This window comes from Pelobates fuscus, chromosome 3 (assembly GCF_036172605.1).
Source record: "Pelobates fuscus isolate aPelFus1 chromosome 3, aPelFus1.pri, whole genome shotgun sequence".
NCBI lineage: Eukaryota > Metazoa > Chordata > Amphibia > Anura > Pelobatidae > Pelobates > Pelobates fuscus.
Window position 1 is genome coordinate 23,363,716 of NC_086319.1, and position 144,179 is coordinate 23,507,894.

The following is a 144,179-nucleotide window of genomic DNA, read 5'->3' on the forward strand; positions in this document are numbered from 1 at the left end:
GGTATGTTCTCAGCCAACGCTAAACCTTGCCCTTTCTCAGAAAAGGGACAGCATCTATGAACCTGAAATCACTATTTGACTATGCAGTGCTTTTGGTGCGTAGAATGTCCCTTTAAATAAATAGGAAAAAATAAAACAAATGTATTATTCACTCATATAAGCGAAATATACTTGAAGACCTTGGCCCTTTGATGATCCAACAAATAATATAAAGCTTGGTAAGTGTAATGGACATTCATAAAACTACAGATTATATCAAATAAGACTGTGCACACATTTGAGTTCGCTTGGAGATGCTGGAACAAACTATCAAGGTGAAACATTAGTGGGGGCAGAGTAAGGCAGCATTAACTATTATACTCTGTAACCATGGAGACAGAACGGAATACATCCATAGCGCACACTGAGCCACTACTTTGCAGAGATAATTTTCTATAATCCGAGAGAGCTTAGGTTAACCCAGTTGCAAATGTAATACGATTCTGTAAAATCACAATTTGTTTTTGTAATTATTAAAAAAAAAAAAATAATAATAATAATTACAAAAAAAAACACATTAAATCAATTCTAATTCCATTGTGAAGGAATCCAAATGAATGTTCATTTGTCTCTATTGACAACAGAATAATGTTCTAAACAAAATGCTGTAATTTAACACCTTAAGGACGGAGGCAATTGTACAAGTTCTGACCAAAACAAACGGTCTCAAATTTGAAGCTATATGTTCAACTATAATTTACCTTTTTATTAAGTGCACCCACACTTATTACATATCATTTTGTTCAGGGGAAATAGAGCGTTCCGTTCAAATCAAATATTTATAAATGGAGCACAATTTAATATGATTAGAATCTTATAAAGTGTGAGAAACATAGAGATGTATTATTTTCCAACTTTTGCATGGTATTTTAACTGTGAATGTCATAATACTGTTGGCTCTACTGCAATAAAACACACGTTTTGTATGCTGTGATATCCCACAAGTACAATGATGCCCCTCATGTTCCGGTTTCATGGTGTTTTGGAAAGTTACAGGGTTAAATATAGGGCTTTCCCATTTCGGCTTTTACACATAGACATTTTCCAGATTGGTTTGCTGGGTCTGTGTTGCCTTTGAGACCGTATGGCATCCCAGGAATGAAAATGACCCCATCTTGACATACCATTTGTAAAAGAAGACAATCCAGGGTATTCAAAATAGGGTATGTCCAGTCTTTTTTAGTAGTCACTGAGTCACATTAAGCTGTAGTGATTCTGGTGACTATAGGGACCCTTTAATAACTAAACCAATTTACTTATTTTTATGTTGCCCCAAGAGCTTGTTACCTTCCCAAACGATATATCTAAGGGTTATTCACTAAAGGGAGACTTGTCAGGAATTCAAAATTACCTTCTAATTTCAGATCAAAACAGGCGAATTTCTAATTTGGCCTAAAAATGACTTTGAATTCACTTTGAATTCTCTGTAACTTGTCATCTTAGTCGGTGCTATCCAAAATGACACAATTGGAAAAAAAACCCTGTAACTTTATGTTCTTATTGAAAATAAGATTTCTTGTGTTATAGCTTTTTTTCGTATTATTTTTAATGCCTACATATGCCTTTATACCGCTTCTCGTGCATCTTCTGTGGATCCTGCTTGTCATAACCACCCCCTATCCTCGAAGACTATAATCAATTTGAATGACTGAAACTGTCCCATGGAACATTTTGTGCATTACATATAATAATAATAACTTGCATTTATATAACGCCTTTCTCCCAGTGGGACTCAAAGCCCTTTTCAGCGCACGCTCTCAGAATTAACCAAATCGGTAGTTGAATAGTAATATTATTACCCAATTGATGGTAGTCATTTTATTGACCTAGGAAGGATGAAGGACTGAGTTTACCCTGTGACCTTAGATTTTTGAACAGGCTTTGTAGTCCAAGAATTTACCAACTTAGCTACCTCACCGGATTATACATATACAGCCAGCTGTTGTATCTACACTTTGAGGCTCTTTTTGCATAAATATACAATATATTTATTTTACATATGTACATTAAATACACCTGTTTAGGACCTGGTATGACAATTTCTACCTAAATGATTTACTGTGCGAATTCCGATGATGCTTTCATCCATGATCACTCCATAGCATCACAGTTCTCACAGATTTTTTGGCCACACATTCGAGCCAAACACTTCCACCTTACTCAACCTTACACCTCCACACTACTGCGTGAGGAACTTGGGAGCTTCTAGTAAATTAAGAAAAGTTATTTTTTGTTAGTCGTCTGTCCATGTTTGCTGTAGTCTAATCTTCTTGTTCTAAGCATCAGAAGTACGACCTGCCGTTGACCATGATGGATTCTGTCATGCCCCTTTCACACCGTTCTTGTAAAGAGTTTTTTAAAGGACAGTTGTAACATCAAAATAATTTTTTTTATATAATAACGTTTTCACCAAATATTAAAAGGAAATAGATTTTTCGTTCAATTAAGTAAATGTGAAAAAGATTTGAGAGAAACGCATCCCTACCGGTAGTCTATGACAAGATATCCAGCCGTATACATGCACCTTGGGTCGGACAGTGTTTGAAAACTGGCAGTCTCTATATGGCAACATTTTGAGTTTCAACTTTAACATTTTGCCAACAAAGACACTACATTTGTGTACGCGCCAGAGTCTCACATTGACGCAGTTCTTGGTGGATAAACTGCCAGGAGCCAAAGATGGCTATTAGGATAAAGATGGCAGCCGTCATGAGTGAGAGCCTCAAGTAGGAATTTAACCCTTCCAGCTCCTCCCCCTGACTGTTGCCTTCCAAGTGGTCATCTCCCCTCCTGAAAGTGACAGTCGCTTTAAGCATTTGCTGCCCGTGAACTTGGATGTGTGTCTGTTAGGTAACAGAGACTGCTTGTTAATGGCAACAGCGAATAGCGAACAGCTCATCATACAAAAAGCATCTGTATATAAAACAGGTATTGTCTTATATACCAAGTATAAGTTTGGTTAACACAATAATGATCACGCCAACGGAATTCATAATGGAGCAACATTAAAGGAACACTATAGTGTTAGGTCTACAAAGCTCAAAAAATATATATATTTTTGTTCCTGGCTGGTTAATGATGCCCCTATGATGCTGCCAGAGGTGGAGATACAATCTGGAATCCAAAGGGTTAAAGTATGTGTGTGCAGCGCTTCAAAGTGAAATGCTGCACATAAAGAGTCAAGGCACCTGGGCCACTTCAAATCACTAAAATTGCCTTGTTGCTTGAGGTAACCCTTGAATACTGAACAGAATTGCTGTGGAAATGTTTGGTAATAACTTTTTGCTATTTAGATTTAAAGGGAATCAACACAGTAAAGGAGGAGACTATATTTAAAGGGACACTATAGTCACCTGAACAACTTTAGCTTAATGAAGCAGTTTTGGTGTATAGAACATGCCCCTGTAGCCTCAATGCTCAATCCTCTGCCATTTAGTAGTTAAATCCCTTTGTTTATGAACCCTAGTCACACCTCCCTGCATGTGACTTGCACAGCCTTCCATAAACACTTCCTGTAAAGAGAGCCCTATTTAGGCTATCTTTATTGCAAGTTCTGTTTAATTAAGATTTTCTTATCCCCTGCTATGTTAATAGCTTGCTAGACCCTGCAAGAGCCTCCTGTATGTGATTAAAGTTCAATTTAGAGATTAAGATACACTTATTTAAGGTAAATTACATCTGTTTGAAAGTGAAACCAATTTTTTTTTCATGCAGGCTCTGCCAATCATAGCCAGGGGAGGTGTGGCTAGGGCTGCATAAACAGAAACAGAGTCATTTAACTCCTAAATGACAGTGAATTGAGCAGTGAAATTGCAGGGGAATGATCTATACACTAAAACTGCTTTATTTAGCTAAAGTAATTTAGGTGACTATAGTGTTCCTTTAAAAGAAGAAAAACTACCACAACAAGAGGACATAGTCTTAAATTAGGGACAAAGGTTTAAAAATAATATCAGGAAGTATTACTTTACTGAGAGGGTAGTGGATGCATGTAATAGCCTTCCAGCTGAAGTGGTAGAGGTTAACACAGTGAAGGAGTTTAAACATGCATGGGATAGGCATAAGGCTATCCTAACTATAAGATAAGGCCAGGGACTAAAGTCATGTTTTTAAATTAATTTAAAGCTAATTTATTTGGCCACACACATGCGATTACAATTCTGAAATCCTTTGGACGCATTCTTGTGGTAATACCAAAAGAATGTGTTGGAGGCGCTGTTTTTTTATTTTATTTTTATGTATTTACAAAATTTTAAAAATACTGATTACTTACAAAAAATGACACAGCTCATTGTTTAGTAAACTAGGGCTCTACAGGGCTCTAAAAAAACTCTTCAGCTTCCCATAATTTGTAATCAATTAGATATCCTTGGTAAACATAATGGAAAGGATCCGGGCCACTGTTTTCTATATATATATATATATATATATATATATATATATATATATATATGTTGCTGTATCTTTTTGTGCAATAGTCTAGTGATTCTCCATATATAGTTACAGAGCGTGTCGAGGCATTGACTAACAAATGAGAGCAGAAAAAACCTCCCACAGGAGATCCCACTGCTCTCCACCCGTAGCAACCACAGCTCATGCACTGTGGTTGCTGTGGAAACTTCCCAGCCGACGCTTCAAGTGCCAGCTAGAGCGTGAAGGAATGTAGGGACGTGACATCACTCCGTCCGAGTGCTGACGTCCCTGAGAAGATTTGCCCTGCTTAGGGACGAGTCCCAAAAAAGGCAAATCAAAGAATACTGGAGGAGGAGGAGCGTAGGCGAGGACGGACCAGAGGCAGGAGTTACACGAAGAGTAACACCCATGAAGTACTGCTGTAACAGGATATATTTTACATTAAATACACTATATATCTTTGTGATACATGGTGTGTATATAGGAGCGAGTTCAGGTAAGTTAATTATTTTCATTACAGGCATCACTTTAAAACCACAAGGACAGCTCAGCTTGTACAGAACTTTATTTGTATGGAAAGTATTTAGTTAATCTTATATGTTTTATTTGATGTGCACACTATCCCAAATCCATATGCACCCTTAAATACCTGCAGGTTTTTTTAATATCACTCCATTTAAGTCACGACAAGGAAAAACTTCTTAGGTGAGTCCTACACTAACAATCCACCTTACCGATTCAGCTACAAGACAGAGAGGGGTATTTTCTAAACTACACACTGATTAACCCTGAATAGGGAACACATGGGTTGAGCGACAGCACTGTAACACGGCTGTGTGATACAAAAGCAAACACAGCCAGCGGGGGAGACCTAATGCACAAGCGCCGCAATGGCCGCTCGCGCATTAGACCTCCCCATAGGAAAGCCTTTTTCAATGCTTTCCTGTGGGGAAAATCTGACGCTGGAGGTCCTCATGCATAGCGTGAGGACGTCCAGCGTCTGGTAACGGACTCAGGAATCCCTCTAGTGGCTGTCTGTTTTACATTGCAGCACTATTGGCAAAAGAGTCACAGCACTCAGACTACTTCAATTAGCTAAAGTGGTCTGGGTGCCAACAGTGTCCCGTTAAGCTGGTATTGAGAAAGTGAGCTACAGCTGACTTCATAGAAGGTGAACAGTTTAGCTCACACCTCCATGCATATTACACCGGAGGACTACATTAACCTTCAGTAAGGTCTGCAGAATGCCACTGTCTCAATAATCTAATGGGAGTCTACACAAATACCTCGGAACTCCAGGGAGATTCACACCTATCTAAAGACACTCAACCAGAGGAGAAAAAGAAAACTGTTCTAAGGTAGATTGTTTTGATTGACATATTCCTGCCTTTTAGCAAGTAGATCCACATCAGGGGAATTTGTCTGCCTGACAATCTTGATGATATATGTACGGAAGCCCAGAGAGGCCATGTATTTTACTTCTGACTATTGACAACTGCAATACTGGGAACAAAGCAATCAGATGTGGCCATGTTTGTTGCCCAACAAATGCAGCCATGCCCACCCACAATTGTTCTGCGTGAGAGTCTACTCAGCTACCAACAACATCTTCAATCCCCAGAGCTCAAAGCTCTCACCAGATTTAATTGAGAAAACAATAGTTTTAGAATTTAAACTGCCCAAGCTTGACTACCTGTGACAGAATTTTAATGCAGATTGATTGTAGGAGTCCATAGCAAGTTTTTTTTAAATCTAACTTCACTTTTCCATGGATTCACGACCAAGGGCTACAGCTACACTGTGCGAATATCCCCTCTAGTAAAGGAGACTCTCGCGTCCACTCTCTTCCCCACCATACATCCTTTTCACCCGGATGACGAATAAAAAGCTTGTCTCCTGCTCTTATTCTAAAAACTCCCCACTTAGAATATCTCTGTCTCTACAAGATGAAGAATGCTACGGCATGAGTGTGTAATACACATTATGTGCGTGCGTGTGTATTAATAAATACATTTAAAAACAAAATTGTATATAATTTTTTGTTTCAGATTGTTATGCAAATATTCAAATAATTTCATATGAATAAATTGCATAACTTTTCTTCAACACCAATATACACCAGATTGTCTTGTATACAGCCATACCCCCAAATTGTGTTTACACAATTTGCAGAATGGCAAATTAAATGTGTTTATTGCAAACAAATTCCCTTTGCAACGTATGCCATTAATAGAGTTTAGAAGTTTACAGAGAGAATTCAAAGTCATTTTTAGGCCAAATTAGAAATTCGCCTGTTTTGATCTGAAATTAGAAGGGGATTTTGAATTCTCCCTTTAGTGAAAAACCCTTAGATATATAGTTTGGGAAGGTAACAAGCTCTTGGGGGAACATAAATATATATATATATATATATATATATATATATATATATATATATATATATAAATATACATATTTATTTATTTACAAAACAGAATTCATTTTCATGGATAATAAAGGTTGAATGAAATTAATTAAAGAACATTTACTGAATTTCAGACGAACCGAATAGTTATGTGAACAAATGACCTGACCCAAAAGACTTGTTTTCTGTTATAAAAAAAAAAACAAAAAAAACACAAATCAACTTTTTTTGTAAAGGAAATATATATGGCTTAATTTAGGTTCTGCTCATTTCATTTTTTTCGTTTTCTATGATCTTTCAATTTTCACAGATTTGCTGACACTCTCTCCCCCTTTGGACTGGAAACATAGCCCCACTTTAAAATTACCCCATTTATATACAGTGGGACCTCGGTTTACAAACGCCTCGGTGTTTACAAATGAAAATCCATTGAAAATAATGCCTCGGTTTACAAATGTGTCTTGCAATACAAAGCAAGTTTCCCCAGGATGCATTGCACCTGGGAGGTTTATAGCACCGCCCCCTGCATGCTGGAGCCTGTGGGTAGCATGTGGCGTCGAGTGCGGAGGTGTTGGAGCGGCTTTTGCATCGAGTTTTGGAGCCATTCTGGAAATAGTTTGCTGTTGTTTTGGGACTTTTTGGTGCATTTCTCAAGCTGTGGAAAGGTAGGGAGCTGAGCTTCATCGTTTGCATGCCTTTTATTGTGGGTTGGTTCCCATGCCAGCTCATTTTGAATTTTTTCTGACCTCCAGAACGGATTCATTGGTTTTCAATACATTCCTTTGGGACACCACGTTTAGGTTTACACATTTTTCGCAATAAGAAACGTCCCGGAGAACGCATTAAATTTGTAAACCGAGGTCCCACTGTAGTTATATAGTTACATAGCTGTAAAGAGACTTGCGTCCATCAAGTTCAGCCTTCCTCACATATGTTTTTGCTGTTGATCCAAACAGCCACCTGGAAAGCCACCTAGGCTATTTCACATGGAGTATTTTAATACTTTATCACTAATTTCTGCCAACATTGTCAGTAATGTTTCAATGCATTTTTGCTTTGATTTCATATAGCCGATATATGTTGAAGCTTGAGGAAAAAAAAATAAAATAAAGTTCAGCTACATCCCTTGAGGCAATCTATATGTATGTGTTATCCCTCTCTTTTAGAAGAAATTGCAATTGTTACACACACACGTAGCCTACCAGTAGCTCAATAGCTCTAAGTCTATTGTGTTTTCATGGACAAAACCTACAATATCAAGAATGCATGTGGTTGCTTCAAACCTACCATACCTACTAGCAAGGTTTGCAGTTGCTAAGCAGCTTTTTGTATAAAAGGATACATTTTCACAACAGAAAAATATTTAGACCTCAGACGTGAAAACATAAAAAAAAATAAAAAAAATCTCAAAACTACTGGTTGAATAATACATGTGTTTATTATTGCAACGCAAGTACATGCAAGTTTATTTCACTTTTTTTATTTATATTTTTTCTTTTTTAATTTTACACTCATTTCCTTAAGGCAAGCCATCAAACTCTGTCACATTATTCCTGAGTTTTGTAGCACCAATGGTCCAGGACAAAGCAATTCCTTCTTAACCTCAAAATAAACACTGCTTTTGGGATATCACGAGAACCCAAAAGTACATCTTGGATTAGCCCAGGGGAAGATCCTCAGCTGTAGGAGAACACTCTCACGATGCTTTGCCAGCTCTCTGTATGGGAGGATCTACCTTTTGGCCACCTCACATTCGTAACAATATAGAACCTGAAGTAGACAGTTAACCATTGGTAGCAACATAAAATCTGCATGTAAAGCACAGGACTCTTCATCTAACTTGAAGCTGTACAATAGGGCGATCACATTCTCGTAATGAATATAATAAAATGAAATATAACAATTTATTAAAATGTTTTGAACTCCAGGCACGCAAAAGTTCAGGGATAAAGATATACAAGGATAAATTTAATAAATAATTAATGTAATAAATTCCTCCTCCCCGTGAAAAGATTCACAGAAAGAAAGAAAAAAAAATCTAAACAATCTTGAAGTGATCAGGGCTTTTGTTTTACAATTTAAAACCAACATTTCAAACGGGCAAAAAAAATAAAAAATAAAAAAAATAAGCAAAGTATAAATCACCAATCAAAGATTGTTAGGCCAGGTGGAAAAATTCTCCAACACAGCAATAGCCATCACCAGGTTATTGCAGCCTAAATGTTACTATTTGTTTGTCAGATCTCTACTGTTTGATGTTTAGCAAATAAATTGTTGGATTGTAAAGGGTTAAAGGGATATTATAGGCATCAAAACGACTTCAGCTTAATGAAGCAGTTTGGGTGTATAGATTCTGCCCCTGCAGTCTCACACCTTAACTCTTGCCATTTAGGGGTTAAATCCCTTTGTTTATACAGCCCTAGCCACACCTCCCTGCATGTGACTTACACAGCCTTCCTAAACACTTCCTGTAAATAGAGATCTAATAACGTTTACACTTCCTTTCTTTCACAGTCTTTAATTTAGAAAGTATCTAGTGCTCTGTTAATAGCTTGATAGAGCTTATGGAGCCTCTTGGGTGTGGTTAAAGTTAATTTTACAGAGCATGAAACAAATTTATAAAGCAAGAATACAGTATAGTCACAGCCAGGGGACTGCATGGACAGAAATAAAGTGATTGAAACTCTTAAATGGCAAGATTTGAGCAGAGAGACTTCAGGGGCGTGATCTATTCATCAAAACAACTTAATTAAGCTACATTTATATCCCTTTAAGTACAAAGCCATTTTTAAGGCTTCAGACTGCGTTGGTGGTTATGAATGCTTAAGAAAAATAAGCAAAATTTAGCACAGATTCTTGAAACATTTTGTGTAAGATTGATGAATAGAATACTAACTTTACAAAAAGGACATAATAATTCAAGTGAAATGGCGTTAATCATCAATACATTTTAAAAGAATACCAATATTAGATTCTGAAAATCAAAGAACTGATGAAGCAGCAGTTTCACCTTGCTAGGTTGATTCTATACTAACCTTCCGTCTGCATGTTACATTATCTAGGAGCACTCAGTCCTGACCCTTATGTTACATTGTCAGTAGGACACAAGGCTGGAAATGTAAAGGGGGAATGGCCTGCTTTGATTCCTTAATGGAAGGAATGGAGTGACCAGCAATAGGACACTTATATTTTTAATACTCCCCTCCCCCCAAAAAATGAAAATAAAAATGGAATGAAAGCCAAAATGGTGTCAGTGTCCAGCGCAGTTCTTCGTGATGTTTGTTTCACATTAAATCATTCTGTACTTCATCCTATGGTGACATAATCACACTTGTACATGTCAAGATGGACAGGAAGAAATATTGGCTTTGAAGGAGACAATGTATTCCCTCTTCTAGAGTTTAAAGGTCCAAACAAAGACTGTTTGGCTATTCGTGAAATATAGGCAGCAACTCTAGACAGCATTTTCCTTCTAACACTAGCCCTGGGCATCCCAAAACCATCTCACACTAGCCCTGGGCATCCCAAAACCATCTCACACTAGCCCTGGGCATCCCAAAACCATCTCACACTAGCCCTGGGCATCCCAAAACCATCTCACACTAGCCCTGGGCATCCCAAAACCATCTCACAATAGCCCTGGGCATCCCAAAACCATCTCACAATAGCCCTGGGCATCCCAACACCATCTCACACTAGCCCTGGGCATCCCAACACCATCTCACACTAGCCCTGGGCATCCCAACACCATCTCACACTAGCCCTGAGCATCCCAAAACCATCTCACACTAGCCCTGAGCATCCCAAAACCATCTCACACTAGCCCTGGGCATCCCAAAACCATCTCACACTAGCCCTGGGCATCCCAATACCATCTCACACTAGCCTGGGCATCCCAACACCATCTCACACTAGCCCATGGCATCCCAACACCATCTCAAACTAGCCCTGGACATCCCAACACCATATCACACTAGCCCATGGCATTCCAGCATCATCTCAAACTAGCCCTGGGCATCCCAACACCATCTCACACTAGCCCATGGCATCCCAACACCATCTCACACTAGCCCATGGCATCACAACACCATCTCACACTAGCCCATGGCATCCCAACACCATCTCACACTAGCCCATGGCATCCCAACACCATCTCACACTAGCCCATGGCATCCCAACACCATCTCACACTAGCCCATGGCATCCCAACATCATCTCACACTAGCCCATGGCATCCCAACATCATCTCACACTAGCCCATGGCATCCCAACACCATCTCAAACTAGCCCTGGGCATCCCAACACCATCACAAACTAGCCCATGGCATCCCAACACCATCTCACACTAGCCCATGGCATCCCAACACCATCTCACACTAGCCCTGGGCATCCCAACATCATCTCACACTAGCCCTGAGCATCCCAACACCATCTCACACTAGCCCTGGGCATCCCAACATCATCTCACACTAGCCCTGGGCATTCCAAAACCATCTCACACTAGCCCTGGGCATCCCAAAACCATCTCACACTAGCCCTGGGCATTCCAACACCATCTCACACTAGCCCTGGGCATCCCAACATCATCTCACACTAGCCCTGGGCATCCCAACACCATCTCACACTAGCCCTGGGCATTCCAACACCATCTCACACTAGCCCTTGGTATCCCAACACCATCTCACACTAGCCCTGGGCATCCCAACATCATCTCACACTAGCCCTGGGCATCCCAACACCATCTCACACTAGCCCTGGGCATTCCAACACCATCTCACACTAGCCCTTGGTATCCCAACACCATCTCACACTAGCCCTTGGTATCCTTTTACAACACTCAATGCTAGAAGACCTTTATACGGCCCTTGTCTTAACACACCTATCAATGTTAGTCTATCTCAGCACTAAGCTCCACCATACATTAAAGACATATACTGCAGGTCTGACCAAATGTCCGCTTTCTACCACTGTACATTGACAGGATCTTTATATCCCCACATTTGACATTAGTGCCACTATTACTAAGAATTAAAGCCAATCTGGCGGGGAAGGAAAATTCTTTATCAAATACTTCCAAGTATTTCCCCAGTTAACATTTTCTGTTTGGACTTGCATGTCTTAATAGTTGTTACGCAGGTTCTCATGTTGTCGTGGATAAAGATAGTTATTCATTAGTGTTAAACTATTTATTTTATCCTAGGAAAGCACCAGCCTGCTAAAAAAAAACAAAAAAAACAAACAAAAAAAACAAAACACGCAGATATTTACCAATGTATTACTTAAAGGGACATCTCAATGGAGCGGCCTGGGTTTCATGTCCCCCCTGTTTTAGCCCTGCAAGTGAAATATGGCCGTTCTGCATACAGACAAAACAGAGTATAGTCCTCTACGAGAAAGCAATGATCTCTATGTTCTCACCCGGGGACAGGAGAGTGTAGACCAGGGCTGCGAGGGAGAAAGGCAAGTAAAATCATTAATTTTTACTACCTGCAGGTGGGGACCAGGTACCAAAACTGCCAGCGGAGAACAATAGCATTTGGAATACACATTTGTATTCCTAACAGTACTGTGTTCCTTTAAGGTTATTAAACTTTAGATACAAACAAAAACTTGGAGAGAGAGAGAGAGAGACTCGCTTTATTGAAAACGTGCATGAATAAAGGTGCTCGTACATCATCACTTCTTCATTTTGTTTCAGCCTTTGATTAATACATGAAGACATCTTCAATAGGGTTCCCACCTTCTCAGTGAGAATATGTACGGAGATTGATCGGAATTGCCAAACTGTCACTTACACTAATTTAGTAATATCTTTGATTATAGAGACATGGTGCACCTTGTCTGACACATGAGTTATGGGCAAATAAACATTTTATGGTGGCAGCTGTCATTTCCGGTCATAGCCCCAGAGTGCCACTCCCATCAATCATGTCCGAGTACAGCACTTCAATTCAGCTCTGGGTCATGTATGTGTGTATATGTTTATTATACTTTAAAACGGTTCCAAGCCAGGGTCATATAGATAAGTCAAATCAATGCCTGGGCTTGACTGCCACCCTCCACCATGAGTAGCATCACAGCTTCAATCCATGTAAAACTAAAGTTAAACGTTTCTTTGATCTATATAGTCACCAGAACAACTACATCTTAATGTATAGTATACAGCTTAATGTAGTTATTGTGGTGAGTATAATAGCTCCCTTCATGCATTGTCATGAAAACACTACCTTTTCAGAGAAAAGGCAGTGTTTACATTGCCCCTACGGACACCTCCAAGTGGCCACTACTTAGATGGCTACTGGAGGTGCTTCCTGGCTCAGTGCTGCACAGTAAGCAGCCCTGCCATTCAGCTGAATTTTCCTGATGGAGATGCATTGATTCAATGCATCTCTATGAGGAGCTCTTGATTGGCCAAAACGGCATTTGGCCCCACCCTCGTGCCAATTTTAACCAATCCAATGCTTTTCCTATGGGAAAGATCAGGGACTAAGGAAATCACAGTGATTATTCGGGACCCAAATCACAATTGGTAACACTACTCGCAATAATGAACCAACCTACACAAAAAGATTTCAAGGAAAGCAATAGGAAGAGCATCGGCTTCCTGCTTCTCACCACCCAATACCAAAATACGTGCTTGGAGATTTTGGGGTATCCCTAGAAAGCTGGCTGCCATCTCTACTGTGAAATAACCCAGAATCCAGAAAAGTTGCTGCTTGCGACGGTCAGAGCCATTTGCTATACCATAAATTGGTCTGGAACGACCAGTCAATTGTATATACTTCAGATCTACAGTTGATATTAAAGTAACACTCCAAGCAGTGGTTATGGTGCTTGGAGAGTATCTTTTATGTCTGGCTTGTTGAAATGTAGCATGTACAAGCCTTCATACACTTTGCAGGCAGAATGATTTCAACAATAGCGATATTTCAGGACGTAAAAATATACACACACACCTTTGCCAAAAAGGTTGTAAAAGGCTATGTTGTTGCTTTAAAAACATTTCCACCAATATGTAATCAAAGAAAATATCAATAGAGAGGCTTGTATTCACTCTTACTTAGGTTCATAATATGTACATCAGGTTTTGCCACGAAATAGAGAAAAACAAGCACCTGCTATCAATTAAACTGCCGGTCACTAGGACTATAAAACTAAATACAGTGCAAAACATGCATTCACAAAATAAAAGCAGCGTTTTATTATACGAGTTGCAACGCATGGTCATCATGCAAATGTTAATGCAATACCAGTTTATAAGTCTGTACTCACAGTAATCAGAATCTATACAGAACCCCTGGTTATATGAATATTGCCACTGTATATAGATATAGATCAAAGAAAATCCACAATTTACGTTCACCATTCCTCACTTGTAAAGGGGACCTGTGATTCCATCAATCCCCAAAACATTAAATATTGGTTTCTGTGCAAAAGAGATATATATATATATGTTGTGTTTGTCTGATATTCATGAGAGCAGAATCATTTTACGTATTATTTTGAACAAAAGAGCAGAAGGCTAACACTAAAGACTATTTGTCACCGCTTTCGTTGATCTTATGTACCAAGGGTGCCAATATTAGTGGAGGGGACGGTAAACTAATCGTGTAATAAAAGAAATAGCTGAGACGCTCATAAATATTTTCTACTCCATTTAAATGCTGGAATATTCATAGTATGTAGATATTAGAGGAACACGATTATCAGCAGCAGATCATTTTATATTGTTTACAATGTAGTGTATTTAGTTTTTCCATTTCTTTAATTGAACTGTAGCAATAGCCCACTTAAGGTGGCGAGGGATTGTTCGCTCAGTAGTTAAAAAAAAGTTCTATCATTCAGTTTTGGGGTTCCGTCAGACATTGCAATGGAAATCGCTAAAGAACACATAAGGGGGCTTAGTTTCACACTTTGCCTTTTAAATAAATCCCCTCTCTTGCAATATGGCTACACAGAATCTTTCGAAGCTTTAGAGGCAGTTTAATGTCTAAGCATTCCCTGAATTAATGAAATTATTTTATTAAAACATATTAAACTCCCTCCCCAATACAGCTGAATACACACATACATGCCCCATATACATTATACAATTCAAAGACCTAGCATTTCAAAGCAGTTTTTTTTAGAATGGCTTTATATCCTTTGTTATACAGGATTTTGTTAAACCTTGTAATTACACTTTGGATTTTCTGACAGATACACAGCGTAACTACTGGGTTTGCAGAAAAAGACCTTAAAGAGGATGCATCTAACAGTTGGCTGGGATTTTATACCAGCTACAAAGGCAATGCCTTGGAATACACTGTTGAAGTAGTAAGGAGAATTGATAAGGTTATAGCAAAATGTAAATAGAAATAGAGTTTGGGAGGAAGGTAATGAGTTGGAGAACTTGAATTTGGTATTTTAGTTTAACGTTTCCTTTTCCTAGTTTATTCTCCCCAAACAATGTTTAAGTGAATAAACTTTTGAGAGGTTTGCACTTGTGCATTGCACAGACTGGACTCTACATAATAAAGAACCATTCTGGGGCAAAGTTTTAAAAAGTAGAGAACACCATGGAAACCAATGGAATATTCCCGAACGATCACCGTGAAAACCAATGGAATATTCCTGAATAATCACCATGGAAACCAATGGAATATTCCCGAACGATCACCGTGAAAACCAATGGAATATTCCGGAATAATCACCATGGAAACCAATGGAATATTCCCGAACGATCACCGTGAAAACCAATGGAATATTCCGGTTGACTGATACACTGTTAGAACATTAGCTTCAAATTATTCTTTAAGAACAAGCCCATACGTGCTCAATGGGGATATGTAGTAAACCAACCCTGGGGAAACATTCTCGAATCTGAATTAATGGTAGAGTCATTTTACTGGATTCCACTATAACTACCCTCAATTTACAATCAGAACATCTGATAAACAACCCCCATACATCTAGATTTGCTCCTCACCTTGCAGATCAGGTTTGCTTTGATGCACAATGCATTTCCTACATTATATTAAAGCAGCAATCGCCTGATGCTCTGTCTCAGTAAAATGATGAAAAGCAATAAAAGATGGTAAAAAAAATTTGACGGTTAGAAATTCAGATACAAATGCACATTAAGATCACCTTATCAAACTCTCTCCACAAGTGCATTATAAATCCCACAACTGTAAAATAAATGTCCTACAGCTAAGACTGCAAATTCAGAAAACCCACACATGTACAAACAGATATCAATAAGCCAAATATAACCACTTTTTAATATTTAACGTAACGCAACAGTGCACGCAGTAATCTGGATGTAGACATAGGTTTTGTTGTATGAAGATGGTTAGATTTTCCTGAATATGGAGCAGGGCTGTCCAGACCAGTCTATGATTGGCATAATCTTACTAAACCAACATATAACAAACTTTGCACCAGTTATTACCCTGGAAAACCTTCTCAGATCAATTTAATCCCTTCAGGATCAACATGGATACAAGGATTACCACGATAACAAGGAAGTTTGCCAACGATGATCACAAAGGGGTTTGGGCTTCTGGTGATATAGTGGCATGATTGTTCGGCTTGTACTCTCGAGTCAGAGTATAATATGAGTAGGATACATGGTAAGTTTTCACCTTGCGCACACACTCTGCCGCAGCACTAAGGTCACATAAAAGCGAGACGAAACGCAAAAAAAAAAAAAAAAGGCACTAAGATCCCCATTCAATGAAAACGAAAGACACAAATGATTCTTAAGACGTGGATGGTATAGATTTTATCCGGTTTAAAGTCCAGTTCCCATTGTTCATTTTCTGTGTGTTGGACAGTACTGGGAGGCGTTATACGGAGGTTTCTTTAGATTCAGTAACTGGCGATTTAAAGCTGCATAACTCCTTATAGGTGAGACCTGATCAAAGGAAACATAAAAACAGAAGGGAATTGTTAACAAAAAAAATTAGCTACTGGGAAAAAATTGTGAACCCCATTAAAAAGGGAGAAGTAGACAGAGTAATTTGGGGAGACCAGTTTACTTTAAATCTTAAGATTGGTGAAACATCACAAACTCAATTTGTCTGACTTAAAAGAACAAGAAAACACAATACTGTGATTATAATAAAGGCTCTTACAAAGCAACATGCAAGAGTTGGGAAATAGACACAACAATGTCCATCTTTGTAGACTTACGCTTCCATTCCTCGAGGGGAAGATCCAAATTGTCAAAGGAATCATCATACGGATCTGTTTCGGTCTCATCATCCTCATCGTGGAACTGTTCAAAGTAAGGATGACAAAGTGCTTCTGTAGCAGTGATCCTCTTTTCTGCATCCAGTACCAGCATCTTCTCCAGAATGTTTACCGCTAAAAGTGCGAGAAGGAGAAAATAAAAATTGGGGAACAACAAATTTAATGGTTATAAAGTCACCCAGGCCACTTCATCTCCATGAAGTGGTCTGTGTGCAGTGGTCCTGTCCATGTAACCCTGCAATGTAAAGGGAAGTCCTCCTCTACTGGCTGTTATACCGCTCCTGCGGCACTGGCCTGAGTTAAACCTGGTAACCTGACATGGAAGCTCCCATGGTAAAGCATGGATTCAATGCTTTCCTATGGGGTAACTTGGGTGCACACATGGCACCCGCCTTGCATGCCCACTGGATACCCAGTGCTCTTTTATGAGAAGCATTGGGTTGGACCTCTCTAGAGGCAATGCTTCCGTGATGATGATGCGGGACGCAGAGATGTAAGCAGCACCGAGGAAACCTCAGAGTTGGAAAAGGGGAAATAAAAATTAATTTTATTATTTTATACGGTAAGTGTGTGTGTGTGTGTGTGGGGGCTGATTTTACATAGGGACAGGGCTGCTAAAGCGTTATGAATACAGTTTTTCCCTCCCCCACCCACAACTCTTTAGTGTTCCTTTAATTTTTTTATAAAATTACCAATTTAATCACTCACAGCAATATGGATAAGCAGATACCATTCTACGATCATTGGACACATTTCCCACCAGCTGATGGTAAAACCCTGCTTTGTTCATTCTACACTAATCTTACCACCTTACTGGTGGAGGGTGACAGGAACTCTACGGTGTTACTCACCACAGTAATCAGAGAGTTACAATTTAGCCCGATGTGACTAAAGCATTCAAATATCTTTTTTTTCCCCCACATTCTGCAAGTTATTTTCTGCTTCTTAATTGGTACAAAAATGTTATTTGAATGTAAACACAAAAAGTAAAAATACAAAACAGATTTAGGAATACACAAAAAATAATACAATATTTAGCGCAACAAACAAATGATGTTGATAAATAATAATGCATTAAAAGTGGGTTATTGCACAATTTACAAAGGATTATTTATTGGTTTTATATTATTTCTTGTATTCAGAAGAATAACGGTAAAAATCTGTAAATACGAACAGGCAGATCAGACCAGACCTCCTGCAAAGACCAAAGCTGAACACACAAACAGGCTTATATTCTCAACTGAGAACTTAAAATGTAAGTGAATTTCAACTTCAAAGCAATAGTCCAACTGAAATCTAATGGATTTGCAGAATTTTTCGAATATGGTTATTTTAGCCTTAATTTGAAAATTCACTTTAAGAATTATTCACTAAAGTGAGAATTTCTGGGATTTTAAAGTATTTCCTTAAAGTATTCGCCTTAAATTATTTATCCATTAACTTTAACTTCAAGTTCTCCTACATGACCTTTTAGAACCAATCTCTCATCTTCCTTAGAGTGTAAGCGCATGTGCATTTTCTAAGCAGTGTGTAAAAGTGAGACAGAAGCCAGGTTACCTGCAGTATCTCTCTCAACGCCTTGTTATATTCAAATATGAAAGCCAGAAAGTCTAAGAATAGGGTAAATCTGTATAAATCTTAATAAAACTCTTCAAGGACAGATAGTGAGAAATATTACCCAGAGGGTTTGCATATCTCAGCAATGCTCCGAAGTCTTTCTTCTGTACCTTCGGGAGACTCTTTATGTAGCTTTTTGCCTAGAAAAATAAATTACATATGAAAAAGGTTTCATTACTCGTCTTCACGTACAGAACATAATGTGAATCATACGAAAAAAAAAAAAGAAAACATAACAAAAAAACCCTCTCACAGAGAGGATACCCCAATCTTAATTAAAACCGTAATTGGCCAAAATTAGATAACATTCGGCTTTAAAACTATGCTCTCATGATGCTTTGCTGGCCCTAAACAGAAGTGAACAATAGTTAGTGATCAACATTTTAGCCACTTCTGAACTCTTTAGAATGATTAGCTATATAGCATTACTACCTCCTACCTAGACTATATTACTATTATTGCCCAAAAGGTAGATACCCAGAATGACAAAGCATCATGGTAGTTGTAGTTCTAAAACATTTGAAGGATCTATCTTAAGTAAGCTCAAGATGTGTATACAATTTAGGTAATGAAAAAGATCTATAAAGGATCACTCTTGTCCAATGAGCATGTATAGTTTTCACAATGATATACAATTGTATACATGTACACAGTGGAGTGTTGTCTCTCTGATGACCTTGTTACGCACAGAGGACAAGTAAAAAATTGTGTTCTTTAACCGTTTCATGGAATGCATCACTAGCCCATGCCGGTTTGCCCTCTAAGGCTTCAGAAATTTGAAAGGAAAGGTGCAACAGTCTAAAACATCTGTCCACGAACTCAATAGTGCTGTGCTGGCAAATCTAGACATGCATGTATATATATTCTTGCCGTTCGCATTATGTTTTGTTGATTAATTAGCTGTCAAAAAAACACCTACTTCAGGGCTTTGCAGCTTCTGAACGAAATCTTGAGTAGGTGTTCCTGTGATTTTCATAATTTCTGTAAGCTGGTCCAGATCTAAAGGTTGGGTTAAATTCATAACATATTGCAATCATTTCTTAGTGTCTAGAGTTAAAAATCCTGGGACTCATTCGTGTTTAATTAATACATCCTGAACAATGAAAAAACAAAAAACAAAGAAGGACTGAGCACACAGCACAGAAACACTTACTCTGTATGAACATCTATAACACACACAAACGATAATGCTCAATGGTCATCCCCAAAGAAACTGCCCAGGGGATAATCCAGTGCCAAAACACAGCAGAAACCTTCAAGGATGCCCTTCTGGGTCACCTTCCTCAACTTAAGATGATTTGGGCTTTCCCGAGACCTAAATTTATAGCTGCTTGGTCCGAATTCTTTCCGGCTGTGTATTTGCAGATGATCAATGGTTAATGCTTTTACATCATTGAACAGTCACTTTGCAGTGCACTAAACTGGTAAACAATCTCAGTAAGACTTAAATATCAATGGCAGCTTTCTCCAGCCCAGAACATTGATTCTCTAAGTAACATTAAATAAGATTGAGTACTGTGCATCTACTTTCGGCTTCAGCTGGTCTATAACAACCATTTGGAATATAAAACGTTCATGAAACGTAAAATCAAGGCGGACGTTCGATCCATCACTGGCCACTGACTTCCACAACTCGAAATCTTGTACTAAAAATACGCTAAGTGCGAGGGCGGAGCCTGACGACCAACCTGTATAGACGCCATTTTCCACAGCTCCCGGACCGCCGCCCGCAATCTTGTTAATATCACCCGAAAGAGGGACCATCTGACCAAACAAGGCACATAGCCAGACTCACAGCGACGGGGCGAACAGGCAGATGCCCTTTTTTCAAAGCCGCCAAGCAACCTAGGCAGCGGCGCAAAACCGCGGCCTACCACGCGGCGCCAATCCTCAACCTAGAGGCGCTTTTCGGCAGACATGGGGAAGGCCGCGACTACCAGGCAGTCTCCCCGCTGGACACACCACACATGGGCCGCCGCACACCCAAACCTGCAGCCGGAGCCAGCTCCCAAGGTAGGGACATAGGGGAAATGCTGCTCAGACCGGGGCCGGCCGCGCCAATACATGCGGACCCCCCACCAAACATGGCCCCCACCCCGGAGACAGAGGGAAGAGGGACCCCAACTATACAGAACCCCCAGGAGGGACAAGCCATACCCCCAACCTCACCAGAGGACTCAGCCCCCACCACCAAAGGGGACCTGAAAGCACTCCTGGCAGACATCCAGAAGCTTTTAGCCGCTGATGTAGCCCTGATCAAAAGGGACATGCAACAGGTTACAGATAGAGTCACTAACACAGAACTGGACATAGCAAGAGTCCACAACAACATAACCACCTCGCAAGACTCGGTCCAACAGCTGCAAACGGAACAACATGTACTAGCAGCACAAATAATGTCCCTAGAAGACAAACAACGCTGCACACACATTAAGATCCGCGGCATACCCAACACCATCACCACTGAAGAACTGCCGCACTACACGCGGCGCCTCCTGTCGACAATTCTGACACACCCAGTGGCGAAGAAAATTACACTGGATGGAATATACAGAGTAACCAACTCAGTCCGCATTTCACCTAACACCTCTAGGGACGTTATCTTAAGATGTGTTACCATACACGACAAGATTCACATAATGACTGCCCTGAAAGGCAAAACGCCACTAGAATTCGAAGGCGCAAAACTATTGTTTTTCCAAGACTTAACCAGGGCCACATTACTCAGACGCAAATCTTTTGGCACAGTGACAACTGCCCTGCGCAAAGCCAACATACCATACAGATGGGGTAACACCGGCTCCTTACTTGTCCATCACGCGGGGACCACCCACAACCTCACCTCCCCGATGGGAGCCCCGGCCTTCTTGACTGCACTGGGACAACATCACACTGCAGAAGACACACAAACCACTACCTGGGACACAATAGCCAACACCTCAACCGGCCAAATGGCGAAGAACCAGCAACCTCAGAATACCTGAACCTGCTCTGGACTTTGATACAACAAATGAGAGACTACAGCCGAGAGTTACTCTGCTATTTCGCTATTGTATTACTTTGTTATTCTGTTTACGTTATTTTGCTTACATATCGCTACCACATCAAACTCACACATGCAAGGTATCCCACAAAAGAACGCAACCACAACCCCCGACCACAAGGGGTCCACACATTTACTCCCGCTTACCCAACAAACAAAAGGCCCGCAACAAACAAAAGGCACTACGAAGACAAAAGGCGTCCCAAAGGCCCCCCAACCATCCCACTCAGACCAGGGGTAACATTATGCATGACAGATCGCACCTGGAATACAATCCAGACAAACACATATGCGCACCGCACCTAGGAGATACACGCACCCTGGCACCACCTAAGCACCAAAGGCACAAACATAAGAACGCACATGCATAGACCCCTAGGCAGGGAAGTGTGGAGAGCACTCCAGAGGACTTGTTTGAAGTAATTTATTACGTGTAAAAAAATCGACGTTTCGACCCTAAGGTATATAAAAAAAATCAAGATTTGTAGAAAAATATTCAAATATATAAATATGAATCACCACTTCGACAGAAAAGGCATGTAAACATCACAAAAGGATACGATCATTTCCTTTAAAAAGCGGTCGTCCAGTGTACATCTCAGCCATGATACAGCCAACAGACCAGATATCAACTAAAGTAGAAAGAGTGAAAGAAAAAAAAAAAAAAACAATTAAAAGAAAATCCCATATTTGCAAGAGAATGTATCTGGTTTTATAATATATTTTCATATTTCTAAACAAATATCAATTCAGATTTAAAGAATTTAAACTAAGTTATAGTAAGTCTTGGCACTTTTTAGTCAGGAATAGCCAGGACACATATAAACTTGCACGGCAAAGGAAGAATTGTTGCTCCAACGCGGTTGTGGTACAGTGATGTGTGTGTATTGTGCATCTGTAATGAGTTCTAGCAGGCTCCTTGCACCATAACCATTGCAATGAGTACAGTTACTTCCATACATGGAATGTTCGCTTACATTTTTATAAAATGTTTGTTGTCTTGGAATGAAGATATCCCATGCCTGGTGCAGCTGATAAAATACATCGCTGGTTGCTGTAACAGAACTGTGCATGACGCTTATTGTTAAGAATTACAAGTAGGCAGCTACCAATTGTTTACCAATTTGATAAGGATCCAGGGTATTTGATCACTTTATGAGGAAGAAAGGCTCTTTTAATAATTAACCATAATACAATGTGTGTTATATTTTATTGTTTCATAAGAATTTTGCAAATTAATTTTCTTTTAACCCCTTAATTCCAAACTTTTTTTTTCAGTGCCGAGACTCACTTGGCAGAGCAGCCGGCTCCACCTCCCGCAAAGTTATCCAGCAGGCGTCTCTTCGTCTTCCTGCCCAATCTAGTGCTCCTCATATTGGATCATTGGGGATAATCGAGTGTCTCACTCCTCCAACTGAACACTCTCTATGAGACACATTCAGAGAAGGAGTAAGAACGGAGCCTGACACGGTTCTCCTAGCGGTTGCAGCTCTGTGTCATGGAAGATTGCCTTGCAATAGAAACATAGTTTCTTCTAAACGGCAATGTTTTACATAGCAGGGCTTCAATGACAGGACAACTGCTCCCAGATCACTTCACTGAGAAGAACAGATCGGAGTGCTTAGTGTCAAATTTAGTCATCACTTCCCTCTGAATTAAGGAGATCTCTGTTGAGAGGGGACTTTGAGGGTCACATAACGATAAACACACCACTTGTGGCTCTTAATGGGTTAACACAATCATCGTATTTCCTACCACTCTAAAAGAAGGTTCTGAGAAAGTGCACATCTTATTTATTTGTGTACATGAGATGTACGGTACTTCCTGCTGTGTTCACACAGTTTTACTTACAATATCTTCCTTTGCATGCCTTTATAGCAGTGGAATCAGAAGAGCAAGCGGAAGAGCGCTTTTCAAACATACCATTATTGTACAACAAAGACTGTGTATACAGCAGCACTCAGCGCACAGAATAAATAGTACTGAAAAGCTACAGTAACAATTGTTATTGTGTTAATCACTGTTATAACAGAGCAGCCAAATTGAGATGCAGATTTACCAAGAAATCCATACTGTACACGGATTATTGCACTTACAATTATTAGCGTCTTGGGTGCACAGATGGGATTGCACAATGGTTTCCTCCAGAAATACTTCTGAAGTTTGTTTTATGCAGCTTTTATTTTCATATTCCCTGCAGTTCGATAATTACCAGGAATTGCTTAAACTTACAACACAATATTCCTACTTAATAAAAAAGCAATAAGCAAGCCATTTCAGTCATTCCAGCACATCTACAAAGAATTCTTTGTGCTGCATTTGACAAGTCGCGCGTTTTGAACAAAAAACACGACATTTAGCAGGTAAATGTTTTATCACAATATCAGAATTATTAAATATAATGCAATGTGGCAGATAAAAGCTCGTTATGGCAGAGAGGATATAATCAGTCAATAATGTGATCCTAAGAAATGTAAAATTATACATCATTTTCCTTGCATGCCAACGACAAAAGACATTTAAATGGACACCCCTGGCACCCACACACGTTTGGTTCAGTTACAGATAATTACGATGGGCTGGATTATTGCATTATTTTTTATACATCTAATATATGTTTTACTCCACAAGCCGACTCCTTTTATCTCTCACACCAATAGATTTTATTTACTAATGTAATATATCTGCATGGGTTATAACATATAGCAGTAATTTTCTGAGAGGCTGCGCAGCATGGATTTTAAGTAATTGTGGTTTGGCAGTTTACTTTCTACTAAATAAAGCTGAACTAAACCACCTACAAATCTCTGTGGTGCCCATAAAAACCCGAAATGTAGGTTTGTTCAGGAGTCACACAAAAAATAGGGACACATTCACTGTAGAAGATGCAAGGTTTGGTGGATTTGCAGCAAAGCAACGTCAATACTTTCTATTTTGTTCATTTTAATTTTTGCTTAGTGGGTTTTTTGTGTGCATATTTTAATACCTCACCTATAAATAAATGGAAGGGGCCGTCTTTCACCTTTACTAAACTCTGCCAAGACTAGGAAGTAGCCTCGCTTTCCCACAGATGGATATGCAAGCTTGGCATATCCCATACAGTCCTACCCAGCCAGGGCTTACATGAAGCTATTTTAGAAGCCTGTTATCGAAAGGGATATATACAGCATGCAGTAGTCCAATTGGCACACTGTAGAAGTTGTAAGGTGGGCAGGATGTAAGCTTTTTTTCTTTGACATCTGAGGGGCTTGTAGCTACAGTGATCTTTGCAGCATGTTGCAGTTATAAGTACCAGCATTCCATAACACATGCAAGAAGCATTTGTCGTTATGGCGATTGGAGTGTCACTTTAACTCTCGGAACCGAACAAATTCATATACGGCATGGTGTGCAAATAACGGACCATTAAATATAATCAGTGTTAATTAACAAGCAATGAACTGTAACTATTAAAGGCAGTTATCTGTCACTAAGCATATCCTAACGTGTCTTTTACCCCACCTCCTATGGACTGTAAGCTTGTTTGAGCAGGGTCCTCTTCAACCTATTGTTCCTGTAAGTTTTCTTGTAATTGTCCTATTTAGAGTTACATCCCCCCTTTATAATATCGTAAAGCGCTACAGAATCTGTTGGCGCTATATAAATGGCAATAATAACAACAACAACAAGATCTGTATAACCTTACCCGTCTGTGTATAGTGCATCCAATTCAATATGACCTCTGGGGCCCTGTACCATCTGGTTACTACGTAGCCGGTCATTTCACTGTCTGCGTGCCTTGCCAGGCCGAAATCCAGAATCTGTGAACACGGTGTTCCAGGACAATTAATATTACAATGCAAATGAAAATAATTCATACAGGAAATGCATGCAATAGTCTGCTTTCTTTAAGTTTCAATAATCAAACTTTAAATGCAACACACATTTACCTCCACTGCACAGCCATGTTCTGGGCAATTTCGTTGACAAGTGATGCCTCTAACACCCTGCGTTTTCTTCAGCCGTGCCGTACAGCGCCATGCGTACGGCACTACCTAAATTTGGATGCTTTGCCCAGTGTTGACCGGCAAAGTTATGTAAAATAAATTAAACTTTTAGTAAGCTATTTGGCTTCCTCAGGGAAGGGACAATTCCTCTTAATAAAACCCCCCAAAACAAAAAAAGAACTAAAACATGCCTGCTGAAATACACCCAAGCCTTACATCTGTTTTTATTCTACAAAGAGGTAGCATCAAAAGATAAGAAATAAGGACGTGTGCTAAATGGAAATGAAAATCTTCGACCAAAAAAAACAAAAAAAAAAACCCTCCAAGGATGAGGATTTGGGGAATTTTTCCCACTGAACCACTTTGGACCTGAACCACCATAACAAAGCAAATGCCATCAGCTCGGACTTTACTAACTGCCAGAAAAGACTCTGTAGCTGCTAAACAGAAGTCGACGTTTGCAAGCTAGCTTCTGATGGTTTTCCCAAGTTTAACTCCCCCAACTGCAACTGTGAAAGGGTTAATTAGTCTAGGGCCTCTTGCTTAGAGAGACACCTTACACCTGGTTTCACTAGACATAGCATGTGCGCAAAAAAGGGACCTGTTTTCACAACGCATTGCGGTTTTATAGTGTCCAATGGAAGGACTTTGCTCTATTCAGAGCCTTTTTATAATTGGTATCACAACAAAGATATGTCCGTTATTAAATTGCATTTTGACATAACTTTGCACTGATGCAAAAAAATTAGATATATAAAAAAAATTCATAAAAAAAATAATAATATCAAACACGAACAATAAACAAATGGGCTGTAGTGAATTGACCTGCGTGCTTTTCTTCTATATTTCAATATGTTTTATTTTTCATGTTATCTGAAGTCAGAACAGAAGAGTGAGAAGAGAGAAATTATGCATAAGATACGAGTTACAAGCTAGCACTTTGCTGCAAATGGAACGGTCTGTGCATATTTCACATTTTGATTCCAACCACAGAAGGTCCATCGGGAGCAAGGCAGAAATGTTGAAAGGGCAAATAATTCTATCCAGTCACAACAAGAATAGTACAAATAATGAAGATACGAGAATATTCCCCCAGTATAAAGAAAGCTTCCCATGTGTACATCAAGGATTACCAAAAAGAAAGAAATATCACGTCCGCTGTAGTTTTTACAACAGTTGGGAGTTTACCCATTGCCCACCCATGTTTTAAATACTTATTTGAGAGCAGAGTCTGCATAGAATAGCCTTGTGACAGTGGTAGATTTCACAATATAATGGCTGCATGTCATTCTTGGCAGGAGAACATATTTTGTAACATTTGGTAAAGCTGCAAATATCTTGCAGCGGTTTCAGTATGACAAGTTGTCTGCAATATGCCTTAGCACGGCACGGAGCATCGGTCAATTATTTTCAGTAGATGTCACTCACAGTCTGTCGTTTCAAACCTATTCCGGTCTAAATCTTGCATATAAAATGCGAGAAGCTCGATAGAAGCGTTAATTAGATTGTATAATTTATTTTCTACTAAAATGTAACATCTTGGAAGATAAAAATAATATGAGTTAGCAATTTATAATGACTAGAATTGCTCAAACTCTTTCGGCCTTTTAGTAACAACACAAAAAAACGAAACAAAAACTGCTATAATAATATTCCGTAGCATGTACATCAGGTATTTTTAATGCAACAACAATACTTAAACATTCTCTCCATTCTTGAAATGAAGGTTCTGCTCAACAGGTATTCAATACCCAACACAATACTCAATCACAGGGATAATTAATGGGCGACAGATGGAACATAGTATTCTATAAATGAATACCATGTCATTTATTTGTGGCTATACTCCCTTAAAAGGACACTACTGACCCCTAAATAATTTTTGCTTGCTGAAAAACTGTCTGTCCTTTTTTCATTTTGGAAAGAGAATTTTCTAAAAGAAATTTACACTTTTATAAACTAACCTGGATACACCTACTGACTGTCAATCAGACAACCGGTCATGTTACTTCCTGGTTTGGTTAGCTTATTTGCACTGAACTCAAGAGGCAGCAATTGCCCAGAGCACCTGCCTTGCAAAGACTTGGACAGGGGTTTATGCAATGCATTCAGACCCCTATAGACCAGATGTGAATTCCGATTTGGAGGGAGCGGTCTACTGATAAAGCAGCAGACAAGGTGACTTTTGATATACTTTATTTACCTTTATATTCCATTATCCTTAAGGAATGGGATGGGGATCACTTAACTACATAACACAACAAAACCTGTGGTCACTTTGGTTCCATAATGCCTCTTTAATCATGGTAAGCAAACGGCTTATTAAATGCTTAATGTCTAAATGCTAGACATATCAACCTGTACCACAACAGTCTTTTAACTTCTATAAAACCTAGAAAATCTTGTCGATCGTAATTACAACAGAACTTCAAATTGGACAAGAGTACACCACTTATTTCACATTACAAATATTTTCTCTGATTGCCAAAAAAGTTTAGACACCCACACACACAAACACTCTTTCTGGTTTAGTGAATGGAAATGACAATTGTCAATGGCTTTTTTCTTTTCTGAGAAATTCTATAGTAGTTATTTTGATGTAGAAAAAGAAAAAAGTGAGCTTGTCCACCTTTATCTTAATTCAGTGGACAGCAGTTGGGACGCAGCAAAGTTTGTTCATTCCAAACAAACGGCACAGAGTTTAGGTAGCATAAACCAATATGTATTCCCTGTGTTTGTGGATTTACAGACTTTTGAAACAATTCCATTTTTTAGAACAATTAAAAATGCATGATCTTGCTTGGTGAGACACAAACAGCATGCTAAACTCCATTCCCAGTCTGTGCTCTAGCAAAGTGGTACAGTATTTACTGCGCTCCTACTTCTTCCCAATTATTAATTACTCCGGCAGCAGATGGCTAATTTTAGCCTGTGTATGTAGGTGAGCGATCTGTATACATGCCTTTCGAATGTGGCTGCGTAGAATGGGAGCAGGCGTGTTGCTAGGCGACAGTGACAGCAAGGACATCGCATTCTGAACCAACCGTAGAACATTTTATTTTGGAGTTTGAGGCTCAGACAAGCAGATAAGAAGTAATATATAAAACAAGAATACCTTGGAATGGTTTAAAATAAATACAAACATCGCTCTGATCGTGGAATGACAAATTCTAAGATTTTATTTTGAGAAAAGCTTGTTGTGATTTGCCTTTTTGAATACTTTGGGAGAACTGTAATATAAGGAGCTGTCCCCATAGAGCGCAATAAAGTGTCTGCAATATCTATTGGTTTCCTTATGTGACACTTTTATAAATAAAACCCTTAACTGCCAATATTTCATTCATCTTTTCCATAAATCCAAGTAAACCGACGTCTGCCTAATTTATCTACTCTGCCAATTCAAGCTTGTGTATATACGTAATCAAACCGCTTACAAACAAAGCCAATAAGTCATTAAAAAAATAAAAAATAAAATAGGAGGTTGGATGTACTTTCGACTGGCTCACTGTCAAAAACAATATTAATACATTCACAGGGTTATTCATTCACATTTCAACTTCAGCAAACTGTAGGCAACCTGTGACTTTAAAGGGACATGCATCACTTTTTTTAAACCAAACACTTTTAAACAAATATAACTATACCTCGAATAGTATGAAATAAATGTTCATAAAGTATACTAAAGTTTGTCAAACTGCACTGTTTGTCACGCCTCTCAGCGAAGGAAGTTTCTTCAGCCTACTCAGCCTTTTACCCCCACCTCTGTTTCAGACCAGTCCACTAATGACAAACACGGCATCATTGTGCAGAGAATACCGACACCGGAGCCTGCTCTGCATGATCACACTGATCAGACTCCCTCTCTTCTCCCCCTGTCAGGATGTTGCAAGGTGGAGAGATCTTCAAACTGGTAATTTGTTAATCTATCAGACATGCCCAATGAACTTTTCCAAAATCCCTTGGGATAGGACGCTGATTGGCGGGATCAGTGCCTCCCCCTGGAGTGGGTGTGGAAAGCATAAGAAAACAGAAACCGGTCATATTTACCTGCTTTTTTTCATCTTGCACAGTGAGGCAACGGTCTCATTCAAAGATAAAGCTTTGGAATGACACAGCTGTCACAAATTAATGCACGTCCCTTTAAGTGTTGCAGAACGTTTCCAAATGAAAACTTTTTGCCTGCACTTTGGATTTTATTGCACAACAATTTGGAGATAAGCGAGTGGCACGTTTCATTATTAGAACTCATGCAACTTTTTTTTTTTTTTTTTTCCATTTTTTTTTTTAGCTCTGCTTTATGGCAAGAAAACTCAAATCATGCCATGTACAGCTGGCAGCTGTATATCTGGACAGAAGGGAGAAACAGGGCAAGTTTGGAGGGACGGCCAGAAAGCTTGTGCGGGATGTTTGAACTGAAACTTAATGCTTACTAACTTGTGTGGGTTCATAATAACCCTTTAATTAACAGAGCACAAAAAAACATGCAACTTACCTTTAATTCACAATCTTCATTTACTGCAAGATTTCCAGGCTTCAAGTCCTGAGGACAGATAATATTCCCATATTAAATGGTATCATTAACAGAAAATCATAACGACAACCTTAAGAAATGAGAATTATATTGTGTCTTCTAATGGCTGAAAAAAAAAAACAAGGTAAATCTCTAAACCCAATTTCTATTGCCATCAATGAAAGAGGAAAAGAAACACACAAACACATTGTATATGTCAGATATTGATTGAGACTAGAAATCTAACAAAGGGATGTATTCATTTACAGCATTCTTTTAAAAAAAACAAAACCCGAACTGCTAACATTTCACCCAGCCCAAGAGTGACACTACGGACTTAAAAAGGTACGGCAAGGTGATGTGGCTTATGCGTGTGACTTTACTGGTCATTTTAGGCAACTACATGACATTCTTACTGAACTGTATAAGTAAATTATTAAAAAAAAAAATCGTGTTATACAATTAAATTAAACAATCTATTTACATATTTACTACACCACAAGACAGTTTATTGCGGCGGAGACCTGTGATGCAGGCATACACAAACTATAGTGAAATAAGGTAACGCTCAAAAGATGGACAGGGATTTTGGTACCTAAGGAGAGATACGGAAGCCAAAGGGTTAGAAAAGCAAAATAATCATTGGATCAATGAACTAAAAAGAATATACATTTCAGATAGTAAAATGATAAATCACATGTTATAATGTAACGTTATATTGTAATAACCTTAGCGCTGTTATGAAAAGTAATACATAAAACCCTGCCTGTATGTAAGCAGACACAGGTGTTGCTCAAAATTGTGAGTGATGGGCAAAGCTTTGTATGGAATCTCTCCACGTTCTTTTACAGGAGCCTGTCTTATAGCTGCTAAAGGAGGACACTAGGATATTCACTAAGCTCTGTATTTGGCTATTATCCATGAATGTATAAACTACTACTTGGTGCACTTTGTATTTGAAAACCAGGCCATATGCAAAGTGGAGAATTTGGCTATTGATTACAAAGGAATTTCCCCAAATGTGTCAATTTAGTGGCAGATATTTGATTTTTCAGGTTGCAATACTAAAGGCTTGCCTTCCCAAATATCAAATCCGATTTGTTTAAAACTACCTATAAGCAGGTTACTTGGCCATGTGATAGATAGAGAGCGATATAATAGATCAATGATAAACGGATATTGTCTGCCGTTACATTTTTTTTTTCACTTGACAATTTTTAATTTTTTTTCCATTTGACCAATTTTTCAGACGAATTAAGAAGGCTTGCAAGACAGGGGAAGGTATACAATCGGTCATACTTTACCCCTTGTAGTTTCTGCAAAGAAGCAGCAAATAAATTTAAATAAAAAGGAATACACCGTTCTAAAAATGTTTAGGTAATGCGCCATCATCAATCAGTAGAAAACATTACCAATTTATTTCACTTTTATGTGCTAGTTATGCATCTATTTTAGCAGGATTGTCAAAACAAATGTAGTGATTTTGCTAAACATTCTACGTCAGCTTCATAGGGACAGTGCATTGGAGCTCTCTGGCACTGCAACTTTAAAAAGGACACTGCATTAGGGAACTACAATTCCCATGATGCAGAAAGGCATCACATGAAAACATGCCAAAGCCAAGCCGAGCAAAATGGAATTGGCCTGGTTGTCTGGGTGAATGAGCTGCGGGAGCAACTAGATGGGTTATTTTGTTTTAAATTAACACTATATGAAAACAAACATTTATTTCTGAAACTATAGTCTATTTAACTATTTAGGTACCGGCCCTGATCCAATTGTATAGGAAAGGCGTTTTTAATTCACTCGATGTGGCTATCCCTGCCTCCAATCAAACACTATCCTGCTATTACGCATGCGCAGCAATAGGTCACCCTGCACCAATCAGCATCAATACATGGAGATGCACGGAATCAATGCAGCTCTTCAGGGAAGGTTTAGCGTCTCCACACGCTGCATGGAGGCGCTGAACAGGGCTGCCATCAGAAATTTTGGGGCTCCTGACACAGCTCAAGGTCTGGGCCCCCCGGTGCCTGCACCCGAGTCCGCCCAAAGTGCTGCCCCCCCCCCCCCCGAGTCCGCCCACAGGGATGCAGTGATGCCTCCCCCCCAGAGTCCGCCCACAGGGATGCAGTGCTGCCTCCCCCTCCCCCAGAGTCCACCCACAGGGATGCAGTCTGTACTGATTCTAGTGTGTGTATAGTGGATGTAGAATGTGTGTAGTGGATGCAGAGTTCGTGTGTTAAGTGGATGCGGTGTGTGTTTAACAGATGCAGTGTGTATAGTGGATGCAGATTGTACATTTGTGTAATGTATGAGGTGTTTATTAGATGCAGAGTGTGTGTTTGTGTAGTGGATGTAATGTGTGTTTATAGTGAATGCAGAGTGTGTATGTGTGTTTGTGTAGTGGATGTAGTGTTTGTGTGTATTACATTTGATGTGTATAGTGAATGCAGAGTGTGTGTTTGTGTAGTGGATGTAGTGTGTGTAGTGAATGCAGAGTGTGTGTAGTGGATGTAGTGTTTAGTGAATACAGTGTGTGGATGCAGAGTGTGTCTTTGTGTAGTCGATGAAGTGTGTGTATAGTGACTACATAGTGTGTGATTGTGTAAGTATTTAATGTGTGTATAGTGACTACATAGTGTGTGATTGTGTAAGTATTTAATGTGTGTATAGTGACTGCAGACTGTGTTTGTGTAGTGGATGTAGTGTGTGTAGTGACTGTTGGTACTGCAGAGTGTGTGTTAGGAAGTAGTGTGTGTAGTGACTGCAGTGTGTGTTTGTGTAGTGGAAGTAGTGTGTGTTTGTGTAGTGGATGTAGTGTGTGTTTGTGTAGTGGATGTAGTGTGTCAGTGTATAGTGTGTGTAAATGGCCGTGAATAGTGTGTGTAAATGGCCGTGAATAGTGTGTGTAAATGGCCGTGAATAGTGTGTGTAAATGTTAGTGTATAGTGTGTGTATATGTTAGTGTATAGTGTGTGTATATGTTACTGTATAGTGTGTGTATATGTTAGTGTGTGTATATGTTAGTGTATAGTGTGTGTAAATGTATGGGGCTGCAAAATGTGGGGGAAAAGCCTACAGTATTTTTTTCCCCCATCCATTAATAGTATTGTTTTATTCCCCCCCTCCCTGTATCTCACCTGTGGCCATGGAGGGGGGAGATCAGATTGGCTAGAGCCCAGGAGCCCGAGGTCCTGAGGCATGGTGAAGCCCCCGCTACCTGTATTCTGCAGGGGGCCCAGCACACTTGAAATATACTGCCCAGCTACTCTGCTCTGTAGAAGTCTCGCAAGCCGTGCGGGCTCCCTGCAGAATACAGATAGCGGGGGGCCCGCAGTGCACAGATATAAAGTGTTAATCGCTATATATGTGTGCACATATCTAATGTGTGGCCCAGGACGCCCTGAATGTCAGTGCTGAACACTGGGTCTGAGTGACTGCCACTAAAGGGGTTACTGAGCAGCAATGTAAACACTGCCTTTTCCCTTACAGTGCTCAGCTTGCAGAGACACCACTACACTGTGAGTATAGTGTATAAGTTCTGGTGACTAGTGTCCATTTAAGGTTCTTCTTTTTTTTTTCCGAATTATAACTTTCTAACCTGCACGTAGCATCATATATCTTACCAGCAAACACATAATGAAGGAATAGTAAAAGGCAATCGTAGTGCCCCCGGCCCCAGTGGTGCAGAAAGGGTTACAAACTCATGTCACTAATCTGATTCCAGCACCAATGTCCTGGGGTGCTGGTTCAGGCTCCGCCTCCACTCCTCAACGGACGTTGGCGGGGACACCTAATGCACATGTGTGGCAAGTGCCGCGCTTGCATTAGAATTTCCCCCGTAGGAAAGCATTGTCTAATGTTTTCCTACGGGGTTTTGGGGGACGCTGGATGTCCTCATGTATAGCGTGGGGACGTCCACCATCAGTTAGACGACCTGACTCAGAAGTCCCTCTACTGGCTATCTAGAGGTGGAGTTAACCCTCCAATATATTTACAGTTTATCCAAATTACTTTAATTACCTCTGCAGGATTAAGGGACCTGAGACACTGCGCCCAGATCCCGTCAATGACTTGAAGTGGTCTGGGTGCCCTTTAACAAACATGAACCTATTCATTATAATGTCAAGAACTTGACAAACAGGTTTACACAGCATAAGAGGGAAAATTCAAACACCTTTTGCACATATTGTAAAGCAAAAACACGCAGAGCTTTTGAAATTGTTCTTTAGAAAAAATGTGTGTTAGTTTAAAATTTGCTAATTGGTTTTCAGTTCACTACAAACACTACAATTCAATGAAACAGCTGAGAGGACAGAGGGAAAAAAGTTATACAGACACAGACAAATAAAATAAATTCAGAACTTCTCAAACCATTCTGTAGGTTAAACGTTAGTGGGAAATGGTGCTGCACGCAGTGATTACGTCAGTCTTTAACAGCCATAACCAATCTCGCTTAATAATACAGAATACACTCAATACAAACCGTTCAGAAAAACGCATAAGACATTAGAAGATGCATTTTCACAGCATTTAATATATACATACAAATCCATACCTGCCGACATTCAAACGGTTAAAAGGACGGGGTACTATCATTTAGCGGGATCGAGGAACGAGTTGAGACCAGGGGTGAGATTCTTCTGGGAAAATTTAGGAGAAGTACATAACTAACGGACAACCATTTATGGAACTGAATGAAGTGTCTAATTTACACGGACTGATTTGTGAACAAATTGTTTGGCGTTTTAATGCAGTTCACCTGTGCTATACACTCAGACACACTGATAATACGGGACTTCTAAAGAAGACTTACAGAGGGCTTGGGGCCAAAAATAGGGATTGCACGTCTTCAAGAGAGACTCTTGGGAGGTATGCAGCTATTCTCGGCTTGTGAATTTTCACAGCATTTTGCGCGTTTGCCAGCATTCTCCAAGCATTAATGTGAGTTTTTAAAACCAGTGCACATAGCCTTTCATGTCAAAGCCCATGCAGGAAGCATTGACGGCCTTAAAAGCATCTGTGTCTTTCAATGGATCACATCCATGCACACCCAATTCTTACCTACCAGCTGTAACAATGCTTCCCTGTATAGTTTCAGTTTACCTTGTGTTACAAAAACAGTGCATTGTCACATCACATAGCAGGGTAAAAACGTATTGAATAATACAAACAAAATACGGAGGGGAAGCGACTTTTGGGGGTAATTCGTATTTACTGGTTAGTGTTTAAAGGAGCAGAGAGACTGACAGATGTAGCCAATAAATATTTATAATACACTGTGTTCTATGAACAATTCGAACATGTGTCTGGCTGTGGGAGGAAAGGCAGTGAAGACTACCAGCCTGGATTCATTTAGCTAGCGGCTACAAGGTTTATCAATTTAACCCTCTATTAAAAACATGGTGTTCCAGAAAAGAAGTTAGAAGAATTTCTTCATATCACTCATGAAAATGGTATTTATTAAATAATAGCAAGTAAAGGGAATGCTACACAAATTGATGCTAACTTTTCTTCAAAGAAAACTGTGTATTGAATTCAACAGCATCGGTTTTATTTTTCCTTCCTGTTCTGATCACAGGGTCTTAAATACGTTGATGGAACATCAGCGTTGAATGGTACTAATCTAGTACAGAAACAAATTGGAATTTACAAATATGTCTGTCTGAACACAATGGGCCCTAAACCTAGCACTGTCCACAGAGAATATGAGAGGACATTGGGACTGTTGCAACCTCGAGTCCCAACATCAGTGGGCTGTTAAACAATCTGCTACAGCTACAGCCTACTCGTCCTGTCAACCACACCGTCAGAACTGCCAAGAAGTGGGACTTTTACAAAATAATAAGTGCGGCAGCAGTGCTTCTGATGTCACTGTAATTGTGTCTATTCAGATATACTTTTGCAATATGTAATCTAGATGAAAATTAAACCGCAACAGCGCTGGAAAATTCCCAGACTTTTAGTACCAAAAAGGGAATAGAATGCTTTACTCACCCGGTGGATGATTCCAGCGGAATGGATATACTGGAAGATAAAAGGGGAAAATACAAATATTAAGATTTTAACAACAACAAACCTATGCAAGTATACTTCACATTTAGGAAGAAAAAAAAAAGCAGAAAGACTGTAAAATAAAGAAAATAGGATACACATGCTTTATATATATTTTGCATATTATTCCTGCATATAAATTTGCAGTGAAAAAAACCTGCTATGCAACAATGTATTCAAGGGCAATAATAGAAACCATTATATTGTAAGCTCTGTTCCTGTACGTCCAATCTACTTGTTTGTTAGAACATCTATTGTACAGTGCTATAGGATTAGTTGGTGCTTTAAAAATTAATAAGAAATAATTAAAGGCTTACGCGAAGCACCGTACAACTCCCTGAAGTGGTTATAGTGCTAGGAGTACGCTGGCCTGTTACATGTTAATGGGGCATGCCGCTTTGCTCTCTAACAGGGGTCCTGCTGGGTGCCGGGTCTCCTCTTTGAATGGCTGTGGTGTGCATCCAGTTTCTGCAGAGCTAGATTCCTATCCTGCCGCCATTCATTTGTGGAGAGTGCCAGGTGCCCGCTCTCAGCCAGCCAGTGAAATATCATCCATAGTTCAGGGCTGGCGGATGAAGTCCCAATGATTCAGAGGGGTTAATCTCTGTATGTTTCACAGCATTTAATATATACATACAAATCCATACCTGCCGACATTCAAATGGGAAAAAAGAGGGGTACTTTCATTTTGAGGGGTCATAGCAATATTCAGCACAAATTAACTCCAAACAATATAACCACTTTAAATCACTGATGTGGTCATGGTGCTTAGAGTAGCCCTTAAACCTTTATTCGACCTAAAGAGAGGTGATGGTAGTACGAGTATGAAACCAGGCTGTATGCAACTGGTCATTTTAAATCCTACCCTTCCCCTTTACCCAAATATATTCCAACACGAATGAGGCCAGGTGCTCATCATATCTCTTGATTACATACTTTAGGAAACATTTGTTTAGAGGTTGGGGGATATTACAATCATAACTATTGCTGGCCATTTTTCTTTTTACACCTAATCCACAAAAAAATATCTAAAACAATTTATTTCGGGGGGTTTTTACGAATGTAAACATTTTAACGTGAAAGTGAATAGCTAACATGTCTTTCATTTCAGCTATTTTGACCGTAAAAATTTAAAATTTGCTTTGAATCCTCACTTTTGTAAATCCCCCCGACTCTAATCACACTAGGATGTAGCTGATAACGATCAATCATTGCCATCAGTCAATCAGCCCAGGTTTATGGGGTGCATAGTTCTGCAACTCACACAGTCCTATTCATCAGAAAAGGTGAACAGCACTACGGCCCAAGAGGACAGCAGACACAAAGCTTCCTGTATGGTTATATTTATGTAGTTACGTTTCTGGGTTTATGAACTATGTAGTTTAACACTAACCAGCAGTTCAATTTAAAGGATCACTATAAACTCAATGAAGTGGTCTGGGTGCCAGGTCCCCCAACTTTTAACCCTTCAGATGTAAACATAGCAGTTTCAGAGAATCTGATATGTGTACATTGCAGGGTTAATTCGGCTTCTAGTGGTTGCCTTCCTGACAGCCGCTAGAAGCGCTTCTGCAACGCTGAATGCGAAAATCGCATTTAGCGTGCAGAATGTCCATAAGAAAGCATTGAGAAATGCTTTCCTATGGGCGTTTTTAAAGCGCGTGCGGCTCTGGCGCATTCCGCTCCACTTGGGGGCTGACGTCGGAGTGGGAGGAGGGGTCACCAGCGCCGAGGGAGCCCGGCGCTGGATTAAAGTAAGTAGCTGAAGGAGTTTTAACCCCTTCGGCCCAGCGGGAGGGGGGCCACGAGGAGGGGGGAGGGACCTAAGGGTTATATAGTGTCAGGAAAACAAGTTTATTTTCCTGACACTATAGTGATCCTTTGATAATAATTAAATGGTTCCCATGGCAACACACACCCTACAAGTACTTAGAATTTATTACGATAAGTAGTGACATTGTTGCACAGGATACAATGTTACACAGAATATACTTTATCTTGGCAGATGTAAAAATCGTAACACATAACTTCGATTCGACTTTACCAAGCGACACAATTGAGAAATGCTAAAGGGGTATCAGATTATCAAATAATATGAAAAAAAAAAAAATGGTTGAATTTAAGAACCAGGAAGACTTTTACGTAATTTAATGCCTCTAAGGAATGGCTTAATTTCACTAGGAAGGTTTTATTTTAGGTTTCCAAACCTTACATGACCCCAGTAGCAAGGTGTTTTTCAATCTGTGTAGAGATTATGTGCATTGTAGCGCTCACGTAAAAGAATGAAGTAATGTGTGGCTCCCGTGCCAAGTAGCAGAGTACACAACTGAGCTTCACAGAATCCTCCAATTACAGGAGCCGAAAGCTTGGGAGGTAACGGCAAGCTAAGAGAGAAATCTGTTAGGACACAGTCTATCTGGCCAGCAGCTACAGGAACTGTAAAGATGGCTCCTGCCATTATGTGACTTACAGCCAACTGGCTACTGGATTTGGCAGGTCCCCACGCAGTCAAAGCCGTATAGTAAACAAAAAATTCAAGAGAAAACCACACGCATGTGTACATATCAAGTAAACAGAAAACTGAGCAAGAAATTATGCCACTTGCAGATCTAAGTGCTTAGTACTGTGACCTATATATCAATTACTTTAGAAAAGGAGAGGTTACAGCCACTCACAGCCGCCTTCCACACAGACAAGAGCAGTACATAGTGATTCGAGCTCCAATTTAACATATCCAAGGCCAATACAGGTTGCCGGGGCTATGCTGTACATCAATGGTGGGTACTGGTACCAAAGCAAAGCATAAATCAGACACAAAACATGTAACATGTGATCACATAAAGTAATGTATTTTTCCATTTGCTTAGTATTAATTTTATTTCTTCTACAATGTACCAATAAAATCAATATATTATATTTTCCCCCAGGGGCTCAGTAAGTTTTTTGTGAATTTTAAGTAGAACACGAGAAGCTGCATGATTGTGATATTACATATTATACAATTAGTATTTAGACTGGGAGTGATATGGCAGGAGTGCATGAGTGGTTAACGCCACTGACGATTCCTTGTCCTTACAAAGTTATGGCTGTTACATACAGTTTTCTTCCTGCTGTTGGCCGACATTTCGTTAAACAAAGCAATGTAGATTCCCACCCACCCTATATTTTTATTAAAGTATTTTCGCAGGTGAGCTTGCTACGTTGCAAGTCTGTATAGGAGTTTATCTGGATGTATTACTTTAACAATTAGTGGTTGTGTGTCGATGTTAAAGTTTTCTACATTCGTAATTCTACACTGCTAATGCACGTGGTACATTATACAGCCTCTCATGTACCAGAATATCTTTCGCTTTATATACACCATACCAGAATATACCATTTGCAAATACCAATGCCACCGTCAAGCAGACGGGGGTATTCAGTAAATCAGAATTATAAAAATGTTAATAGTGTGTGACAGTGTGTGTGGGGTGGGGGTGAGGATGAAAAGCAGTAGTTTTCAAAGTATTTAGAAAATTGGGCAGACTAGATGGGCCGAATGTTTCTGATCTGCCGTCACATTCTATTTTTCTATGAATTCAACAGCTTGTATTCTAAACAAGGTCAACGGTGAAACTTTCAGGCGATGACAAAAGAATCGAATATAAAATATCAAAGAAAAAGGGCCGGAAACATCTCATTATTAAAAATGAGTGTATGTTGTCACATTCTCTTTAGATACTCATCAAATAATACAATCCAGAACAAAAGCATCACATTAAAGTCTTTAGAACAACCCATTATGCAGCCATGATTACTGAATGCTCCTCAGCCTTGAGACCGACTTGCTGACGAATGTCAGGCATCATGTAACGACAAGATTAGGAACACAATGTCAGATCGCAACAAGACTGAAGAATGTCAGGCTTGTCTCAACAATGCAAGGGAATGTGAGGCTCAGACAGGCAAGAAGATTCATCGAAAGACTGAGGTTAAAGAATTAAAATGTACAAATAATAGACGCCAATTTAACCAATACGTAGCAGCAGAGGCCAAATGACAGATCCCCAGCTGTTGTAGAACTACTGCCCTCAGATGCAAGGCTAGTGAAGATTAATAGGAGTTGCAGTATTACAGCAGCTGAGGGTCTAACAATCACGACAGTCAGAATTCTATTACTGAAAAACAAAAATCACTACATTAGGTGAAGTTACAAGAATGTAGAAACAAATATGACAATGACATATTACTAATGGGGATAAGTTATTATTAGAAATATGTTCTGGATGAATTATGCAGGAAAATAGATGTTTTTTTTGCAGCAATTGTTTAAGAACAAACATGATTTGGTTGCCCTTGGGAAAAAAGAAAAAAAAATATATACAGGAATATAATCCCTCAACGAGGCCCTCTCATACCATCTGTCTGCTACAATGTGTGACAAATTTCTCCTCCCCCACAGTACACGGCTGCGAAGTTGGCCAGCGATTTAGAAACAGGGAATAATGAATGATACCTGCTTTCAGTGACAGGTAAATATAAACATGCGTTTACTTCGATAATCAGCTTCACTATGATGCGAGTCACCAGTAGCAACACATGGATTTGGAAATATTCAAAAACACCCGATTGTATAGGTTATATGTGGCTGACTGGTGGCATGTGTGGGATCACATAAATATCAAGGGCAAGCGCCGTGGAATGTTTCTTCTAAAGAATTGGTTTTAAAAACTCCTAAATTCAACATTCCATTGGTTTCCATGGTGATTGGCATTTATCGGAAAATAACTTTGCCTTACGATTTGTAGTTTATACATTTAACCCAATATATGCCCCACTCGTCTGCCTGTTCTTGTGCACAGTGGTCCTTCTCTTTCTGTTACAGTGTAATTAATATACGTAGTGCTTGAAGGTTTTCCTAAAAAATATGCCTGCTAGATGTCACATCCTTTCCCACAACATGTACTTTTCCATGTACATGACCATCATTCCTCCTGATTATTCTAATATGGTTCACACCTTCCATCTTTAAAAGGTTCATTATAGCTATCCGACTTCTTTATGGATAAACAGCTAAATGGTGACTATTTGCAGATGGGATCTGGCTGGCCTCAATCTAAGACAGCTCAGAACACATAAGCAATAGATTGGCACCTTCACAGAGATGGAAAATAAATCAAAACAAACATTGTTTTACATTTTCTGTTTGCATGTTCTCCGGGGGACTGGTTACTTTTGGTGTAGAAAACTAAATACAAATAGCCCAGAGGCAAATACTAATCACCGTCTACTAATTCAATAACAAAATGGGTTAAATTAATTCATGTAGTACGGTCAGCTGCTCTTGTTTAAAGCCCCCATTTTGCTTGACTCTAGGAGTAGTTTGACCAGCAAAAAAAAAAAAAAAAAGTTGATGAAATAATACCAGACTCAATAATTTATATGCCAATCGCTCATGAGGGGGCAAATACTCTCTGCCCTTCCTTCCCCAATAACCTCACACCTCTGGCGACTACTGTATGGGAAGCCAAGATGTCAGATCCGAGGGCTTGCATTACGAAGCTGAGCTACTTACAAATCATTCAGATTATAATGAATAGCTTCTTATATTATAATGCAAAAAACATGGTTGTAGTGTCCCTTTAAACCCCACTGTTGATTTCCGGACTGATGAGTGTGTATGCAGTTAAGAGACATTCGCACCCAGCTGCAAAATCAGGGAAGCCATCCCAGTTTGGCTGTGTGCCACCAAAAAAAAAAACAGAATTTAATAGCGCGCGGACCAAGTCATAAAAAAAGACTGAAATTGCAAACTGATTCTCTCCCTCTACCCCCCCCCCCCCCCCCCTCCCTCCCTCCCTATTCATGATCTATTTTTCTTTTTGGTAAAATTCCACTGTGTTCAAAACCATGCATTTATGCTATTTTCACATAGAATTGAAGCTGGAGAAAAGCCTGCAGTAATTCATTGAAACCTTTGCTGAATTGAATATAATGCTCTGAGACTGACACACACACACACCACACACACACCACACACACACACGTCTCTCCAAGGCCATGAGTATTTCTCTGTATCATTCTGTACGGCAGATGAAGACCGCGCAGATAATAGCTTGTATTTTTAATCCGTTTCTATTGTTACCTCATCACGCAGAAGCAGGCACGATAATGTGCCTGCCAACGCACATAAGTATTATGCTGATATGTACCAACTAGAGAAGTCAAATGTTCCAGCTGTTTTTAGAGCAGAACAGAGGCCCGCTTCACCATGTATGACACGGTACACATGGTGTTCCCTGGACTGGGTATGCTGGAATCCAACGAAAGGGATGCATTCGATGAGTGATTAAATACTTTTGGCACCAGTGTAACTGTGCCTGATCAGCACCTCAGTGTGTCCGCACCTGATCAGTACGGTCACACTATCACAGTGCCCAATCGGCACCTCAGTGTATCCGCACCTGATCAGTACGGTCACACTATCACAGTGCCTAATCGGCACCTCAGTGTGTCCGCACCTGATCAGTACGGTCACACTATCACAGTGCCCAATCGGCACCTCAGTGTATCCGCACCTGATCAGTGCGGTCACACTATCACAGTGCCTAATCGGCACCTCAGTGTGTCCGCATCTGATCAGTACGGTCACACTATCACAGTGCCCAATCGCCTGATTGGCGTGATCACACTCCATGCAGTTTGTGGATCGGCGGCTGGGTCCAGCATTGGGAGGGATGCTGGCCGCTGCAGGATGGCGCTAATTAATAACACCGCCCACAATGACATCACTAGTGACGTGAACGTGCGTGGGGCGTCACTGTTTCGCCGTGCACGCACGTTCTGGGATCATGGGACCCAAATCAGCCAATAGCAGGATTTACTGGGTTATTTAAACCCAATAGATAGGTGAACAGCACTAGATAAATGAAAATAAACAGAACTATAATTCCTGGGGACCAGAAAAAATAGATGGGTGGATTGGCGCTATTGGTCAGAAAAGCAACTACTCCCAAGTGCCTAAGAATCACCAAAAAGCACCAAAAATGAAACAGAATTTGAGGGAGGTGCAAGAGATGAACAAGTGTTATACTTATATTGGGTGGATCTCAGGATCAACCTAAAAATACCAAGGTATACATAGCATAATACTGTAACACTTTTAAATAAAAATAAATTCAAGCTCTCTCCACTGATATCTGGTAGCAGGATACTTCTCCCACACCACGAGTACCACTGCAGAATTCAATTGAATAGAAAAGTTTTTACTTTCATAAAAAAGGCAATAAAACAGAGCACAACGCGTTTCAACTGTAACAGGTCTTCCTCAGGTGCATAATTTGACAAATACATTTCATTCTAATTTATACATACAGATTAATCGGATTGTTTAAGTAATCTGTATGTATGGAAGACCTGTTACGGTTGAAACGCGTTGTGCTCTGTTTTATTGCCTTTTTTATGAAAGTAAAAACTTTTCTATTCAATTGAATTCTGCTGTGGTACTCGTGGTGTGGGAGAAGTATCCTGCTACCGGATATCAGTGGAGAGAGCTTGAATAAGCTTATTATTCAAAAGCCTTCATAGTTAGAGCCTACTTTCGAACGCTCTACAGATCGTGAGTGACCCATTACCTCCGATTTATTTTTATTTAAAAGTGTTACAGTATTATGCTATGTATACCTTGGTATTTTTAGGTTGATCCTGAGATCCACCCAATATAAGTATAACACTTGTTCATCTCTTGCACCTCCCTCAAATTCAGCACTAGATAAATACATACATACAAAAGATGCCAGTAGTTTCCACAGTAGCGCGTCTTGAAAATGAAAATACAATAATGGTGCAGTATGCAATGGTAATAGTGATAAATAGAGTATTTGGGGCCAAAGGAAGACTCACACTTTTTATAGGCTCTATTTAAGGAGCCTGGACGGAATAATCCCCATATATGGATTTCTTTGTGATGGTTCAACACTGGGTGGTTCTCAAAAGGGTGAGGTTCATAGGATTATAAAAAAAAAACTTAAAAAAACACAACTTTATCAGCAAGTTCTTAATACAATTAGCAGAGTTTTCCAGGTGTACTGTCACTTAAAAAAAGTCCACTGTCTATTTCTCAAAAATGACATACCCATTTGCTTTTTTGGTCCTTATATTTATGTTCTTATCTTTTCTACCTACAGAAACACTGAACAGTTGGTTCACTGAATCAGGTGCTGATGAGAGTTTTTTTGTGTTTCCTCTCCCAACTAAAGCCATGAAATAGCCATTAAGCAATCTCTTATAACGCTTTCGTCAAGCATTGTTGATAGAATATTCTGTCAATATTGGGCAGCATCATACTGTAAACTTAACCTAGTATTATTTAACAGAATAAAGGAACACAGTGGGCTTAGAACCCAGAAGGACTGTTTTGTATGTTCTCTGAGACACATGCCAACTTAAAGGGGAGCGGTCATTCCCCCAATATAAATGTAAAATAAAATTGAGCAAGTCATAAAAATGTTAACACACGGTGTGGGTGGGAGGGAGAAGGAGAGGTAGAGGTAGAGGGAGAGGGGATGTCATAGTTAAAATGAAAATAACGCAGTTTGATACAAACAAAGCTCTCCAGGTATAGAAAACGTCTATTAGTAAAAGGGAACAAAACCGGATGGACTATCAGTGTGAAAGGCTTATATTCTAGTGAGAAATTTTTCCGATATACTGGATCAATCTCCACTGGTCTTTGTCAAATTCAGTATACAGAGTTCACACAGAAAGGGGCAAAGGGAAATACAAATCATAATTATATAAATCATTAACATTTATTGGAGCAGTGTAAGAGCACAGTGTCAATGCTCCCAATAGATGGGAGTGCTATTAATCTTTAATAATACACAATATTACATGGATGAATTCGCAACATTTTGAATTTGTCAATGTGGATTATGGACTGGATTTCCAGGCTACAAAACTAGAGAATCACACAGTATATTAGACGGATCGTTTGTACAGACTCAGACTATGTATTGTGTTTTCCTGGGTTAGGCAAGCACTGTACATTTCTTATTTCTTACTGCATTAAACCTCATGCCTCTTGTCTGCTTGTCCCCCAAGCAGAGAGATTTAGGGAATCCACATAATTGTATTTGTTTTGTTTTGTTTTTTTAAAGACTGTTAATTAATGCCTTTATATTACAGGGGACAATGTGTATGCAATACCCCCCTTGCCCTCCCAACAGGCTTTCTACACTAGTGCAAGGTAACTGGAGCTGCTAAACCTGGTAAGAAAATTAAAAATATAAAAAATAAATAAGATCTGACAGTTCCCCAATAACCACAACAGATCTCTTATTCGGCTTTATAGTCGGTGTCGACAACTAACTAGTATTCCTCTTTCTGATCTGCATTGCAGCTAGCGGTGTCTTTTCAGAAGGCAGAATTAAATTATAGAATCAGAAATGTATTAAAAAATAGTAATAGTGAAGTATAAATATGGAACATATCTTGATAAAATACAAGCATTTTGGAAAAGAAGCACAGGACATGACAAATATTAAACAGCTACTTACCTTCAACCCTTTCAAGATTTGGTACACCAGAAACTGGATTCGGTCTTCAGACAACTTTTCATGTTTCATAATTTTTCCCAAGTCCGTCCCCATGAATGGCATGACCAGATAACTGCAGAGGAGTGCAAAAAACAAAAATTCCTTTGAATGCTATACAAAATAATAAAGAGCATATATTAACGCGATCTCCCTGAACCCAGGGAGAAATTGTTCCCCACCCACCGACCCTTACTTTAACAGTTTCCATACTGCGTACATTATAGATCTTACTGTCCCCCCGACGGACTCATCCCGCCATTTAAATGTTTCCTTCATCTGTAGTAATAGATTGCAATAAGCAGTCTGCTGACCGATAATGGTGTATAGGAATAAGCCCATCACAGTATGACTTCTAGAATGTATCTGAGCCTTGTTAATTATACTGCCATCACCCTCCACATCTGGGAGGGAGGCGGAATTTTCAGTGTTCTAATGTTTACTGTTTAGTTTACAGATAATATATAGACCAGACAATGCCCTCTGCATGTATAATGGGTAAAGCAAAACTAAAGAAGCCCCCTCATAACTAGAGAGATTATAATTAGCAAAACACTATCCATACTTCAGCTCTCCCCATCTTTACTTTTTGGGGGAAAAATAAGAAAGGCTGTGGGAAGTGTCTCTAAGAAGGGTATATCTAAAGGGAAACTACAAACGGGATATTATTTTTCCTTTCTTTAGTTTTTTTAGGCATTAAATTAATTACCATACAATCAAATATGATGACATTTGAAGTCAATAGGTCGTAGGACCAGGAAGTGATGGGCCACACCAGCAAGTGACTGACACAACTATGATAATCCAGTTTATTGCGTTAAACCTTGCACAGCAAGGAGTATTCGTTTAGTTGACAACGGAAAGCGGACCACTGAAGTACAACTTCCACAAAACCAAAAATGTGCTCCAAGAACAAGTGCTTTAATAGTTAGAAGAAAGCCTACCCGGTGATATATTTGAATGAGAGATAGGGCGTAAGGCTGCAGTTATTCCTGTACATCGCTGCGGATGAGAGAAAGACCAGGGCATCCTTTTCACCACGCCATTTGCACATCTCATAACATGCGTTTTAAAGGTTTGTAAGTGAGAAAACATCTACACACACAATGCCTTCATGTGTCCACTCACCCTCATGAGCACATAAAACTATTTTCAACGCTATTACAAGAAAGAGCATCACACCAGACTTTAATTACCAAAAACATAATGTACCAACAAGGAAGGAGATGACACAATTTTCAGACAGACAAGCTGACTCACCTGTATTTATAAACATTTTATAGTGAATACAGAATGTCAAGGATTTGAGATCAGCCCAACCTAAGGTTCAGTATGTGCGTGTGTTTTAGCCTCCTACAGGTGTAGGTGTATGCTGCTGATTGGCAGATAGGATCCTCCTGTAACAGTAACCATCAGGGGATGTGATAGAGCCCTCGTTGTCTGTGTAAAAGTACTGTATGTTTATTATTAATGCAGAGCTAGTAATTTAGACCCAGCATTCAGAATTTTGTTGATTTCTTAGGACTTGAAATAAACAAAGTACGGAAGTACGGTAAATCTCAATTCTATTTCCTTTATTAAAGGGTAAAGAAAAAGGCACCATATCCCAGGCCTGGTATGAAAGAAACTACCAGTACAAAATCAAAGACATAAGCAACATCATGCAATTTGTGGCTAAATAGGCAACATCACGGGGATCATTTTCAAACTGAAGTCATCAAATTTGAGCAGTTTATATTTTATTTAAAGTACGGCTGATCTAGCTTATTAGGTATAAAAATAAAAAAAATAAATATGAAATCAGCGTTGAATTTAATTTAATATTCATCCGTCTGCACATTATGCTAACAGCTAACAAATGTATATATAAAAAAAGTAAATTCACTTTTTTTCCAGTCTTAGCTGCTGGCTTGTTCGGAATAATCAGATGCTTTAAAAGTCTTTTTTTTTGTTTGTATTTTTATTTTATTTTTTTAATATGCCATACCGGCTAACAAAGAAAACTTTAATCCGCAGGTAAACGTACGTTAACTGCAATTGTAGGTTAGATTACAGGGAGGTTATTTAAATTATTCGTATTTAGTATTTTGAATTGCTTTAAATAAAAAAAATATATACCGGTATCTCCGAAGCCCATCCTCTGTGCTCCTCCCTTACAAGCTGCAGTGTTTCTCTGTACGTTCTAAAAATACTTTTGTAAAAAAATATTGTGGTTTAGGTTATCTAATGGCTCAGGGCATTCACTTGACCTACAAACACCAGAAACTATTGTTGCCCTCAGAGTGCACTAATGACAATGACATACGTTGAACAATGTCATGGAAAGTGAAGTGAGCTTGAAGACTGGTTCTTGGTTTGGCAACAGCTCACTGCAGAAAATGCACAGCACACGCTGGAACTTCATTTATCATTTGTATCATATTTTGTAACATTTCAGCTTGTACGGCTCCTATACGTGCGGTACGTAAAATGTATCAACTGGGAGACTGTCAATATTCACAATTACTGTACATTCCATTTATCGCCACTTCCAAATGGATCCCATCTCCCAGGAAACACATTCTGTTAACGTTGCAATAGTACAAAGCAAAAAAAACAAACAAAAAACAGTGTGCGGAAATTCTACAATTGTGTTAAATTGACATAGGCCCCAGGTGTCATTCGGTATATTGTTCCTTTGCTATTTTTTTGTGCTCTGACAAGTCGACGCATGTTGATTTTTAAAGTATGTTACGCAATACTTCAGAAAGGCGAGGCTGCTTCTATGAAACAGCTTTCAGAGTCGTTGCACAGCACAACCAGAGCAAACCTGTTAACAAAAAAGCAGGGAAATTCTCCCTGGGCCAAAGTGTAAATATTTGGGATAGTTAACACATTCACTGCCAGACTGCATGCAGTTGGAGCAAACTGTGACTCATTAGCATACTACAATGCAGATACTGGCACTCGTGAAATTCGCTGTCACCTATTGCGTAATAAGCGTTTATAAAACACTCAGGGGACTTCCCCACAGGACATGAATTCAGAAACAAAACTGGCGATGAAACAAGAGAAACCAACCACTCAGTCAGTCATTCTTCTTTTAAAGTTTCATTCTCACAGTAAATAAAATTACATAATTTGTCCAAAAGAAGGAACTGCTCATAAATAAATAAAAAAAAACATAAAACTTACAAGTCGTTGAATTTCTCTAGCGTGCAGTCTGGTGTAAACACATCTAACAATCCGATTACCTGCAACAAACAAGCAAAAAAAATAGTTTTGTATACGGATATGAAAATCCTAAAATATGAGTGTAAATAAGCACTACAGCACAGTGTACTGGTTATGGTGTCATGAGAGCGTTTTTTTTTAAATCTGACTTCCCACTTGGAGCCGGTTTCTCCTGTCCCAGTATGAGAGTTAAATGCGCCCATTATCTTTCTTGAGCAGTAGGAAAAAAACAGAACTATAATTCCTGGAGAACCAGGAAGAATAGATGGGTGGATTGGCGCTATTGGTGAGGGATGCAACTACTCCCAGGTGCTACAGAATCACCAAAAAAGCACAATGAACATGCATAAGAAACAGCAAAATAGGTCTAGGGAGGTGCAACAGAGAATGAATAATAAACAAGTGTATACTTATATTAGGTGAATCCTGGTTTCAACCTAAAATTAAAGAAAAGATGCATAGCATAATACTGTAACACTTGAAAACAGAGTAAAATGGGAGGTAGTGGGTCACTCACGATCTGCAGAGCCTTAGGAAGCAGGCTCTAGCTGTAAAGGCATGTGAATAATAAGCTTATTCAAGCTGTCTCCACCGGTTTCTGGTAATAAGGCACTTTTTCCACACCATAAAGAACCACAGCGGAATAAATTAAAGTAGAAAAGTTTTACTTGTTAAAAAAATGATAACAATAAAGGCACAACGCGTTTCGACCGTAACAGGTCTTCCTCAGGTGCATAATCCATAAACTACATTTCATTCTGATTTATACATATAAATTAATTGGACAATTACAAACACATGTTAATTAGAGGACCATATATGGTCCTTCCGACTTGCCTCCGCCATATTGGGAAGGTCAAATTGTGCAATTCTCAAACAATCTCCTAAAATACACGTTTGTCTAACATTATAAACCTAGTTAAGCATCATATAGCACAAAGACATTCATGTCAATATTATAAGTTTACTCAAAAGACCCCCAATTCTCCGAGTTTTTCGGCATATTTTCTCCGTCCGGGATTCCAAGATGGCGGTCGGGTATCTTCCATTATGGAAAATGAAGAACCTCCCGATCACATGATACGCCGGGACGAATCACGTCGACGTCATGACGTCAGAAAAACCGGAAGATACCCGACCGCCATCTAGGTCTATAATGTTAGACAAACGTGTATTTTAGGAGATTGTTTGAGAATTGCACAATTTGACCTTCCCAATATGGCGGCGGCAAGTCGGAAGGACCATATATGGTCCTCTAATTAACATGTGTTTGTAATTGTCCAATTAATTTATATGTATAAATCAGAATGAAATGTAGTTTATGGATTATGCACCTGAGGAAGACCTGTTACGGTCGAAACGCTTGTGCCTTTGTTCTTATCATTTTTTTAACAAGTAAAACTTTTCTACTTTATTTTATTCCGCTGTGGTTTTTTATGGTGTGGAAAAAGTGCCTTATTACCAGAAACCGGTGGAGACAGCTTGAATAAGCTTATTATTCACATGCCTTTACAGCTAGAGCCTGCTTCCTAAGGCTCTGCAGATCGTGAGTGACCCACTACCTCCGATTTTACTCTGTTTTCAAGTGTTACAGTATTATGCTATGCATCTTTTCTTTAATTTTAGGTTGAAACCAGGATTCACCTAATATAAGTATACACTTGTTTATTATTCATTCTCTGTTGCACCTCCCTAGACCTATTTTGCTGTATCTTTCTTGAGCAGTTTGCTCCCATCCAATGATCCAAGCTCGGCACTACAGAGCTTCCAGCTGTAGAAATTCAAGAAACAGCGTCTGGCGGGACGCTGGTCAAGCCATTGGAACTGGTTGGAATACTTAGTGGTTATGGTGCTTGAAGTGTTCCTGTTACAGCAGACGTTTTGATAATGGGGAACTTGCTATAGTGGTTATGTTTTCTATAGTGCCCAGTCACCATTCCTTAGATTTATATGAAACCATTTAATAAGAGACTAATTTATATTAAGGGTCTTCCTGGAAGACTACTCTCATTGATAAGGTAGATTTTATTCAATGCCAATTTTCTCCAGTCTGGACAACATTGATTGTCTGTGAGTGCAGGTAAGCCAGCGAGCTGCAGTGGTTACATTACTTAGAATTTAGGACCTATTCAAAAGAGTGGCATAACGTCTGACCACAAACAAAATTCAGATGAACCAAAAGCAGGAAAATATTTTAAAACATTTTGGACAAACCACATATTCTTTCCATGCATCTGTCTGGTGCTTGTCCTTTTTCTCAGGATACATTACAGAAGTCAGAAGCTCTGAGGTTGTTTGCTTGTTTTTTTGTATTTTCTTAGGTTTTTCAGAAGCACAGAAAACGTAATATGAAAGCTCATAGTAGCATTCCGATACAAACATTCCACTGTTAATATATTAAGACTTGTACAAAGCGGACATTTTAGTTTCGCCCAAAACTAATTTCTTACACTGAAAGGTTTGTTTTGGATGAAAGTCGCCACTATTTATATTTCTTTATTTCCATTTGGACAAATGGAATGCCGCGATTGCTGGCAAGTCTTTCATGGGTTTAGATAATCAGATAAATCCCAAAGTTAGTATTGCCATATTTAAGGATACCAAGTTAAGGAGCTGTTTAGTAGAGAGCTAATTTGGTATCCTTATGTGGGATTACCATATGTATAAGTACCAAATTAGAGAGTTATCTACTAAATACAACTCCCTAATTTCATAGTAGTATCCCTAAAAATTGGTAAACCCACATAAAGATTCGAATCGCACAACTGATTCATTCTTCCATTGTGCCATTCGGGGGTTCGTTATTCGTGCACAAGACTATTTTCGTCTGAACTACGATTATTTTGAAAACAAGTGCCGAAGTACATCATGTATTTTAGTAATACTATGTTTAAAAGAAAGGTTTTAAATAAAACAAAAATGTGCCAATAACTCACATATTGTCTTGCTGTCCATCAGTTAAAATATTAGGCTATTTCAGATTTTAAGCTTCGTAAAAAAAGTTTCAAATTTGGCCAAAATTTACAATGCAGGTATATTTTTGGAGATCAGCCTCAAAGTTTATTTGCATACATTTGGTGTGAATTTAGCAAAAAAAAAAAAAAAAAAAAACAACAAACATAACTCACACACACTTTTTTATTTGCACCCGTATTTAGGCAGTTTTCTTACTTAATGTAATTAAATGTTTGGAATTGAATTCCTAAGCTATCTGGACCCAATTTAGGAGAATTTAAAGGACCACTATAGTGCCAGGAAAACAAACTCGTTTTCCTGGCACTATAGGATCTTTTGGTACCCCACACCCTCAGGGTCCCACTCCCGCTCGGCTGAAGGGGTTAAAACCCCTTCAACCACTTACCTTTCTCCAGCGCTGGGCTCCCTCGGCGCTGGGGAACTCGCCAAATACGCATGTGCGGCAAGAGTCACACGCGCATTCAAACCGCCCATAGGAAAGCATTTCTCAATGACATTGAGAAATGCTGCCGGGGATTCGGTGATCAGGGGTGGCTAGCGTGAGTTCTACTTACCCGAACCCCGACCTCAAACACAGTCAAAATTAGTATTTTATAAAGATTCTACTCATTTGTTTAGGAGGTGGGGATGTGATAGTGCTGCTTTAACATGCATTCTGAGTGCCTTTGTTTCAAAGCTAAATTGTGGTTAATACACAGCTGGGTCTGCTCGTGTTGGAAAATGGTAAATTTAGGCAATGCACTCCAACGTTATAATTTACATCTTACCACAGGTGGACAAATCAAACTGATCATTGCAAAAATTGCTTGGTGTTGATTTAAAATCGGTGTGTAAAACCAGAAACATAGGCATGAAAGTTGAGTAATACTACATTAGAGAAAGTGCTGTGCCATCATTAACAAATACACACAACCTTCCTCCTCCACCTCTTCTGTAAGAACAACTTAACCACATACCAGACAAGAACCTGTAAATTGAGAAACTCACGTTTTCATGTTGCATGTGTTTGAGCAGCCGCAGCTCTCTGTAAGCGCGTTTCGCAAAGAGTTCAGACTGGAAAGGACGGTACAGTTTCTTAATGGCTACTTTAGTTCCGCTCCTGCTGTCCATGGAAGAGCTAAAGTACAAACGATAAAAAAAACAAAAACAAGTGGGGTTACATAACCTATGAAACATCTTAATCATGAACTGCTTAGTAATAAATAGAGTAACAAGCCCATAACAGAAAACAAACAGCCACATTAACGTCACTTATTATAGTTTCAATCATATATTACAGGTAAGGTGTAACACAACATTTTTAAGACATGTACAGCGATGTTGAGTCATAACACTTAAAATGCATTTTAATAAAAATAATAATAATAATAAATTAGGATGCAAAGCATCACAATGTCACTTCAGAACAAACAATTAGGGACATAACATAGAAACATAGACTGTGACAGCAGATAAGAACCATAAAAATGAGATGTGCTTTATGAAAGTCATTATTTTTTTCTTGTTTATAGCCAAACAATTTATATATCAGCATAATGATCTGCATCTCAAATACCTCAAAGAAGAAAAACTTCATCCAGCCGAATATATCAAAACCAGAAATTCACAAGACATGAAAAAAAGAAAAAAAAAAAAAAAAAGAGTGGCGTTTCCTGTAGCATTCAGCACCGCATCATTTTCATGTCACTTCACATAAACTATCATTTGCAACAGCTCATGGGGACATACTCCAGAAATATTCCATAGATCCGATTTTAACTCTTGTACATACCCAACTCCTGGGACCTGAAGAAGTCCTGAATCCAGAAGATGGAGATGCAAAGTAGGAAGTGCTCTGGGATAGACATTTCTGCCGTACTCCCTTTCCCAGCACTCACATGGAATTAAATGTTATCTTTGGGGTCTTCGTAAAAGATTCCAAGACCCCACAAGTCACAGTATTCATTCACGGTGTGTGCCCCCTTCTGCCAGGACAGTGTGATGTCTAGGCCCCATTAGAAGGAAATGTATCAACCAGTATTTGAGGCCACCTGGCCGGTGCCGGTATTACCGGCAATACAAATGCTAGTATTTTTCTGAGTTTAGACTGCAATACCAGCGCGGTCATTAGGGATCGCTGTGTGTGGAGAGAGACCGGAATAGGAAGTTACTTTATCTCCCTGCCTCTTTCTAGTCACCGAATCCGCGGGCGAGCAGCTACAGATCACAGAGCGCTGGGAGCCCCTGAGAGAGAGAGAGAGAGAGACACGCTGGGAGCCCCTGAGAGAGAGAGAGAGAGAGAGAGAGAGAGAGAGACGCTGGGAGCCCGAGAGAGAGAGAGAGAGAGAGAGAGAGACGCGCTGGGAGCCCCTGAGAGAGAGAGAGAGAGAGACACACACACTGGGAGCCCCTGAGAGAGAGAGAGATGCTGGGAGCCCCTGAGAGAGAGACGCGCTGGGGTGCTGGGAGCCCCTGAGAGAGAGAGAGAGACGCTGGGGTGCTGGGAGCCCCTGAGAGAGAGAGAGAGAGAGACACGCTGGGGTGCAGGGAGCCCCTGAGAGAGAGAGACGCTGGGGTGCTGGGAGACCCTGAGAGAGAGAGACGCTGGGGTGCTGGGAGACCCTGAGAGAGAGACGCGCTGGGGTGCTGGGAGCCCCTGAGAGAGAGAGAGACGCTGGGGTGCTGGGAGCCCCTGAGAGAGAGAGAGACGCTGGGGTGCTGGGAGCCCCTGAGAGAGAGAGAGACGCTGGGGTGCTGGGAGCCCCTGAGAGAGAGAGAGACGCTGGGGTGCTGGGAGCCCCTGAGAGAGAGAGAGACGCTGGGGTGCTGGGAGCCCCTGAGAGAGAGAGAGAGAGAGAGAGACGCTGGGGTGCTGCGAGCCCCTGAGAGAGAGAGAGAGAGAGAGAGAGACGCTGGGGTGCTGCGAGCCCCTGAGAGAGAGACGCTGGGGTGCTGGGAGACCCTGAGAGAGAGAGAGACGCTGGGGTGCTGGGAGCCCCTGAGAGAGAGAGAGACGCTGGGGTGCTGGGAGCCCCTGAGAGAGAGAGACGCTGGGGTGCTGGGAGCCCCTGAGAGAGAGAGAGAGAGAGAGAGACGCTGGGGTGCAGGGAGCCCCTGAGAGAGAGACGCTGGGGTGCTGGGAGACCCTGAGAGAGAGAGAGACGCTGGGGTGCTGGGAGCCCCTGAGAGAGAGAGACGCTGGGGTGCTGGGAGCCCCTGAGAGAGAGAGAGAGACGCTGGGGTGCTGGGAGCCCCTGAGAGAGAGAGAGAGAGACGCTGGGGTGCTGGGAGCCCCTGAGAGAGAGAGAGACGCTGGGGTGCTGGGAGCCCCTGAGAGAGAGAGAGACGCTGGGGTGCTGGGAGCCCCTGAGAGAGAGAGACGCTGGGGTGCTGGGAGCCCCTGAGAGAGAGAGACCCTGGGGTGCTGGGAGCCCCTGAGAGAGAGAGACCCTGGGGTGCTGGGAGCCCCTGAGAGAGAGAGACCCTGGGGTGCTGGGAGCCCCTGAGAGAGAGAGACCCTGGGGTGCTGGGAGCCCCTGAGAGAGAGAGACCCTGGGGTGCTGGGAGCCCCTGAGAGAGAGAGAGACGCTGGGGTGCTGGGAGCCCCTGAGAGAGAGAGACGCTGGGGTGCTGGGAGCCCCTGAGAGAGAGAGAGACGCTGGGGTGCTGGGAGCCCCTGAGAGAGAGAGACCCTGGGGTGCTGGGAGCCCCTGAGAGAGAGAGACGCTGGGGTGCTGGGAGCCCCTGAGAGAGAGAGAGAGACGCTGGGGTGCTGGGAGCCCCTGAGAGAGAGAGACGCTGGGGTGCTGGGAGCCCCTGAGAGAGAGAGACGCTGGGGTGCTGGGAGCCCCTGAGAGAGAGAGACGCTGGGGTGCTGGGAGCCCCTGAGAGAGAGAGACGCTGGGGTGCTGGGAGCCCCTGAGAGAGAGAGACGCTGGGGTGCTGGGAGCCCCTGAGAGAGAGAGACCCTGGGGTGCTGGGAGCCCCTGAGAGAGAGAGACCCTGGGGTGCTGGGAGCCCCTGAGAGAGAGAGAGAGACCCTGGGGTGCTGGGAGCCCCTGAGAGAGAGAGACGCTGGGGTGCTGGGAGCCCCTGAGAGAGAGAGACGCTGGGGTGCTGGGAGCCCCTGAGAGAGAGAGAGATAGAGACACGCTGGGGTGCAGGGAGCCCCTGAGAGAGAGAGACGCTGGGGTGCTGGGAGACCCTGAGAGAGAGAGACGCTGGGGTGCTGGGAGACCCTGAGAGAGAGAGAGACGCTGGGGTGCTGGGAGCCCCTGAGAGAGAGACGCGCTGGGGTGCTGGGAGCCCCTGAGAGAGAGAGAGACGCTGGGGTGCTGGGAGCCCCTGAGAGAGAGAGAGACGCTGGGGTGCTGCGAGCCCCTGAGAGAGAGAGAGACGCTGGGGTGCTGCGAGCCCCTGAGAGAGAGAGAGAGAGAGACGCTGGGGTGCTGCGAGCCCCTGAGAGAGAGAGAGAGAGAGACGCTGGGGTGCTGCGAGCCCCTGAGAGAGAGAGAGAGAGAGACGCTGGGGTGCTGCGAGCCCCTGAGAGAGAGAGAGAGACGCTGGGGTGCAGGGAGCCCCTGAGAGAGAGACGCTGGGGTGCTGGGAGACCCTGAGAGAGAGACGCTGGGGTGCTGGGAGACCCTGAGAGAGAGAGACGCTGGGGTGCTGGGAGCCCCTGAGAGAGAGAGACGCTGGGGTGCTGGGAGCCCCTGAGAGAGAGAGAGACGCTGGGGTGCTGGGAGCCCCTGAGAGAGAGAGAGACGCTGGGGTGCTGGGAGCCCCTGAGAGAGAGAGACGCTGGGGTGCTGGGAGCCCCTGAGAGAGAGAGACCCTGGGGTGCTGGGAGCCCCTGAGAGAGAGAGACCCTGGGGTGCTGGGAGCCCCTGAGAGAGAGAGACCCTGGGGTGCTGGGAGCCCCTGAGAGAGAGAGACGCTGGGGTGCTGGGAGCCCCTGAGAGAGAGAGAGACGCTGGGGTGCTGGGAGCCCCTGAGAGAGAGAGACCCTGGGGTGCTGGGAGCCCCTGAGAGAGAGAGACCCTGGGGTGCTGGGAGCCCCTGAGAGAGAGAGAGAGACCCTGGGGTGCTGGGAGCCCCTGAGAGAGAGAGACGCTGGGGTGCTGGGAGCCCCTGAGAGAGAGAGACGCTGGGGTGCTGGGAGCCCCTGAGAGAGAGAGACGCTGGGGTGCTGGGAGCCCCTGAGAGAGAGAGAGAAACGCTGGGGTGCTAGGAGCCCCTGAGAGAGAGACGCTGGGGTGCTGGGTGCCCCTGAGAGTGAGACGCTGGGATGTTGAATTAACCCTGTTTATTTGGAAATGTATATATTGTCTATGAAACAGACAGGGATGTGACGCAAATAGCCTGTTGCTGCTAAGTCTATTGAGTGAGCACTCAAAAGGGAAGCTCAATCTCGTCAAACTGTAGAGCAATCTTTCTATACAGCAGAATCAAACTAAGTCGTTCTGTGAGGTTTTTCCTCGTTCCAAAATGTATTTTTTTCTATTACGTCACTCCTTGTCACTTACATCCAGTAATGTCATGCATACGTAATTAGTGTGAATTAGCACGGACGGTATTTTGTTTACAAGAAAGGTGGCACCCCTATATAAAACATGGATCACTATCATTATTAAAGGATCACTATAGTATCAGGAAAACAAACTCGTTTTCTTGACACTATATAAACCTTTAGGTCCAGGCCACCCACAGGGTGCCCCTCCCGCTGGGCTGAAGGGGTTAAGACCCCTTCAGCCACTTACCTTAATCCAGCGTCGGGCTCCCTCTGAGCTGGGAAACTCTCCTCCCTCTGCAGACTTCAGCGCCGAATGCGCATGTGCGGCAAGAGCAGCGCGCACATTTAAACCGCCCATAGGAAAGCATTTCTCAATGCTTTTTTATAGACATCCAGTGTCTTCTCGCTGTGATTTTAATAAAGAGAGAAGCGCCTCTCCTCCCCCCACCGACATCATCTCCCAAGTGGAGATGAATGCGCAATGCGCAACGCGCACGCATTCAAACAGTCCATAGGAAAGCATTTCTCAATGCTTTCCTATGGACGTTCTGTACGCTGAATGCGATTTTTGCATTCAGCGTCGCAGAAGCGCCTCTAGCGGCTGTCAGGAAGACAGCCACTAGAGGCTGGATTAACCCTGCAATGTAAGCATAGCAGTTTCTCTGACACTACTATGTTTACATGTGAAGGGTTAAAACCTGGGGGACCTGGCAGCCAGACCACTTCATTGAGCTGAAGTGGTCTGGATGTCTATAGTGTCCCTTTAAATAATGGACAAGGACAAGTTTCCATCTCCGGTACAACAACTGGATGGCTGGAATATAATGGGATCCATGCTGTTGGCAGTAGTTCTAGGGAGGAGAGTCGTGGAATGGTGGAAATATAAAGGGATGGAGGAAGAAGTGTGTTCGCGGAGAAGAAGGGGTGTCATTTTCTGCCTGGGGATCAGCCTGTCTAGGAAAAGGCCCAAAAAAAAAAAAAAAAAAACCAACAACTTGCAAAGCATAAACTAAAAAAAAAAATATAAAGAAAAATGAAAGTGAATTTTCAGGAATGTGACTATGTGGATGTTTGTCCTCATTAACTTACTCCCAGATGGCTGACAGACTGTTCCTCTCTCATTCCCTACACGTCCACCCCCGTACTTCCAGCTTACAGCCATCTCACAGATTTTGGCTTTGTTCGCTGGTACCCAGTGTCTGCATGTTGCCTGTTTGATCTCAATTTGTGAATAAGGGCAATTTTTAGATGTTTTAAATGTGTCAGTTACACTAGGTTTGTAAAAGAGATTGAACTAAAAAAAAAAAAAAAAACACAACAATATCCTCCGATTGCACCCAATAGATGATCCAGTGTGTAAAAAACATTGAGGTCATGTTATGTTTACATATTGCTATTATTTAAAGTAATGTTTTATTCTTTGTTTTGATGTACAGATTATATATAGCAAAAATGCAGTAGATATGGAGAAAGTTGGAAAGGGGGGTTTGTTTGAGGGTTGAGAAAAGGTGTGTGTGTGTATATATGTATGTGTGTGTATGTATATATATATATATATATACACACATACACACACACACACACACACCTTATCTCAACCCTCAAACAAACCCCCCTTTCCAACTTTCTCCATATCTACTGCATTTTTGCTTTTGCTCCAAGAATACTGCAGTACATGATGTTGTGAATAGGTTTCTGTGTAGTGTAATTCACTTGTCATATACTTTACTCTCGACCCACCACTTGCCCGCTTGATCCTGTCCAGTCTCACCTCATCAGATCTCTCTCCTCTTGTCTTGTGCCTTCCTTAACACACATCTTCAACTGCTCGCTCTCTTCTGGTGTTGTCCCTGCTGACCTTACACATGCTACTGCTCTGCCTGTGACCTTCTCCTGGTCACTGCCCGCACCCGTACAGCCAACTCACGCTTGCAGGACTTCTCGCAGGCGGCTCCCTTCCTATGGAATAGTCTGCCTACTGCCATTAGACTCTCCCCTAGTCTTCAATCGTTTAAGAAGTGCCTTAAAACCCATCTCTCTAGGAAGGCTTATGGCCTCCCAGAGTAACCTCTACCTCACATACCTCACAAGGCTTATGGCCTCCCAGAGTAACCTCTACCTCACATACCTGTCTCTTGCTCTCTCCTAAAGGGCAGCACTTTACTCTCTCCTCCAGCTCTGCTTCACTCCCACCTTATTTGATTGCTTTTCCCTGTTCTAGTGTGTTTTACACCCCACCTTCTATAGACTGTAAGCTTGTTTGAGCAGGGTCCTCTTCAACCTATCGTTCCTGTAAGTTTTTGTAATTGTCTCATTTATAGTTAAATCTTCCCTTTGATAATATTGTAAAGCGCTACGGAATAGCTGGCACTATATAAATGCCAATAAATGATAATATCGATCGTTTAGAAAGCCAATACCTGAAATACACTAGTCAGAAACCCATGCTGTGAATATAAAGCACTGCTTATGAGATATCTTTCTAAAGCAATGCAGAGCTTAAAGGGACACTCCGTTCACCATAACAACGTCATCTAAATTAAGTTGTTATGGTGTGAGGAGGCCCCCAGGCACACTCCTTAATTCAGGTTTTAAACTGCTCTCAAATGGTTTAACCCTTAGGTTGGCTCCAGCAGCAATGACAGCTCACCGTGGCTTACGGCTTCAGAATTTTTAAATTCAGGAAAAGCAGAGTGCTGCCTGGCAGGGGGTGGGGTGCTGATTGGTTAAAGTTAGCAGATGCTCTCAGCCAATCAGTGACTACCCATTCACAAATGGGCTTGCAAAGAAAGTTTTGTGAATGAGGGGTCATTAATTGGCTGAGAGTCTCAGAAGCTGAAAGCCGCAGTGAGGCGATCTGTGATCACCACTGGAGGAAACTTCGAGATTAAACAGTTTGAGAAAGGTTTAATCCCCTGAAGGTAAGAATATGTCATCTAGATGAAGTTGTTATGGTGCCTCAAGAAGACTAAACTGTCTGCACTCACTTCCTGTTTTTTCACTGAACCAAAATACTGCACACCATCCTAATAAAAACATTTAAAAACCAACCCCCCCACCAGAAAAAAAACAAAAAAAAATGGTTATTAGTACTACCACTGCGATGGCCAATTAAATATAAGCTCACCTACCAACATCAAGGCAAACCTCTTTGGGGAGTCGTACACTGCTACGTACTGCATTCCGCTAAAATGCTGAATCTCTGGTGAGACGGAAGAGACTATCTTCATGAACTCCTACAATCTGGAAGAGGGAGGCTGCACTGTAACATGTATGTAACCGTATAATACAAAAGCAGTAACGATCCCTGTGCCAAAACTCTCACTACTCTTGGGCAGCAACAACGGCTAAAGAGATTTGGTTGGTGGGTTTACACTTTAATGGTCAATGGAGCACTAACGTTGAAATGTCAACTTTGACGTGGGACAGGGTGTAACTAACTATTCTCAGTTGGTTTTGTTAGTACATTTGAGTTGTTACTATTGCCATTGCTACTTATAGAGTAGTGGAAGGTAATTTATTGTTATTAGTTATTTTCATTGTATCTTTTTTTTTTCCTAACATATTTTGAACGATCAATGTAACGCTTAAAAATAAATAAAAATAATGATTATAGCAAATAACTATTCCAGAGGAAAATCCACTAATAATTGGGGAAGCTCTGACCTATCTTCTCTTTCTTAACAAATATTTGACTTTTTTTTTTAAGAATTCAGTTTACCTCAAACACCTGAATTTGCCATTTCCCACAATCTTCCATTTGAAGTGCCACCCTTTAAATACAAGACGGAATTGTCAGGTGATCCGAGCTGACGAACCATATATTGCGTGCAGTTAGACAGCGCCCACAACGTAACGATGCATTAAAATCCTGGGAGAAGATCTGACCTGTACCAATTCCCATAATACGGATTTCCTCTCCTCTGTCGGGAATATTCATTGCGTAATTTTAGTGAGATAATTTTTTGGTAGTTTTATTTTCACTTGTAACTCAAAAGTTACACGGTATATAGTATAAAAGTATATACGGTATATGAAAACACATTTAGACTGCACTGGAATGTCATTGCAATTCCAAAACAATCACAAGATATACATGAGGCAAAGAGGGGACTATGTTGTCTTATGAACAAGATGACTTTTAGCAAAATGTGGCAAAGGGCAGAGCTTCCACCTTTTCTTCTGTAATATCGTCTCCTTCCCCAACAGCAAAAGTATTGGGAAGGTCTTGGGAGAAACTGAAAAATAGGCAAAGCATCATGTTTATTAGGATGCCCTCTTCTATTATGTACTGAGGACTATACCTTTGTTATCATAATAAAATGTGAAATGTCTGGAATTCAATGCTTATTTCCCATTTAAAGCCAAACGGAAAACATAAGAGACCTGGAGAATTGATTATGAATTTCCAACTATTCCCTTTAGTCGATAACCCTGACAATATTATTTTCACAACTCCAAGCAGCCTCGCTTTTGTAAGCGCCATGTTGCCTTTTAATCTTGCGTATGAATGGCGGGGAGGGGAGGTTTGAATTCTCCAGGCTGTCCAGGGGTTATCCAAGGTGAGAATAATTGAAACGTTAACAAATTAGTTAATAGATTTTCTGTTTAGATCAATATCCCCTGTGCTAATTCATAAGAATTTATTTTAAAGCATTGCAAAAACTTTCAAAATAATTAATTAGTCTTGGGGCTCCGAGGCACAGGTGTTAATAAAATAAAAAAATAAGAATGAATAATTTAAGAAAAAAATAAAACAAAACAAAAAAAGCATTAACATGGTATGAGGGCGTTATTGTCATTTAAAACACAAAAACGGTTCCTGGAAAATATAATCTGCCTTCTGCTCTTAGTCAGGAAGTAACCTGTCCCCTCGCCCCGCAGGCAAAAATATAAACAAAAACTGCTTTCCCACTGTATTGGAAAAAAGCATGAACTGCAAACGCTGAGCTTTTACTGTCTCTTTCTGAAATGAAACGGTTGACTTATACAGACAGATAAAACACATGCAGGGAATATAAATAAACCACGTTCGGCTCCTTCTCAAGTTTCTGAAGCGTCCCCTTTACAAAAACAAACTTTCAATAATGCGTATTAAAGCGTACTTTCAACAAATCGGTTAAATAATGAGACTAGTTAAAGTTAAAACGTCCCTTCAGGCTGAAAGAGACTGCCATGTTAAACGCATTACATAGATCTAAAAACTAAAAAAAACGAAATACGCAGAATATACAGCATAGGCTTGATTAAATTAGAGCCTAAGCGGATAGTAGCTATTGTAGAACAGATAACAATACAGCGTGTGTAAGAAAAAAAAAAAATGCATTCGACAGTTCTGGAGACGGTAAAAAAACCATGTAACCTTTGATGTAACCCCATGTAACCCTCCGTGGTTTATAACAATGGCAAATGTGAAGAAATAGTCCCTCCCTACTCCCTAAATTTCCATTACTCGCAGGTCAAGAGGGCAACCACTCCCTTTCTTAATGGCAATATAAAAAGGAGTTAAAGGGACCCTATAGTCACCAAAATAACTAATTTAATGAAGCAGTTGTAATGTATAGATCATTCCCCTAAAGTCCCACTGCTCAATTTTCTGCCATTTAGGAGTTAAATCACTTTGTTTCTGTCTATGCAGGCCTAGCCACACCTCCCCTGGCTGTGACTGACACAGCCTGCATGAAAAAAAAAATGGTTTAATTTTCAATCAGATGTTAAAGGACCACTATAGTGCCCTTCTCCTGGCACTATAGTGCCCTGAGGGTGCCCCCACCCTCAGGGTCCCACTCCCATGGCGCTGAAGGGGGAGGAAGGGGTTAATCCCTTACCTCTTTTCCAGCGCCGGGCTACCTCCTCCCTCTTCTTCAGTCATCGGCTGAATGTGCATGCGCGGCAAGAGCTGCGCGCGCGCATTCAGCCAGTCTCATAGGAAAGCATTCTCTATGGACGCTGGCGTCTTCTCACTGTGAAAATCACAGTGAGAAGCGCGGAAGCGCCTCTAGCGGCTGTCAATGAGACAGCCACTAGAGGCTGGATTAACCCTAGTGTAAACATAGCAGTTCCTCTTAAACTGCTATGTTTACAGCAAAAATGGTTAAACCTAGCTGGACCTGGCACCCAGACCACTTCATTAAGCTGAAGTGGTCTGGGTGCCTATAGTGGTCCTTTAACTTAGTTTAAAGGTTTTTATCTTTTGCTCTGTAGATTGAACTTGTAGCACACACAGGAGGCTCCTGCAGGCTCCAGCAAGCTATTAGTAGTGAAAGAGATAAAAACAAATCTAAATCAAACAAAATTTGTAATAAAAGGAAGAATAAACATTAGATGACTTTTACAGGAAGTATTTAGGAAGGCAGTGTAAGTCACATGCAGGGAGGTGTGACTAGCGCTGTATAAACCAAGTGATTTAAAGCGGCACTCTCATGCCGAATCCCTTTTTTTTTTTAACCCCCCTCCCGCCTCCATTACATCCAATTGACCCCCTAGTCACCCTCAAATACCCCTAAGCCCCCCAGATTACCTCTTCCTTATTACTAATCTTTATTTTCTGCCCCGATCTAGATTCAGGGCGCCGCCATCTTTGTGTGGGTAGGTGAAGTCCCTGTGGGACACGTCATCTGCCCACACTAGATAGCGCTGAGATTCCCGCACATGCCCAGTGAAACACCTGGACATGCGAACGGGAATTTCATCTATTCATTCATGCGACAGACGAATGAATGAATAGAAAAAAAAAAATCAGACGAACAAACTAACACTGAATATCAGTGTTCGTTTGCTCGTTCGGTTTATTACAAGGAGGGAGCTACCGGCTTGCAGCTCCCTCCTTGTAATATGTGCAGATAGAAGCGGCAGGGAGCAGTGCTCCACACCACTTCATAAGCCCCCCATGTCCCCCTCTCACTCTATGGGGGTCAATATGACCCCCATAATACCACAAGGGAGATTAAAATCTCCCGAATGCCCCTACTCGCTATACCGCAAGTAGGGGAATGTCTACTAAACCTGTGGCTGCTCACTGTAGAAAAATTACATAAATTACAATAAGGGGGGGCGGACCTATTGTCCTCCCCCCAGTCCCCCACCCTGAGCGGCGGGTGGGGGCCATGAAGATAATGAGGGGGGGGGGACCTACTGTCCTCCCCCCCCAGGCCCCCACCCCTGGGCGGCAGGTGGGGACCATGAAGATAATAAGGGGGGGGGAGAACCAACTGTGTCCTTCCCCCCCCCCCCCCCCCCGGCCTCCACCTCTGTGTGGCGGGTGGGGGCCATAATGATAATGAGGGGGGGGAACTTACTGTCCTCCCCCCCTGGCCCCGACCCCTGAGCGGTGGGTGGGGCCCTAAATAAAGAGAGGGGGGGACCTACTGTCCTCCCCCGGCCCCCACCCCTGAGCGGTGGGTGGGGGACCTACCGTCCTCCCCCCCAGCCCCCACCCCTGAGCGGTGGGTGGGGGCCCTAAATAAAGAGAGGGGGGGGCCTAAATGAAAATCCCCCCCCCCCCAATCAAGGTGACTAGGGGTCCCAAGCCACTAGCCACCCCCCCCCCCCAAAATCAAACTATCCCCTACCCCCTCACCCTAAAAATAGTGAGGGGGGAATAAAATAACTAACCTGTAAAAAAAAAAAAAAAAATTAAACTTACCATTTGACGTCTTCTTTTTTCTAAAATCTTCATTTTTCAGCCCCCAAAAAAGCCAAATAAAAAGCCATCATACCCGAACTTAAAATAAAATAAAAAACCCGAGCGCAAAAAAAAATAATCCATCTTCACCCATGGAGGGCTCCGCGCAGACTGAGCTACGCAGGGCGGGGGAAGAATTATAATGCCTCCCCCGCCCTGCAATTAGGCTAAGAACACTCTGATTGGTGGGTTTAAGCCAATCAGAGTGCTCCGTTTTATTTTACACAGCGTGGGAAAGTTCTTTGGAACTTTCCCACGCTGTGTAAAATGACACAGAGCACTGTGATTGGATGGCTTGAAATCCATCCAATCACAGTGCTCTGTGTCATTTTACACAGAGTGGGAAAATTCCAAAGAACTTTCCCACGCTGTGTAAAATGACAGAGCACTCTGATTGGCTTAAACCCACCAATCAGAGTGTTCTTAGCCTAATTGCAGGGCGGGGGAGGCATTATAATTCTTCCCCCGCCCTGCGTAGCTCAGTCTGCGCGGAGCCCTCCATGGGTGAAGATGGATTATTTTTTTGCGCTCTGGTTTTTTCTTTTTCGTCCGTTTTTTTTATTTTATTTTAATTTCGACGGTTATGATGGCTTTTTATTTGGCCTTTTTTGGGGCTGAAAAATGAAGATTTTAGAAAAAAGAAGACGTCAAATAGTAAGTTTAATATTTTTTTTTTACAGGTTAGTTATTTTATTCCCCCTCACTATTTATAGGGTGAGGGGGGTAGGTAGTGGATAGTTTGATTTGGGTGGGGGGGGAGGGGTGACTAGGGGCTTGGGACCCCTAGTCACCTTGATTGGTGGGGGGGGGGGGATTTTCATTTAGGGCCCCACAGTAGGACCTCCCCCTTTTTTAGGGTCCACCCCCGCCGCTCAGGGGTGGGGGCCGGGGGGGGGGGGGGGGGCAGTTGGTCCCCCCCTTATTGTTTTTATAGGGCCCCCACCCACCGCTCAGGGGTGGGGGGGGGGGAGGACGGTAGGTCCCCCCCCTTTTTTAAGGGCCCCCACCCACCGCTCAGGGTTGGGGGCCGGGTGGGAGGATGGTAGGTCCCCCCCCCCACCATTCTTATCCAGGGCCCCCACCCACCGCTTAGGGGTGGGGGCCGGGGGGAGGACAGTAGGTCCCCCCTCCCTCTTTATTTAGGGCCCCCACCCACCACTCAGGGGAGGACAGTAGGTGTCCCCCCCCTTATTGTTATTTAGGGGGCCCTCACCAGCCGCGCAAGGGGGGGGGGGGGGGGGGGGAAGGTTATTAGTTTTGTTGTTTTTTTTTTTGTTTTTTTTACAGTGAGCAGCCAAATGAATATTTCAAGTGACATTGTCTTTTACCAGCCAATAAGATTATTTACTACAACTACAACAACAACAACAAAAAAAAGTAAAAAAAAAAAAAAAAATAGAAAATCCATTTTTAGAACTCCTAAAAGGGCACGCCAGTTAAAGTTTTACAAGAATGCAAAATGAAGATGACCTTGGGATATTAACCCAGTTTTGATATGTTAGGGTGTAACTGTACCATAGCACACACACACATATATATATATATATATATATATATATATATATATATATATAAATAAATAAATAAATAAATAAATAAATAAAATGTAGTGGTTATGCTGTTAGAAACGGTCTCTGAAGGCCTTTAAATTCTTGTCAGTGATTTCCAGTTTCATCTCTAATGTCCAAGTTCCATTACCATTCACATCATACGGGGGAAACATTCTTCGTAAAAATGAATCTCTCTGCACTTTTTCCCGCAGGTCAGACTGTGCTCAGAGGGGACTTGGACACGGATTGTTTGGATGCAGGCTGGACAGATCCGCTCCCACGGACAGGTAAACTAAGGTTACGAGATATCTGGCCGGTGTTTTGTATCAGTGTACCCAAAATGAACTTCTTTCCCAGAATCTAACACACTGCTTCCTCATATTCTGACATTTTAAATTTCTGGCCAAGCCCCTAGATCAGTAACTTTAAATCTTCGCCAAGCAGAAACAGAGATTGCAGGTTCTCACATTAGGATAATGACAGGGAGGCGTTCCGTGGAAGTTCGAAATCACACGAGCTACCATATGGATCAGTCCCTACTGTTTTGGCAAGTCTCCAAGGCAGTCTTGATGGTAAAAAACTGACAATGCTATTTATCTTCTCTTCGACAAGGGCTCAGGTTTGTCTTTTCTGAAATTAAACCAACGAAAATTTAAAGGGACACTGTAGCCAGTCTAGTGGCGCTGTCCCTCCATTCACTGTTAAACCATTTTTGAGAGGCTTAACATTGAATTTAGGTCCTTGGCCACCCACCTACACTGGAGATAAGGCAGAGACCATATACTTCCTTCTAGTTATACCATATCATATCAGCAATGGAAGCTGTGATAGGCTGAAAGTGGACAATCCCAGCCGCCCATTGCTGCTCAGGCTAATACACTCTCCCCCCCCCCCCCCCTTGATGGAAGGATGGGACTAGGGGACTCCATACACTATAACAACTTCAATGAGATGAAGCAGTTATGGTGCCTGCAGAATTCCTTAAATATTCCCAACATTTACAAAAAAAGCAGTGTAATGGTATGAACTTGACTGGATGGGAGGGTCGGGCAGACATATTGCTATCTTCATATACGTACTCCAATACCCTACAAAAAGTTTCACTCGCACCATCCAAGTTGCTGTCTGCGACCGCTTTCCAGGAGAGGCCTTTAAAATGAGTGCATCCAGTCTTTCACCCAAAACACAACATGCCAGCAACGAGGCTCAATTCCCAAGTGCGGGAATGAATCCAGCTCATTCACTGTGCGCCTGTCAAGTCACAAGGGATTTCTGGAAACTAGTGGACAGGTACATGAAAGATACATTACGAATTATCCGTAGGATCTCTGCAGAAGCCCCTATCCTCAAAAAAAAAAAAAAATCTAGTGTAGAGGTAGGTACAAGCACCATCGCTGGATTAATAGCCAACCCCCATCACTTTTTTTTCAAACAATTTTACATCCTGCATGAATTGATTGTATACCTCCTTAACAAAAGCAGACAGCATCAAAAAGTGTTTTCATTTTTTTTTTTACTCAATTAGCTGAACAACTGGAAAGGAAAAAAATACCTGAAACAAAGGCTTGCCTATACAAATTATGTTTTCTTTTTGTCGAGCATATCCGAGGTACAGAACCTGTTTTAATACTGTAACCCCTCTTTCTGTCTCATACTTGCAGTGTCCGCTAACCTTTTTCCCATCTGCACTCACCTTTGCGATATTACCACCCCCGCGCTTTTAATTTTATTGTCACTGTATATTGTTATTGTTAGTTTATGTTTTCTGTTGTATAAGAGTTTCAGGGTGGGCGGGGGAGACAAACTAATAAAATGACACTACAATCAGTATTGCTATAATCTTTATTACACGGCTTGCTGTTGGTGTTACTGTATGCTTTGGGGGTTTATTTGAAAGGGGGGGCAGCACATTGGAAAAATGTTGAATCTGAAAGAAATTTATCAACACATAAATTGTGTGATTTAGAATAAAACCTAGATACAATTTCAATATGGAAACTACAGTTAAACCCATATTGCTTAATCTGTACTGCTGGTCGTACAGCCAGCCTTGGTTGGAGTGCAAATCCTATCACACTCAGCCAACTCCTCGATCTCCTCTTACAAGCATTTGTTTGGTTTTGTGTACTGGCTTGAGAGATAGATACAATTAAAGTAAACGTGCGTGAAATCTGATTATGTAAATACCAGTCACTGCAGTTATCTATCTTGGGTGCTTTGTGTATTTGCAAGTATTTACATAATTCTTATGAACCACAACAAAGTATGCTATTTAATTTGTGTGTTGTATAGTAAGAGAAAAGGAACATTACATTTGAGAAATATTGTATGGGTATATCCAGTACAAATTGTAAATACAGACGGTTATATACGTACATATATAGTAGTACAGTGGACCTCAGAGATAAACAGAAAAAAAATATATATAGTGCAATACGGTAAATGTGACGTATAAGTGGTGGATAATAAAATGTCGCTACCACTCACATTCTTATGAGCCAACTCCGAGCTTTGCTGTCTTTCACATGGACGGAACAATCCCCGTCTAAGGATATATGATGGTATAGTAGACCCAGATTCATCAGGTAGAGTACAATGTGCAAGTGTAGCGGTACTTACCCTCTCCAGGGGCCGGCCGGGGTCCTCTGTTCGAGCCACGCGCGGTCCTGCTGCTGCACGAGCCGCGCGCGGCTCATCCGACGGCTGGAACAGGAAGGCGGGCAGTGACCGCGAGAAGCGGTCACGTGTCCCGCCTGACTCTAAAAGGCGCGCCACAGGCGCGCTCTTAAAGGGATAGTGGGAGCCTAAATTGGAAAAGGCCTCCCATTGGTCCCTGTCATGCCACACTCACCAGACACTTACCTTTTGGGGGCGTGGATGTGACAAGGACCAATCAAAATAGATGTTTAGGTATTTATACTCACCTTTTCCCTTAGTTCCTTGCCCTATCGTGGTTTCTGTTTCAGTTCCCTTTAGCGCTTGTGGTGTTGAGTTGTGTTCCTTCGTATTGACCTTGGCTTTGTTTCTGACTACGTTATCTCTTTATCCTTATCTGTTCTGTTTGCCGGCTTGCTGTTTACTGTGTACCAGACCCCAGCTAGTCCTAGTTTACGCTTTGTGCCCTAGACCTCGGATCGCTCCTGACTCTGTACTCCTCTCATATACGTAGAGTCCGGCCATTCTAAGGTCCGGTAGACGTATCTCCCCTCTGTGTTGTCTTTTGTTGAGTTGAATCCTGCGTGTTGGGGTATATTTTCGTTACAGCAAGGCATATGTGGAGGCAAATGTAGAAACAAACTCAAAAAGTGAAGCAAGTACAAGTAGAGAAATAAAAGAAATAGGTACGGTAATGTACTCACATTTGTTAAAGCAGAACCTGCTTTAGTATAACTAGCATGGGTGGTATAATCCATGCACTGCCTCCTGGTACCAACACATCCTAGGTGGGGATTATACCACCCATGCTGGTTAAACTAGAGCAAGTTCTGCTCTAACAAGTGTGAGTACATTACCGTACACATTTATTTTATTTCTCTACTTGTACTTACTACACCATTGGAGTTTGTTTCTACATTTGCCTCTACATATGCCTTGCACATTGTACTCTACCTGAAGAATCTGGGGCTACCATACAATCATATATCTTTAGATGGGGATTGTTCCGTCCATGCGAAAAAACAGCAGAGCTCTGAGATTGCTCATAAGAATGTGAGTGGTAGACGTCACATTTACCGTACTGCACTATATGTTTTTTTTCTCTGTTTGTCGTTGAGGTCCACTGTACTACATATATGTACATATAACCATCTGTATTTACAATTTGGGGCGCGGTTTACTCTGTTTCTGTCTTGTATTGCATGTACCACCAAGGTCCGTGAATCCTTGTAGTGCCTAATATCTCCTGTTTAATATTGTAATGATCGCCTACTAAACTCCTGTCCTGTATATCCAGTAATATGCAATTATGAGTTCCAGTGGATTTTTTTTTTTAAATGTTATTGACTTTTATAATGCCTAATACATTTGTATCACATGTACAGACAGTAATGGACCGGATTCGAGATCATGCCTGTTTAATTACTGGAAAGATCGTTAAACTGAAACTGCAGAGGTCAGATTTACAGAACAAAGAAGTGTATTTTGAAGATCAGGGATGATTAAACTACTTTCTTTGGCTTGCCGTAAATGATAATGAAAGAAAAAAGTGGTGACTACAAGATAAGACATGAACTGTTTGATATTAAAGACCTCAGACCACTAAAAGTTGGACCTACCACCTGCAGAATATACGCACTGTAACCCCTCTGCCCACACACAAAAAAAAAAAAAAGATAGGATCTTAATGAAATATTAAATTTGACTGTGTTGGGATTTCACCAAGATTAAAACTCAGCCAAGAGATATACACAGCCTATTACTAAAGTAAGGACTACTTTGTCTCTGTATATTTCATCCACCTGACTTTCTCATACTCTAGGCAGAGCTACAGTATCAATCCAGACCGCGGTCTCCAGTGATGTCTGCAGGGAATTTGCCCTTTCTAGGGAGGATCCCGCGGTCTCGTGGGATTCTCCGCATAACTCAATGCATGTGCGAGAGTGCAGCAGTGATGTCGGCTCCTGTCGCTGAAGTGGATCTGCTGGAGGTAGATGGCGGCGCCCACGCGGGGCAAGTTCAGTTAAGTAGATCTCCCCTTTACCTGCCCCCATGGCAACTGGACCCCCAGCTGTGTTGTCACTGTTGAGCGTCTTTGCAAATTCAACAGACTGTGACTGCCAATTTAAGTGCAAGAAAACATTCTCACACCAATACTAAGGTTTGCACTTGGCGCATTGAGGAGCATTTAAAGGACCACTCTAGGCACCCAGACCACTTCAGCTTAATGAAGTGGTCTGGGTGCCAGGTCCAGCTAGGGTTAACTAATTTTTTTATAAACATAGCAGTTTCAGAGAAACTGCTATGTTTATCAATTAGTTAAGCCTTCCCCTTTTTCCTCTAGTGGCTGTCTCACTGACAGCCGCTAGAGGCGCTTGCGTGATTCTCACTGTGAAAAATCACTACTACATTATGAGGGTGCTTAGAGGGTCCCTTTAAAATCAGAAAAATAAAATTAAGATACCACAGGGCCCTAAGCTTCACATTGGAATGGTAAATGGGATCAAGGAAATTCAAGGTTCCAGGGTTCCTGTTTAACACCTAGGCAGCTATATATGGTCCCCTTATGTTTATTCACACCCTATTTTTAAATGTACCACAGTTCAGGGGTTCAGAAGCCATTAAGGGTGACTTTGGGAGAATAATGCACAAATATGAACCCTAACGTGATAAAGTATGTGTCGGATTCTGCCAAGATGGAATCTGATATAAATTAATATGATTTAATTCACTCAGGATAGGTGTAGGAGGTCCATCTGGGGTCCAGGTGGTTTGGATGCTATTACTTTATTTATGAAATAGTTCTTGTTTTTTGTGTCATATGGTGAGATACAATGAACGGGCTTCCAAAAAAAAAAAAAACCACCAAAACAAGAGGTTCAATGGTCACGAGAAAAAAAGAATGCATATAGACCAATGATTAAAAGCATAATCACAACACGCAATGCACTGCTCCAAAATCACAAAGATAATATCGTCAGCCCCCTTGCGGAACAGTAATTCATGGTTATGCTTCCATGCATCGCAAACTCTCCAAAACATTATCTCGGTTAATATCTGATCCACCAATTGATTTTAAATGTGTAGCAGATCCAGCATTGCCAGCCAGATCAACCATATTTCCTGGGCAAAAAAAGATTTATTAATTAAAGTAGAAATACCAAACTCGGCACGGTTTTGTTTGTTAGTTAACGGAATTTCCCACAACAGCACAGGAATTGTACATCCAGTGCAGCCCTTTTTATGCACAGCCCAACAGAATGAAATGGTGTGTGAATAGGAAAATATGACGACAATGATGATGATCTGGCAATTCAAAATGTATTCGCTGTGATCACGGGTACCACGAAATGATGGGATAATCACAAATGAGTTTCCCATCATTTCAAATGCTGTGGGATGCACGGATTCACTAATTAAGTGTTGCAGATTTGATTTGAATACACTGCAGGTTCTTGCACCCACCATCTGATAGGACACAGACGTGATAGGCGTACAGGAAAATGTGACTTATTTGGCAAACCTAGCTACAGGTAAGCAAACAATTTTTGCATTATGAAACAAAATTCTCCATAAAACAAACCCCTTACTGAACAAGTTAAATTAAAGTAAATCGGCTACACACACTATCAGCATCGCTCGTTGCAAGGAATCAGGTCACAGCACACAGAGCGTGCTATGCAGACTAAATGTAAAATGCAATTCTGTGCCCATGATACACGTTGCAGCATCCCTTCGTAAATGTCAACGACTTAATGGACATCTGATACAATGAGCTAAAATCTTATAACAGGATGTGAATTAATCTGTGGCCGAAAGGAATGTGCCAACTCCTGCTCATTGCCACTGTATATAAAAATATCTGAATACGATGTATACTGTACTAGAAAATGTACAATAGTGTACTTAACATTTCAGAATCACAACCCCTTCAATGCCACGCATTAATTCAAGGTTCTCCCATCTTGCACGCAAACAGCACTGACCCTCATTATCCTAAAAGCCCTAAAAAAAAAAAAAAAAAAAAAGTATTTTTTTTTTTCAAATGTACCACTGACACTGGACTAAGCAGCACTTATCATTAACCAAATCAAGCCATCGGTTTTCTGTGTGATTTTATTAAATTAGCCAGATGTGCTTTAGGGAACTAATGCGCATATAATAAACAAGCAAAAAAACAAAAACAAACCTTTAATGTTGCAATATTTTTCAAGGTCAAAACAAACAAAAATACAAAAACCATTTAAATTATAGATATAGCGCTCAATCTCGCGTTCGGGTTGACCAAGCACCATGAAAAAATGCAGCTCACAAATAACCCACTGGGATGCAAGTACTATCCACCACTGGCTTTGCATGATGTGAGTTGCTATGATGTAGCCTTTATTTATAGTACACTGTGCTGGATGAGACATTGCGTGATATATTACAAATTAAGATCGGGGGTATAGCTTCTCTGTAGGTTACAGGAACTGCACCTACTGTAAGAAATAGAAAGTGGTGACCAAAACGAGGTTAATTGTGTCCTTTAAACTGCGGAAGTTGTAGGAGGAATTCAGCCTAAAAATCCCACGCATCTTACTACACGTTAAATGTTGAAATGATTTATTGTTCGATCAGCAGCACATGCTTTTTGTGTCAATACGTTTATTTTAATATATACATAAGAGAGACTAATCACCTGGCATTCTTCAAAACATCAACTTCAGTTTCTCCCCTGCTAGCTTTTGTCTAACTCCCCACTGTATCCTTTAGATTGTTAGCTCCTGGGCCACGTTGTAGCTTAATTTTACAAAATTGTAGAGATAATAGATTGCTGCCTAGTGTGATGAGCTCTCCTACTCTTTGTCTGATCATACAGTAAGTACACTGTCAGTAACCCTCACCTGCCATTAATTCACCCATTGTACTGCGCTGTGGAATAGGTTAGCACTTTACCAACTAATAAAATGTGCATTTGGGTTTATTGAGGCACACTGCATTTCCTTGCTGGCATTACAAATATGTGTTTATAGGTTTAACAATGAATTGAAGCAGAATAAAAAGTATTTTACCAAATGATTCATGCATGATAATAAAGGCTTAACCCTGTGGATATCAAGCAGGTAACACCACACCTATTGCTGCAGACAGGCTCTGACATGTAACAAAGCACACAGCTAAGAGGGGGTGGGGGGGAGGAATTTAAAGGGTTATTTATCATACTAAGTATATCCTGTGCAGCCTGCAGTGCAAAATGGATCAATAGCAGTGATGGCTACTCTCAGCACTCCAGATGTTTACAAACTACAGCTCCCATGATGCCAAGGCAGCAGTTCCTGTAAACCTAGGGGTGGTAAGGTTTGGCAGCACTTACTGTAAAGCATGTGTACACAGCCCTGCCCCATGTATATGCAGATAACACAGTCCAGCATTGGGTCAGCACAAAAACAGAAAGTAAAACTCACCAAACAGTGCCATAGGCTCCAGACCCCACAGCCACCAGCTCTCTGTACCTCTCCTTCACCTCCCACATGGTCTTGTTGACCTCCTGCTTGTAGTAGCCTTTCTTGGGTTGTAGTGAAGACATGGCTGCAGCTCCCAGAGGCAGAGGTAGTGAGTGTGGCTCAGACAAAGGCTGCCTGTCCCCAGGTCACCTGCCAGGTCAGAGGCAGCAGCCAGAGAGGGTATGCAGGGAGAGCCTCTCACCCACCATCCACTTACAGGACTGCCAGCCCCACTACCCTCAGCCAATTCAATGCCAGCTGCTCTCCATAGACTCACACACAGCCCTGGCTCATTGTGCTCCTGCTGCAGTCTCCTAACACTTCCTTCAGATCCTCCTCTCTGCCCTGACTCTCCTCCTCTCCACTTCCCTTGAGACACTTTGTACTGAGCTTTGTGGATTGGGATCACGTGACCTCCCCAACCGTGGTCCAGCTCCCCCTAGTGGTAGCTTTCCCTATCCCTCCCCACTGCGCATGCTCAGTCACTGCCTTAACTCTCTGTGTGCTGGACTGCAGCCTGTCCTGGGGAGTGATTGACACCTGGGGCTCAGAGAGCAGTAGACCCTTTCCAAAAGCAAACGGCAGTCCTGACATTTTATTTAAAGGGAAAACAATTTAGCAATTCCTCCAACTCAGCTCTAGTCTCAGCAGCTTGCTATTTAAGTCTGTGTTTTGTGATTTGCAATGGAAGCCTCTGATTTTCCTTTTTTTTTTTTTATCAGTCTGCATGTAGTTGTAGACAGAGAATATGTTTTTTTTTTTGTTTTTTTTAAAGGAACACTATAGTCACCTAAATTACTTTAGCTAAATAAAGCAGTTTTAGTGTATAGATCATTCCCCTGCAATTTCACTGCTCAACTCACTGTCATTTAGGAGTTAAATCACTTTGTTTCTGTTTATGCAGCCCTAGCCACACCTCCCCTGGCTATGATTGACAGAACCTGCATGAAAAAAAAAAACTGGTTTCACTTTCAAACAGATGTAATTTACCTTAAATAATTGTATCTCAATCTCTAAATTGAACTTTAATCACATACAGGAGGCTCTTGCAGGGTCTAGCAAGCTATTAACATAGCAGGGGATAAGCAAATCTTAATTAAACAGAACTTGACAGGAAGTGTTTATGGAAGGCTGTGCAAGTCACATGCAGGGAGGTGTGACTAGGGTTCATAAACAAAGGGATTTAACTCCTAAATGCCAGAGGATTGAGCAGTGAGGCTGCAGGGGCATGTTCTACACACCAAAACTGCTTCATTAAGCTAAAGCTGTTCAGGTGACTATAGTGTCCCCTTAATTTGTAGCATGTTAAATATTATTACATGAATCCTTTATAATGTGCATGAACAGTGAGGCCCTGAATCGCCTGCGTCTGCTGGTTCCCTTCAAAAGATTCAACTGGGAAATAAAGTCAGGCTGAAAAGATCACCCACAATTAGCTTGATGCTACATATATTATTATTATCGCCATTTATTAACAGATTCCGTAGCGCTTTACAATATTATGAGAAGGGAGATTTAACTATAAATAGGACAATTACAAGAAAACTAACAGGAACTATAGGTTGAAGAGGATCCTGCTCAAACCTCTTTAACCTATTGTTCCTGTAAGTTTTCTTGTAATTGTCCTATTTATAGTTAAATCCCCCCCCCTCTAATAATATCCCCCCCCCCCCAAGACCATAATTTAATTAAATAGCTATAAAATAGGAGGCGACACCAGGATGTGCTGCTTACCCGATGTCGTATGAAGTGGGGGTTTTTTGTTACTTGGGGGTACAAAATTAACTTTGGGTTTAGGAGACCTGTCTGCAAGGTACAGTGGACTGTAACTCCTATAATTTAAGCCATGTGTAGTCCCTTATGTCTAACCCTCTACTCCGACCCAAACTCTAACACTAACCTCTAACACAAACAACGTTATATAAAGTAGAATTCAAAGTGAATTTCACATTTTAGCTCGAAATATCTGAACGGGGAAAATCCTGAATTCACTTTAAATTCTCACTTTAGTAAATAACCCGGTTAGTCTCTCAAATACTCACCTAACCCTAACACCGAACATTTACCTTCACTTTTGAAGAAATAATACTATGAGAATCCAAGAAGGGTTCCCACAAAATCTGCCCCCCTAACCTTACAGTTATCCTTTTTGACGCAGCATTCTTTGAAACAATGAACAGTTTAACGTGGAATTTTAGTGACGTTGCAAAACAGTCCATTTATCAAGGAGTTTTTAAACTTGACATTATTTCATAATTAGACAGCTATTCCTGGTTCTTCTTGAATCTCTTTTGTCTGCTGTAATCACCGGCTGCATTCTTCCCAAGTGTCCGAATTTAGGAGGGACAGTCCCTATTTTGGGCCATAATCTCCTTTTTATATCGCAATATACCTCTTTTCTAGGGGGATCCATATTGTTGGTGTGTCTGAGTGTATAACAGAGCTCCACAGCAATAATACTCCCAGTAATGTGTCTGAGTGTATAACAGAGCTACACAGTAATAATACTCCCAGTAATGTGTCTGAGTGTATAACAGAGCTCCACAGTAATAATACTCCCAGTAATGTGTCTGAGTGTATAACAGAGCTCCACAGCAAGAATACTCCCAGTAATATGTCTGAGTGTATAACAGAGCTCCACAGTAATAATACTCCCAGTAATGTGTCTGCGTGTATAACAGAGCTCCACAGTAATAATACTCCTAGTAATGTGTCTAAGTGTATAACAGAGCTCCACAGCAATAATACTCCCAGTAATGTGTCTGAGTGTATAACAGAGCTCCACAGCAATAATACTCCTAGTAATGTGTCTGAGTGTGTAACAGAGCTCCACAGCAATAATGCTCCCAATAATGTGTCTGAGTGTATAACAGAGCTCCACAGTAATAATACTCCCGGTAATGTGTCTGAGTGTGTAACAGAGCTCCACAGCAATAATACTCCCAGTAATGTGTCTGAGTGTATAACAGAGCTCCACAGCAATAATACTCCCAGTAATGTGTCTGGGTGTATAACAGAACTCCACAGTAATAATGCTCCCAGTAATTTGTCTGAGTGTATAACAGAGCTCCACAGCAATAATACTCCCAGTAATGTGTCTGAGTGTATAACAGAGCTCCACAGCAATAATACTCCCAGTAATGTGTCTGAGTGTATAACAGAGCTCCACAGCAAGAATACTCCCAGTAATATGTCTGAGTGTATAACAGAGCTCCACAGTAATAATACTCCCAGTAATGTGTCTGCGTGTATAACAGAACTCCACAGTAATAATACTCCCAGTAATGTGTCTGAGTGTATAACAGAGCTCCACAGCAATAATACTCCCAGTAATGTGTCTGAGTGTATAACAGAGCTCCACAGCAATAATACTCCTAGTAATGTGTCTGAGTGTGTAACAGAGCACCACAGTAATAATACTCCTAGTAATGTGTCTGAGTGTGTAACAGAGCTCCACAGCAATAATGCTCCCAATAATGTGTCTGAGTGTATAACAGAGCTCCACAGTAATAATACTCCCGGTAATGTGTCTGAGTGTGTAACAGAGCTCCACAGCAATAATACTCCCAATAATGTGTCTGAGTGTATAACAGAACTCCACAGTAATAATGCTCCCAGTAATTTGTCTGAGTGTATAACAGAGCTCCACAGCAATAATACTCCCAGTAATGTGTCTGAGTGTATAACAGAGCTCCCCAGCAATAATACTCCCAGTAATGTGTCTGAGGGTACAACAGAGCTCCACATCAATAATACTCCCAGTAACGTGTCTGAGTGTATAACAGAACTCCACATCAATAATACTCCCAGTAATGTGTCTGAGTGTATAACAGAGCTACACAGCAATAATACTCCCAGCAATGTGTCTGAGTGTATAACAGAGCTCCACAGAAATAATACTCCGAGTAACGTGTCTGAGTGTATAAAAGAGCTTCACAGCAATAATAATCTTAGTAATGTGTCTCAGTGTATAACAGAGCTCCCCCGCAATAATACTCCCAGTATTGTGTCTGGGTGTATAACAGAGCCCCACAGCAATAATACTCCCAGTAATGTGTCTGAGTGTATAACAGAGCACCACAGTAGTAATACTCCTAGTAATGTGTCTGAGTGTGTAACAGAGCTCCACAGCAATAATGCTCCCAATAATGTGTCTGAGTGTATAACAGAGCTCCACAGTAATAATACTCCCAGTAATGTGTCTGAGTGTGTAACAGAGCTCCACAGCAATAATACTCCCAGTAATGTGTCTGAGTGTATAACAGAACTCCACAGTAATAATGCTCCCAGTAATCTGTCTGAGTGTATAACAGAGCTCCACAGCAATAATACTCCCAGTAATGTGTCTGAGTGTATAACAGAGCTCCCCAGCAATAATACTCCCAGTAATGTGTCTGAGGGTACAACAGAGCTCCACATCAATAATACTCCCAGTAACGTGTCTGAGTGTATAACAGAACTCCACATCAATAATACTACCAGTAATGTGTCTGAGTGTATAACAGAGCTACACAGCAATAATACTCCCAGTAATGTGTCTGAGTGTATAACAGAGCTCCACAGAAATAATACTTCCAGTAACGTGTCTGAGTGTATAAAAGAGCTTCACAGCAATAATAATCTTAGTAATGTGTCTGAGTGTATAACAGAGCTCCCCAGCAATAATACTCCCAGTAATGTACCTGAATGTATAACAGAGCTCCCCAGCAATAATACTCCCAGTAATGTGTCTGAGTGTATAACAGAGCTCCACAGAAATAATACTCCCAGTAATGTGTCTGAGTGTATAACAGAGCTCCACAGTAATAATACTCCCAGTAATGTGTCTGAGTGTATAACAGAGCTCCCCAGCAATAATACTACCAGTAATGTGTCTGGGTGTATAACAGAGCTCCACAGCAATAATACTCCCTGTAATGTGTCTGAGTGTGTAACAGAGCTCCACAGTAATAATACTCCCAGTAATGTGTCTGAGTGTATAACAGAGCTCCCCAGCAATAATACTACCAGTAATGTGTCTGGGTGTATAACAGAGCTCCACAGCAATAATACTCCCTGTAATGTGTCTGAGTGTGTAACAGAGCTCCACAGTAATAATACTCCCAGTAATGTGTCTGAGTGTATACCAGAGCTCCACAGCAATAATACTACTAGTAATGTGTCTGGGTGTATAACAGAGCTCCACAGCAATAATACTCCCTGTAATGTGTCTGAGTGTGTAACAGAGCACCACAGTAATAATACTCCCAGTAATGTGTCTGAGTGTATACTAGAGCTCCACAGCAATAATACTACTAGTAATGTGTCTGGGTGTATAACAGAGCCCCACAGCAATAATACTCCCAGTAATGGGTCTGAGTGTATAACAGAGCTCCACAGTAATAATACTCTCACTAATGTGTCTGAGTGTATAACAGAGCTCCACAGTAATAATACTCCCAGTAATGTGTCTGAGTGTATAACAGAGCTCCACAGCAATAATACTCCCAGCAATGTGTCTCAGTGTATAACAGAGCTCCCCAGCAATAATACTCCCAGTAATGTACCTGAATGTATAACAGAGCTCCACAGCAATAATACTCCCAGTAATGTGTCTGAGTGTATAACAGAGCTCCACAGAAATAATACTTCCAGTAACGTGTCTGAGTGTATAAAAGAGCTTCACAGCAATAATAATCTTAGTAATGTGTCTGAGTGTATAACAGAGCTCCCCAGCAATAATACTCCCAGTAATGTACCTGAATGTATAACAGAGCTCCCCAGCAATAATACTCCCAGTAATGTGTCTGAGTGTATAACAGAGCTCCACAGAAATAATACTCCCAGTAATGTGTCTGAGTGTATAACAGAGCTCCACAGTAATAATACTCCCAGTAATGTGTCTGAGTGTATAACAGAGCTCCCCAGCAATAATACTACCAGTAATGTGTCTGGGTGTATAACAGAGCTCCACAGCAATAATACTCCCTGTAATGTGTCTGAGTGTGTAACAGAGCTCCACAGTAATAATACTCCCAGTAATGTGTCTGAGTGTATAACAGAGCTCCACAGTAATAATACTCCCAGTAATGTGTCTGAGTGTATAACAGAGCTCATCAGCAATAATACTACCAGTAATGTGTCTGGGTGTATAACAGAGCTCCACAGCAATAATACTCCCTGTAATGTGTCTGAGTGTGTAACAGAGCTCCACAGTAATAATACTCCCAGTAATGTGTCTGAGTGTATACCAGAGCTCCACAGCAATAATACTACTAGTAATGTGTCTGGGTGTATAACAGAGCTCCACAGCAATAATACTCCCTGTAATGTGTCTGAGTGTGTAACAGAGCACCACAGTAATAATACTCCCAGTAATGTGTCTGAGTGTATACTAGAGCTCCACAGCAATAATACTACTAGTAATGTGTCTGGGTGTATAACAGAGCCCCACAGCAATAATACTCCCAGTAATGGGTCTGAGTGTATAACAGAGCTTCACAGTAATAATACTCTCACTAATGTGTCTGAGTGTATAACAGAGCTCCACAGTAATAATACTCCCAGTAATGTGTCTGAGTGTATAACAGAGCTCCACAGTAATAATACTCCCAGTAATGTGTCTGATTGTATAACAGAGCTCCACAGTAATAATACTCCCAGTAATGTGTCTGAGTGTATAACAGAGCTCCACAGTAATAATACTCCCAGTAATGTGTCTGAGTGTATAACAGAGCTCCACAGTAATAATACTCCCAGTAATGTGTCTGAGTGTATAACAGAGCTCCCCAGCAATAATACTACCAGTAATGTGTCTGGGTGTATAACAGAGCTCCACAGCAATAATACTCCCTGTAATGTGTCTGAGTGTGTAACAGAGCTCCACAGTAATAATACTCCCAGTAATGTGTCTGAGTGTATACCAGAGCTCCACAGCAATAATACTACTAGTAATGTGTCTGGGTGTATAACAGAGCTCCACAGCAATAATACTCCCTGTAATGTGTCTGAGTGTGTAACAGAGCACCACAGTAATAATACTCCCAGTAATGTGTCTGAGTGTATACTAGAGCTCCACAGCAATAATACTACTAGTAATGTGTCTGGGTGTATAACAGAGCCCCACAGCAATAATACTCCCAGTAATGGGTCTGAGTGTATAACAGAGCTCCACAGTAATAATACTCTCACTAATGTGTCTGAGTGTATAACAGAGCTCCACAGTAATAATACTCCCAGTAATGTGTCTGAGTGTATAACAGAGCTCCACAGTAATAATACTCCCAGTAATGTGTCTGAGTGTATAACAGAGCTCCACAGTAATAATACTCCCAGTAATGTGTCTGAGTGTATAACAGAGCTCCACAGTAATAATACTCCCAGTAATGTGTCTGAGTGTATAACAGAGCTCCACAGTAATAATACTCCCAGTAATGTGTCTGAGTGTATAACAGAGCTCCACAGTAATAATACTCCCAGTAATGTGTCTGAGAGTATAACAGAGCTGCGCAGTATAATACTCCCAGTAATGTCTCTTTAAACTACAATAAATGTGTTTGGAATTCAGACTGATACATTGTTCTTGCTTTACACTGTGTATATTGTGTGGAAGACTATATGATAAAACACATTTGCCATAATGTGTATTTTTTCCTTTTGTAACTGCACAGACTGTTGCTGTATTCTTGTTTTTGTTTGTTTGTTTGTTTGTTTTTCTTTCTTACTGTGAGTTTGGAGACTCTTTCTTTGTTGTCGGCCTGACTGTTTTATGCTGCGGAAGCTGTACTTTATTTCTATATGCGTCTATTTTATGTTTCTCGCTATTATAGTTACCTACTCAGAGTGGAAGTGTTGGTGGTTTCAGCTATACCTGACACAGTATGGCCAGCTCAGATTACAATGACACACACCCGGGATTCTAGCATGAGTGTGGTTAATGTGTTCTCTGTTTGTCTTCTGTTGAGGTTAATGAACTCATACATTTTTTTAAATATGCACACCTAGAACTGAGACAAACATTCTGGTCATTCTGATATGTATTATGCATAAAGTATACACAAGTAAAGGAAACATTTCATCTTTTTTCCAATTGTCTTGATCTGGCTTTTATGATTTATTGGTTAATTTCCCGATTCGGAAGAAAAAAATGACAAGTGTTTAGTTCTTAAAGCAGGCAAGTCAAGGAATTTTATTTCTTGATATATGTGGGTTTCATTGAACGCTAATATCTTCAGAGGGGTGAAGGGTTTTTTCCCCCTTACAAATACATCTGAATTATTTATGGTATTGTGTTCAGGACCCATACGGCTAGAGATGTTGTTAGTGAGCCAAGCATTGCTGGGCCATTGACATCCTGGGCAGGTTGTCCCATTATGGGAAATGTCCTCATAAAGGCCCACCAATCCTTCCCAACAGCTTACCTCCCAGTGTTGGGATTTATACAACTAAATATGGAGCGACCCGGAGCAAGTAACCAAAAGTATTTAAAAGAAAGGGGAAAAGAGCGTAAAGGACAGGAATGGAAATAGCAGGGGTATTGGGGACAGGGTGAACTACTAGATATATGTAGTAAAAACTTCTATCTTCTATGTGTGGGGATGTAAATTAATGAGAGGTTAGGAAATCTTCTGTGTTCGTTGTGAGCAGCCAGTGTGTCCATATTGTTGTGTAATCTGTCAATTTGTCTAGATCCCCATAGTACAGCTCCTCCATCCAGGTAAACCAAATCCTCATTGGTGGACTGCCAGGCTTCTTCCAGAACTGTGGGGTAATGTGTTTGGCCACATTTAATATCCTGATTGTAATGGACTTCTTGGAACTAGACCTAGGTGCAGTGGTGCAATGTAGCAACATTGTGACTGCCCTGAACTACGGCGGAGTATCTGAGAACTTTTGAACACAGTATCTAAGAACCTTTTGAGCACAGTATCTAAGAACTTTTTGAGCACAATATCTAAGAACTTTTTGAGCACAGTATCTAAGAACTTTTTGAGCACAGTTTATAAGAACTTTTTGAGCACAGTTTATAAGAACTTTTTGAGCACAGTTTATAAGAACGTTTTGAGCACAATATCTAAGAACTTTTTGAGCACAGTATCGAAGAACGTTTTAAGCACAGTATCGAAGAACTTTTTGAGCACAGTATCGAAGAATGTTTTAAGCACAGTATCGAAGAACTTTTTGAGCACAGTATCTAAGAACCTTTTGAGCACAGTATCTAAGAACGTTTTTAGCACAGTATCTAAGAACTTTTTTAGCACAATATCTAAGAACTATTTGAGCTCAGTATCTAAGAACTTTTTTAGCACAGTATCTAAGAACTTTTTGAGCACAGTATCTAAGAACTTTTTGAGCACAGTATCTAAGAACTTTTTGAGCACAATATCTAAGAACTTTTTGAGCTCAGTATCTAAGAACTTTTTGAGCACAGTATCTAAGAACTTTTTGAGCACAGTATCTAAGAACTTTTTGAGCTCAGTATCTAAGAACTTTTTGAGCACAGTATCTAAGAACTTTTTGAGCACAGTATCTAATAACCTTTTGAGCACAGTATCTAAGAACGTTTTGGGCACAGTATCTAATAACTTTTTGAGCACAGTATCTAAGAACTTTTTGAGCACAGTATCTAAGAACTTTTTGAGCACAGTATCTAAGAACTTTTTGAGCACAGTATCTAAGAACTTTTTGAGCACAGTATCTAAGAACTTTTTGAGCACAGTATCTAAGAACGTTTTAAGCACAGTATCTAAGAACTTTTTGAGCACAATATCTAAGAACTTTTTGAGCACAGTATCTAAGAACGTTTTGAGCACAATATCTAAGAACTTTTTGAGCACAATATCTAAGAACTTTTTGAGCACAGTATCTAAGAACTTTTTGAGCACAGTATCTAAGAACTTTTTGAGCACAGTATCTAAGAACTTTTTGAGCACAGTATCTAAGAACTTTTTGAGCACAGTATCTAATAACCTTTTGAGCACAGTATCTAAGAACGTTTTGGGCACAGTATCTAAAAACTTTTTGAGCACAGTATCTAAGAACTTTTTGAGCACAATATCTAAGAACTTTTTGAGCACAGTATCTAAGAACTTTTTGAGCACAATATCTAAGAACGTTTTGAGCACAGTATCTAAGAACCTTTTGAGCACAGCAGGCACTTTTTCGAAAGAATTCCCACCACCTCTTGATCAATGTAAACTTCCTCTCCCGTTGCTGATCTTTGTTTTGATCTTTACTCATTTAAGAATTGATGACCATATACAATTCTTGGTAACATTTACATTGTATTTAGTTTAAAAACTGTTGTTTTCTTTGTTATGTAGGAATATTTAAATTCTTTTCATTATACAATTTTGCTTTTGCTTTTTCATTTGCTGTATTGCAATCAAGTGTTTCATCTGGTGAAACGTGCGATTTTACCATCTCTTCAACCTCCGCAGTAAATCTACATAGAGTAGTAGTCTGTTGTGTGCTGAAATAGTAAATGTGGATGGTGACAATAACAAGGCTAAAATGTGACTCACTGCGTGACTGAGTCAGAACACATTCAGAACAGTTAACATCAAAATCATTCTTTATTGTGATGGTTTAATGACAATGCCGAGATTCTTATAAAATTAAACCTTAACCACCCAAATTACTGGATTTTAAATACTGCTAAATTATGTAATCTGTTCTACCAGTGTTTTAGACTCTTGAAAATGTACCGTTATATCTTTATGAACAGTCGTATTGGAGCTGGGTATATGCAAAGATTACATCTTCACATTATGGTGCAGTAAAACTGCCTTTATCATTTACATTACCTTATTACCAATATATAAATTATATTTAAATTCTGAGATCATTTCACAACATACATTTTGTTAGGTCTCAATGTACGCAAGTCCTTCGTTGCATATACGCTCATTCAATGGCTGAACACAAGATCAAGCAGTAAGTGAACAATACTGAGCTGACTATTTTACCCTAAACTTTGGTATTCGGTTTTCCAAGTAAATATAGTTCTATCTCCGATTTTGACTGCATTCCAAATTTGTGTTGTATTTAATGTCATGGTTTACCATTTGCCTGTAATAGAGTGGTAATGCTCACATTTATCAAAGCTAATGGCTACATCCGAAGGACGCTATTGCATACTAATTCTTTTAGAACTCTCCGCTGCCTTGGACACGGTTGATCACGCTTCACTTCTCCAAACCTTCAGCAATCGGGACCCTGTCCTTTCCTGGTTATGTCCCCACAATCCTTCAACTTTTCCTTTTCTGGCAATACTCCCTCCCCTCATCCTGTCTCGGTTGGAGTTTCCCAAGGATCTGTACACAACCCCCGTTTCTTTATTCTGCACCTCTCTTGGGAAACATTAATTATTGTTCAGACTACAACAACCTAGATGCCAATGACACACAGATATACCTCTCCTCCCCTGATCTCTCTCTTACTGTTCCATCCTACCACTTTCTAAAACTACACATTTATCTTCCCTCCTCATAGTACTAATCTTCTGAGGACACTTTTCCTGCAAGTCGATGGTATGCACATCAGCCCTTCCTTGCAAGCTCGCTGTCTTGGTGTAATTTTTGATACGATCATGAACTTTAAATCTCATATCCATTCTCTTGACCCATCCTGCCCGTTCCACCTTAAGATTATCTACATGTGCCCCTTTCTTACTCAAGATTCTACTGGGGAGCTTTTTCATGCTGTTGTAATTTATCGCATTGATTACTGTAATTCTCTCCCAATTAGGCTCTCCAGAAACAATACTGCCTCTCTACAGTCCTGAGTGCATGCTGCTGACAGGCTTACTTTAATCTCCCGTTGCTCCACTGTGAATTCAAATAATGAACTCTTACTACACAGCTTTCAACAACTCAATTTCTTCATGAATTCATCAAAAAAGACATTGTTGACCTCTCTGCTCTACCGGTGACCTTCTGCTGTCTGCTGCTGGTACATGTACTCCTAACCTTTGCAGGATGTCTTGCGGGCAGCCCCATTTTTATGGAATAGTCTTCCTTTCCACATTAGCGAATTAGGGATAACAACACACAAAAAGGACTTGGGAATTGTTATAGACAACAAACTATGCAACAATGTGCAATGTCAATCAGCAGTGGCCAAGGCCAGTAAGGTATTGTCATGCATGAAAAAGGGCATTCATTCTCGGGACGAGAACATCATTTTGCCTCTTTATAAATTAATGGTAAGAACACATATTGAATATGCTGTGCAATTTTGGGCACCTGTTCTAAAGAAGGATATTATGGCACTAGAAAAAGTGCAGAGGCGGGCTACAAAATTAATAAAAGGAATGGAAAATATCAGCTATGAAGAAAGGTTAACAAATTTAAACCTATTTAGTTTAGAAAAACGTCGCCTGAAAGGGGATATGATATGATAACATTATACAAATATATTCGGGGCCAATACAAACCATTGTGTGGAAATCTATTCACAAACCGGACTTTACATAGGACACGAGGTCATGCGTCTAGACTAGAAGAAAGAAGATTTCGTCTAAGGCAAAGGAAAGATTTTTTACTGTAAGAACAGTCAGGATGTGGAATTCTCTGCCTGAAGAAGTGGTTTTATCAGAGTCCATACAGATGTTCAAACAGCTACTAGATGCATACGTGCAAAAACAGAATATTCAAGGATATAATCTTTCAATGTAGGGTAATAACTGCTTGATCCAAGGATAAATCTGACTGCCATTCTGGGGTCAAGAAGGAATTTTTTTCCTAGCTTGTTGCAAAATTGTGCTTCAAACGTTTTTATTTTTTGCCTTCTTTTGGATCAACAGCAAAAAACAAATGTGAGGAAGGCTGAACTTGATGGACGCAAGTCTCTTTTCAGCTATGTAACTATGTAACATCAGAGTGTCCCCTAGTACTCCATCCTTTAAGAAGTCCAATAAATCCACTGGAATAAGTTGGCGCTATATAAATGATGATAATAGGGATTTAATTATGGTGCAAAGTACACATTGCTAGCAGTCACCATGGAATTGTTACAGAGTTATTGCAAAGTATGGGTATTCAAAATGAATTTCAATTTTAGGCCAAAATTGTTGGTGATCTTTTCAATTTCAAATAATAAAGCTTAAAATATAAAATTCCCAACAATCCACATTTTCGGGGTTTATTCAATATACTGAATTGCAGCTAATTAGAATCAGAATTTTTTATTTAGTCTGAATTGGTCGATTTGGAAAAAAAAATCCCTTTGGTGACTATCACTGTTTTACTGTGATAAATTTGGCTCTTTGTCTTTGCTCGTTGTAAGAGTTAACGTTTTCTCTCTACAGAGTTAGTTATCTGCCACCATCTAGCGTACAATAAGTGGAGTACAAATTACTAAAATGCATTTTCTAACCACAGATCCTAAAGCAAATTGTTATGCAAGTTTGTATTCCACATTGTAATATTTTTTTCAAAAAGGCATTTTTAGCCTTCCATACTTTATGGTTAAAGTAACAGTTAACCAGATGGCATGGTATTTGAGGATAAAATGCCATTTGTATTTTTACAAATGCGTTTATTCCCTCAACCATGAACTGTAACCAATTAAAACACAGAGGGCAAAATTAAGGCATACAGAGCTGAGTTCTGACTATAGGCGAGTTGGAAAATTCAGAACAAGTCATGTTACAGTTTAGCAATTATGGATTCAAATTTGAAATTCACATCAATCGATAGTTTAGTGAATAAGTTTGACAGCATTCTATCAACTGCAGTGAGTTTCCATGGTTCAGTGTGAGGCCGGCAGACAAGCAGCTGATCCCTGCGTGCAGTAGTATGGGTTAAATAACTGGCATAGGATGCTTGTCTAGTACCCGGTGTAGTAATGGATGTGCGGATAACAGGGGCTGTGTGCCCCTACAGGCAGTGTCAGGGGACAGTTTTAATGCTGAGGAAATCTTTTCCGTTTGTTGTGATTGCTCCCTTCCTAACATATAGAACTAGGTTTTCACTACTCAGACTACTCTTTCAGCCATTTATTAATGTACACACAACTCTTGGAAAAACATTTTGACGTAGGCTATAGATTGTATTTGCGAAATAACCAATACGGACAATAATACACCCTAAATAACCAGATTGAAATCTGAGCGGGGATCTACCGACGGGCAGGCTATTTGAGTGGTTGTCCATTCTCAGTTTTTTGCTCTCCCCAAGGTTAAAGGGTAATCCAGACATGGACCCCCTGCTCACGGTGCCTAGAGAGATATTGGCTATATCTCACGGACTATGCCTAACAATTGAAATGATCATCTGTGGTTGCTTTATCTCTCGTGCAGAGAGAGCAGGCCTGCATTCTGGATTGGTTCCACACATTTAGGTGGGATCAGCCTGATAGGCACAAGATGAGCTAAAAGGCAACTTGAGATCTGAGCGGAGACCCACCGAATGGGCAGGCTATTTGACCTGTTGTCCATTCTCAGTATTCTTTCACCCTGTTTCTTTTGCTCATCATAAATAACTTGTTTCACTGTTGCCATACTTGTTATCCTTTGCACTTATACCAAGTCAATAATCGTTCAGAAATTTCAGGAATGCAGAGGCTAACCCTCACTAATAAACCAGAGGTCTGGCTATGAATCCTCCTTTAGATAGTTCTTTGGGCTCAGTAACTTGTGTGTGATATTGTGACATACTGTGTCTTAATACAAGATAGAAACAGATGGAATCAGCTTCCCAACATACTAATAGGTTGGTTCCAAAAAGAACAGGGAAACTTTAACTTTGAAAGTGATAAACCCCCCCCCCCCCAAAAAAAACAAAAAAACCCATCCACTTAGAGATGGTACCTAGCAATTGATTGGTTAACAGATGGCACAATGCAGAGGGTAAAGGAACAATATATAAATGAGAAATGAATTCACCGTGCTAGATGGCCTGTACTTTTTTTTTTTTTACATATCAACTCAAGACAGAGAAAAATATAGAGGTCCAGATTTACAGGGGCAACACATGCAACACATCATGAAAGGGAGCACAACCCACCTCAACCCAGGCCTGATATACCAGGGCACCCACAAGCACCGCTGCAACCGCTGATGGAGTCCCCAGATGACTCTGCACCAACCACCAAACGCGACTTAAAGCTCCTATTAGCAGACATCCACAAACTCCTAGCGGCTGACACAGCCCTCCTCAAGACCGAACTGCGCACGGTCACTGAAAAGGTGAGAGCCATGCAGGCAGAAGTAGTGACAGTACACACTCACATAAACACAATGGAAGACTCCATTAAACAAATCCAGCAACAACAAACGTACCTGTCATTCAAAATGTCCAACATGGAAACAAGCCACTAACAGCTCACCTCCACTAACGCAGCCAGACAACAACATCCGGCACAACACAGGGAGCCAAGCCATGACACATGGAACTGACACAAACCCGCAGCCCCACAACTCGAGTAATAACTGAAGCCCCACATAGAGAACCACCACCACCAGACTCATACTTGACGGGACCTGCTACACTACACTATGCCCCATCTTAAACACAAAGAAGCACAAAACAATATAACACCTATGTATTGATAACCAAGTTTTGTTTTAACATGTTACTGTTATACTAAAAATGTTATAGCTCGACCCAAAAGGTGCAAACCACAAACTACACAGAACTTCGACCTCACTAGTGCACCTACGTGCACGACTGTCTGTAAAATTGTTGCACCAAAACCGAAAATAAAGATAAAAAAAAAAAAAAAACGTTTCGACCCCATAAGGCCTTTGTCGAAACGGTTTTTTTGGTGCTTGCGTCCAATAAAATTGCCGATCTGTTGGAATACCTTGGAGTGCCTGGATTCTTTTCTACATTTATATCTGATATTTGGTCCCTTTGGTACTGGGGCTTATCCAGCCTATTGCACCCAGGATTCCAGGACAAGGGATAGTGTGCATTTCCATTACCTGTACATGGATATCTCTGTAATTGCACATTATTAAAACTTTAAAAATTTGAAAAAAAATTAAGAAAATTTCATAGTATTCCATTAAGATATTGCAACATAAGACCTACCCGACCGTCACAGTGCCTGGTACTGCGAGAGCTAGCCATGCTAGGAATGTGTTTACATTGTTCGTGCTCTCGGAATTGTAGTGCGGAATGTTTGATATTCATTATTTTATATATTGATTTGCATTGACCTGTTTTTTCGGTACATTGCAGGCTGCATGTCTATCATTCTAGTCTTCCTTTATGGAATTAGAAAGCCCACTATATTGCTACTTGATAATAACACTGTGTAACATACCAAAAGGGCAGCAATAGATCTACTTACTAAAGATTATGTACTAAATGAAGTATTTCTGTTTTCATTTGGTGCACTGCAAACCAGTAATGAGTTTGCCAACAGATTGATACATTTTCCCCCACAGATGCAGTGGGGATTGGTGGACACTGGGTGGCAGTCTTGAGTCTTGAATTTAGCACACTGCTCATATCTCCTAATGTTTATTCTGCACCTGTATATTATTTGTAAATATAAGTCGTTTAAGTGCTTATTTATACCAGTCTCCTATTTCGCAAAAGGATTGCTGTATAAAATATAAAAAGTCTTAAAACACAATACTCCTTGGACGCGTTGGATTTTGACCAATACCGATCAGCATCTACAACGGCTGAATCCAGAGAGCCACCATAATCTCACTCAAGCTGCATAAATGCCCTTACCAAAGTGACGTACAGGTGGAGGGAAGTGCTCCCTCGCAGCTCATGGACCCGAAACTCCTATTCACCACTGACATCAGATTGTCAACTCTTAAGGAATCTGAACACACTTAAGGCACCTTTACGTCCGTAACCGACAGACTTATTGGACATTCAGCTCACAACCTTACATCCTAATTACCTTAGGCCTACGAACGTACCGGGCATCAAAGTATCTGAGACCAACTGATTCACTGGGCATTCAGCCCCCTTCCTCATATTCAGTTTGGACTTGTATTCTTATTTTTCTTTTTAATTTAATTTTAACATTTTTCTATTGTACCAATTTTACCTCATTTCTGCATCCCATCCATATATATTGTTTTCATATCCCACAGCTCCTGGATTTCCATATACGTAGATATATTTTTGTATCAATTTTTATATTCTTTTTAACAATTCTATATTTGTTTTTTTTCTCACATTTATACTTTGAGTTGGGTCAGTTTTTTCCCTACCCTCTCCCACTTCATTTTTGGGAGCCCTAGAGTGTGCACATTCGGATCTTAACTACAACGGTACCAGTCACTTGTTTTTATCAATATATGTTCTATTACCTACCCTCAATGCATTATCTTTAATATTGTATACACCTTACTCAATGTTTTATGATCCCATAAGAAATAAAATTCTTAATTTTTTTAGATTTTCTGTCTTAAGTATTTTATGTATACGTTCTTCACGTTTGCGCTCTCTTTTATTCATGTTCTGTAGTCACTAAACTCTGAATTCAATGTTGAATAAACCCAAGTACAAGTCACAAAAGCGTCAATTGACGGGATTTCAAAATAAATGTTAAATTGTAGGCAACAAAGAACAGCCAGCAAGACATTTACTCTGGTTTTCTCATTCCGCTGCGTCTGGCAAAAATTGTAAATGATTTGTGTATAATTGACACTTTTTTATAAATAATCCTGTTGATGTAGGCTGTGTAGAGTTTGGAACCCTATCCCTTCCCCCAAGATAATAGCAGCATCTTAAGGGGTCAGTGACTATAAGAACCAGTACTACCTGCACTGTCTGAGGTTGTGAATGCTACATGTATCCACGGGGATACCACCAATATGAACAATGTGTCTGGTGACAACAGACCATTACTGCAGCTTCTAAATAGCCAACAGAGACCGACTTTATGACAGTCACACCCTTAGATCACCTATCACGCGAATCTGCATTAAAACAGCATTAAATACAAACACTTCACACACAGAGCCATGCACACACATCATGCATATCATTAGGAGTAATGTTGACGTGTTCTGGGAAAGCCTAGTACTTTATTTATTTGTCTAAATAATCTAAAATTATCAAGGTATCTTAATAATGGTTCCAGAAACCCACCCTTTTCCCAGGTACAAAACAAATTTTAAAATTAAAATATTGCTTTTATTGGCTGCAACACATATACAATATACACTAGCAAATTTTAGCAGGAGGAAAGAAAAATAAAATAAAAATTATATATTATCAACAGAACTAAATGTACATGATCCTAGTTTGACCCCCTTCCCCATTTGAAGGCACCAACCAAAGATAGAAGTTGGCTAAGCTGTTGCAATATAGACTACCCTAGAAAACATGAGGTTTTTTTTCATGTGGATATCAATAGGGTTATTCCCCCAACCTTATTTTTTATCATTACACATTAGAATGTAACATGCACAAATAACACTATAAAATGCATAATCTCACATTTAAGGGAAATAAATGGCCATTTTTATGAAAATGGACGTGCAGGATATGATCGTGCCTGAGAAACATGGACACATACTGTGTGATGTAAAATAAAAATTGTATTAGTAGAGGTGGGAATTGTGATAACTTTTCCCTTAATAATTTGCAACAGGTTGTTCAGCTAATGTGATCATGCAAATGAGGAGGAATTGCGCTCTTGTACATAAACACAAATAGCATAATTTTCAGCAGCTTTGGATGGTTTATATGAATATTGGGTCACTGTGACCGTCATATTTATGGACATGAGGTGTGAGATCAACTTTCCTCAAAAGCAATCAGAACAAAAAATAAAATTATAAAATCTGATATAAACTGTAAATACTTTTTAAAATAAAGAGGAAGGAAGAAGAAATGTACAGTAATGAGAAAATAAGATTCAAAAGCACTTTATTCCATAGGATAATGGTAATGTGCAGGAAGGGGGGAGAAAAAAAAACAAACAAAAAAACCCACAAAATATCATCTTCCTTTATCCTATGCATTCGGTCTTGAAAGAATTGAATAAGTTAATAAACTGCAATAGGCAAGTTGTTCACATTAGCAGATTTCTTCAGAGCTTGCTTACTTCTTTGGTCAACAGAAGCAAACCACGTTTCAAAAGTCAAGTTGGTAAATAGTCCGTGGTGATGAAGAAAGAGGTCTGTGATTATTATTGCTCAATTTCCAGGCTATCCATTTTAATATCTGGTGGTTTAAAGCTGACTACCTCTTCGTATGCAATTGCTGTCAAGAGAAAACAGAAAAGGTGTAAGAATAAAAAAAATATATATATTTATATATTTATTGCATGTATCAAAACCTTCAACCACTTGTTACAGTAATTTGAGTCTCCAGAATCAAGTCGAGTCTTGTTACTGCTAAAGTAAGTAAGGTAATTCCATCAGGATAGTTAATAGTTACAGTATCCCAGTGAGTAATACAAATCATAATCGATACTCTGACACCTTGGTGAGTTTCCCTTATGTCTCACAACAAACAGAAATATACATCCAATATAAGGTGGAGTATCTTTCTTATTTTGGTTAAAGACAGTTCTTAAACGAATATCGTCCTAAAATGAAACATAAAAAGACACACAATAGTGCAGTATAGCCAATGTGGTATAATAAAGTGCAGATAGTGGGTGGAAATTTTATAACATGACAGGAGGCTTCGTATTTGCTTAAGACTTTCTTTACTTAAGCTTCACAGCAGCACTTTTTTACTTAGTAACAGGATAACCAATCAGAAAAATTTAACATGGTATAAAAGTCCCTCCCTGTGACGTCACTTCCTCTTTCTTTGCTGCTTCACACCAGTACAGGTCAGAGTGCCTCTGTCTCCTACTTTTCTGTGGTTTCTGTGGTTTATTCTTTATTCTTTATTTTTTACCTATCCGTTTCTGTCATAATTTCACTTTATATATGGTTTTTACTTCCTAGGCGTTTGTTTCCTACCCTATCTTATTTTTTCCCTAAGTTTCTCTTAACTTAGTTCTTATTTCTACCTTATTTTTCTTTTCTCATTCTTACAGTTACATTTCTGTTTTGTATATCTACCGAATGTATTATATTTAAATTTTCAAATATACCGTTTTTAACAGTCCGGGTTGCGGTCGGCATATTTTGCCCCGTTTTCCCGGGCTTTCTGGGCCGTGGAGAACGCCTCCAGCGGCCCCGAGCGCGCACGGCGGCCATCTTGGATCTCGCACACCTCTGCGAGATCCAAACGGCCGCTTCTCTTCCTTGTGCGCATGAGCACGATCGCGGCGGCCATTTTCTTGGAGCCGCGATCGGAGCCCAAATAGCCGCACGGCGGCCATTTTAACTGCACTTCAGCAGTTCCTTTATTTCTAACACCTGGATAAAGATATATATATATATTTTACACTACTATTTTTCAGATAATAATAATATTACCTCAGACTAGGCTTGATTTCACTCCCCTTGGAAATACCTCACTCTGTAATTTCAATTTGATGAGTTACTGGCTTATACTACTCCCCCTGGTGGTGAATTGAAAGTACTACTTGGAACCAAATATTTATATTTCGGGTTTATATTCAACATCTCATTACTGTTGGGATTACCCCATTACCATTCAACCTGAGTTTTTCATCACATTTATACTGATTTATTGTAAGATTAAATCCCTAAATATATTTATGATTGCTGTTATGATATACAGCCCATGATTGGCCCGCTTTGTCTGTGCCGCTATACCTCTATACGGGTTTGAAATATTACTCCCTGAGGTTATTAAGTCTGGGTGACCCCCAGCTACAGCTTGCACTGTTTTAAAACATTTTAATAAAGTTTTGTGTTATTTCGGACGGCCTCAAATACATTCTAATGCTGGCCTATTCTGCCCCATAGGTATCATCACTATTGCTATGGAGGCTTCAATCCAAGACCAAAACTCACAAGCTGTTATAAATGCGGCTGTTGCCGCTTCACTGGAAAAGGCCCTGGCTCGGGTGCTGCCCATTGAGCCTAAAGACCCAAAAACTTCTGAGCCCCCGCCTTCTGAGGAAGAGGCGGATGATTCAGATTCCACAAGAAGGAACCCTTCCAAACCCAATAAAAGATATTGGAAAGGGGATGGGCCAGAACCCCTCAAACGCAAGGGGAAAGAACCGGCAAAACGCCCGAAACAGACTGACACCAAAACTAAACATCCCGTGCAACCTACTCTGTCAGAGGAAGAGGACGACTCCTTTGATTTACACCCCTTGGCCATCCTAGATGAGTGGCAAGCCGACCACTCTTCTGAAGATGAAGAAGACTGGCCTGTGGCTTCTTTTAAAGGGGCACCTTTCCCTCAAGATTTTAATAGAGATCTCACAACAGCGGATTCTGTACCCGAACAGAACCCTTCGGAAGACGCCGAAACCTTTATGGATACACTGGGTCAACCCCTATTTGACCCACGGCATATCAGATATCCTCGGTCTTCGGAATGGTCACTCCCATTTCATCTCTCCCAATATATCCATTTCTGGATCAGGAGACCACTAGACCGAGAGGTCCGCAAGCGCCTAAGAGCGGAATGCCCTAGGCCGACCTTGCCGGACAAGGTAGCCATGACCCCGGAGTTCGATCCAATGCTCTGCACATACCTAGCCAGAACTGGCCGTGACCCTAAAAAGGGCATTGAGCGCAGCCTACGCCTCACCCAGGACAAGATGTTGGATGTCCTGGGGCCCCTGGCAAGAATTCTACTTTTGGCTGATGAAGCCCTCACTAACGAGGGCCCCTTAGACCCATCGGTTATAAGAGAATGGGCACTACGCTCCATTTGCCTGCTGGGCAATGCAAATACTTCCCTATGTACGGAGCGTAGAAAAGCAGTGCTGCTGCGTATGGATGCCAAATTAACCGATCTGGGCACCAAAGAATTGGGCCCCAAGGCTAAGGGTCTATTATTTGGAGAACCCTATATCAAAGAGTTACACAAGCATGTAAACTTATACACTACTTTGAACAAAGCACAATCATCCATGAAAAGAGTATTCCACCAACAACCCTCTCGGGTTTTTGGAAGGGCTGGCCGTTCAAGGGGTCGTACAGTCAGCCGCTTCTGGGCCTCAGGCCAACGCCAGCGACCCCCCACCTCATCCTTCTTCCCCAACTACCAGTCAAGGGGTTTCTACACCCAAAGAGCAGACAGGGGAAGAGGAAGCAGAGCCCGTGGACGCAACAGATACCCTACAGGTGAGACTTCCTACCTTTCATCTTACTACGATTTATCATGCGGGCAGGTTATTACATTGTCTAGATATGTGGAAGACGCTGTCTTCAGATACCTGGGTTCTAAACACAGTCCGGGGTTATTTGATAGAATTTTATTCTCTTCCTACTCAAACAGGTTTTCCCCATTACCCGATAATGTCAAGAGCTCAAACCACCCTCCTCGATTCGGAACTACGTTCCTTACTAACAAAAGGAGCTATTCAACCAGCTCCACACGACAAAGGCTTCCTAAGTTCCATCTTCCTAGTCAAGAAGAAATCAGGGGAATTTCGCCCAGTAATCAACCTTCGTCAGTTGAATACTTTCGTGATATACAGGCATTTCAAAATGGAAGGGATTCATCTACTCAGGGACATCCTCCGACCAGGAGATTGGTTCACCAGACTCGACCTCAAGGATGCCTACCTCTCCGTACCGGTACATACATCCAGCCGACGTTTCCTCCGCTTTCTTTGGCACCACCGGGTCTTCCAATTCACCTGCCTTCCATTCGGCCTGAGTTCCGCTCCATGGTGCTTCACCAAACTACTCAAACCAGTCACCGCGCATCTTCGAGCAAGAGGCATTCGCTGCCTAATCTACCTCGACGACCTCTTACTACTCTGCGACGACGCATCCAGTCTACAGTCACAAACGAACTACGCATCTTCATTGATCGAATCCTTGGGATTCGTCATCAACAAGGCGAAATCCTCACTGACTCCATCCCAAATTATTCAATTTCTCGGCTTCGAGATCGACTCCTCTACCTGTGTTCTCCGCCTACCTCAAGCCAAACTAACTGCGATCAGGAAGGAACTACGCAAGACGCTTCGACAAGTGGATATCCCTCTCCGAGGTTTAGCTCGGATTGTAGGCCTACTTTCGGCTTCCATTCAGGCGATCTACCCAGGTCCCCTCCATTATCGGGCCATGCAACGTCTGAAGGCTCAGTTCCTCCAGACCCATCCATCATACGACCAGAGGGTCCCGATCACTACCGAGGTGAGGGAGGAACTCAACTGGTGGCTCCGCCACATGTCTGCCTGGAATGGCAAAGCAATTTTCGGCCCCACTCCAGACTTCGTGGTGGAATCAGACGCGAGCCTCCAAGGCTGGGGCGCAACTTGTCATGCAACTTCCACCGGGGGACCATGGACCGCGGCAGAACACTCTCTCCACATCAACTGTCTGGAGTTAATTGCAGGTTCGTTCGCAATCCGCAGTCTGGCCAACCACCTCTCAGACTGCTGTATCCTCCTTCGAATGGACAATATCTCAGCTGTCCAATACATCAACAAACTGGGAGGGGCCAGATCACGTACCCTATCCGAAGTGACAAAGGACATCTACAATTTTTGCTTCCAACGCAACATAACAATTCGAGCAGAATATCTCCCGGGAGAAACGAACATTACTGCGGATTGGTTCTCCCGGCATTGGAGGGACGTCAGCGACTGGCGCCTGCACGAATCAGTTTTCTTCCACATCTCCAAGCTCCGAGGACCGTTTACTCTGGACCTTTTCGCCTCCCGAACGAATTTTCAAGTCCCACATTTCTTCAGCTGGCTACCAGACCCAGAATGCTTGGCGGTAGATGCCTTCCTTCAAAAGTGGCCGACAACGGGAGCCTACGCCTTCCCTCCCTTCGCAATGATCCCGAGAGTCCTTCTCCAGATCCGCAGACAACAAGTCACGCTGGTACTGCTCACCCCGCTCTGGCAGGGCCAAGCATGGTTCCCAGATCTCCTGGACCTATCCTGCCAACATCCCCTCCTTCTACCTCCATGGCCCAACCTGCTAGAGGACCCCCAAGGAAACCCTCATCCGATGATAATTCAGGGCCACCTCCAACTAGTGGCTTGGACTCTTTCAGGGGATCCTGGAATTTCGGAGAATTATCGCAGAGAACTAAGGAACTCCTCTGGGATTCTTGGGCACCTGGAACCAGAAGATGCTACCTTTCCTCCTGGGGTGCTTGGTGCAATTGGTGCCTGGAACGGAATACCGATCCCCTTACAGCCCCTAGACAGTTCATTTTGAATTTCCTCTCACATCTATTCGACTTAGGCCGCTCATACCGTTCCATCAACGTTGCCCGGTCAGCAATTTCAGCGGCCCACGTGCCTTTAGAGGGAGCTCCGGTTGGCCAGGACCCTTTGGTTTGTAGACTATTGCGGGGCATTAAACTAGCTCGCCCCCCAACACCGAAATACTCCCACCTATGGGACGTTAATGTCATGATTCGCTTCCTTGAAGCTTGGCCGAACAACGAGGATCTAACCCTACGTCAACTCTCAGCAAAATTCACTCTGTTACTTTGCCTCATCTCCTTCCGAAGAGTATCAGACGTTCGAGCATTCGACCATAACGCTATCAACTTCTCCCCAGAAGGTGTCACCTTTTCCGTATCCAGACGGACAAAATCAAACTCCTCTTCAGTTTTTTACCCTTATTTCCCTAACCATCCAAAATTGTGTGTGGTCTCTCTTCTCTCTCGTTATTTATCAGTCACCTCCTCTCTACGTTCAACCTCCTCCAGCCAACTATTGATCTCATACGTCCGACCCCATCATCCCGTATCAACCACAACCCTTGCCAGATGGCTTAGGTGGTTGCTCTCCCTAGCCGGGATTGAAACTTCCTTCGGAGCCCACTCCATCAGGGGTGCGGCGGCATCAGGAGCATTCAACGCTGGAGCCTCTCTTCGGGACATCCTTCACTCAGCAGACTGGTCCAGGGAACAGACGTTCCGCAACTTCTACTTTCGTCCAGCTGGGCACGCTTCCTTAGCCCTCCTGGGGGAGCGTTAAAACAGCAAATACGAAGCCTCCTGTCATGTTATAAAATTGTAGATTATGCTAGCTTTAGTGTACTGATAATCTTAATTTTATTAATGACAGGAGGCGAGTATTTCCCACCCATTCACCTTCGTTTCTTCCCCCCCCTTAGGTTGCCTCTTTAGGTAAGTTTATCTAAGATATGAGTAACACGCTATGTATATTCTACCAGGGGGGGCTAAGGATTTTTCTCCATGGTTATATAAATTAACACTTTAGGGGAGGTGGTCTATTATATATGATTTTTTCTAAATTACTGGACACCATAATTTTAGAAGTCCAATTCTCGGATTAATCCTTGGTTTCGACTCTGCTCTCTCGTTTCAGCGTAAAGCCCCTCAAGAGGACAAGTCTAGCTGCTGTCTCATCTCAAGCTTCATCTCAGCTCTACTAGAAGTCATGTTTTCGTTCCTGTTCCCTCTCAAGCATCAACTTTCTCGTCTGGCTTTTCCGGATTTCTCATCGGTTCCCTTTACAGTTTTCCCGTTCCTTTTGTTCGCAGCCAGAAAGAGGAAGTGACGTCACAGGGAGGGACTTTTATACCATGTTAAATTTTTCTGATTGGTTATCCTGTTACTAAGTAAAAAAGTGCTGCTGTGAAGCTTAAGTAAAGAAAGTCTTAAGCAAATACTCGCCTCCTGTCATTAATAAAATTAAGATTATCAGTACACTAAAGCTAGCATAATCTACAATTCCCTCACAAGCGTAGAGCCAATGTATAAGGCTCAAACTTCCAGCTTTGTGGGAAATAGAGGTTTCCCACTCCCTTCTTTATGCTGCTTGGAGGTTTCAAGTAATAGAATGTCCTCTCAGTGGGAAGTATAAATATAAAGTGCTTTATTGTAAAGTGCACAGAAAAATATAAAAAGGAATAAATAAAATCAAGACCTTAGTCTGAACGTTAGTCCTTAGTGCAATTCTTTATGGTGCAAAATGCGTTTTGCACCATAAAGAATTGTATGTAAATTCCATCAGGATGATGGGTAAAAAATGAAACCCTAGCACTTTATTTAAAAGGTACCTGGTAATCTAACCAAAGTAATCCTTACTTTGCAATATACCATAAAAAACTGCTCTTGATTTGGGCATGAGGCCCCTGGTATAGGAGCTGATTCACACATGACTTGTACAGAGGAGCAGACATTCTGAATTAAGGAAGGGTTTAGAAAGAGACTTATAAAATTTGGGAAAACACACTGGTTGTTTTTAAATAAATGCTTAGTGAACCTTTCCCAGATTTCCACTAACATCAGGAGGCTTGCTTAAAATTTGTCCAAAAATGGTACAATGGGCCTGTAAGTTCAACTGAAACTAAAAGACTGCTACAGTTCTCTGTGGTAGAATATACAGATGCTCCTCATTTACCGACCGGGCTCCGTTCTTACGACCTGGCCGTAAAACTAATTGGTTGGTAAGTGAGGCACATGCGCACCAGTGCAGGTCTATGTTCAGGGAAAATTCCCCGAACATAGTCCAGCTCTCCTACGTGGGGAATCCCTTGAACCCCCACGCTAGAGAGCTGGCTGTAAGTGCGAGTCGTCTCAAAACAGGTAGGTCGCAAAGTGAGGACCAGCTGTACATGGCTTTGGGATACCATATATCTACACATTGTAAGGTGACACTACCTTTCCATTCATCGATGTTGCGTTCTTTGTTCTCCATGGACTCATCGTAAGGTTCAGCTTCAGGTTCGTCTTCGGGGTCATGATACTGCTCAAAATAAGGATGTGCAAGAGCTTCAGTGGCAGTTATCCTCTTGTCACTATCCAATATCAACATCTTCTTAAGCAGGTCGATGGCTAAAAACAAAACAAGACAAGAAGTGACAGTTCCTTGTTCATTCACCATAGTAAACACCAATCCAGTACTTCTGAAAAGCAGGAGGTAAAACAAAAACAACACGCTATGCTGCCCATGGACACCCAACAAAACATGCATACAAGAGCACTTGGAACTTTCTCAAGCAGTGCTGTATGCATGCATGCAACTTGTGTATGGTGCTGCAAGCCAATACCTAAAGAAACAATTTTACTAAAAATGTTATTGCAGCCAATTGCTAACTTTCTATTAGCTTTTGGGAGATGCAACAATTGATAAGGCATCTCCCAGTCCTGCAATGTATCTCATTGATGTTGAACCCACAGAGAAGGAGTATGAAATAATGTGTTTAGTATGTTTAAATCTTGCATTATGATATCTATTTATCTTTCTATTAAAAAAAAAAAAAGGTTAGGAAGTTGAGTGCATATAAAGGGACAGAATAAGCACCAAACTCACTTCACATTAAGCAAGTGATTTAGGGGCATATACACAGAATCTGCATTTCTGAGAAATGGCACAGTTGACATTCTGCAGTTTCCATACTTCTAGTGATTGTCCCACAAACAGCCACTAGAAGCTCAGCACTGGAAGTAATTAAATCATTTGGCCAAATGGACTACTGCCAGATGCTATGTGTGCCCAACAGGAACTAGTTTTAGTGCGTCAAGCATTGTATGGGTGGAATTTGTCCTCAATGTTATATTACTGGACAGAATCAGCCTCCATAACTTCATAAGAGGGGGGGGGGAGATCAGGCTGCAGTGGTGCATCTGTAATGTGCTGGAATAGACATTTAATGTTTAATAGATAAAAATAAAATAAAAAGCCGCATGGGGGACCATAACTCTAAAATAATCTTTTTTTGGATTCAGATTTAAATGAACCTTTAAATGAACTTACCTAATGGATTAGCCCCAAGGAATACTTCTTTTAACTCCTGCTGAGGCATATGTGGTAATGATTCGATATATCGTCTGGCCTGTGCGTAAGGGAGAATAGGAGTTCAGTTTATTATTGTGTTTTACACTGCAAAAAAACAAAATAAAAAAAAAATAAAAACGTACATGTTCCGATGAAATTTTCATGAGAAATTCAGAATTGGGTGTTCCGACTACTTCCATGATTCTTTTTAATTGGTCAATATCTACAAATATTTAGGAAAATGCACAGAACCTTTGTAAATTCCTCACTATTTCTTTCAATTACATGCATTAACTATTATTTTATTTACCGTATTTTAACAAAATTATTTTTTTCAAGTGGACCAGAAAACGCGATGAACATTTCTGAATAATTAAAATGTTAATTTACAATCCTACACAAGACAAAACATGATGGTGGTAAGAAATAATAAAATATGTGGATGCTAAAGTTTTAGAACACGCCTCAGTTTAAACGACATAGAAAGGATACAGTCATTTCCTGGAAAAAGTGCTTTGCCTGTCAATAGCTCTGCCATGATGCAACCAACAGACCAAATATCAACTGCAAGAAAACAAACAAATTGTCGTGAGAGAACGAGCCACAATAAACAGGTTTCTGCAACTGATCTATTTCCTTAGTGTTAGTGCCACAAGTATTAAACCAAAACAGGGTTAAAAATGATGTCTTTTTATAAATGCAATCATTGGCAACACCTCACTGGGCCCCATCTAAATGGACCCCTCATTTTTCAGCCCTGGAAGTTGCAGACATGTTATCTCATCTTTTTTTTAATTCTACAAACTTATTCTTATACCATAGTATGAGATGCACATGAGCATTTTTCATTATGCTTATCATTCACCATAATAACATACACAAAGGATAAGGGAGAGACAGACTCTACAAAATGCATTGGCGAGGAGTCAGATCTTTACCATTGTTTTTGGTAATATCCTCGAGTGAGCCAGTTTTGGGAAGAGGTCAAACCCTATTTGACTCCAATCACAATCTTGCCACACTCCTTCAAAGCTCATGCTAAATGTATCTCTCTAGTCCTGCCTGCAGCTAGGAAATCGATCTTGGGTAAATGGATTGAGTCAGAGGCCCCAAAGTTAAAGTCAAACGCTCTTCTCCTTTCCAAATGTACTGGATAGAATTAATGGCACATGTTCAAAAATTAAAAACATTTTACCAGACCTGGCAAGCAAACTTGAGTTCCCTTGGTGAGAAAAAAAAAAAACAAAAAAAACCACAAACTGGTACATAGATAGAGAAGATCTACAGATCTTACAGCTGCACGGGAGATCCTGTAAACAATTACCCCTGAGGAAGTCCGATTTGTTACGGACGAAACGCGTAGGGTTGGACTGTTGTAGAAAGGCTTTTATTGTATAATTTTGTTTGTGGTTTTTTTTTTGCGTTAATTAATAGTTTCTATAACTTAGATACGGTATCCCACTTATTTTACATCGACTGGAGGAGGATGGCCGTGGACAATATCTGATGATATGTTTATATATCACTACAAAATCGTAAGTGCAATCTATTGTAGTGCAGGTTATATTGCATATACCATCTACACTTATTTGTGGTTTATTTCTCTCCTACATGTCCATAAATCCATGCTGAGGATCTCATATCGTCTCCCCACTATTGAGATACGCCTACTATCAATTTATGTCTGTGAGTGCAACTTATAAAGAGGTGATTCAATGTATACTGGCTATACTACTCTATGAGTCTTTTATTTTTTCTGTTCTGTAGATCTTCTCTATTTACATTGTATTGCGAGGACTGGGAGGAGTCCTGTTTTCTACAGTTTAGAGCCTGCTGGGTATTTTCTATACCGGTTTGTGTGCTTGTTCTTCACCCATATTTTTAACGGGTGATTAGTGTGGTTTTTGTAAACTGGTACGTAGGTAAGATATTGGAAGGAACGCCACCCATTAGACCGTTTGGTCTAATGTTTTGTTCTACAACTGTGGCTATAACAAACAGTATGTTACAAAATAAAATGTATCACCTCAATAAAGATGTTGAATCTAAATGCTCTCATTTAGTCATAAAAATTAAATAAATAATAATAATTAAAAAAAAGTATATTGCTGTGCCATGTTATTGCAATTATATCAATTACAGAAATATATACACTGATCAGCTACAACATTAAAAACACTGAGAGGTGAAGTGAATAACGGATATCAGTAAAAAGGGGTGGGATATGTTAGGCAGCAAGTAAACAGTCAGTTCTTGGATTTTTTGTGGTGGAAGCAGAAAAAAAAAATGGACAAGAGAAAATAGCCTAGTGACGGACATGGGAGGAATAGTGATGGCTTTACAACTGGGTCAGCGCAATTACAAAACGTCAAGTCTTCCTCCTCTTACCTGGCCCAGACTTTCTGTGGCTATCCAAATCACAGACTTCCCCCTTATTCCTGATCCCTACCCAAACGATGAACTTTCATATGCCAATACAACAATCTTTAAAAAAGTTGTGCACCCAACTGCAGGAGCACCCCAAAGCAGTGTTCTACACCCAGACATCATCTCTCCAAACACATGTAGAGATAAAATGTTTTGGTTAAGGCTATTAATATGCAGGTGACATCTTTTCACACGCTCATGGTCACATGAGAAAGCAGCAAGATCTTCTTCTCCGTCTTATCAACCAAGAATCAACCTGTCACTGCTGCTTAACATTCCTCAAAGTGTTTTCTCTAGTTTAATGCAATTATGTTTGAATCAATAATTTCACTTCTGTCTAGCGATAGATCTGCATTCCCCTTCAGTACTCACAATCACGAAAAAATTAAATAAAACGTTCCTTCATACCTTCATAAGAAGTTACTCTACAATAAATTCTCCTCCGCATGTACTATGGCAACTGCATACTTATCTTACAATGCCTATATTTATCAGATTCAACGCTCAGTCTAGAATACCACCCTATTTGCTGTAAAACCATGTGTAAACCTCTCATACAAAAAAAAAAAAAATTATAGTTTCCCCATACAGCAATGAAAAGCTTAAACATTCTCCTCAACAATAGATAATGCTCTCCAGCCCATTCTCTACTACATACCCAGCAGTCTTCAATTTACTTACACAGCCATTAGCGTCATACACCTCTAGCTTCACTGCTCACGGATAAAGCTTTCTTTGTTGCCGTCATTACTATTAGACCAAACTTTTACTAAGCATTTGAAAGGCCACAGCTTCCTATCTAAAAGTAACACTTCAAACACCATAACCACTAATCTGTGGTTTCTGACTTCTTATCTAGGAACAACTCCCTGTCTCCACTGCAGCAGCCACTTAGCAGGAAGCTAATTTGCCAAGTGCAAACAGCCATTGGAGGTGCAGTTAGGGCCGCATAAACAAAGATATTTAACAACAAAACAGCAGATAGCACTGCACATGCATAACAAATATACCAAAACAGATTATGCTAAAGTGGTGTTGGTGCTTTAGCTTATTTTAATCCTTATTCTAAAAGCATCATGGGCCATGGACCCCACATGCTAATGCATAGACCAATGTTGATCTGTCTTGGTATAGACAACACTGCGATCATTTCTATAGCACAGTTCTGCTGTGAAATATTACCGGTTTGATTATAATGCATCCAGTTCAGCATGATTTCAGGGGCTCGGTACCACCTTGTGGCAACGTATCCGGTCATTTCATCATCCGTCTGTCGCGCCAAGCCAAAATCTAAAATCTACATCATAACAAACAAAAATAATGTTACACCACAAAATCCTCTGTGGATGAGAATAGGGAATAAAGTTTGAGGCATGCTTTATTTTTCCTTTTTACAAATTGGCGAATTCCAGCATCATACCCGTAATTCACAGTCTTCATTGACGGCTAAATTGCTTGGCTTCAGATCCTGCAAAAGATATAAAAACAGCCTTATAACCGATTTCATATAACAAAACGTATTTAAAGCCAAGATCTCTGATAGTAAGATTCTGTGCTTTACTTACTCTGTGGATGATTCCCGCTGAATGGATATACTGCCAAAAGGAAACAAATTGTTATAAGGTTAATGTAAGGCTCTTAAAAAAAGACCCGGCAGGGTCGAAACGTCGGTCGATTTTTGTATACTCTTTATGGATTAATAAAGCACCAGTTTTTTTCACGTATTTGAAGACCTGTGAGTGAATCTCATTTTTCTATATTGCTTATATATTAGACGCCAGAGATCTGCACCCAGGCAATAGATTTACATTTCTTTTTTTGTAAGGAGAGTGCCAAGCCTTCACCTTAATATTAGATAGTTCTCATTGCAGCTATATGAAAATCTCCTCACTCAAACATGTCAGAGGGGAAAGCTATTCTTGTCTAACCCTGCACAACTGGAACATGTACAATAGCCGTTGGATGGGATAGTTTCAGAGAATCACAACTTACAAAGCCTGTTTATGTTTTCCTCACAAAATACATAATTCACTATAAAGGTTAACTGAATATATTTAGTGTAAAATAAATGGAAGATGGGAAGCAGCATATTCTTTATTGCTTAAGAGACTATCTTTTTATGACTAACGAGATGTTCTCTTCTGTACGTATTTGTATTCATGCACTACATGCTGCTTCCAGCCACTATCTCTAATATGTTTTGCTTTTAACAAGGTACATAAAATCTTACATTCTGCTGAATGTGCAGAAAACCAGGTAGAACCATAATTTGCTTATTATACAACAATATGAAACTGATCGCAATAAATGATTACTGCTCACGATTAGAACATGGCTCACCATTCATATATTCTTTGAGAAATAACAATTAAACATTTGCAAGTTTTATACATTATGATTAAAATACCACCAGTGGAACCAGAGTTACACACTGAGCAAGAATATGCAAACAAATATACCTTGGAGCACTTCCCACTTAAAGGGAAACTGTAGTCACCAGATCAACTGCAGCTTAATGTAGTGGTTCTGGTGTCTATAGCATGTCCCTGCATGGCTTTTTAATGTAAATGCCAAGTATTCAGAGAAAGGGCAGTGTTTACATTGCTGACTAGCAACACCTCTAGTGACAGTCACTCAGACAGCCATTATAGGTGCTTCCTAGCCCATTGTGTTCAGTGCCTCCATGCAGAGCACCTACGAGCTCTGCATGGAAATGCTGAATGCTCCCTAGAGAGAGGCACTCATTCAATAAAGAGTTGCTGATTGGAGCAGCACAGCGTTTTACTACAGGAAAGCATTGGATTGGCTGAGATCATCAACATTAATTTTCTCAGCCATGAAGGTGACCATATCTTTTCTCAATACCTTTTCATTGCCACCTGAGAGGGGTTGGAAACCTAAATAGGTATTCCAGCATTATAGTTCAGTATATACTGAATACATATTACATTTATATATATGGCCGGAACTGTGTATTAAAATTCTACACGGAAAAGTTTTAATTAGTGCTGCTGTACCTATAGAGTTGAAAGAATTGAAATCAAAAAGTCACTTAAAGATGTGGTAAAAAAATTACCTTGAGGCCTCTTAGTAACTGATATACAAGAAACTGGATATGGTCATCCGTAAGCCTTTGGCACTTCACGATGTTGTTAAGGTCAGCTCCCATAAGGTTTGTCACTAGATACCTGTAACAATAAGAACGTAAAGGTTTGGGATCAATAAAGCATAAGCTACTTCCCCAAAAAGTGTTTATTCTTAGAGTGTTACTCCAACCACCATGACCACTTCACTGATGTGTTTGGAAGAGCTGCACATACAGTGTTTATCCTCTCTGCTTCCAGAGGTGTAACTACCACCTCTTGCTGTGCCATTGGGGTGTCAACCAGTTCGGACTTAGAGCTCTATGTTTGCAAATATCAATTCTATGGAACTTAAACTGCACAGAGTGTCAGTCATTGGCTAAGAGCGGTCAGCCAATGAATGGCGATGGCCACAGCTTTCAGCTTCTGCTAGTTTATTGATTTTCAATACATGTATATTGAAGTTTTAAGGATCCCTTGCCATTTACCACTTTCCCTTTTGGACACCGTTGATTGGAATGTCAGTCATCTGACTCAATGCTCGTTAATTTACAACACTGTACATTGATTTTCAGAAAGCTCTCTATGCATTCCACTCCAGGCAGGTCATTGGAATTCTATGTCAAATGGACTATGAATTAAATCACTTTGGGATTACCCTGATAGAACCTATAGGCACCAAAAGCAAGTAGAGCATCAGTCTTACGAGGCTACGAATAGGTTATTTTAAGGAGGAAAAATTAAATTATGTGATTGATTATATAAATGCGTGTCATCTGCATTTATTTTATATGCTTGATTCCCTAAATGTCCCATAAGACAGTACAGTGAAACCACTGGTTAGTACAATGTATTTGCTGAGTTGATCCTGTCCTACAGAAAGGGCAATAGATTTCCATATTGTCTTCTGCGCGTGGAAAACACTGCTTCAGAAGTCAAAGCTGGAAACCAACCTCAAGCAAAACACAGGATATCCAGATACCCGTTATGGAACCTCCCTAAAGTCTATTTTTTGTAAAAAAAAAAAAAAAAAAAAAAAAAAAACCCACAAAAAAAACACAACAACATCTATTTGTTTTTCCTGAAACAAACAGAAATATTACTTACACTTCATTAAAGGTTTCAACCGAAGTAGATGGTGTAAAGACATCCAGCAAACCAATGACCTTAAAAAATAAATTGTGTTAATATATAAAACAATATGAGATGGTGTTAGGATCTTATATTGGCGAAACCAATACTATGCCTTAATAGTGGTTCATCGTGTAAAATGCAGCAATGGAGTGGGAAACAGGAAGAAAGGAAAAAAAATAATACAGGTTTATGTTTGAAAAATATATGTACGCAGGTTTGTAAGATCCAGCAGTCCACAGAAGAATACGTCTTTATAGGAGCTGATTGATGTATGGGCTTTATATCACCTTCTGAGATGCAGGGAAATGGGAATACTACAAATGGCATTAACTTGTGTTTACCATACCCCCCCACCATCCTAGTAAGACTGTAAAACAGTTACGATGGCATTCCACGTAAGACTCATTATGTCCTCTTCTATGGGACACGCGGGCGGCTATTAACCATCACTGCAGTGATAGAGCAGTGTGACGAACAGTCCTCATTCACAAAATACAGTCATCCCCAACACTGAACTTTTTTTGCCTGAAGGATCTGATGTATTTTTGTTCATCAATATTTCTGTGATGGTTTTACGGAAGAGAAAGGTTTGAAACTCACATTTTCATGCTTCATGTGTTTGAGCAGACGGAGCTCCCTGTAGGTTCTCCTCGCATGAACCAGGGATTGAAAAGGTCTGGAGAGCTTTTTTACGGCCACCTTTTGTCTAGTTTTGGTATCACATGCTGAGCTAGAAGAAGAAAACCAACATGTTAGAAAGCGCTCTCTGCTTTTGGCTTGTTTTAGGGAATCCCCACTGGTGTATAAAAGGTACCTGCAACAAGACAAAAATCACACACTGCATTTGGTCTATTTCTTAAATAGGTGACATTACAAATTACGTAATAAACCTCAACCAACCATTCCCCTCTGAACCCAGCTCACCATGGGATTACACAGCGCTGATAAACGGTTCTCACTAAGACATTGGGAATGGTATGATCAGGTATAATATTACAGGAAACATATGGTTATACTTCACTACTCCCAAAATGACAGAGTTTTGACTAAAATTTGCTAATAAGCGGACAATGAGGTATAAGAGTGCTTGAGTTTGTTCATCAATCGAAACACTATTTCTGGAGGAAATGAGCTGATGTACACAATACAACGTGAGTCCGTACAGAAAAATCTGATTGTTTTTTTTAATAATGTGCACTCTGTAATGGCAGGCAAAACCATCTGGCCTTTCTTGGAAGTCTGATCATTTGATTTCCTATGAAAAGCAAATTATTTGTTTCTCTTGAGATTAGAGACTATAGCACTAGAGACACAGATCACCCCATCATCTTCCAAACAATAATAAAAAGGTCCCAAAAACATGGCGTACAGACATTATCAGGGTTAACCACTAAAGGTCATTTTGAGAGTAGTCAAATGGACAGCATAGCTGACTTCGAGAAGGTTTCCAGTTCGGCTATTTTGAAACTAAATTTGAAACTCACTATGAATTCTACCTTTAGTAAATAACCCTGTATGGGTTTTGTGATCTAGTTTATTATTTTAACTATGTGCAAATTTAGCTGGTGATAGTTGCACTCCAATAATCTTTGCTTGGTTATTTATTGATTGTGGTCAAGGCTTAAAATAATATACTTTTGCGTTACCTATACAGTTCCCTATTTAGAAAAAAAATAAAATACAAAAACAATTAAACCCGAAGTCCAAATTAAAACGAATATTTTTATATCCAGACGGCCATCAAAAACATTTAGAAACAAAGTTAAAATGTTACTTCCTTTCAAAACTCAATACTTCAGCAATCGCTGCATGGGACAACTTGCTACGAATGTTGGAACGGGCACGTGTGCAAAGAGACCAGCATTAAACATCCTAACCAGAAATGGTGCACACCGTGTTCCCGTTTCTCTGTCTATATTTGAGATATTTGGCTAGTGCAAGCTATATATGCATTTTCCCCAGCTAATAATATGCATTCATCCATTCTTACGTAAGAGCAGAAAGGACTGGAGTGCTTTAACGCAGTGGGTCCCCAAGGCAAAACAAAAGTAAGTGTTAGACATTCTTTTTCAGATAGAGACAGAGCCTGGGCTGTTGGTGTGTGAGGAATTGGTTAAGAATTATTGCTTTAATTATTAGCCCAGTATTTAAAAAGATTGGTCATAGAAGTGTGTTTATTAGGTAAGAAGGTGAATCAACACCTTTATGTAGTGGAGTTTAGCACGAACACTTAAACAAACAAAGCGTGGGGATCCACAAGGTGTTGCCTAATTCAAAGCTAATGAAATATTTACAACGAACAGCTCTAGTTAAAGAGAAGACAATATTAGAACGTGTTTTACAACCCATTACCGACGACCAGCATTTTATTCTATTACACAGATAAAGTAACCGAACAACACAAATGTGGTCCTTTAAAAACAAAAATGTACAAATGCGTCTGGCAGGATGAAAATATAAGCTTAGTTTGCAAACGTTTTCCTATTTGGTACTCAGGGAGCTAAATACCCAACTGGGCGTATTTAATATACACTGAATTTCTTGTATTGGGAAAAACCGAACAAGCTCCGCATCTGGTAAATACAGGTTAGAATAGTCATTTATAAATACATTGAGATTTCTCAGATTTTGCAGTTCCCTTTGTTGCAATGTATAATACAGATGAAGACCATGTTATGACATTAGAGGCAACGTGGGTTGTAGAATATCACTTCAGGTATGATATCTGGGTGAATTTTCTATGGTCTAAACAGATTTTATTTTATTTTTTTAAATAAATACATAATTTAAAATGTAAATGTGGGGGGGGGGGGGGGGGGGGCTGGACCGGACCGCCGAGCTGGATGGTCGCAAACACGAGCAGCTCCTGCAAACTACCATTCTGTACCCTCAAAAACCATGTCTCTCTATGAGTTTACAGACCGACAGCAAGGGTCCTCAGAGCAAAAGGGGCACTGGACCCAGGGAGAGGCTGGCTCTTCGAGCTACAGTCCCCTGGGTGTTCTTCTTTGCTTACCTTGCCTAGCTTAACGAATACCAAGCAATATATGGTGGGGCTACCTTCCTAACCACGTATATAGCATTGCCTCCCATAACTGGAGGTTTAGTGCGCCCCTGGGTCATACAACATCCTGCAGCCCCTGGGTCATACAACATCCTGCAGCCCCTGGGTCATACAACATCCTGCAGCCCCTGGGTCATACAACATCCTGCAGCCCCTGGGTCATACAACATCCTGCAGCCCCTGGGTCATACAACATCCTGCAGCCCCTGGGTCATACAACATCCTGCAGCCCCGGGACATACAACATCTTGTTAACTATACATAGATATCTGGCTGGCCGCCCTATAAGGTGCAATCCCATCGACCTGTAACCCACTGGGCATATCTCCACACATTACGCATCACCCTGAACACAACCAACTGTCATGCAAAATTAGACACCAATCGCTATGTATAACAGGGTTAACATTCTTGACTCTTAAAATGTCCACACAACTTCAATCTAACCGATAGCAACATGATTATATAAACGACACCCAATCGACTGTTATTCATCCTAACACACAAAAATATACACAATATCTCGTTTAACCAAGCTTGTTCTAAATATATAAAAATGTGCAAAATTTCATGCCACTGCCTAACTTCTGTAAACCTTGAATCACGCTGTTGTGGCGTATGTCGATATCCTGTAACCACCTGCACAACAGAAAAAATAAAATAAAATAAAAAAAATGTGAATGTGCACTTTAAATGTTAAGTGTGGTTTAAAAAAAAAAAAAGTGTTGGAAGAGAGGGTCAAAGCTGTTCTTTGATTGGATGAGAATCTCTGCTTTCCTAGGGGAAGGGAGAAGGGTGTTAGAAGAACTATAACACCCACTTGAACAAAATATTGCTGCTCCCTGCAGGCTGTGTGGGTGGTGGGCCATTGGAGGGATAATCTGATGTTAGAAAGAAAAAAACAAATACAGCATCTCTGAAGGAATAGAAACAACTAGTGACAAATCTACAGCAAAAGTGGTGATGGTCTCAAAGGTGCACAGTGAACGCTTCCTTAAAGAACGAAAGGGACTAAATAAAGAGTGTGGACAGAATGTGTGTAAATGAAGCACTGCAGAAGAAACGCACACATTCTAGGTCAGTAGTAGAGGTTTGCTGTGGGTGGAGATTGATTGCAGCGATAAATCATAAAGTTATATTTAAGATAACTTAATGTGGGCGTATGAGTCACACAATACAGATCACACGCCTTAACCACGAGTAGTAATCTAAAGTTTTGGTCACAATATTTTACAATTGAAACTACAAAAGAAAACCAATTCCTTCTATCCCTCAACTGGCAGCCTATTCCTGCAATGTTGCAGTATGTTAAGTTGCTTACTAAACCGAGAGGCTCCAATTTTGGGGTTAAAGGGAGTTGGTGGAGCTGCCAGCCCTGTGCAGAAATATTTACAACTCACAATTCGCTTCAGGATCAAATCTGGAACACTGTGCGTGTTTGTTTATGGATGGCCCTTACAGCAGGAGAACAGGCTTTTGTTCGGAAGCAGATATATGAAATATAGATCACATTAACTGTTGATGCGCTGGGGTTTATGGGACATGCTGAGCCCTCCCATAAAAATGAGTCTCTTACTGCTTTGGATTGAGCTTCATGCAGAGGCGGCAAATCCAAAGCCAGGAATTTTAAAGGTAAAATACTATATCTAACTTGAATTTTTTAATGCATTAACGTGCTATCCTTTTAGCTGTGAAACACAGGGGAAGCAGATAATTAAATACTTTGTACAAATACATAGTATTTATAATCAACGCAGCATCATGGATGCTTTGAGAAAACCTTTTTAAATAAATGTCATTTCAACACTATGCCTGAAAAACTATTAGCCGATCACTAAATGAAATGTATGCGTGTGTGCTAGTTAGGTCAATCTGGATGTGATAAATGTCCATGGGGTACACACAGTTATACTGCGGAACGCAATGTTTTTGTTCAGTAAAAATGTTCCAAACAATATATTTGAGTATACATTACTGTTGGTTACCCAATTACTCATTTCCATGCTTGTTCTTTCCTCTACAGAAGTAGTCACAAAACAAGTCATTTTTTAGCCACAAACAATCCACAAAACATACGTCCACGTATAACAAGTATATTCCACGTAGAGTGAGAGGAAGAGAGAAATCCTGTGACTTGTTATGTGTTTGTCAAGGAATGTAAATTCAATATATGCACACAGAGAGACCAGTAAGTGATTTGCCAATTTAATTAGCACATAAGGAGCAATTAACATAAAACCATTAGGGAAATCGCTTGAATCCCCACTGTAAGCGGCATACAATATAAAAACTCTTCTTTTTGCGAATAATGGAGTTGGGGGTTGTGGTGCAAAACCAAACAGCTCTGACCTTTGTCACTGGGATCTTACTCTATATGAAAGCCATGTCACAATAGGATCCACTTGTACCTTCGTAATCAGTATTTCCTCCCTCTAAGCACAGACATTAATGTCACCGGAAGGTTTGTTTGGTTTTTTTAAGTTTTTTTCCAGAGGGGGACTGGTCCTACTTTAAAAATTACAACGCTGAAAAAAAACATAGAAAATCCCCTATAAAATCGGTGTCAATACCACATTGTGTAGTTGTATATGTGTATCAAAAGAGGCCTCAAAAATAAATACATGAAGATAAGATTGCATATTTTAGAGGTGTTGCTTTTGTTGTTAAGATTACTGTACCCCACTTTAAAAACAAGTTTAGGGTCAGAACCTACACTGCAGCCCTGAGGATACATTACATGCACACAGAATCCAGCATTGGTGTACTCTTACGCAGGTTAACAAATAGAATCAATTACTGAAAATGTGTTAAAAATGTCGCTACTGTCAGCCACTAGTAGATGTAGGTATTACCAAGTGTATATAGTGACATTTTTCAGAACATGTACTGCAGGGACGAACACACACATACACTTTTCATTAACCCCTTAAGGACCAAACTTCTGGAATAAAAGGGAATCATGACATGTCACACACGTCATGTGTCCTTAAGGGGTTAAAAGAGTAATTTCTAGCCGAAGGTATTTCTTTAATGAAGAACCAACATTTTGCTGGAATTTACATCTCAATAAACCACTGAAAACCACATACTTCCTATGTGTCCCGATATACTAGAGGCAGTCCCTATTATGGACACATACCTCTATTTCTATGCTCCATAAATGTCCCTCTTTTCTAAGAGCTCCATATAACATGTTGATGTGTGAGTGTATAACACACTTGGGCATTTGTTTTCATCTGTATTTTCGGCAATTCGTCAGTTTGTCCGAAAGATGAATACAAATTACAACAAATGAAAGAAAGAGAATTGCTTGTTGGATGAAATTTCAGCCATGCAATTTGATTTTTAAATTTGTTACAATTACAAGAAGGAGCTACCGGCTTGGGCCACATTTGGGGGCTAATAAATAAAATAAAAGTGAAGGACATGGTGTCCTCCCAGCCCTTACCCATTGGCAGCAGGTGGGGGCCCAACATAATAAGGAGGAGAGCCTCTTGTACCCCTCCCAGCCCCACACATTGGCAGCTGTGGGGCACTAAGTGATAAAGTGGGCGGTGGACCTACTGTCCACACCAGCCCACACCCATTAGCCACAACTGGGAGCCCTAAATAATACAGGCGGGTAGACCTATTTTACCCCCATAAATAATTATCCACCTCCACCGGGGACTAGTCTCAAGATTTACCTGTCAGAGGGATTGGAAGCAGCAATTTAATATTACAGGGAGGCATGGAGACTGAAACAATGGAGGGAGGGGACATACATGATCTGAGAACATGTGTCGTCAGCATGCAATGCACACTGATGACACATCTATTTTTTTCCTCAGAAAAGGCAGCCCAAAACTAGTCCACGGCACAAAACTGCAAATATCTTAGTACTGTTGCATTTCAAGCAGAAATGCTGCACAGACTCCTCACAACATGCCCACCTCTGAAAGCATAGGTGGTCATGGTGTTTGGATTAACCCAGGGCTCGATAAAACCCAGGCATCTGGTCACCATGGCAACTAGGGATTTTGTCCTGGCATCTGTCATCCCATTCCCTCAGAGGTGAGTGGAGTCAGGCAGGTGGAGGGCAGGCTGTAAGAAATGAAGCCGGGCGGCGAGTGAGTGCTAATATTCTTGGTGTGCTCCTCTGTGCATCCTACAGTGATACCAGGGGTGGGAATAGGAGGGAGCAGAGCAAGAAGCGCTTGAAGGTGACTGGAGGCCCAGCTGGACACCAGGGAAAGCCTACCCACTCCAGCTCTCCCAAAGGTAGGATTGCTGGGTTGACTTAAATTGAATGAAAACAATTTGTGAGTGTGTGAGCGTGTCAATGAGTGCGCTTGTTTAGGTGAATGTCCCCCTCCGATCGCATGGGAATGGTGTTTTCACTTACCATTTTTCCCACGCCGTGCAGGTCTCGCTGCTGCTGTCCCCGCCTCCACGGCTTAAAGATGTCAGGTAATCCAATGCTTTCCTATAAGAAAGCATCTGGGGGCTATTGCGCTAGCGCACCAAGATCTGCTGTGCCAATCAGCATCTCTTCATAGAGATGCATTAAATGATTCAATCTCTATGGGGAACGTTCAACATCTCCATGCAGCACTGAGATAGGAAGCACTTCTAGTGACAGTCTGAGTGACTGCCACTTGAGGTGTTACTAGGCAGCAATGTAAACACTGGCTTTTCTCTGAAAAGGCAATGTTTACATTGAAATGCCTGCAGGGACAGGTTATAGACACCAGAATCACTACATTAAGCCCTTGTATTTCTGGTGACTATAGTGTCTCTTTAAGAATTGTATTTTTGTTGTTGGTTCATAAATTCAAAGCAAATTTCTCAAACCCTGGAGTAACCCTTTAGCCTTTCGTGGTGAGATTCTCCATTTCCTTTTAAAGGTATATATGCAAGTGCCATGCGTCCAATCAAATGCTCCTCCAACAGGAAGCATCGACTAATGCTTCACCATGACAGACATTTGATATCAAAATGTCAGAAATAATTCAGACTGTTCAAAATGCGAAGGAACCTCTAGTGGCCGGCAGGAAGACTTGTGTATTATGTAGCAATTTTTTATATAAATGCACAATTAACAGACAACAGTTTTATTTAGACAATGTTAAATCCTACAGAACTGTATAATAACTGGAAAAAAAACAACAACAAAAAAAACAACAACACACTTTAAGTACATATAAACAACCTAAGAAAAGCTACAATCTCCCTGATAATTACAACAGACTTGAAAGTGTGAATCGCTCTAGCACGTGTTTAACATTGCAAAACTTTCTGTCACTCATAATAGGACAGGGTGATCAGCATGGAAGGCGACTAAATTAATAATTACGAATCTGAGTCACCAATCTGTAGTATTTACATAACAGGTTGCATGATACATAAATTAGCATTAGAGGTATCGGAGTTCGCAAGACATTTGACAGGTTAATGTTTAGCAAATCCATCTACTCACAATGTTGTACCTGTATATATTCTGTCTAAAATAAATATTCTGTGTGAGAAAGAGCAATGACAAACACTCAAATAAGCAAGCCCAGCGTGGAACAAAAAAGCAAGCCAGACAGACAGTAGGAAATGAAGGTGCCAAGGGCTCTGCGGGACATCTCCAAGTACCACAATCACTACAGTAATAATGTTGCTAAGTGACAATGGGCCAACCCATTCAGTTTCTCTTTAACTGTATTATACAATCCTCAGGTTAAGGTGTCATAATAAAGAAGACAGTTTTGGCTTCACCATAGGGCTTTAAAGTGGCCAAATATTTCTATGCACCTTGCGCGCCAACAGCTTAACAGTCTACCCCTCTCTCATCACTCATGAATGCGCACACACAGGTGCGGTGAATAACATGGATTTGCGTGTATGCACAGCTGGTCCACAATGTGGTTCTGTAACCACTTTAAACTAGTTAATTTCTTTAGAAAAAAAAAATGACAGGGTGATTCATACAAGCAATTGCATTTCTAAGCACAAAAGACTGGTATAAACACCGTAAAATTGTAAGCTTTAATCTACGATTTACACTTAAAAGTAACTTTTTAACCACAAACACTAGTTCACAGCATTTTGGGATTGTATTTTTTTGCATACTTTGTGAGGAATGTCAGGACAAGTATACGTCAGGCTTTCTGTAAAGGCTGAGAGAGTAAATGCAGGTGTGCATTCACCCACAAAGGACAGTGTTTGTGAAGGCAGGTAATATATGTTTGCATGGTAGGTCTAAGTTTGTGAATGCCAATCCCACAGTAATTTTACATTTTAGTGGATGTTGTATAGTCCGAGCTGTGTTTTTGGTAACGCAGGCTGTGGTAATACAATGGATAGTGGGAGTTGCGTTGTTGGTAAAATGGATAGTGGGAGTTGCAGTCAGATAACGGGACAGTGGTTGTAGTAGTGTTGACACAGGGAGACTACAACCTTTGGCATTTTGCCTCAATGGAGGGGAACACTCTTCAGGCAAGCAAATTCACGGAATTCTCGTAGAGGAAGAATAATAATAAAGTATTTAGTTAGGAAATGCAACCAGATAAAAAGTTATTTTAAAAAAAATCATCTCGGGCTAATCCCAGACTGATGTGCTAAAATCTCCAAACAAAACAAGTCAGCTTCATCAAAGCCAGAGATAGTAATTTATCTTCAGTGCAAGTCGATATACCGTTTTAAATGTGGTTTATAGCACTAGTCATACCTAGAAATCCCTGCTAAATAAGTCACAGGACAAATATATTGAGCAACAGAGCCAGGTGCCATTAACTGTTCTCCACATGCAGACATACGGTAGTTCCAATGTGACAAAACATGCAGGAGCTATGAATTAACCCCTTAATGACAACTTCTGGAATAAAAGGGAATCATGACGGAATATATCCGTCGTCTGTCCTTAAGGGGTTAATAAAGGATTAGAAAACAAAATGCAAAAATCACATTTTATTAGAAGCTGAAATAGAATAGGATTTTTTTCATGGTTTAGAACAAAACAGAGTCAATTACACTAACAATCACACAAACCTGATGAGAATTTTTTTTTGTAAATTAAAGACTGGATATGCACAATTTTATTAAATTAAAAATAAATAGATTTAATACACATGCTGTATTTGTAAAAATGCATTTTATAACCTAAACTTGTCAGATCTATTCATTGATGTATAATGTACCCCTTTCTCCCTAAGCGTACCTAAATGGTGACAATGACAGATTTCTGCAAAGTATTGGGTTATACGAGAACTGGCCAGTAGCTCCTGCAAATTTGGTTCACTCTGATTGAACGTGCATAACGTTGCCCAATTCAATTATTTCAGCCCTTCCGGTACATCGAGACAAATTACATTCAAGGTAGTTCAGAGTATACCAAGTCAGGGCACTGAGACTTTAGTGTATATAACACCGTTATGAGTTCAGCAAAATGAAATGCCTAAATAAATCAGTGGAAAGCCATAATTGTGATTAACCAGAAAATACCTGCAAGTGTAAAAGCGCAACGTTTGAGCGCTTGTCACAACATACAAAACGTGTTTAGGCCTGGAGAACATTTGCACAGGTGATAGGCCCCTAGATCTTCTACAAAAACACAAACTTCCTAAATCAGTAACACAAACGTGTACAATCATTTCACATGTGTTTTGAGTTTGTACACACATGACTTTTCATATAAACTGCTATGTCTTACTACCCAGGACAATAAACACTTAGAAGGTACACAGACATATTTTAAATGTTTATATCATTCTACATCGTTTATTTCAAACTTGTATTACTGGTAATGCCTCTTTATATCCCTGTCTCAATGGCATCAAACAGTTACTTCCTGAATGATAGCGTGTAATAGAATAATGCCTCTGACATGTCTCATTATAAACCAGGTCCAACTAAGTCTAAAGGTTACTTCTGGGCAACTAAGAATTAATGGAACAAGAAAGCCACGAGAGGATTAGCTGAATTAAAGGGGCAATCCACACAAAGCTAATGCACTTTAGCTTGCTGAAGTGCCTTATGTGTGAAGGGTGTGTTTTCCTGGCACTGGAGAGTCCCTTTAACTCAGTGGATCAAATCAGTAATTGCTCAGAGAACCTGCCTTGCAGACTTCTCATTGAGCTGCACTTTGTAGTCTGTGATAGGACAGCCATAGAAAGTATGGGCCGGGGAAGAAGTGGGGGAGAGAGCTTGCAAAGGCTGCAAACAAAAAAAAAATCTGTGGTATTTGGTAGCAACTTTTAGATATACTGCCAATGAAAATATAAATGGGGAAAATGCAGAATTGAATGCATGCACATGTTTATAGGGTATTTATCTACTAAACAGTAATTTAAAAAAAAATCCATAGATTTTATTTTGTATTTAGGCAGTAGAAAGTGCCTTTAATTTAGCATGCTCATTTCTTGCATCCAAATTGGAAGGGCTGGTGTATGGATGGGTGCTTTGTAAATCTTGTGAAAATACTACAACAGCGCGAAAGACATTTATTAAAACTAAAATATAGTAGCACTGAAACTATAGAAGCACTGTACTAAATCCCTTACATACCATCTCTGCTGGAAGGCTTTCCCATGCATCCAAGCAGCCATCTTTAAGACCTACATTACTGTAAACGTTCTATCGTAGCACACAAACACACCGCTTACTCACCTGTACTGCACCACTACTTTATCCTCAACCTGAATATATTGCACAAACAAGAAAACACCCAGCATTTTTTAAATTTGTTTTATGTAGAATGATTTTCATCTAATCTGACCAAGCCCATGAACTAGATTAGAATCTATCTTCAGATACATTTTGCCCTGTAGCTTGGTGACATCACAAAACTGGTCACAACTGATGCCAGTGATTCACCAATTATTTCAGATTACTGGAAAAACAAAAGGTTTCTCACTCTACATAAAAAAACAAAAAACTGCTAAACTAAAATTTTTTTGCAAAAAGTAGACTGATAGGGTTATGAATGATTTCACATTAGAATTTTAAACTCATCAACATTGTAACATGTGAAAATGTCTCATTCATTGATAATAAACATGTCATTTCGTGGGAATGAAGTTCCTCCCATTCCAGACCAGTTTGTGAATATGGATAACGTGCATTGTACACCAAGAGAGTCATTTATATATATATTTTTAATAGATCTAAACTATGCCTTTTAATAGACAAGTTATTCATGGGCAGGGGATGAGAAAAGATGAAATCATGACTCACAACACAGAAATACAACACCTGTAAGTGGAACGATGACAAACCTGTAACAGCAATTTTGGCAAGCAGTCAGAAGAAACGAGAGAGAGCATCAGAGACGCCAGGCAGATACAGGATAATATAGCAAGAGGGATAGTGAGGAAAGAGAATCAGAAATTTTTAATAAATAAAACGATTCAAATGGATGCAAAAATAAATGTTAAAAGGCTTTTAGAATAAGGAGGAAGAGGATAATACATGCATACATGCGTGCAGAAAAAACAACCAAAATCACTATATCACTACAGAGCCAGCTCCCCCATCACTGCCTCTATCTACAACGGGTAACAGAATCTTGCAGTCAAGCATGCCAGCGACTGAACCACAAGTTCAACAGCACCACACATCTTGATCTGTGATTTATTGATTAGTGTAGATCCATATAGGAAGATGTATCGATTTACTGATAAACTAAGAAGTGGACTCCAGACATTTTTTAAATTAAATATCCAAAGGTACATTGCTAGCCATAGACTGGCAAATCTTCAAAATAGTTATGATGTGACAACTAAGTATCTAGGTTTTAGGCACCATCCCACCTGATCAATGTCTATATACATACACATATAGAGAAATAAGCCAGTGCTGGCCTGCCTACTGCAGTATATTATATAAAGATATTTACTGAGACTGGAAATCAATCAGTGATGAAATCATGTCCTGCTCACACCACCGTATGCATAACATACAAAATAGACTTCTAGGAAATAAGAAGACAGCCTCACTTACACGATCAATGCTTCCTGGAAATTAGGAAGGCAGTCTCTCTAACTCCTATGTAATAAGGAAAGCATCAAGCTAGACAGCAATCCAACCCAAGGGTAATCAGCCAGTCCATGTATCACTGGGGTGGGCACTATACACAACCATGGCGCAAGTCTCCCTCCCATCACATTACATTACTCCCCCCAGAGCTGCAAGGCTCTCCCCCTTACATTACCTTCCCTAGTGCTGCAGGTCTACCCCCTTCTCACATTACTCCCTCCCTCCCCCCCGCTGCAGGTCTCTCCCTCCTCACATTATCCCTCCCAGTGCTGCAGGTCTCCCCTTCTTCACATTATCCCTCCACCCCCCAGTGCTGCAGGTCTCCCCTTCTTCACATTATCCCTCCACCCCCCAGTGCTGCAGGTCTCCCCTTCCTCACATTATCCCTCCACCCCCCAGTGCTGCAGGTCTCCCCCCTCCTCACATTATCCCTCCACCCCCCAGTGCTGCAGGTCTCCACCTCCTCACATTATCCCTCCACCCCCCAGTGCTACAGGTCTCCCCCTCCTCACATTATCCCCCCCCCATGCTGCAGCTCCCCCCTCCTCACATTATCTCCCCCCAGTGCTGCAGGTCTCCCCTTCTTCACATTATCCCTCCACCCCCCAGTGCTGCAGGTCTCCCCTTCTTCACATTATCCCTCCACCCCCAGTGCTGCAGGTCTCCCCCTCCTCACATTATCCCTCCACCCCCCAGTGCTGCAGGTCTCCCCCTCCTCACATTATCCCTCCACCCCCCCAGTGCTGCAGGTCTCCCCCTCCTCACATTATCCCTCCACCCCCCAGTGCTGCAGGTCTCCCCCTCCTCACATTATCCCTCCACCCCCCAGTGCTGCAGGTCTCCCCCTCCTCACATTATCCCCCTCCCCCCCCAGTGCTGCAGGTCTTCTCCTCCTCACATTATCCCCCCCCCAGTGCTGCAGGTCTCCTCCTCCTCACATTATCCCCCCCCAGTGCTGCAGGTCTCCCCCCTCCTCACATTACCCACCCCCCCCAGTGCTGCAGGTCTCCCCCCTCCTCACATTATCCGCCCCCCCAGTGCTGCAGGTCTCCTCCCTCCTCACATTATCCCCCCCGCAGTGCTGCAGGTCTCCCCCCCTCCTCACATTATCCCCCCCACAGTGCTGCAGGTCTCCCCCCCTCCTCACATTATTCCCCCCCCCCAGTGCTGCAGGTCTCCCCCCCTCCTCACATTACCCCCCCCCAGTGCTGCAGGTCTCCCCCCCCTCCTCACATTATCCCCCCCCCAGTGCTGCAGGTCTCCCCCCACCTCACATTATCCCCCCCAGTGCTGCAGGTCTCCCCCCACCTCACATTATCCCCCCCTCCAGTGCTGCAGGTCTCCCCCCCTCCTCACATTACCCCCCCCCCAGTGCTGCAGGTCTCCCCCCCTCCTCACATTACCCCCCCCCCAGTGCTGCAGGTCTCCCCCCTCCTCACATTACCCCCCCCAGTGCTGCAGGTCTCCCCCCCTCCTCACATTATCCCCCCCCCCAGTGCTGCAGGTCTCCCCCTCCTCACATTATCCCCCCCCCAGTGCTGCAGGTCTCCCCCCTCCTCACATTATCCCCCCCCAGTGCTGCAGGTCTCCCCCCTCCTCACAGTATCCCCCCCCCCAGTGCTGCAGGTCTCCCCCCCTCCTCACATTATCCCCCCCCCCAGTGCTGCAGGTCTCCCCCCCTCCTCACATTATCCCCCCCCAGTGCTGCAGGTCTCCCCCCAGTGCTGCAGGTCTCCCCCCCTCCTCACATTACCCCCCCCCCCAGTGCTGCAGGTCTCCCCCCCCCTCCTCACATTATCCCCCCCAGTGCTGCAGGTCTCCCCCCCTCCTCACATTATCCCCCCCCCCAGTGCTGCAGGTCTCCCCCCCTCCTCTCACTTTACCCCCCCCCAGTGCTGCAGGTCTCCCCCCCTCCTCTCACTTTACCCCCCCCCCAGTGCTGCAGGTCTCCCCCCCTCCTCTCACTTTACCCCCCCCCCCAGTGCTGCAGGTCTCCCCTCCTCACATTATCCCCCCCCCAGTGCTGCAGGTATCCCCCCCTCCTCACATTACCCCCCCCCCCAGTGCTGCAGGTCTCCCCCCCTCCTCACATTATCTCCCCCCCCCATGCTGCAGGTCTCCCCCCTCCTCACATTATCTTCCCCCCCCCATGCTGCAGGTCTCCCCCCTCCTCACATTATCTCCCCCCCGTGCTGCAGGTCTCCCCCCCTCCTCACACATTATCTCCCCCCCCGGTGCTGCAGGTCCCCCCCCCCAGTGCTCCAGATCTCCTCCCCCCCCCCAGTGCTGCAGGTCTCCCCCCCCTCCTCACATTATCCCCCCCCCCAGTGCTCCAGATCTCCTCCCCCCCCAGTGCTGCAGGTCTCACCCCCTCCTCACATTACCCCCCCCCAGTGCTGCAGGTCTCCCCCCCCTCCTCACATTATCCCCCCCCCCCCAGTGCTCCAGGTCTCCCCCCCTCCTCACATTATTCCCCCCCCCCCCAGTGCTCCAGATCTCCTCCCCCCCCCCAGTGCTGCAGGTCTCACCCCCTCCTCACATTACCCCCCCCCCCCAGTGCTGCAGGTCTCCCCCCCTCCTCACATTATCCCCCCCCCCCAGTGCTGCAGGTCTCCCCCCCCTCCTCACATTATCCCCCCCCCCAGTGCTGCAGGTCTCCCCCCCTCCTCACATTATCCCCCCCCCCAGTGCTGCAGGTCTCCCCCCCCTCCTCACATTATCCCTCCCCCCCTCCTCATCTCTCTCCGGCCCCCCCGGTGGATAGGATCGGGTTAGGATCGGACAGGCAGGGGATGCAGCACGTACCACACTGAGCCGAAGGCCCCCGAGCCCACCGGGATGAGCTCCTGGTACCGCTCCGGCACCTCCCACACCGTCTTGTTCAGCTCCTGCCGGTAGAATCCCGCTCGGCAGCTCATCGTGCGGCCCGCTCGGACACAGGAAACAGCGGGACAGGAGGCAGCGGGGCGGGGTCACGGCGAGGGCTGGGCGGGGTCACAGCGGGTGGGCGGGGTCAGAGAGGAGGCACTCAGGCTGGGCCGGCGCTGAGAATCACGGGAAATATAGTGGGAATCCCACATACAGAACTACAACTCCCGTGATGCTCTGACAGCCTTCACAATGACAGAGTAGGATGGGAGTTGTAGTGCACCTTGTGACTAGCCCTCCTGTCACCTGAACTGTGCAATATTTATATTGATTTACTGTGACAGGGCAGGGGGTTATTAACTAAGAGACATCACTGAATTATTACAGTATATTATATTACTGAGCTCGAATAAATATATCCCCCAAATATCCATAAATAATAAATAATAAATAATAATAATAATAATAAATAATAATAATAAATAAATAATAATACATAATAATAATAAAAATAATAATAATAAATAATAATAATACAAATAATAATAAAATAATATTAAATAATAATGATAATAAATAATAATAATTAATACATAATAATTAATTAATAATTATTAATAATAATGTAACTCCCTTCCCTCCTCCGTTAGATGCTCACCCAGTCTCCACTCCTTCAAAAAATCATTGAAAACCCACTTCTTCATAAAAGCGTATCAATTAAACTCTTAATAGCTCCCAATGGATTCCTCTTCTGCAACTGTCATTAGTCTAATATACTATCCTATACCTTTTGTGTCACTATAACCCACTCCCTCTAGCATGTAAGCTCATTGAGAAGGGCCCTCAACCCCTCTGTTCCTGTGTGTCCAACTTGTCTGGTTACAACTACATGTCTGTTCGTCCACCTATTGTAAAGCGCTGCGGAATTTGACGGCGCTCTATAAATATAATAATAATTAATAATAAATAATAATAAAACATTATAAATAATAATAATATTAATAATAAATAACAATAAATAAATAATAATATTAATAACAAATAATAATTATATTAATAATAAAGCATTAATAAATAATATTAATGAATAATAATAATAAATAAAAAATATTAAATAATAAATAATCATACATAACAACAATAATAATACTAATAATAATAATAAATAATAATAATAAAAATATTAATAATAAATAATAACAATAAATAATAATAATATCTTCCACGGAAAGAGTTCCCCAAGTCACCTTTAGTCTAAGTTTGGATTTTTTATCCGTAATCTCGCGGTTTTCTATTCAATTAGCTTTTTAGTGCATAAAACCCGCTACCCTGTCTTTTAACCACTCCAGAATTGCTCTCACTAAAGTGACAATTATTATTGAATTGTCTTTAAAGCGCCATCAGATTCCGTAGCGCTGTACAATTCAAAGCCAATTTCAAATTTAAGGTCAAAATAGACGATCTGTAAAATTTCAGCTATGAATTCGTTTTTTTCTGACATTGAAACCAAAATTCACTTTAACCCCTTAACGACACATGACATGTCTGACACGTCATGATTCCATTTTATTCCAGAAGTTTGGTCCTTAAGGGGTTAATCTGCCGTGTCGTGACTTTCTGGGGGATTCTGGGAATTGTAGTTAATCTATTCCCTTTCGGTGGTAGAAAGCTGACCCCCACCTATCTGTCAGCAGGATATTTATAGATTTAATGTGTCTGCAGCAGAAAAGTCATTGTATGTATTTATTTAGAACGTGTTCTATCATATGATATTTCTCTTGTTTTCAATTATGCCTCAGGGGAAAAGCAAATATTAAAATTTATTTACAATTTAAAACATCTAGCACAAAAAACACATATGTGTGTAATACGCTCTCGTTTGATAACATGTATTACACAATCAGTCTGGGAGAACTGCCAACAACTGATAAAAGACAAACAAAAAAACTGTGTGAAAATGTGAGTTTTTAGACCGAATGCAATGCAGATTCCTGGTAAATGACAATATATGATTAATGCAGGGGTGGCCCATAAATACATTTCCGGCTGTTGTAGAGTATAACTCCCATGATACTTTGCCAGCATTTAAGGTAGACATCTCAAACTATTTGATGTTGTGGATCTATTCAAAGAATTCTGGGAGCTGTAGGCCATTAACATCTGGGGGATCAGGTTTTGAGATCGCAGCTTTAGTTTGACAAAGTTTCCATGAGTTAAAGGTTTTACAATTGGGGGTTTACAGTTCGACCATTTCAGAATTAGAGGTCACAGCCAGCAGAGGGAGGTGATTTAAATGTTCCAGGAAAGCCCCTCCTTATGGTTAGTCCCCTCCAATGACACTGCCTTGGGGCTGTGAAATGTAAGAGCAGATTTTCCCATGCTGGGAATTCCCGTACGTCTAAAACTTTGGCTGGTAAACACAAGCCTTTTTTTCCCCACCTATAACTTGTGTTAACCTTATTTTCTATGAGATGCCCTGTTTCGGTTTCAATTTCTATTAACGATTTAACTAATTATAGACACATTTCAGTTCAATCAAGGCACAGCCAGGGCACACAGTGCAAATGATGAGAAATAGAAACATTGTTTCCTTTCTCCCCTTCCCGTTCTGCTCTCTGTGTGCTGCCTGCCAGGTGCAAAGAACAGAGTTTATAATGATTGACAGGGAGCTAAGATGGAGGCTCCCAGTTCCAGGATAAAGAGGTGCGGTTTTATACATTTACACTTAATTAACAGCAGAAGGACTGAATGGAGCTGCCAACACTAAATAAACAGGTCATTACACGCTCCTATGACATATTTTGGGAACAAATGAAGATGACAGAATTTAACATTTGGCCTTTAAGGTGTTAAACTTATGTAATATTAAAAAGTTGAAGGATGAGATCATTTTTCGGTTCAAAAATGGCTCACCAGGTTAATGCCTAGAGCAGTGGCGGATCCAGAGCCTGATCTCGGGAGGGGCACTTGTAGATTATTTAAAGAAATAATCCAGACACAATAACCACTACAGCTCAGTGTAGTGGTTATGGTGTCTATAGTGCCGGGACCCCCTCCCAGAGTAAGTAGTCAAACCGTTTAAGAACAGTTTGACAACTTACCTGAAGTCTGCTGGGAAATGGGGCTGTAGTAGTGCATTGAAGCAGTAGTGTGTGTGAGTGGTGCAATGTGTAAGGGGTGCAGTGTGTGTGTGAGGGGGACAGTGTGTGAGCGTGTGTGAGAGCGGCAGTGTATGTCAGGGATGCAGTGTATGTGTGGGACAGTATGTGTGTGTAACAGTTGCAGTGTGTGTGTGTGAGTATTGCAGTGTATGTGTGAGTGTGGGCAATGTGTGTATATGGGGCGGCAGTGTGTGTGTATGAGGGGGCAGTATGGGGGGCAGTACAGGTCTATGGGGGTCAGTGTGTGTGTATGAGGGGGCAGTATGGGGGCAGTACAGGTCTATGGGGGTCAGTGTGTGTGTATGGGGGGCAGTGTGTGTGTATGGGGGCAGTATGGGGGGCAGTGTGTGTGTATGGGGGGCAGTATGGGTGTATGGGGGGCAGTATGGGTGTAGGGGGGGCAGTATGGGTGTATGGGGGCAGTGTGGGTGTATGGGGGGCAGTGTGGGTGTATGGGGGCAGTATGGGGGTCAGTGTGTGTGTATGTGGGTCAGTGTGTGTGTATGTGGGTCAGTGTGTGTGTATGGGGGGCAGTGTGTGTGTATGGGGGGCAGTGTGTGTGTATGGGGGGCAGTGTGGGTGTATGGGGGGCAGTATGTGTGTAATGGGGGGCAGTGTGTGTGTAATGGGGGGCAGTGTGTGTGATATAAGGGTATGGGGTCTTTTTTTTTTTATATATATTTATTTTTTATTTAAATAAATATTCTATGTCCCCCCTCCCTTCTTACCTTTACTGGGGGAGGGGGGACATTTCCCTGGTGGTCCGGTGGGCGATTCATTGGTGGTCCCAGTGGGGAGAGTGAACTCTAGCCCACGCTCCCGGGCTAGAGTTCACTCTCGCGAGATTTGGAGCGTTGCCGTGGTAACCGCGGCAACGCTCCAAATCTCGCGAGAGGAGGACCCGGAGGAGCTGCAGCCTGACCTCCGGGTCCTCCCTCTAACTCCCTCCCTCCCCCGCCGGCCGCCAGCACAGTGCCTGCGGACCGGGGAGGGAGATCTGTGATCTCCCCTCCGGTCCGCACGCACATTTAAGGGCTGGCAGGGGAGGGAGAGGGAGACCGTCGGTATTCTCGGGGGGGGCAATTGCCCCGTTGCCCCCCCCCTGGATCCGCCACTGGCCTAGAGTGTATTTTAGAACCACTGCTCTGGTACATTGGAGAAGGGGGATTCAGAATACAAAGTTAACATCACATGTTTCTTTTGTTTTGTCTATTTAAGCCTAACATTTACAATTCCTTTATCAATTTTCCACAATTGTTAGTTCAGTGAATTAACTCTTTACTGAAAGCATCCTGATTGAAAAATTGCTAGCCAACAAGCCAGTGCATAAGCTTAATTTTATTTTATTTTTCCCCTTTTTGCAATTCTTCCATCGATGTAAAGATGAAAAGTATAAGGCTCCTCCCAAAATGCTGGTGTCAACCCACTTCATTGTGTAAATTATTGGGAATTCAAAGTGATTTAGACCTGTAATGCCAATATCATTATGTGATGTGACACTTCCTTCCGATCAGCCAACAGCCAGATTCTGAGTGACCGTTTAGAAGGAGTGCTTGTTTAACCCCTTAAGGACCAAACTTCTGGAATAAAAGGGAATCATGACATGTCACACAGGTCATGTGTCCTTAAGGGGTTAAACAGTTTAAAGCAATTCAGGGCATTTTAAGCATATACGTAATCACTATAGAGCCGGATTAAGATTGCTTAATACCCTAGGCAGGCTGCCAGACGGGGCCCCCTCCTAGAGCCCTGGGTTCTGTTTCTGTGAGAGGTGTGTGTGGTGCTTGAGTGTTGCATGCATGTGTGGAGGAGACTGAGTGTTGTGAGAGTGTGTGCACTGGCTGAGTGTGGTGTTGTGGAAGAAGCTAAGAGCTGTATGAGCGGAGGAAGCTGAGTGTGCTTGAGTAGCTGGTTGAGTGCTGTGTGTGGTGGGTGAATTTTGTGTGTTTATGTGTAGGGGGGTCTGAGTGTGGCTAGCATTGTGTGTGTAGGGGGGCTTTTGTTATTTGCCCCGCCTTCTGTTTGCCTTGTGAAAGGACGAGGTCTTGTAACTGGGGATTCAGTGGAGGCACAGTGGATAGCATGATCCCTGGTGGTCCCGTGGTAGAGCATTGTGGTCTATCCCAATAACAGGTGAAGATCTCAGAGCTTTTTTGCGGTCTCAGGACCCAGTTAATGACTCTACTTTGAGTGCTTTGAGTCATTGAGAAGTACCAAGAGCTACGAGGGAGCTCTTAAAGTGATCTGCACCTGATTGAGGAGCAGGACCTCGAGCAACTGAGGGTTTCCAAGGCTAGCGCAGGACCTCCTCAGAGCCAAAGCCGTAATTCCAGGGCCAGACAGCTCCCAGGCCCTAGGAGCCATCTAATGGGTAACCTGGTTTGGAATCGGGTTATGGGCTGTCCTGATTGGCAGCTCTGCCGCCTGCAACCTATCATTCCAACGTGCATGCATGCCTGATAATGCCCTCGTTGGTTGATGGGCACTATTGTCCCTGTTCCCACCCACCCCTACCAAGGCTGGTCTATGAATATCAAAAAGGTTTTCTTTTTTGGAGGGGGCTGGAGCATTAGGTCAGAAGACAAGGACATTTTGTGAATTTAAAACCATCCACAAATTACAGACCAATGATATTCCCAGAATCCCCATCAAACATTATCATGCATTTTGCATTACATCATTAATCCAAATAAGACTGTATCGTCTGTTACATTTTTGCTTTGGTCATACTGTTTGCTTTACCTGTGCAATACATTTCTTTATTTTCTCATGTTTTCAGAATATAAAACTGGAGCGACACACCTTGTATTTGGAGGTTAGAAATAAAATGATTCCATTTAGAAACAAACTATTTTATGATTTTACGCTCTGTGCAGAAGTTGAGCATGGAGCAATGATTTAAGCTGCTAGTGGAGTTATATATAGAGAGGTGTTCAGAAAAGAAATTCTAAAAATGTAACGATCCACAGAACCTTCCATCGGTTTCCATGGTGATTGCTTCAGTTTTAGAACTTTGTACCATGATTGCCCTTTCTAAAGATATGTACCAGGACACAGAGCTTATCACACTGACAAAGCTGCTTCTAGTGTGCAAACTAAAGTAGACAATGCCAATCGATCATGCAATGGCACTTCCTCTATGCAGTATAAGGAACTCCTGTATTAGCATATGAAGACAGGCTTCTGACAGGAAATATCAGCCATGCCTTTGCAAGTGTTGGAATGTTTGGGCTGCAGCAGGAAAGCAAACGTTCGGCATGAGCAATCCGTCATCTAACAGACAAATAAAACCCTACTTGTAGGACGATGTACATGAAATAAATATACTTATATTAATATATTAGCTGATAGCAAAAACGTCAAAAAAATCTTAGGAGGGTTTTAGTGCCGTGTTTCTATTTTCTTTTTAAATAGATATAATTCCAAATATTATAATAATAATTGTAGTGCTTTGCAATGTGTGATGAGACGTCCAAGTAAATGACATTTTGGAAGGGTATGCACAATCGCCAAGGGTGACTCTCCTACGCTATCAATGTGGGCTTTAATATCAGAGCATTTATTGTCATCACCTTCTCTAAGGGACGTATACACTAAACCAGTCATCGTGGAGATTTGCCATGGGAATTGCAAATTTTGTGTCAAAGAGACAATATTACACTCTATTACTCTTAACGGGCTATTAGTCATAGGCTGATAGTGTTACATTCTCAGCCTATGACTAGCCTCTAGGCAAACCTTTTTGATCACTTTAATGGGCGTGAGGAAGGTAGAGAAGCAATGCTCTGACTCATTGAATGAGATCCGACTGGAAGGAGCATGTTCTATGGTCTGCATCGCAGAAAGTGCAGACCACACACTGCCCCAATAGGAATTCTAAGAGCACCCACTGTACCACCAGGAATCCTAAGAGCACCTACTGGGCCACTAGAGATTATATCTGCATAAGGTACATGAGGGGAGGGTTATGTGAAACACGCACTCCGACACACACAAATCATAGTCAGCCATTCCCTTATATACAATTACACTTGTGGCTGTATACCCTCTCGAGGATGGATTACTACCGCCTGTGCTCGCCACTTCCCAGTTGTGCCCAACCCTAGAGTGATTATAGCTGCGAGCAAGTGATTATATTCGCGTGCAGGAGGGCAATCGTGGTATCACCCAAACACTAGTCGAGACTTAGTGAAGGTTGAACAAGAACTGTTTATTGCAGGCAAGATACACAGTATTTATGCTCTATTTACAGCAATACAAAACATAAGCCCACCAGGTGTCGCTGTGTCTGGGAGATAATGGTATCTCCCAGACACAGGCAGCCGAACACACAAAAACCTAAAAAATACACACCATACAGTAGTGCACACCCCACATGCCATACATCCCTGAATACCTCCTGGTCCCAGCTATGATCCCTACTAGAGGCGTAGCGTGGGGGGTGCAGGGGGGGCCGGCCGCACCGGGCGCAACATCTGGGGGGGCGCGCTCGCACTCGCAGCTCTCTGCCCCTGCCTGGCTCACTCACTCTCTCTGCAGTGCTGGCTGTGCGAATCCGATCCGAGCCGCGGGGTCGCCGCCCACTGTGGAGGGGGGGGGGGAGGGGTGCCAGGCGTGCGGTGCGGTGGGTGCGAAGAGAGAGCGAGGGACTATCTGGGGAGGGACAGTGCAGCGGCCGCCCAGCGCAGCGCTGAGCGCGGGAGAGAACCACACCAGACCAGCCCAGGCAGCAGCAAGAAGAAGCTGGCAGCGGCGGCAGGTGACACAGGCCAGAGAGGAGAGAGGGAGCCAGTGGTGACAGACGCTGCAGGAGGAAAACCTAGGAGGACCTGGAGGAGAAAACCTAGCCTGCTGACTGCTGTGATCGGGTCCGGGACAGCCGGTGAAAAAAAAGGTAGGAGTCTGGACTGACTGGAGTAGTACTGGGCTCAGTGGGCTGGCTGTGTAGTGCTAGCAGAGCATCTCCCAAACTGAAGTTTCTTTGGGATGTTCCCGGTCTGCAGGTCAAGACTGGCATGTTGAGCTGACCAGATGGATTGAAGTTTGGTTGGTTCAACAGTGACGAGACAGATTTCGATCCATATGTAGCTGCTCCAGCTCAACATAAGTTGATCTAAGCCAGTGGGTCTAGCAACCTTTAATTTTTTTTTGCTGAAAGAGTAAGGCAATAGGCATGAAGGTGAATAAACATTATGTTAAGAGTAAAGAAATGGTTATACAATGAAGGGGTGCTAAAAGTGCAGCAAGGCAAGAAAGTGATTTTTTTTTTTTTTTTTTTTTTTTTTAGAATTTTAGCAGAATACTACACCTATATCATGCCATACAAAAAAGAATCTGGTGCACAAGGCAGGAAAAGGAGAAAGATAGAGACAGAGCAACAAGCTATTAAAGAATTACAATTAGAGGTACAGGATTGAGGAAGTTGGCTCCATCTAGCCCAGTCTTGGATCATCTCCAGGGTATGGTTCCATTTTGATGTTTAGTTTTTGTTCTTGATATTTTTTGTCGTTTACGATGGTTGTGAGACGACATATAATAGCATGGCCCATGCTAGGTTACTACATTTGTATATTTGCATTCATAGACCTGCTGAAAATGTGGAGAATGTGTAATGCATGTTCGCACTCAATAAAGTGTTGGAAAATAAACTTGTATTTAGATGCATTTTACTTTAACCCCTTAAGGACCAAACTTTTGGAATAAAAGGGAATCATGACGTGTCACACACGTCATGTGTCCTTAAGGGGTTAATTACATAAGTATTTTCATAACAAACAATACATGTGCTTGGGGGGTAAGGGTTTCTTTAACTAATCTAGTGGAAGAGACTCGAGTGCTAAAATCCACGGGTTAGGGAGCGCAAATTACTTGCCTTGCCCCGGGTGCTGACAACCCACGCTACGCCACTGATCCCTGCAAATAGTGATCGGATGTACAGAGCCCAAGGAATCATCATATAAAGTCTAGGCTTAAGGCTCTGTACATACCCGAAAACAGTTCCAGAGAATCACTTGGTTTAGGCCGGTAGATTAAAATTTCGCCTAAACCACGCGGCGGACAATCAGGAGAAAGGGCGCAAACCAATTTGCACCAATCGGTGCTCAGGGAGGGGAGGTGTTTCACCGGCCAATCTGGAGAAAGAGCAAAACCAGTTTCAATGTTAGCACTTCTCCTATTGGCCAGCATGGACTTCCAGGCGGCCAATGGGACTCTGCCACTCGTAAAGCCGACAAGTTCCAGAGGGTTCAGAAGGTCGGCCAGGGCTCGCGTCTCTTTTCAGTGGATATCTATGCTTAGGTAGCACCAGAGAGAGTGCTCTTTGGGCAGCTACTAGCCCGGACTCGTAGCTCCCAGATGGGTAAGCAAGGGGAACAAAGGGGTTTAACAGGGAGAATTATAGTCTTTTGGAGACACTGTTTTAGAAAGGCATGTCACGCAGTGACAGCGTTCTGTCACAACACTCAGCCAGCCCTTACACACAATCACACTTGGCCAACCACCACACAATAACACCCAGCCAAACACTCCCTGAATAACACTCAGCCAACAGCCCACATAAGGTGGAGAGGTTGAGAAGGAGGGAAATGCGAGGGTGAAGTTGATGGAGACACATGGGGCTGTGACACCAAAAAGATGCAGAATTGGATGACGCCTTAACATTGTTCAGTGTCACCTGACCACTAAACACTGTTAATGCTTCATCAAAACCAGGGTCTATGCAACAAAACCGATTAATTAAGATAAAGTGGTTTTGGTGCTTAGAGTGTCCCTTTAATAATTTTGACATTTGCCTAATAAACACAACTTGACCTCCTTTCTCACATATGGTGGGGAGGAGCGTAAGGTTATCAGCAAGCCTCAGATATTTACACCTGTGGTGAGGATATACGGGTGCAGGAAGAACCTCTCTCATAATGCATGCATTGCTCCAAAAATCTAATCTGATTCAATACATAAACCTTGCTGTGATCAGGATATTTAAAATGCCCTTTTAATGCCACCTCTTTTGTTTTTTCAGTTAGGATGAGACTGAGCATGTCATGAAAAAGCACCTAATTTCAGTAAGTGGTTGTAGCATGTAATCCTGTATGTGTTTTGTTTTGTTTGCATATAATGGATCATAAAAAAGAAGAGGAATTCAAATAACAGGAACCAAGGGGCATTTTACTTATAACCTCAAGGTCCAAAGTGAAACAGGTTCTTTTCGTTTCCCAAAATATCTGCCAATCTCTGTGTAAGTGTCGCTTCCTGTAACATACAAGACTTTTAAGTAATCAGGAAGCATGTCGCAAGAAAACTGTTTTATATTCTAGATTGTAAAAGGAGATTAAAGACACAAACACTGTTTAAAAAATATATATTCAGTGAACAAATTTATTACAAAGACCGAAAAGCATGCATATGTTAGCATTCTTACTCAATAAAGTGTGAAGAGTTGGAAATTCTAAATTAATTTTAAACAAAAGTTGAAAGAACTGAATTGGAAAAATGATCCATGTCAGCTGTGTACCACTTGGCTGTCCTGTCCAGTCATGTTTCAACTGAACGCTATTGGGACAAATCTCATTTCTGTTGAACATTGCTGGGTCCATCTGTGCTCGGGGTGTATTAGTTTGTTTGTTTTCCGGTTGCCTATTGTAATATATTCCTGGAGGTGATTAGTGTGTCTGTTAGGGTTTGACCTTGGCTGGCCTCGTTTTATATGTTTCTTGATCTCACTTCAGAGAATAGACGTATACATAGTGTGCGCAGATCTTCTTATTACTAGGTCTCTCTGCTTTAGAGGGAGGGGTATTATCCATCTCCCCTCAATCACCTTGTGTTTTTCATAGCTAAATCCATGACGTGACATCGATTATGGGGAAAACTCATAGACCCTCGAGTTTCCAGAGGCATGCTGAGTGTAAAAAGGGGACTATTACCCTGTCACTTCATCAGTTTCTCTCGAGCCCACTGGACCTTGCGACACTTCTTACTCAGTAAACATTTAGGTAACCAACTTCAGGGGGGGAAGTCTTTATATATTGCTCAATTCCCACTTGCAAATATACTGAACATGATTTACTGATAAACTTATCTTTTTTAATAGACCTGCACAAGACTCAACTAATTCTACATTTGGATGGAATGTGACCTGAACATCACATGAAGTTAATGTTTATAGTATATACTATATTGGAGGCTGCATGCTCTATTGTGTATTTGGTATGTTTTTCTGGTAAAAATTAAACTTAATAAACAAATATTTACAAGAAAACGCAGTGATAAACAGTTGGGAAGCACGTCACCTATCACTGTTCTTGAACCTACAGCAACCACCAATTCAAGGAAAATGGGGCCACAATACATGTGTATTTAGTATACTTGGTGCTGGTCAAATGGATCAATATAAAATTTAAGACACCCCCCAATTTGCTTCTTATGTCACTGAAGCTCCATGGGTTCAGAACTTCAACTGCGGACTTCAGATCATTATAGAGTTTGAAAATCACACTCGGGCATTTTTAGTAGGGATCAACCGATATTGATTTTTTTTAGAGCCGATACCGATAATCTGTGAACTTTCAGGCCGATAATCACTGATATTCTGTACAATTACCATTTTGAAAAATTAAACTATTTTTAAAGGTAAATTCACAAAATATACATGCCACATGTAGTGGATGCAGTGTGTTAAGACAAGGGAGCTGTGTGTGTTTGTGTAGTGTGTGCAAAGTGAATGCAGTGTGTGTAGTGTGTTATAGTGAATGCAGTGTTTCTGTGTAGTGTAGTGTGTGTTTAATGAATGCAGAGTGTGTGTGTGTGTAGTGTGTGTATATAATGAATGCAGAGTGCCCAGGTTATTTATTTATTTATAAAATGTTTTACCAGGATGGATACATTGAGATTTTTCCTCGTTTTCAAGTATGTCTTGGATCTACGAAACATTATGTTCCTGACATTCATTTTTTTCTATGCTGGGCGAGCTGGAGGTAATGTTAGGGTATTGCATATCTTGTTTATCTTGACCTAATAATGTTTTCATAATTAAGGAATCTTTATTTGGCTCTTTGCCTGGATTGGGAGTTTACTGTGTTTGGGAACATTGTGGTTCTGTAAAATACAGTGAATTAAAAACCAACTGAAAAATTCTGGTAAATTGTGAATATAGCGGAGTTAACTATTTTTTCCAAATTAATGGTGTTATTTAATCTATTTTAAACAATGGATTACAAGACCTCTGAACTCCAGCTACCTAAGATTTGGGACACGGTGGAAGGGAGGTAAAGGAGGTGGACCAGCGATGCATTCTCATCACTAGCCCCACCCCTATAGGCGCAGACCCTTTCTGAAAGAGGACAGGCCCTGTATTTAATGGCAGGTAGGCCTGGCGATAATGAATGCCAGGCTGTCTGTCCATCATTCAGGCCAGCCCACTGAGGGCAGACCATGCAGGGAGCACTGTTTTAGTCCGCCTTGCAGGGTCCTAGTGCCCTTAAGATGTGCTCATGCTATGATTCTTGGCGTTGGTGATGGAGGGACAGGATACAAAAAATGTGACTATCTCCCTGAAATCGGGACGGTTGGGAGGTATGGAATACTGATTGTACACACCATAAAAAACAATGCCGTTGTGCTGTTGATTGATTCCTGTTCAAGGAAATCTAAAAAAAAAATGTACTGCAAAATAAAGTCCCGTTCCTTCTAATTCTCATTTCCTTTCCCTGCTGAGGACAAAGAGAAGATCATCATTCTGTCTGCAAACTCTGTGTTTAATAGAAATCTCACGTCTGACACATGGGAGAGAAGTGATACAGCTGTTTGTCTCTCTACTCAACTGACATGAAATCTGTAACATGCAATATAACTAAAATATACACATACTGTATACCTACTGCGCTTACTGTAATGTAACCTGTAAAGCGCTGAGTACACCTGTTAGCGCTATATAAAATATACATACACTGTATACCTACTGCACTTACTGTAATGTAACCTGTAAAGTGCTGAGTACACCTGTTAGTGCTATATAAATAAAATATACATACACTGTATACCTACTGCACTTACTGTACCTCTCTCTACTGTAATGTAACGTATAAAGTGCTGAGTACACCTGTTAGCGCTATATAAATAAAATATACATACACTGTATACCTACTGCACTTACTGTACCTCCCTCTACTGTAATGTAACCTGTAAAGTGCTGAGTACATCTGTTAGGGCTATATAAATAAAATATACATACACTGTATACCTACTGCACTTACTGTACCTCCCTCTACTGTAATGTAACCTGTAAAGTGCTGAGTACACCTGTTAGCGCTATATAAATAAAATATACATACACTGTATACCTACTGCACTTACTGTACCTCCCTCTACTGTAATGTAACCTGTAAAGTGCTGAGTACACCTGTTAGCGCTATATAAATAAAATATACATACACTGTATACCTACTGCACTTACTGTACCTCCCTCTACTGTAATGTAACCTGTAAAGTACTGAGTACACCGGTTAGCGCTATATAAATAAAATATACATACACTGTATACCTACTGCACTTACTGTACCTCCCTCTACTGTAATGTAACCTGTATAGTGCTGAGTACACCTGTTAGCGCTATATAAATAAAATATACATACACTGTATACCTACTGCACTTACTGTACCTCCCTCTACTGTAATGTAACCTGTAAAATGCTGAGTACACCTGTTATTGCTATAGAAATATAATATACATACACTGTATACCTACTGCACTTACTGTACCTCCCTCTACTGTAATGTAACCTGTAAAGTACTGAGTACACCGGTTAGCGCTATATAAATAAAATATACATACACTGTATACCTACTGCACTTACTGTACCTCCCTCTACTGTAATGTAACCTGTATAGTGCTGAGTACACCTGTTAGCGCTATATAAATAAAATATACATACACTGTATACCTACTGCACTTACTGTACCTCCCTCTACTGTAATGTAACCTGTAAAATGCTGAGTACACCTGTTATTGCTATAGAAATATAATATACATACACTGTATACCTACTGCACTTACTGTACCTCCCTCTACTGTAATGTAACCTGTAAAGCGCTGAGTACACCTGTTAGCGCTATCTAAATAAACTATACATACACTGTATACCTACTGCACTTACTGTACCTCCCTCTACTGTAATGTAACCTGTATAGTGCTGACTACACCTGTTAGCGCTATATAAATAAAATATACATACACTGTATACCTACTGCACTTACTGTACCTCCCTCTACTGTAATGTAACCAATAAAATGCTGAGTACACCTGTTAGTGCTATAGAAATATAATATACATACACTGTATACCTACTGCACTTACTGTACCTCCCTCTACTGTAATGTAACCTGTAAAGCGCTGAGTACACCTGTTAGCGCTATATAAATAAAATATACATACACTGTATACCTACTGCACATACTGTACCTCCCTCTACTGTAATGTAACCTGTAAAGTGCTGAGTACACCTGTTAGCGCTATATAATTAAAATATACATACACTGTATACCTACTGCACTTACTGTACCTCCCTCTACTGTAATGTAACCTGTAAAGCGCTGAGTACACCTGTTAGTGCTATAGAAATATAATACACATACACTGTATACCTACTGCACTTACTGTACCTCCCTCTACTGTAATGTAACCTGTAAAGTGCTGAGTACACCTGTTAGCGCTATATAAATTAAACATACATACACGGTATACCTACTGCACATACTGTACCTCCCTCTACTGTGATGTAACCTGTAAAGCGTTGAGTACACCTGTTAGCACTATATAAATAAAATATACATACACTGTATACCTACTGCACTTACTGTAATGTAACCTGTAAAGCGCTGAGTACACCTGTTAGCGCTATATAAATATAATATACATACACTGTATACCTACTGCACTTACTGTACCTCCCTCTACTGTAATGTAACCTGTAAAGTACTGAGTACACCTGTTATTGCTATATAAATATAATATACATACACTGTATACCTACTGCACTTACTGTACCTCCCTCTACTGTAATGTAACCTGTAAAGCGCTGAGTACACCTGTTAGCGCTATATAAATAAACTATACATACACTGTATACCTACTGCACTTACTGTACCTCCCTCTACTGTAATGTAACCTGTATAGTGCTGAGTACACCTGTTAGCGCTATATAAATAAAATATACATACACTGTATACCTACTGCACTTACTGTACCTCCCTCTACTGTAATGTAACCTGTAAAATGCTGAGTACACCTGTTAGCGCTATATAAATAAAATATACATACACTGTATACCTACTGCACTTACTGTACCTCCCTCTACTGTAATGTAACCTGTAAAGTGCTGAGTACACCTGTTAGTGCTATATAATTAAAATATACATACACTGTATACCTACTGCACTTACTGTACCTCCCTCTACTGTAATGTAACCTGTAAAGCGCTGAGTACACCTGTTAGTGCTATAGAAATATAATACACATACACTGTATACCTACTGCACTTACTGTACCTCCCTCTACTGTAATGTAACCTGTAAAGTGCTGAGTACACCTGTTAGCGCTATATAAATTAAACATACATACACGGTATACCTACTGCACATACTGTACCTCCCTCTACTGTGATGTAACCTGTAAAGCGCTGAGTACACCTGTTAGCACTATATAAATAAAATATACATACACTGTATACCTACTGCACTTACTGTAATGTAACCTGTAAAGCGCTGAGTACACCTGTTAGCGCTATATAAATATAATATACATACACTGTATACCTACTGCACTTACTGTACCTCCCTCTACTGTAATGTAACCTGTAAAGTGCTGAGTACACCTGTTAGTGCTATATAAATATAATATACATACACTGTATACCTACTGCACCTCCCTCTACTGTAATGTAACCTGTAAAGTGCTGAGTACACCTGTTAGTGCTATATAAATATAATATACATACACTGTATACCTACTGCACCTCCCTCTACTGTAATGTAACCTGTAAAGTGCTGAGTACACCTGTTAGCGCTATATAAATAAAATATACATACACTGTATACCTACTGCACTTACTGTACCTCCCTCTACTGTAATATAACCTGTAACGTGCTGAGTACACCTGTTAGCGCTATACAAATATAATGTACATACACTGTATAGCTACTGCACTTACTGTACCTCCCTCTACTGTAATGTAACCTGTATAGTGCTGAGTACACCTGTTAGCGCTATATAAATATAATAAACATACACTGTATACCTACTGCACTTACTGTACCTCCCTCTACTGTAATGTAACCTGTAAAGTGCCGAATACACCTGTTAGCGCTATATAAATAAAATATACATACACAGTATACCTACTGCACTTACTGTACCTCCCTCTACTGTAATGTAACCTGTAAAGTGCGGAGTACACCTGTTAGCGCTATATATATATAATATACATACACTGTATACCTACTGCACTTACTGTACCTCCCTCTACTGTAATGTAACCTGTAAAGTGCGGAGTACACCTGTTAGCGCTATATAAATATAATATACATACACTGTATACCTACTGCATTTACTGTACCTCCCTCTACTGTAATGTAACCTGTAAAGTGCTGAGTACACCTGTTAGCGCTATATAAATAAAATATACATACACTGTATACCTACTGCACTTACTGTACCTCCCTCTACTGTAATGTAACCTGTAACGTGCTGAGTACACCTGTTAGCGTTATATAAATAAAATATACATACACTGTATACCTACTGCACTTACTGTACCTCCCCCTACTGTAATGTAACCTGCAAAGTGCTGAGTACACCTGTTAGCGCTATATACATAAAATGTACATACACTGTATACCTACTGCACTTACTGTACCTCCCTCTACTGTAATGTAACCTGTAAAGTGCTGAGTACACGTGTTAGCGCTATATAAATATATTATACATACTGTATACCTACTGCACTTACTGTACCTCTCTCTACTGTAATGTAACGTATAAAGTGCTGAGTACAACTGTTAGCGCTATATAAATAAAATATACATACACTGTATACCTACTGCACTTACTGTACCTCCCTCTACTGTAATGTAACCTGTAAAGTGCTGAGTACACCTATTAGCGCTATATAAATAAAATATACATACACTGTATACCTACTGCACTTACTGTACCTCCCTCTACTGTAATGTAACCTGTAAAGTGCTGAGTACACATGTTAGCACTATATAAATAAAATATACATACTGTATACCTACTGCACTTACTGTACCTCCCTCTACTGCAATGTAACCTGTAAAGCGCTGAGTACACCTGTTAGTGCTATATAAATAAAATATACATACACTGTATACCTACTGCACTTACTGTACCTCCCCCTACTGTAATGTAACCTGCAAAGTGCTGAGTACATCTGTTAGCGCTATATACATAAAATGTACATACACTGTATACCTACTGCACTTACTGTACCTCCCTCTACTGTAATGTAACCTGTAAAGTGCTGAGTACACCTGTTAGCGCTATATAAATAAAATATACATACTGTATACCTACTGCACTTACTGTACCTCCCTCTACTGTAATGTAACCTGTAAAGCGATGAGTACACCTGTTAGTGCTATATCAATAAAATATACATACACTGTATACCTACTGTACTTACTGTACCTCCCTCTACTGCAATGTTACCTGTAAAGTGCTGAGTACACCTGTTAGTGTTATATAAATAAAATATACATACACTGTATACCTCCTGCACTTACTGTACCTCCCTCTACTGTAATGTAACCTGTAAAGTGCTGAGTACACCTGTTAGTGCTATATAAATAAAATATACATACACTGTATACCTACTGCACTTACTGTACCTCCCTCTACTGTAATGTAACCTGTAAAGTGCTGAGTACACCTGTTAGTGCTATATAAATAAAATATACATACACTGTATACCTACTGCACATACTGTACCTCCCTCTACTGTAATGTAACCTGTAAAGCACCAAGTACACCGGTTAGTGCTATATAAATAAAATATACATACACTGTATACCTACTGTAATGTAACCTGTAAAGTGCTGAGTACACCTGTTAGTGCTATATAAATAAAATATACATACACTGTATACCTACTGCCAGTGGCGTACATACCAGGGTCGCAGGGGTCGAGGCTGCGGCCGGGCCCGGCACACCAGGGGGCCCGGCCGCCCCTGCGACCCGGTATGTACGCACTGTGGGGAGCCCAAGAGCCAGCCGGTCCTGCGGACGCGCGAGGGAGCACTCTCCCCTGAGTGCTTCCTCTTCAGCTCCCTCGCGCACCGCACTGATACCGGAGCCGGAAGATGACGTAATCTTCCGGCACCGGCATCCCTATGCGGCAGGCGAGGGAGCTGAAGAGGAAGCACTCAGGGGAGAGTGCTCCCTCGCGCGCCGGCCAGCCTGCCTCCCCGCCCAGTGACCGGCCACCCAGGAGCCCAGCAGCACCACTGGACCCCAGGGAATCCCCTCAGCACTCCACAAGGTAAGGAGGCTGGGGGGATTAAATTTAAAAAAAAAACATGTGTTAGTGTGAGTGTTACTGTGAGAGTGTTAGTGTGTGTGTTAGTGTGAGTGTTAGTGTGTTAGTGTGAGTGTTAGTGTGAGTGTAGTGTGTGTGTTAGTGTGAGTGTTAGTGTGTGTGAGTGTTAGTGTGAGTGTTACTTTGAGAGTATTAGTGTGTGTTAGTGTTAGTGTGTGTTAGTGTGAG

At 41.2% G+C, this 144,179-nt stretch overlaps 2 protein-coding genes across 2 annotated transcripts; both read right to left on the bottom strand.

Annotated features, from left to right (window-relative positions):
* Window positions 1–16,092: 16,092 nt before the first annotated feature.
* On the bottom strand, window positions 16,093–75,323 carry MAPK12 (mitogen-activated protein kinase 12). The gene is made up of 12 exons (XM_063446801.1): window positions 74,894–75,323; window positions 53,054–53,183; window positions 49,052–49,110; window positions 45,842–45,953; window positions 36,249–36,278; window positions 30,231–30,278; window positions 25,438–25,552; window positions 22,313–22,384; window positions 19,629–19,708; window positions 18,771–18,849; window positions 17,033–17,206; window positions 16,093–16,754 (listed from the first exon to the last, which is right to left on the bottom strand). Exons 1-12 carry the CDS (start codon window positions 75,013–75,015, stop codon window positions 16,687–16,689), a joined length of 1,089 nt encoding a protein of 362 aa, XP_063302871.1. The 5' UTR covers window positions 75,016–75,323; the 3' UTR covers window positions 16,093–16,686.
* Window positions 75,324–93,808: 18,485 nt separating this feature from the next.
* MAPK11 (mitogen-activated protein kinase 11) lies at window positions 93,809–125,366 on the bottom strand. The gene is made up of 12 exons (XM_063446802.1): window positions 125,180–125,366; window positions 109,912–110,041; window positions 109,285–109,343; window positions 108,171–108,282; window positions 106,660–106,689; window positions 106,515–106,562; window positions 106,277–106,391; window positions 103,160–103,231; window positions 102,811–102,890; window positions 102,647–102,725; window positions 101,551–101,724; window positions 93,809–94,098 (listed from the first exon to the last, which is right to left on the bottom strand). Exons 1-12 carry the CDS (start codon window positions 125,290–125,292, stop codon window positions 94,025–94,027), a joined length of 1,086 nt encoding a protein of 361 aa, XP_063302872.1. The 5' UTR covers window positions 125,293–125,366; the 3' UTR covers window positions 93,809–94,024.
* Between the last annotated feature and the right edge of the window lie 18,813 nt (window positions 125,367–144,179).

What these genes read in the sequence shown, in the direction of transcription:
- MAPK12 (XM_063446801.1), bottom strand. Translation starts at nt 75,015, where the DNA reads ATGTCTTCACTACAACCCAAGAAAGGCTACTACAAGCAGGAGGTCAAC. An exon ending in CTAGAGAAATTCAACGACTT is followed by an intron (nt 45,954 to 49,051) that starts GTAAGTTTTATG and finishes ACTCCTCTGCAG; the next exon opens with TTATCTGGTCATGCCATTCA. An exon ending in GCTTTTTAAAGGAAATGATC is followed by an intron (nt 19,709 to 22,312) that starts GTATCCTTTTGT and finishes CCCAACCTTTAG; the next exon opens with ATCTGGACCAGCTTACAGAA.
- MAPK11 (XM_063446802.1), bottom strand. Translation starts at nt 125,292, where the DNA reads ATGAGCTGCCGAGCGGGATTCTACCGGCAGGAGCTGAACAAGACGGTG. An exon ending in CCTTGGGGCTAATCCATTAG is followed by an intron (nt 101,725 to 102,646) that starts GTAAGTTCATTT and finishes TTTTGTTTTTAG; the next exon opens with CCATCGACCTGCTTAAGAAG. An exon ending in CAACATCGATGAATGGAAAG is followed by an intron (nt 94,099 to 101,550) that starts GTAGTGTCACCT and finishes TTCTCTTGACAG; the next exon opens with CAATTGCATACGAAGAGGTA.